At 32.8% G+C, this 144,179-nt stretch overlaps 7 protein-coding genes, 1 long non-coding RNA gene and 2 other non-coding genes across 13 annotated transcripts in view; 5 read left to right on the top strand and 5 right to left on the bottom strand.

Moving 5' to 3' along the window:
- Positions 1-1,691, top strand: part of LOC108450475 (uncharacterized) — a 3,317-nt gene extending 1,626 nt beyond the window's left edge. The window contains exons 3-5 of the mRNA XM_017748116.2: positions 246-364; positions 472-574; positions 696-1,691. Of these exons, the coding sequence (XP_017603605.1) occupies positions 246-364; positions 472-573 (221 nt within the window). The 3' untranslated portion in view covers position 574; positions 696-1,691. The remainder of the gene's footprint in view (positions 1-245; positions 365-471; positions 575-695) is intronic.
- A 6,153-nt stretch (positions 1,692-7,844) lies between these two features.
- On the top strand, positions 7,845-11,189 carry LOC108452129 (glucomannan 4-beta-mannosyltransferase 9-like). The gene is made up of 8 exons (XM_017749879.2): positions 7,845-8,240; positions 8,318-8,416; positions 8,489-8,741; positions 9,624-9,734; positions 9,904-10,040; positions 10,144-10,257; positions 10,344-10,738; positions 10,824-11,189. The coding sequence occupies exons 1-8, from the start codon at positions 7,965-7,967 to the stop codon at positions 10,984-10,986; spliced, it is 1,548 nt and encodes a 515-aa protein (XP_017605368.1). The 5' UTR covers positions 7,845-7,964; the 3' UTR covers positions 10,987-11,189.
- A 29,270-nt stretch (positions 11,190-40,459) lies between these two features.
- LOC108451342 (protein MAIN-LIKE 2-like) lies at positions 40,460-41,864 on the bottom strand. The gene is made up of 6 exons (XM_053027527.1): positions 41,831-41,864; positions 41,290-41,701; positions 40,996-41,166; positions 40,823-40,904; positions 40,655-40,733; positions 40,460-40,548 (listed from the first exon to the last, which is right to left on the bottom strand). Exons 1-6 carry the CDS (start codon positions 41,862-41,864, stop codon positions 40,460-40,462), a joined length of 867 nt encoding a protein of 288 aa, XP_052883487.1.
- A 14,510-nt stretch (positions 41,865-56,374) lies between these two features.
- Positions 56,375-59,719, top strand: LOC108453053 (rust resistance kinase Lr10-like). Its single transcript, XM_017750944.2, has 3 exons — positions 56,375-57,291; positions 58,076-58,102; positions 58,202-59,719. Exons 1-3 carry the CDS (start codon positions 56,577-56,579, stop codon positions 59,293-59,295), a joined length of 1,836 nt encoding a protein of 611 aa, XP_017606433.1. The 5' UTR covers positions 56,375-56,576; the 3' UTR covers positions 59,296-59,719.
- A 1,651-nt stretch (positions 59,720-61,370) lies between these two features.
- On the bottom strand, positions 61,371-63,248 carry LOC108451341 (rust resistance kinase Lr10-like). The gene is made up of 2 exons (XM_053028767.1): positions 62,627-63,248; positions 61,371-62,527 (listed from the first exon to the last, which is right to left on the bottom strand). The coding sequence occupies exons 1-2, from the start codon at positions 62,667-62,669 to the stop codon at positions 61,434-61,436; spliced, it is 1,137 nt and encodes a 378-aa protein (XP_052884727.1). The 5' UTR covers positions 62,670-63,248; the 3' UTR covers positions 61,371-61,433.
- A 1,040-nt stretch (positions 63,249-64,288) lies between these two features.
- On the bottom strand, positions 64,289-78,637 carry LOC108453052 (pullulanase 1, chloroplastic). 3 transcript variants are annotated; one of them, XM_017750943.2, is made up of 27 exons: positions 78,262-78,637; positions 77,683-77,818; positions 77,504-77,556; positions 77,199-77,307; positions 76,560-76,696; positions 76,245-76,444; positions 75,931-76,080; positions 75,353-75,413; positions 74,485-74,605; positions 73,782-73,872; positions 73,602-73,695; positions 73,348-73,443; positions 73,123-73,263; positions 72,866-72,916; positions 72,287-72,357; positions 71,326-71,418; positions 70,222-70,312; positions 69,648-69,719; positions 68,873-68,929; positions 68,177-68,245; positions 67,116-67,172; positions 66,936-67,010; positions 66,115-66,203; positions 65,884-65,961; positions 65,586-65,724; positions 64,817-64,926; positions 64,289-64,721 (listed from the first exon to the last, which is right to left on the bottom strand). In XM_017750943.2, the coding sequence occupies exons 1-27, from the start codon at positions 78,481-78,483 to the stop codon at positions 64,511-64,513; spliced, it is 2,874 nt and encodes a 957-aa protein (XP_017606432.1). In that variant the 5' UTR covers positions 78,484-78,637; the 3' UTR covers positions 64,289-64,510. The 3 variants fall into 3 exon arrangements, with proteins under 3 accessions (XP_017606432.1, XP_052884129.1, XP_052884128.1); XM_053028169.1 differs by lacking the exon at positions 64,289-64,721 and having other exon boundaries at positions 65,632-65,724; XM_053028168.1 differs by lacking the exons at positions 64,289-64,721; positions 64,817-64,926 and adding an exon at positions 65,253-65,422.
- Positions 78,638-88,097: 9,460 nt separating this feature from the next.
- Positions 88,098-89,080, top strand: LOC108452319 (uncharacterized). Of its 2 annotated transcripts, XM_017750094.2 has the most exons (3): positions 88,101-88,523; positions 88,648-88,687; positions 88,773-89,080. In XM_017750094.2, exons 1-3 carry the CDS (start codon positions 88,293-88,295, stop codon positions 88,835-88,837), a joined length of 336 nt encoding a protein of 111 aa, XP_017605583.1. In that variant the 5' UTR covers positions 88,101-88,292; the 3' UTR covers positions 88,838-89,080. The 2 variants fall into 2 exon arrangements, with proteins under 2 accessions (XP_052884745.1, XP_017605583.1); XM_053028785.1 differs by having other exon boundaries at positions 88,098-88,523; positions 88,600-89,080.
- Positions 89,081-98,858: 9,778 nt separating this feature from the next.
- On the bottom strand, positions 98,859-101,084 carry LOC128292669 (uncharacterized). The gene is made up of 2 exons (XR_008282624.1): positions 100,926-101,084; positions 98,859-99,067 (listed from the first exon to the last, which is right to left on the bottom strand). It is a non-coding gene; the product is annotated as an uncharacterized LOC128292669 (long non-coding RNA).
- A 1,032-nt stretch (positions 101,085-102,116) lies between these two features.
- On the top strand, positions 102,117-102,222 carry LOC128293594 (small nucleolar RNA R71). The gene has a single exon (XR_008283775.1). It is a non-coding gene; the product is annotated as a small nucleolar RNA R71 (small nucleolar RNA).
- Positions 102,223-136,369: 34,147 nt separating this feature from the next.
- On the bottom strand, positions 136,370-136,476 carry LOC128293612 (small nucleolar RNA R71). Its single transcript, XR_008283792.1, has one exon. It is a non-coding gene; the product is annotated as a small nucleolar RNA R71 (small nucleolar RNA).
- Positions 136,477-144,179: the final 7,703 nt, after the last annotated feature.

Below are 144,179 nucleotides of genomic sequence, written 5' to 3'. Positions count from 1 at the left end.
ATGTTGGAAGCCATCAATTACAGAAGATTCTGCTTGCCTCCTATAAGTTGTTGCCTGTTGGCTCATGTCAAACTTAGTCTGTCTATTCCTCTTTGTATAATGCTTTTCTGTTTACATGTAGTTCAAATACGCTTATGTTACTTGATGACCCTAGAATCGTTTGATCCAGTTAGAATTTCTTTTTCTTTTCTTTTGTCCCTTATGACTTCTTTTGCTCATCATCTTGAATGTGCTAATAATGGCAGATCTGCACAACCGGGATCAAGTTCTCCTGAAAAGTGTGCTGGTGATCAACTTAGAGGTTAAAGATAATCATGAGGAAGCAGCCATAGGAGCTCGTATTGCTTTAGATCTATGTGAACAGGTGCATGTCATGTCATGTAATGTTTTTGATATTCTGTTATGCTTGATATTTCATCAGTAGGCTGTTGCGTTTGATATATTTCTTTTTCCTATGATTTTCATGCTTAGATCGAAGCTGTTGAGTCATGGGAGGATTCGATTGATGATATTATGGTTTCTTTCGAGAATAAACACCGTAGGAAGCTGTTGTATAGTATCTCTTTCTACTAAGGTATCCCTTACAGTCAAATGATTAGTACCTAATTTCCTGACCGTGACACTTGCTAAGATTTTTTGTCATTAACCAGTTCCTCTTTTCCATCCTGCCATTCTATTTTGCTCTTTTCATGTAGGATTAGTTTCTGAGCATGATGGAATAAGACTACTTCCTTTTTAGATGAAACTACCGGGATTGTGATTCTGTTTTGATACCTTTTATTACATGGAGTTTTGCATGTAATAGTTGTGATTTTCTGGTGGCGTGAGGTATTAGGAGAGTCGGGGATCACAATTGATAAAGACAGGGCTATTTCCGTCGTCTATAGAGCATGACACTGACACTCTTCTAATCAAATGAGACCTCATCAAGTAGTCCACGGGGCTATTTTCATGGTCTAAAGAGCGTGATACTCTTGTAATCAAATGAGACATCATCAGCAAGCCCACTTCAAGCAAGCATGATGAACCATAATTACTTTGAATGTAACACCCCTCTCTGTGATTGGTATTTTATCATTTTGTTCAATATTTTTTTATAGTTATTGAGAGTCTTTTCTGTCTCGATGACAATCCGGTTTTTGGTCAGAATCTAGGATTGGCTCTATGCTTCTTGCTAAAGCTGATTTCCTTGCTAGAGTTCATATGGTTTGTGTAGGGATTGTTTGTGGAGTTGTTCTTGTGACCCCAAGTTTATGTAGGTTATGTATATGAGGACAAAATAGCAATGAAGAGGGAAAACCAAATCAAGCAATGGTAACCCTAAAAATAGTCTTGCATAATTAGAAATCCTAAACAGTCGCTTCCTATGTAACTTGGACTAGGTGTGAGGATTGGATAAGAGTATATATCTAACATGGGTATGATCAAACTTTTTAAAACTTATATACATGCACATTTGGAGAGTCGTGGCCTATACCCATGTTTGGATATTCATTGGACATGTATCTGACATGGTACTTTGAAAAGGAAATTAAGAGTCTGCACTATAGTCACAGTAAACATTACTTTTGCTTCGAGCTCCAATAGTGTGGTTTGCTTACAATCGACGTGCTTTTGGAAAAATGCATGTTATCTGTTATGTAGGAACTTGATAAGGAATAACCCTTCAATATATGAAGAACTTATAAAAATTTTATTTTTATGCATACCATGTATTAATATTCGATACTCATCTTAACATTGATGATAGCAGGTGAGCATTGTGGTCCAAAAAGTGCAAGCAAAGTATGTTGATGAAAAACTATGGTTATGCATTTTATTGTTTGATAAAAATAGTTCCAAAGTTTTAAGAGTTTTTTTCCCCTAAAAAAGTTAAAAAATCTGAAGTTTAGGGCTTTGCACTTAAAAGGTGACTATCAATGGGCTATAAAAAAAATTTAAGAATTGCATATAATTTTGGGTAAGATAAATAAGTAGACAGATTAAAAAAGAAGTAAACAAAATGTGATATAAATAATTAAGTGAATTGGTTGAATCTCTGAAATCGTTTAATTGAGCAATTTACTATTATTCTTAAATTGTCTAATAAAAAAAATGTATTGTTAGCAGATTAGAATAGCACTCGTTAAAATATTTTTAAATATTATGATTAATTACAATAAAATTTTGATATGGAATTCACAATTTATGTAAATTGTATTGACAACGGTGAAAATTGAATTATTAAATAAAAATCTATTTATATAATTACATAAAATAAAAATTATATTTTGATTAGTTAAACCTAATATTGAGATTTATAAATATAAACTGATTGATTCCGATTAGTATAAATTTTTATATTTTAAATTAATTTTAATAAATACTTGTATATATTAGTATAGAAGGAAGTGGAATGTTGAATGACACAACATTGTTGTAGATTAAATTTATTCATGAATCCATAAATTCATTTGATCTGACAAAATTAATTTATATTACATCAAAATTAAGTAAGGATGGCAATGAGACCATCTAGGGTGGTTTTTGCTTTTCCTGATCCCCACCTAATTTTTATGTCTCTACCCCAAACTCAATTTTGTTTAATACTTTTACCTTCACTTCACTCACCCCAAAATTATAAAATTATGAAATTATAATTAAAACCATAAAATAGTTATAAAATTAAAAACCTATATTACATGTCAATTTCTATTATTAAATTTTATATTTAGTCCATGTACTCTAATTTTGAAATTTTAATTTTGATGAAATGATAATCATTAAATTTGTTGAGCTAAATTTTGTTAATTTTAAAATTTTTATGACAAACATATTATTATATGTACGGTGCTATGTTACTTTCTATGCTCACATAACACTTATAGAAAAGTCATGCCACTTTAATTAATGAATTTGATAATATATATAAAAATTAATAAATTTAATGATTACTGTTTGTATTATTACTAAAAATAGTGGTGAAGCGAGGGGTTGGTAGGGCCCCAACCCCTAAAATGAATTTTTTCATTTAGACCCGTTTACAATTTATAAAATTTTAAATTAGTAAAAATAAAATTATACTTTGACCCTTAAAATGATAAAAATTATAAAGATATAAGCTAGAAAAATATTGAAATTGCATTTAAACTAAACTATTATATAAAAATCTTTTAAAGATAGTTTAAGTAATGGCATAATTGTAATTAAGAGAGGAGATTTTAATTAAATAATTAAAAAGGTGTGTTATGACCCAAACTGTTAAATAAAATGGATAATATTCTCAATTAATATTGAAAGGAAAAGGAATCATGTTGATGAGTAATAAAAAAACCATTAGGCTTTGGCAGACAAAGGCTTTCATTGTAATCTCAAAAACAAAGATTTCACTATTTGGATTTATTCTAATCTTATATTATTTTTAATTGTAGTTATAAATTCATTAAAATAAATAATCATTTTTAATAAAATATAATTATTTTGGAAAGAAACCAGGGGCTTGCATCATGTCAAGATTAAGACATCCTTTTTTTAAAACATCAACTCAACTGGATTACGTACGTTGCTTTGCTCATTACTTAAGGTCTTAAAATCAGCAGCCTTGTATCTTTCTTTAACAATGGTTTGCTGGTTTACATATTTTGTAGGAGTTTGTTTTGGTTGCCATGCTCTGCTTGTTTGGGTTTTAAATCAATATTAAATAATTTAAGTTTCGTAATTAGTGCATTTTAACCCTTTTTCATCAATATCAATATCAACTTTACTAATTAATATAAAATTTTGATATTTTAAATTAAATCTTAATTCTTTGATATTTAACATTTCCATTTTTCGTACATATTTAAAAATAAATATAATGGTTTATTAAATCTAATTAGTAATTTTATATTTTATATTTCTATCGCTGCCAGTACGGGTACCGTCCTTTTTCTGAAATTTTTGTTAAAACATTCATGTTTTAAAGCTTTAAAATATATAATTAAAATGATCATAAATTTAAGCACGATAACATGCTTTTACATAAATATTTCTTTTTTTAAAAAATAGTATAAAGGGTTGAGTTTAGAAAAAATAGATATTCGATGACATCAACGTTTGCTATACGGGCATCATTGTAATTCGATGATATACAAAGGTCAAATTCTAGTTTTGGTCCCTCAGTTATCTTCAAATTTAGAATTTCATTCTCATACTTTAATTTAGTATAATTCAATTTTTTATTTTTATAATGACATTAGTTTTTAAATAGCTAACACAATTAACTATTTCAATTAAAATACTAATATAGATTTTTCTGAAAAATATCCCTTAGAGAGAAAAACTACATTAATTTTTAAGCAAAATAGATATTAATGATGGTAACTATTTGACATAATTAATTAAATCATATATAAAAATTCAAGTGGAGGTACCAAAACCATAATTTAACCTTGGGTTTAACAGTTTAATTTGTGACTTAACAATAGATGTCAATAAAGGGCCCTAATTAATGATTCTTCAACTTTAAATTCATAGGAGTAGATGAACTTCCTCGATGCAATTAAGGTTTAAACTTCATTCATCATTCTCTTTTAACTTTTGGATTTTAATCCAAAAGTATGGTTTCTAATTATTCATTCATTTTTAAAAAAAAATAATTTTTTTCAATTTTATATTATACTCATACTTATACTTATTATTAAAATGAAGAAAGAATTGAAAGAGAAATATAGAAAGTTAAGTTGATTTTATTAATAAGTATGAGTATAATTTATATTATTTATAATGAAGCAGTTAAAATAATAATAAAATTAGATAAAAAATATTAACCTAATCAACATCATTCAAATTAAATATCTTATCTAGTTTAATGTTAAATAAGATATCTCATTCTTCACAATTCATTTGGTTGTTCCAATATTACATTATAATTTAGTGATGTTATATTCTAAAATAAAATTATAATGTTTGGATTCTCAACATTTCGGTCACCTCTGTAATTTTATTTTCTCAAATAATGTCAAAATACTATAATATAGAGTGTAATCTCATTACAGCTCATATTAAATTATGGGCATAATTTTAAATTTTAAATTTTAAATCAATATCTAATAATTATTATATTTATTCTAGTAATTTATTTATTAATATATTAATTATGGTTGGTGATACAATCATTTTTTTAAATGAATTATTATAACTATATTTTATAAATTTCTTTCAACATCGTATATTTACTTATCAACATATAAATTGTAATAAAAAAAGTAAAGATTATAGTAATATAATTTATCATAATTTTATGAAAATTATGAGTAAATAATATTAAAGAAATTAAATTTATTAAAAAAATTCTATAATAAGAACAATTTAATAAAATATAAATTACGTGAACCAAATATCTAAATCCTACTATGGAATCAGATAAACCAAATATCCGTAATATAAGATTCATAATCCTAATTTTACATTCCTTGAGCCGTTAGGAAGAAAGTGATAATGTATTATAACATAATAGTTGGTGATATTATTTCACAGACTGCAGGTATTGGTTGGGTTTGTTTCGACCATGTTGTTTGATCAGAAAAGTTTGTTGCCACCTCACTGGACTTTCTCTATTCTCTGCCGTAAAATAATGTTTCTTATGAATGAATATATCTTTTTCTTATCACAATGCCAATCCCTGAAGAGAACGAGAACATAAAGTTTATCGGTACATCTAATTTCCTGCCTGCTGGCCAAGTTATGATTCATCATCATCACCACTTCTTTTCCCCACATGGCTCCTTTAAAGTGCCATTCCCAAGCTATCTTTTCGTAAAATCAGCTTCTACTTTGTTTTGGTCTATTTTGATATCTGAATTTGATGATTTAATCAGTGTTATTGAAATAAGATTAAATCAAATAAATCGACAACTGATCGATATAATGCTTCGAACAAAGGGGTTGGACTGATTAACTTAAAAACTACTTGAAATTGATAAAAATAAAAAATAGGAACAAAAATCAATAATTGAATAGGCTGAACCAATTTGATATTTTTTTTAGATTTTTATGAATTTTTAATTATTTATTTAATTTTTTTGGTCCGATGGTTGAACCAATCTAATTAGTTGAATCGAAAATTAGTAGTCTAATCTATTCAATTACCAATTAAATTATTAAAATACTGAATGTGACACTTTAAGATTGTACTACATCATCACCTGAAAATTTATATAAAATTTTTAATTTCAAGTGATGATGTGGTAAAATCTCATAGTGTGACATTATAAAACTTTTTATATTTTTCAGGTTCAAAGACCAAAATGAACCTAATTGTCATTATCAAGTGCTAAAGTAGATAAAAAAAAATATAAGTGAACCAAAATAAATCTAGTTGGGAAGTTTAAGTAACAAAATTATATTATCTTATATATATATATATATAAGCACTGGCCTCAGCTTCTGCATTTTGATTTGGAGATGAAATTGCCCTATCATTAACTCAACTAAAACATTCTCCATGGCCCTATAATTTACTACCGCATTCGCACCATTCTTATCATAAAATAAAACACAACATAGGATACTTTACTTAAATAAATGAATATAAGTTATTATTATGATAAAATAATGCATAAATGATAATCTAGGCACAAATTTTGGTTGTAATAACAAGATCCCTCTTCTAATTTCATCATTAATATCACCAAATTTCGTTTTAATTATTTCTCACTGTACCATGTGCCTTGCAATTCAGATAATGCTGCTTTTAAATATTCCAGTTCAATAAGCAAATGGTTTTTCCAATTTCATTTTGGCTCTATTTGTTTTGATTTATGTTCAATGACTATCTATCTTAATAATATTATTTTCAAAATTTAAATCTATATTCTCTTTAAAAGTGAAATGTATCTTATTATCATTACATTAGACTCTTGGTATCAATTTCTAGCCACCATGGGAGCAAAAGATTCTCAATTTACCAAAATTCCAATGTTTACTGTATAATTTGCAAGTGATGATAGATTTAACAATTATTTAAGCTTAATTTAAACATGTCTGGAACAGTTAATTAGCACCCAGGATCTGAACTTCAAATCTTCTCTCCCTACTTAATTAACAATCTTTTTACTAATTATTTCCTAGTATGTTTTAGTTATGTTCTACGCAAACCACCTTTATTAATTTCAGTTTTTTCTTTATAAACCAAGCCACCTTTATTTAATATAACAAAAAAAAAGTAGATTAATTTTTTTATTGCCAACTAAGAACTTATTATTTAATAAACTAAATCAATATCAAATTTCCTAGCTGTTTCTTTCATCCTAAACACTTTTGGAAGTGAGATCAAATTTATATTTAAAAAATGAATTTATAAAGCAAAGGCTGCAGGAGTTGGACTACCTTTGCTGGTTTAAGATCCTCATTCTCTTCCCTTTTGACCAATTATGCTTTATAATATATTATCTCATATATCCATATATATATATACATGTACAGAGGCCTTGTTCTTCCAGCATCAAGCTCTTAATTAGTGAGGTCTCTCTTCTATAAGCAAGAGAATATAGTGCAGAGAGAGTCTTAAACTCTCTCTGATCAGTAAGCATTTTATGCCTTTTTGAATATATATAATATAGTTTTGCTTCTTCTTTTTTTATTGGTTTGTAAATTTTGTATAGGAAGATTGGAAAGTGGGTTCATACTTAGTGATAAATTTGGGAGTGGGTCTGCAACTGTAATGGAGTGCTTTTGATCTACTTACTGACCACACAAAGTCCAGCTTGCTGCCTCTACAACATTGCCTATTCGTAACTCACAAGCAAAAACCAAATAATCACTCACAGTCACACACCCCTCTTGCAAAAAACCAAACCAAACCAAACTAATTCAGATTCGTGTTCTTTTCGCAAACCCAACCTGTTTCTTTCTTTATAAAACCAAACCATATATAGTAACCCTAGTTTCTCAGACAGGCAAGCTCCTCATCTGTCTCTGATCGGTATTCCATTAGAGCTATCTAGATGGAGTTTACAGGCCAAATTGGGTTGATTTGGGAGCAAACCAAGGTGCCATTGGTGGTGCCAGTTTTGAAAGTTATGGTGATTTTGTGTTTGGCGATGTCCGCAATGCTTTTCATTGAAAGGGTTTATATGGGAATTGTGATAGTGTTTGTCAAGTTGTTTCGGAGAAAACCTGAGAAAATGTACAAATGGGAGCCAATGAAGGACGATGTTGAGCTTGGTAATTTGGGTTATCCCATGGTTTTAGTTCAAATCCCAATGTATAATGAAAAAGAGGTTCGTACACTTCCCTTGATTTATATATGTCTATATAGATAAATTTGCTTAGGTTTAGTGTTATGTTGGATATATAGGTATATCAGTTGTCAATTGGAGCTGCATGTGGACTTTCATGGCCAGCTGATCGGGTCATAATTCAAGTGCTTGATGATTCAACAGATCCTGCCATTAAGGTTCTCTCGTTAAACATTTTAATGGAGCTTTTACGTAGACTTTTAAATAACAATAGTAACATTGTGTTGTAGACACTGGTGCAAGTGGAATGTCAAAGATGGGCAAGCAAAGGCATTAATATAAAGTACGAGATAAGGGACAACAGGAATGGATACAAAGCAGGAGCTCTAAAAGAAGGGATGAAACATAGCTATGTTAAACAATGTGATTATGTGGCCATTTTCGATGCCGATTTCCAGCCTGAGCCACACTTCCTAACCCGCACCATCCCTTTTCTTGTCAACAATCCTCAACTTGGGCTTGTTCAAGCTCGTTGGAAATTTGGTAACCTTCATTAAATCCCCCCCCCCCCCTTCCTTTGCTAGACCTTCCTTAACATTCTTTTGCTTTAGTTTTTGCGTGAAACATATGTTTTTATATCGGTGGTCCTTCCGCTATTCTTTTGTTGTTTGCCCACGGATGCACGATCTTCATCAATTCTATGTAACGTATAGGGTTTCGCTAGAGTTGATTTTAAGATACTAGTAATCATTATTTATTTCACTCGTTAGATTGATGAAAGTAAACATGATCCATCGTGACATTTAATATCAAAACTGGTTACGAGGCTGAAAAAAAATTGATTATGAGGTACGTATTACTTTTCTGCTATTGAGAATATATAGTGGATTTTGATGGAGTGGGAAAGATGTCATGCTCGGACGAGCCATAAATCCTACATAGATTATGTATTAGAGTTAATCTAGAAAAATAAATACTTACAGTACCTTTTAACTTGCAAGACATTTTTTTTGAAAAAAAATGAATCCTAATAAATCAAAATGAACAATAATAATTTATAAGTTGTATGAATCGTAACACATAAATTACTTTTTTTAGTGATATCTTTGTGCACAACACGTTGCTAGGTTACACAGTTTGGTGGGGAAAACTATTGTCATTTAACCCAAAATTTTTTTAGAAAAGGTCATATATAATATATATAAATATATAGTCAAACATGGCAACTCCATGCATGATCAGCAGGACATTATATATATGTAAAAGCTTGACTATTTCTTATGGATTAAAGTTGTAGTTTAAGTAGCATAACTGACCATCCTTTTATACATGTCGATACATTAACCATGAATTTATTAGTGTGGTAGATACTGGACGTGTTACTCATTTAAAGATAATTGTGAGGTTTGGGGTAATGTGTTGCAGTGAACTCAGATGAATGCCTAATGACAAGGATGCAAGAGATGTCATTGGATTACCATTTCATAGTGGAGCAAGAAGTGGGGTCATCTACCCATGCTTTTTTTGGTTTCAATGGTAAATTTCACATGCATTCCCATCAAAGCATTTCTCCCTTTTTATCAAATATATATAGTAGACTATACCAATTGAATTAAGCTTTTAAGGCATCCATAAACACCTTTTAAGTCCTCTCATAAACAAAACTTTGTAAGTATAAATATATGAGACATATATATGATGGCAGGGACGGCTGGTGTGTGGAGAATTTCAGCAATCAATGAAGCTGGAGGATGGAAAGACAGAACAACAGTGGAAGACATGGATTTGGCTGTCCGAGCTAGTCTTAAAGGCTGGAAATTCGTTTATGTCGGTGACCTCAAGGTATAATTACTACTTTCGTTTAAAACTCATTTCGATTAACATAGGCAGTAGTTATATAATATCAAAATGATTTTTGACCATACAAATTATTGATTAATTTTAGGTGAAAAATGAACTGCCAAGTACTTTCAATGCCTACCGAAATCAACAACATAGATGGTCATGTGGCCCTGCAAACCTCTTTAAAAAAATGGCAATGGAGATCATAAGAAATAAGGTATATTCATATATAATCCCCAAAATAATTCATTTTCTTATATATATGTGTGTGTAAGCTACTGAATGGAGTGTTGATTATTGCAGAAAGTTTCACTGTGGAAGAAGTTTTATGTGATCTACAGCTTCTTCTTTGTCCGAAAGATAGTGGCACACATTGTCACATTTGTGTTCTACTGTGTTGTTTTGCCTGCAACTGTTCTTGTTCCTGAAGTTGAAGTTCCAAAGTGGGGTGCTGTCTATATTCCTTCCATTATCACTCTTCTCAATGCTGTTGGAACTCCAAGGTCATTGCATCTAGTCTTATTTTGGATTATTTTTGAGAATGTGATGTCATTACATCGGACAAAGGCGACATTTATTGGTCTGTTGGAGGCCGGAAGAGTGAATGAATGGGTTGTTACTGAGAAATTGGGAGATGGTCTCAAGACTAAATTGGGTGGAAAAACGCCCAGGAAACCTCGTTTTCGAATTGGAGATAGGTAATTACTCTTGAATACCGTATAACATGTTACAAGTTTAATTAACATTGAGTGACTAATTTGTGGTTGGATACTAAATAAACAGAGTCCATATACTAGAGCTTGGAGTTGGGGCATACCTTTTCTTTTGTGGATGCTATGATTTAGCCTTCGGGAAGAATCGCTATTTCATTTTCCTCTTCCTGCAATCCATAGCCTTCTTCATCGCGGGTGTCGGATATGTTGGAACCATGGTTTCAACTTCTTAGCTATTTTTTATCATCTCTCTCTCTATATTTCTCCACATATTAATCATACTTCAATCTCTTTGATTGTTTTTCATTTTTTAATTTAAATTATTACAGAAGGTGGTCAGTCTCTGAGCCAAGGATTTGAGTAATAAATTTGAATTGTATTATATTATATTTCTATCATCTGATGTTCAAGAAAAATGAAATAATTTACTCAAAAATATTGTGCAATATTCTCTTCTTCCATTTAATTTTACAACAAAAGTCAAATATTGCCGTATGTCAACTTTTTAAATAATTTTAATTTTACTGTAGAGTTTTAATTCTTATAAAATAATCACCCTATATATGCCTAGTTTAACATCTCTTCTATCATTTTTAGTATTTTTTCACAACAACAATTCTTGTTTAATATAGTTGTTGTTACGAATAATCGTTATTTAATAATACCTATGTTCAGAACAAAATTCTAGTCTAGAATAACCATCTTTTGAGAACAATTGTTGTTTGGAACTACTCTTATTAAGCAACTATGCTGAGAACAATTATTGTTCAGAATAGTCTTTACCAAGAACAACGCTGTTGAGAATAACTTATCTATTCGCAATAGGTCAGAACAATTATTGTTCAAGAACAACTCACGTTTCAATAGATGTTTCGTAGAAGATGTTTATTATTTCATCAAAGTCAAAGAAGTGGAAATAATATAAAAAAATATGATAATGATATAAAAAAATTAAAAATATATAAAAATGCTAAAAAAGTATATATAGAATGAACTTGGACAAATGGCTGTCCATATGTGGATAATGAACTTGGACAACCATTTGTACCGGTTCTTTCTCTATGTGTAAAAAAATTATAATTTTTTTTATAAATTGATTTTTGTCACATGCCAAAATGTGATATTGCCACGTATTACCATGCTATTGAATGCCACATCAATATGTTTTTATAGTGTTAGGGCCAGTTTGGCAATTCTTTTGAGAAGTGCTTTTGAAAAATTTAAGTGTTTGGTGTTACTGTCAAAAAGTGCTTTTGAGAAGTAAAATGTCATTTTAGACATGATATTATAAAGTAACAAATATGTATTTAAATAATATTTAAATTAGTTAATATTATGATATTTTAGCAAAAATATAAAAAATAATTTATTATAACTTATTGTTAATATTTTAATATATAATATTAATTTTAAATATTTCTAAGTAATTAATATTAATTATTTATTAAATTTAATTAGAATATGAGGGTGAAAAGGAAAGTTACAGGTGAAATTAAAGTTAATAGTATGTTAAAAGTGCATATTACTATAAATCCTTCCTTTGGGAAGAAAAAAAGCTTTATTCAAGATCAAAATCATGGGATTATGCAACCAATTTTCTGCTCCCTTAACAATGAAATAACTACCATACTTTTTATACTGATGCGAGTTGTTGTTGTGTATAGAACTGTGAAAAATATACAGGATCAAAAAGAGGCAAATGAAACCAGTTAAAAGTTCTGTCAAAGATGAAAAGGATGGAACCTTAGAAAATATCAGTGAACGTTAACAGCAGTTGCAGATAAAGAAGATGTCGAGAAGCTTGAACCGATCTGAAAAAAAAATGTGAAAATATTAAACTATATTTCATAATTATTTCATAAAATCAAAGAGAGAAGAATGGAAGCAAAAGATAAAACTTACTGGTAGTGAGAAGAGGAACAAAGAGCAAAAATAAAGTTCAAACAAAATAGAAGATAAAAGAGAAAAAGTGAAAAAAATATCTTGTAACGTGTAGAAATACTAAGGTTAAAAAGGTAAATTAATAGTTAAAAGTGCTTTTTGGTTGAGAAAAGCTAATTTTTCTTGCTTCTGGAACTGACCAAAAGCACTTAATTTAAGTCAAAAAAAGTTTGCCACTGTTAGTTGTTCTTTGCTGCTTTTGGAGAAAAAGTATTTAATTGTGTATAAGTCCATCTCAAATGGAATGAAGAACGGGCTCTTAGTCAAGTGCTTAAAAAAAAGTACCAAGTTGACTTATAGTTTTCAAATTTAGAGATCAATTAAGTTCAAATAAAAATTTAGATACCAAGTAGGTATAAACTACCAAATTCAGATACCTCCACATAACCTTAATGGAAAATCCATTTATAACAGCCTGTTTTTTGTGAAATCGGAACAGTAGTTTTAGGACCACAAATCTGATGTCTTAAAATTTATTTTAATATTATTTTGTGGTTATAAATGCCCAAATTTGCCCAGGCCCATAAAAAATAAACCAAAAATAATTAAATTAGTCCAAATATCAAGTCCATTTACAATCGTAATCAACCCAAATTACATTCAAGCCCAAATTTAACCCTAGCCCATAGCCCGAAATACTTAAAAAAAATTTCAAAAAAAAGGGGACCTAAACCTTAATGCGTCGCACCCCCTGCTGCCACCCACGTGCCTCCGTAGCACGCCCACCGCCCGAGGCCTGGCCGCTTTGCAACAAAATAGCCAAGCCTCCTGTCTCGTTGAATCCCTAGACCTACAAACAGAGCAAGAAAAGGAGCAGGACAGAGACGCAATGAACAATAGCAAAAATTCAAAAATATTGTATTTATTCGACTATAAAGCCCTCGCCATCACTAATGTATTTTTTTGGACAGAATGAAATACACAAAAAAAACACGAATATCAATCAAAAAACAGAATAGAAATTTAAAAGGTGATTTTTTTCCTTTTGTTTTATTTTCGAATAGATTTATTTTGTAAATAGAAAATAAAAAACAAAAAAAAGAAGAAAGGTTTGAAGAAAACAAACCTTCGAATCCCGTCATCGTGAATGGCCGAGGTAGCCACTTCCGATGAAAAGTGGCCAAAAATAGAAAGGTTTTTAACCTTTTGGGTACTTTTTTGTGGGGATTTCAGAAATTTTGGCCTCGAATCTATGTTTAAGGGGGTCAAAACGATAAAAAAATGACTTTTTTATTTTTTCGGCCACCGTGGACAGCGACGCCGTCGCTGATGACCTGCGGCCTCCACAGTGGTCTGGCACCAGAGCAATGGCCGGACTCGGAGGGGAGGGAGAGAGTGAGAGAGAGTTTTCTAAATTTTTTTTTAAAAAGAGGAGGAAATGATTTTTTTTTTGGATTTTTTAAAAGTACTTATATAGTGTATTAAAATGGTGTCGTTTTAGAGGGGTTCAAAAAGCCCCAAAACGACGTTGTTTTGGGGTTGAACTGAACCGACCCGACCCGCTCCAGGGGGATCAACGTGTTTTCAGTTTTTGGGCTATTTACGCCCTTGGTCCTTCTGCATTTTTGGGATGTTTTAATGTAGTCCTATTTCCTTTTGTAATTATTTTTTAAATTGTACCCTATAATTTTATTTTTAATTCATTTTAGTCTTCTAAGATGTGACATCGTTTTTGGGGACAAGGGATAATTTCCTAATTAGTCCCTTTATGTTTGCGCGCGTTCCATTTGGGTCCTTATTTAGGTTTTATTATTTATTTTAATAGGATTTATACCTTTAATTCCGTTTGAATTTCAATTCAGTCATTTAGTCAATTAATTTCATCCTTTTATATTTGTTTATTTATTATTTTTCAAAAAAGGAAATACCTAATTTAATATATCTATTTGCTTATTTGCTTATCATTTATATATATATATATATATATATATATATATTAAAAGAATTAGATTATTTATGTTTTTTACTATATATTGTTCTTATTATTATTACTATTATTGTCCATTGTTATCATTATTTATGTACTTTATTAAAAGTTGCACTTCTAATTTCATTTATATTCTAATTTGGTCCTTTAATTTTTAAATTTATTAACTATTTTTCTTAATATTTATTTATTTTATCTATTTATTTATTCCTTTATTTACACATTTTATTCTTCTTCTTCTTATTATTATTGTTATATTTTTATCTCGCTTTGCTATTTTATTATTTTTCACATTTAAATTTTTTTTACTTTATATTATGTATATCTATTTTACTTTCTTATTTATTTATTATTCTATACGCTTTATGTATACATATTAAAGTTTGTAAGGTTAATATTTTCTTTATAAATGTTTGTTGATTCGTGTATTTCCTTACTACTAATATTTACTTATTTATCCTTTTGTTTATCATTTGTTTCCTCATTTTATGTATATGGTTTCATTGTCCCATCCATTTTAAACATTTTATGTTATGTTTGTTTGTTTTATATCATGCATTTATGTTTTATTGCTTTTCTTATTTATCGAGACTTGTTTACTAATATTGTATTCATCTTTGTAATTATATCATTGTCATCATAATATTTTATCATATATTGTATATCATTTTAAATATTACATTAATTTTTACCTAAATTCATAAAAAAAGAAAATTTTCAAAAATTAGGCAATGTTCCATATTTGGAAGATTTGAGAAAATCGTACCTTAACTTACGGGGTTTCGATTTTCTCGTTGAACTCGAATAACCGAATATCCTTTCAAAAATTAAAACACATAAGATTTTAAATAAAAAATAAAGGTTGGTTTATTCTCAAAGAGGCAAGATGTCGTGTTCTAACTTACAGGATCTAACACTTTGTTATTTTGATACGAGAGGGTCTTTAACGTTTATTTCATTCAAGAAAATTTTAATTAAAATTTTAACATTAATAAAAAGAGGGATCTTATAGTAAAATTCCTTCAAGTTTTCAAATTTTTGACATTAAGACATTAATTAATCAATTAGGTACCAATTTTGGGCGTTATGTGTGTGCTAATCCTTCCTCGTATGTAACCGACTCCCGAACCCCTTTTTTCAAATTTCGTAGACCAAAATAGTTGTTTTAATGAATCAAAACATTTTATTAAAATGATCAAATTACGAGGTGATCCGATCACACCTCATACAAAAATGATTGGTGGCGACTCCCATTTTTTATTTTCGTTTTCAAAATAAAAAGTCAACCATTTCAAAAAATGGTTTTGATAGTGGTCTATAGCATGTTAGAATTATGGTATAAAAATTTCGTTAAGAAATTTTACCATTTGTATGCTTAATTTCTGAAAAAAGACTAAATCGCGTAAAGTACAAAAGTTGTGTTCTATTAGCTAAATGTTTTAAATAGCTATAGAACTTTAAAGTGGAGGTCCTTATGTGGTAATTAGACCACTAATTGAGTTAGTGGATGTGCATGGCTTGGTATTTGTGAAAATTTTAAATTTAGGTAAGGGTAAAATTGTTAAAAGGCAATTAATGATAAAAATAAAATAAAACAAAATAGTTATCATCTTCACACATGCATAAGCTGAAAATTACGGCAAAGAATTGCCATTTGAGAGCTTGAAATTTTGGCAAAAAAAATTCCTTGTTTGTTGATTTTTATGTTTACAGGATCGTTGTAGCTTAACCTAGCTATCTAGGGGACTAATTTGCAAAACTATTGAATAGTTTGAGTTTTTCCATTGATGAAAAAGTTAGGGTTTTTATGTTTAATGGAAGATGAACCTTGGTTGTTAAATAAACAACTTTTGTTAAGTGATTTTTAGTGAAATTGTTAATTGAGGGCTAAATTGAGAAATGTGAAATTTATGTGTTAAATGTGTGAATTTGTGAATTATATGAGCTACTATGAGCACCTATAAAGTTTGGCTAGGTTCGAGTGTAGAGAAATTTGCATAAATTTTATTTTTACGAGCCTAGGGACTAAATTGTAAAAAAATTAAAAGTTTAAGGGAAAAATAGTAATTTTTTCATAACATGAAATTGGATTGAATTGAATATAATAATTATTAAATTAGTTAAATTTGATTATATAGATCAAGAAAAGCCACGTTCGGAATTAGATCGATGGAAAGATAAGATAGTGGATTGATTGGTCGATTAGCTTCGTATAAATACAAGGTAAGTTCGTATGTTTAGTAAGTATTAAATTATTACATGTTTAAATGCTTTATAATTATATTTGAAATGATACGGCTCAACAAAAATACTCGACGAAGATTCGATGACATATGGTTTGGATCCCGGTTGAACCTCAGGAATAGATAGGATACAAATGACATGTCATTAGTGGTTACCGTGTTTTGGGTGCTAGTCTCGTACGTCTTACCGGTGGCTGAGTTTTTGGCATGTGTTGCGATTACTTTACAGCTTGAATGAGTAGCACCGTGTAGCTACGTTTTGACTGACAACTTGTGTGAGTAGACCCAGTGATGGCTCGAGAGTGAGCATTTATACGATATATGAGATAAAGGTGGTTTTGACCACGTATTGGCACTTAGTGTGCAAGATACCCAATATCTGATAGTATTGCAAATGGTTCAATGGGCACAGATAATGATACGAGGTTATACGAATTGATACGAATCCGTACAGGTATTCATGTAAAATACGAGAAGTAATTCATAGTTGATTTATTTATACATAGCTAACATAATTGTGATTATGTGTTAGGCTTTAGGCCAAATAGGAGATTTACTTATGTTTTAATTATGCTAATCTAAATTTTGGATGATTTGGTAATTTGTATTTATTAACTATACGAACTTACTAAGTTTAATTGCTTACTCAGTTTTAATTTCTGTGTTTATAGTGATTCGGAAGCTTGCTCGGTTCGGAAGTCGTCTGAAATTTGTGTTACACTATCAAACTATATTTTGGTACTTTGGACTTTACATTTTGGCTTAAATGGCATGTATATGTGTTTTGGCTAATGTAACCTATATGTTTTGTTGTGTTTTGGCCATTTGATTTGGCATGAGTATGGTTGGTGCTTGGTTATGTAAATGTGTATATATGACCTTATGGTATGTGTTGTATGGTTGCTATATGAATGCCTTGGTATGAGTTAGTATTGTGGGTACCAATTTAATGAAGTTGAAATGTGGTATGCATGTTGAATTTAGGCACAAGGTCTCATATGTGAGGTTGACCATTTAGGTCCATTTTGGATATATTTTTGGTATGTTTTAAAGTGAGCAATTGAATGTATATGTGGATATCATGTTGTATGTGGCTAGTGCATGATATAAACTTGATATTGGTTGGTTTTAAGTGCCTATTTATGCCATGGTTGTATGTGCATTGTTGAGCTTAGGTTGGCACTACTTTAGGTTACAAAAATGGCTTGAAAAATAGCCTATTTTTGTCCACACGGGTAGAGACACGGGCATGTGTCTCAGCCGTGTGTCCCCTGATACTTCTTTAGAAACTAAGTCAGTACCTTCACATGGCCTAGTACACGGGTGTGTGGCACAAGTTAGTATACCCTCTAGTTTTCACACGGCCTGGCACATGGGCGTGTGGTCTGGCCGTGTGACCCAAGTCAGTGAGTTACACAGGGTTGGACATGGGTCGGGACACTGCCATGTGATCCCATTTTGAATGCCTACATGGCCTGAGACACAGGCGTGTCCCTTGGTCGTGTAAGACACATGGCCTGGCCACACGGTCGTGTGTCCCCTACACTTTAAAAATTTTCCATGTTTTCCTAAAAATTTCTTAAGTACTCGGTTTAGTCCCAAACCACTTTTAATGTCTATTTTGGGTCTCGAGGGCTTGTATTAGGGACTTTATGAATGATTATGAATGGTTTTTGTTCTGAATGATAATTGTTTATGAAATGCTTGATTTTTTAAGTTATAAGTCTAGTAATGCTCCGTAACCCTGTTCAGGTGTTGGATACGGGTTAGGGGTGTTACACTATCTCTTTACTCTTATTAAATGCTTATCTTTGTAATTCCTATTATTATTATTTTGATACAAGAATAAATTAGAACATGTCTAATTGAATGAGCTTAACAGCTTCAACTCTCATCCATGCTCAAATTGTAGATATCCTTCTCCAACGGATTCTGCACAAAGAGGGATGGATCTTCAAGCGTGACCAAGTAATTAATTCTATCTTCGTCCTTCTTAGATAGCTAATCTGCAACTTTATTATTATCCCGCGAAATGTGACAAAATTTAATTTGCCAATCCTTGGAGCACCATTCATGTATCAACCTAATTTCGGCAATACTACTTATTGCTGTAAGTCAATTTCGCAAAACATCAACTAATAACACATTATCACATTCCAATTCAGCCTATCCAAAACCTCTATTCCAAGTTAGTTTCAATCCTTTTAACATAGCCTTAGCTTTAATAAAAAAGATATCAAACATACCTGTTCTCATTCTAAACCCAACAAGCCACCCACCGCTTGGTCCTCTCAACACCCTACCTATTCTCGCCCTTGAACTGCTCCTTGAAATCGAGCCATCAACATTTATCTTAACCTAACTAGTGGCTGGAGAGTGCCAAATTTTCCTTAAAATTGACGTGCATGCCATCCGATTAATTTTTTTATTCATTCTCAATGACTTTGTCCAAGCCATTGCCGAATTGATAAGCTTATTACTATTAGGATTGGAGTTATTAAAAATAAAATCATTCCTACTTTTCCAAATGAACCAACAGATTATCGAGAAGATAGTAGCGCATTCACTGTCATGTATCTAAAGATCACCTTCATTCTTGATATTCTACAACATCCAGGTTTCTAAAGTAACACTAAAGAAATCCTCCCAACAACGTCTAGGAATAATAATTTTCCAAACTGCTTTCGTAAACCCGCAATTTCATAGTACATGGATTGCAATTTCCATCACACAACCACGATATCACAACAAGGAATCTGAGTCATACTACGTCGCACTCTCTCCTAATTGGTTAAGAGTCTACCTTTGTTCAATAACCATAAAAAAAATACGGACTCTTTGCGGTGCAACCACTTTCTATAATAATCTATGACACTCATTTTGATTCGAACTATTAACTTCAAAGAGATGTTTATAGGACTCTGAAAAGGAGAACATTGCTGTAGACATCTATTGCTATGTAAGCTAATCAGACCTCATCCTTTCGAACGGCACATTACAAGCCAAAATGCGATCAACAACTTCTTACGGAAGAATAGATGACAACTATTGTGAGTTCCAACCACCTTCTGGTAAGACAACATCATAGACCTTGATCATTTCGTCTATCTACATTTGACCAATATATTTTCGCTTCAATGGTCCTACATCCCTCACCAGACATCATTCCAAAAATTAACCAATCTCCCATCGCGAATAGACCATATGAGACCATTTTTAACCTAATTTCAAATCCTTGTTAATCCTTGCCATAGTTGTGAGCAATTAATACAACGGATTTCCCTCGAAATCGACCCATGAATTTTATATTTGTTCCTCAATAACTGGACCCATAAAGTTTCGGGTTAACAATTAGATTATACCCAATCTTCAAAAGAAAAATTTTATTTTAATCTTGAATTTTTTGGATTTCAAGACTGCTATTTACAATAGGCTTGCAACAGTCATTCCATTTAACAAGAGCTAGTTTCGTCCTTGCACTAGAATCCTCCTATAAAAAACCTCGAGCCATTTTTTCAATTTCTTTGCAGATCGAAATAGGAATACTTATCGTAGCCATAAAGTAGTTAGGAATTGCCATCAAGACAAACTTTACTAGTGTAAGTTTCCATGCCAAGGATAATTTTCTGACATCCCATCTATTGAGTCGAATCCTCACTTTATCTAAAACAAATTGAAAAATGTTGACCCTAACTCTATTATGAAACAAATGAACACTAAGGTATTTCCCCAAGTTAGTTACCCTATTAAAACAGAGTTTATCACTCAGATATGTAGCTTCCTCCTCTCTCACATTTCTTGAAAAAAAAATTCGTGTCTTTTGTTGACTAACTCGATGACCGAAAAAATAATAGAAAATATCTAGGACATGTTTAATACTATTCGTAGCTTCCTCATCAGCTCTGCAGAAGAGGAGTAAGTCATCTACGAAAATAAATATGATAATCCCAGCCTTCTTAAAGATAACATTAATGGTTATCAGATCTTCTATTCGATGGTAACTTCAATCAGATGACCAAGATGTTCAATTCCAAGAACGAACAAGTACGGAGACAAGGGATCTCCTTATCGTACACCTCTGGACGAAAAAAAAATTCAGATGTGGTTCCATTCCACAGAAGCTGCAAAGATACCAATGAAACACAACCCATAATTAAACTAACAAGCGAATTTGGCAATCCATCATCAGAAAGAGTTTCTAAAAGGAAGTCCCATCTAACTCGATCGTAGGCTTTCTCTAAATCGACCTTGATTGCCATCCAACCATTTTTACTCTTTGTAGTCTTCATTGTATGAATCTCCTCTTGAGCAATTATGATGTCCGAAATGTTCTATGAAACTATAAAACTAAACTGATTTGGTTTAACCAGAATATGCATTAACCTCCGAAGGCGAATCACTACTGTTTTAGTAATGATCTTGTATAGTCCTGTACACAAACTAATAGGTCGAAACTGAGTTATTGTATCTGCCCCAATGCCTTTAGAAATTAGAACCAATAGCGTTCTATTAATGTCAAGATCTAAGCTTCCCCTCATGGACACCTTATAGACCATATTGAAATCACTTCTCCCACAACATCCCGGTTTGCTTAATGGAATTTAGCATGAAGCACATCAATTTCTAGTGCTTTAAAAGGTGCCATACTAAATAAGGCATGGCAAACCTTTCCATACTATCCTAATTGGTTAAGAGTCTACCTTTGTTCAATAACCATAAAAAATACGGACTCTTTGCGGTGCAACCACTTTCTATAATAATCTATGACACTCATTTTGATTCGAACTATTAACTTCAAAGAGATGTTTATAGGACTCTGAAAAGGAGAACATTGCTGTAGACATCTATTGCTATGTAAGCTAATCAGACCTCATCCTTTCGAACGGCACATTACAAGCCAAAATGCGATCAACAACTTCTTACGGAAGAATAGATGACAACTATTGTGAGTTCCAACCACCTTCTGGTAAGACAACATCATAGACCTTGATCATTTCGTCTATCTACATTTGACCAATATATTTTCGCTTCAATGGTCCTACATCCCTCACCAGACATCATTCCAAAAATTAACCAATCTCCCATCGCGAATAGACCATATGAGACCATTTTAACCTAATTTCAAATCCTTGTTAATCCTTGCCATAGTTGTGAGCAATTAATACAACGGATTTCCTCAAATCGACCCATGAATTTTATATTTGTTCCTCAATAATCTGGACCCATAAAGTTTGGTTAACAATTAGATTATACCCAATCTTCAAAAGAAAAATTTTATTTTAATCTTGAATTTTTGGATTTCAAGACTCTATTTACAATAGGCTTGCAAAGTCATTCCATTTAACAAGAGCTAGTTTCGTCCTTGCACTAGAATCCTCCTATAAAAACCTCGAGCCATTTTTTCAATTTCTTTGCGATCGAAATAGGAATACTTATCGTAGCCATAAAGTAGTTAGGAATTGCCATCAAGACAAACTTTACTAGTGTAAGTTTCCATGCCAAGGATAATTTTCGACATCCCATCTATTGAGTCGAATCCTCACTTTATCTAAAACAAATTGAAAAATGTTGACCCTAACTCTATTATGAAACAAATGAACACTAAGGTATTTCCCAAGTTAGTTACCCTATTAAAACGAGTTTATCACTCGATATGTAGCTTCCTCCTCTCTCACATTTCTTGAAAAAAAATTCGTGTCTTTTGTTGACTAACTCGATGACCGAAAAAATAATAGAAAATATCTAGGACATGTTTAATACTATTCGTAGCTTCCTCATCACTCTGCGAAGAGGAGTAAGTCATCTAAAATAAATATGATAATCCCACCTTCTTAAAGATAACATTAATGGTTATCGATCTTCTATTCGATGGTAACTTCAATCGATGACCAAGATGTTCAATTCCAAGAACGAACAAGTACGGAGACAAGGGATCTCCTTATCGTACACCTCGGACGAAAAAAAAATTCAGATGTGGTTCCATTCCACAGAAGCTGCAAAGATACCAATGAAACACAACCCATAATTAAACTAACAAGCGAATTTGGCAATCCATCATCAGAAAGAGTTTCTAAAAGGAAGTCCCATCTAACTCGATCGTAGGCTTTCTCTAAATCGACCTTGATTGCCATCCAACCATTTTTACTCTTTGTAGTCTTCATTGTATGAATCTCCTCTTGAGCAATTATGATGTCCGAAATGTTCTATGAAACTATAAAACTAAACTGATTTGGTTTAACCAGAATATGCATTAACCTCCGAAGGCGAATCACTACTGTTTTAGTAATGATCTTGTATAGTACTGTACACAAACTAATAGGTCGAAACTGAGTTATTGTATCTGCCCCAATGCCTTTAGAAATTAGAACCAATAGCGTTCTATTAATGTCAAGATCTAAGCTTCCCCTCATGGACACCTTATAGACCATATTGAAATCACTTCTCCCCACAACATCCCAGTTTGCTTAATGGAATTTAGCATGAAGCCTGTCAATTTCTAGTGCTTTAAAAGGTGCCATACTAAATAAGGCATGGCAAACCTTTCCATACTAATCTTAGCATTAAGAAAGTCTATAAGTTCAACCTTTAACTTCAGAAAACGTCCATTGATAAGAAAGACCTTAGGAAAGTATGCATCCACGGTATATAGTTTGGAAAAATAATCTATAGAATGACATTTAAGGGTCTCATCATCATAACACCAATCAGATCCCTCAATTTTAAGAGCTCCAATCATATTCTATTTCCTCCTCATTAGTCCCTACTGTGAAAAAATTTCGTATTCCTGTCACCATTTGCAAGCCATTCATACCGTGATTTTTGGAACCACAATAACTCCTCTTGGTTTAGAATATTTTCAATTTTCATCCTGATATCAATTTCCCTCAGTCTAAGACACTTAGAACCATATCGCTCTAGAGCATGTTGATGATTGCGCTTCTTTTCTGATAAAAAATATTTCCAAACACAACTTTATTCCAATCCTGAACCATATTCATAAAATTTCCCAAATTTTCAACAATATTATCATCATCTTTCTAGGACTTTGCAACGACATCGCGAAACTCCGGATGAGATAACCAACTGGCTAAGAACCGAAAAGGTCTTTCCCTACTTCCTTTTTTTGTTTAATTCACGGACACCAGAAGTGGTCGATGATCATATTTAAGTTTATGTAAGTGAAGGATTGAGGTGTTAGATGCAAAATTTTGCAAATGGTCATTACAGAAATCTCGATCAAGCCTTTGAGAGAGATTCCTCATATTCTAAGTGTACATAGAATCCTGAAACCCCAAATCAGTTAAATCATTCTAAAAAATAGAGGTTTTAAAACTTCTACAACCTACATTGCAATTTTCATCCCTACCTCTCATTTCTTCACAACTTAATATGACGCTAAAATCACTAGCCATGATCCAGGGTCCCTCAACATCAACTGTGATCGCCTCCAATTTATCCCATAAAACCTCTCTCAAATCCCATTGAGGACTGGCATAAACAGTAGTGCATAAGAAGGATGAATGATTTTGTCTAATTTGAATCCTCATATGAACAAATTGTGAATTAAATTTAAGAATTTCCCTACCTAAGTTATCATTCCAAAACAACCAAATCCCACCAGAAAACCCTGTGGCCTCAACTTTAAAAGAATTATCAAACCTCATTGTAGCAACAATTGAGTCCGCTTTACTCCCACTAATTCTAGTTTCAAAGAGTGCTAACAAATCAGGCTCAAATTCACGTTTATATTCCTTAATGAAATTACAAAAACGTGGGTGCCCACACTCTTGACAATTCCAGAAGAAAGCCTTAAACCCTGTGATAATGATAACACAAAGGATAGAAATACATACCAGCATCTTCATGCATCCTCTAATGTTTCACTGACGTATCTATTCACCTCCATTGCTCCCTCTAAGTCAGTCGAATCTTCTTGGATTTCCTGGCTTAATCTATGAATAATTCCATCTATTGCCAACTTAATAGGGAGAGAAGAAAAATCCCCTTTCGAAATGGCATCACATTCTTGACCAATTTGTTTCCCTAAATTACTTGGCCCAGCAGATGGTCGTTGCCCAAAATTTTCACCCATCAACCTTTTCAATTTGATACTAGTCACATTTTCCAAGTTCCCTTCTCTAGCAGAAATCCCTTTGGAAGGTGTTAACTTCACTGTTATATTTTTTCCCCTTATTTAATCCTTTCCTGACCATTGAAAAACTATTGGATCTAATCCTTTATCCAATGTTTTCAAACCCATTAATGACCCATCACTAAATAGGTTTTTAGACAAGTTAGTAAAAGCAGATTGATGGTTGTTAGATTTAAGGACATTTGACCCAACCCGTAGCCCATTTGAGATAGTTACACATTTTTTTTACCCTTAATACCTCATTTCTTAAAACCCCTAGATTTGATGAGAGGAACGGTCTTCTCCTTCACCAGTAAATTTTGATCCGTAATTAATGTTTCAAAATCTCTATTCCCCTCATTATTCGTAATAGCATTCAATCCACCATCTTTCATCCCCTTGTGATTTCTGCTAAAGGCTACAAACCTGAACTCTTCGTCCTTCTAGTCACCGGAAGCATCCTTCGTTTTAACCCCCGATCGTGAGTTCCTACATTGTTTGCATTCCACCACTATCCACGGCCCAAATTATTCTTCATCCACTCTTACTTGCGTCGAAGCGTCTTTACCATGATTCTCATCTGATGTTTTTTTAGAGACATCTTCTGGTTGAATAACATGCAGACATTAATCTTGAGTATGCCCAAACCTCCCGCACTCAAAATAAACAAACGACATTGATTCATACTTGACACGTTGTATATTCCCATCAATATTAACCTTTGAAACAAGCGGTTTACCCAAATCGATGTAGACCGCGAGTCTTGAAAACTGCCTCTTTGTACAATTATTTGTGTTCCGATCTATTTTTGCAATAGGCCCAATTGTGCTTCCGATGAATTTGAGTAGACTCTTAGTGTACAAACTTTCTAGAAGACCAAGAAATCTGATCCAAACCATCAGATTGTTTGGATGATCTTGGTCTATGGTTAATGCCGGTGTCCACGGACGAACAATTAGATAGTGACCAAAGATTGTCCACGGCCCCCTGGCAATGCTTCTAGGTAATCCTCATCATTCTGGAACTTTACTGAGAAGTAGTCGTTATCCAAATTAATGACTTGTAAAGCCTACTTAGTCCCCCAAATTGCCTGTAACTTATTCGTCATGGTGAAATAAGAGATCCGTCTACCCAGTAGTTTCACAATCACCATTCTAGCCATTCGCTTTGTGATAAATTGATGAACCCATTCTAAGAATGTAATAGCGGGGATACCATCAACAATCTCCTCTCTGGCATCATCCTCAAGCAATTCAAAATCATCTTCTTTCTAAGTATTCGCCTTCTAGAAGTCAGAACCCATCAACAATTTATCTTTCCATGACAGTGCTGGATTAGTACTCGAGTCCACTTTCAGTCCCATATCATTCACCACGGAATCATCGGAATCCGATGGATCATCCGACCTACGCCTTACTTCTTCACAAACCTTCCCATGTTATCGCCCACAGAACCGCCCATCTTTCAAAAATATAACTTAAACATTTAAATATTCTGTAATTCCTATTATTGAAATATAAAAATAAGAGCCCATCACAACTTATGGGGATGTTTTGGACATTTTAACATCATGATTCCCAAAACTCTTATTAAAGCTCTCTAAATATATTCTTTTACTAAACATTATTCTAACTATGCTTAGCCTATTCCACCATTTCTCCACCTTAATAACCGTTGTTTATCGTTGTGTTCAATGTTACAAAGTCCACTCCAATGTTTTTCTTTAACTTCTAATAAAATTTCATCGTATGTTTACAACACTCCCTCTCTATCAAAGAAAAACATTTTACCATATATATTATCTTGTACCCAATTATTTTTCCTTCAACAAATACGAATATCACTTTTATTTTCCATCCCAAAGCGAATAATTGGTGTAGTAACTTAATCTTGTCAAAGTCGTTCATGATTTTAGATCGTTGGGTTTGAATTTTGTAAATTCGATCTTTAGATCGTTTGAATCTTGTCATATGATTTAACATTTAAAACATGTTACAAGTTCTTATACTTTTCAAAAATTAAGAATTTAGTCTTTATACTTTTATTTCATAAAATTTAGTTTATTTTTCAGATTTAAAATTTTAGGTCTAATTGTTAACATTGTTAACTTTTTTATTAAATTTAAGTTAATTACAAAATTAAATTTTAATTATATAGCTACCAAGTGAGTTTTTTAATTTAAAAATATCACAACAACAAATTTAATAAAAAAATTTAACAGCATTCACAATTGAATCTAAATTTTAAAAATAAAAAATAAAATAAAAATTAAATTCCTATTTTTTAAAAGAATAGAGCCTTTTTGGCAGATATTAACTTTTGCTATATCCCCGAGCAACAATCCAACATTACTCGAAAGGAACGGAATAACAGGGCAATGGAGACTGGGCTACACCATTTTCATTCCTTATTTAATTTGTTGATGCTGTCACGGATTTAGATTTGCGCAACCTATGATATTAGTATAAATTAAAATACAATTTTTATCATGGGCAAAAATATCATTAGTAAAAATTCAAAAAGTAAATTTAGCCTTTATAAAAAAATGTACCCAACTAATTTGTCAATGATAAAAAAATTTAATTTTTATCATTCTATTAACTAAAAACTATCCATTATTAGTTTGATCATTAATTTAGTTAATGAAAGCCTCTAAAATAGCCATGTGACAATATGTTGATGCGGCATATCACATTAATAAAAAAATTAATAATTAAAATGTGCTTATAGAATGAATCTAAACAATTATTTTTTAAATTCATTTTAGATGAGTACAAAATAATAATAAAAACTTCAAAATTTTATAAATAATTATTAAACATTCTAATATATATATATATATATATATATTTCAAATGTGTAAAAACTCTAAATTTTTAAAGTTTTTTTATAAATTTTAAAACTCCAAAAAAAAGTTTTTTTAAAATAATTTTAGAGTTTTTTTTTTAGTTTTGTACTTATTTAAAATAAATCTAGACAATTGGTTGTCCAGATTCAGCTTTTATACACATTTTGATTAATTTTTTAAAAAAAAGACTTTTATTAGTCACAAGGTGGTTTTTGTTAGTCACGTTAGCGAGGTTAATAGTCAAACTAATCAACTAACAGTTCCATTAATGAAAGAGATTAATTGATTACCATCAACAATCTCCTCTCGGCATCATCCTCAAGCAATTCAAAATCATCTTCTTTCTAAGTATTAGCCTTCTAGAAGTCGAACCCATCAACAATTTATCTTTCCATGACAAAGTTTGGATTAGTACTCGAGTCCACTTTCAGTCCCATATCATTCACCACGGAATCATCGAATCCGATGGATCATCCGACCCTCGCCTTACTTCTTCACAAACCTTCCCATGTTATCGCCACGAACCGCCCATCTTTCAAAAATATAACTTAAACATTTAAATATTCTGTAATTCCTATTATTGAAATATAAAAATAAGAGCCCATCACAACTTATGGGGATGTTTTGGACATTTTAACATCATGATTCCCAAAACTCTTATTAAAGCTCTCTAAATATATTCTTTTACTAAACATTATTCTAACTATGCTTAGCCTATTCCACCATTTCTCCACCTTAATAACCGTTGTTTATCGTTGTGTTCAATGTTACAAAGTCCACTCCAATGTTTTTCTTTAACTTCTAATAAAATTTCATCGTATGTTTACAACACTCCCTCTCTCTATCAAAGAAAAACATTTTACCATATATATTATCTTGTACCCAATTATTTTTCCTTCAACAAATACGAATATCACTTTTATTTTCCATCCCAAAGCGAATAATTGGTGTAGTAACTTAATCTTGTCAAAGTCGTTCATGATTTTAGATCGTTGGGTTTGAATTTTGTAAATTCGATCTTTAGATCGTTTGAATCTTGTCATATGATTTAACATTTAAAACATGTTACAAGTTCTTATACTTTTCAAAAATTAAGAATTTAGTCTTTATACTTTTATTTCATAAAATTTAGTTTATTTTTCAGATTTAAAATTTTAGGTCTAATTGTTAACATTGTTAACTTTTTATTAAATTTAAGTTAATTACAAAATTAAATTTTTAATTATATAGCTACCAAGTGAGTTTTTTAATTTAAAAATATCACAACAACAAATTTAATAAAAAATTTAACAGCATTCACAATTGAATCTAAATTTTAAAAATAAAAAATAAAATAAAAATTAAATTCCTATTTTTAAAAGAATAGAGCCTTTTGGCAGATATTAACTTTTGCTATATCCCCGAGCAACAATCCAACATTACTCGAAAGGAACGGAATAACAGGGCAATGGAGACTGGGCTACACCATTTTCATTCCTTATTTAATTTGTTGATGCTGTCACGGATTTAGATTTGCGCAACCTATGATATTAGTATAAATTAAAATACAATTTTATCATGGGCAAAAATATCATTAGTAAAAATTCAAAAAGTAAATTTAGCCTTTATAAAAAAATGTACCCAACTAATTTGTCAATGATAAAAAAATTTAATTTTTATCATTCTATTAACTAAAAACTATCCATTATTAGTTTGATCATTAATTTAGTTAATGAAAGCCTCTAAAATAGCCATGTGACAATATGTTGATGCGGCATATCACATTAATAAAAAAATTAATAATTAAAATGTGCTTATAGAATGAATCTAAACAATTATTTTTTAAATTCATTTTAGATGAGTACAAAATAATAATAAAAACTTCAAAATTTTATAAATAATTATTAAACATTCTAATATATATATATATATATATATATTTCAAATGTGTAAAAACTCTAAATTTTTAAAGTTTTTTATAAATTTTAAAACTCCAAAAAAAGTTTTTTTAAAATAATTTTAGAGTTTTTTTTTTAGTTTTGTACTTATTTAAAATAAATCTAGACAATTGGTTGTCCAGATTCAGCTTTTATACACATTTTGATTAATTTTTAAAAAAAAGACTTTTATTAGTCACAAGGTGGTTTTTGTTAGTCACGTTAGCGAGGTTAATAGTCAAACTAATCAACTAACAGTTTCCATTAATGAAAGAGATTAATTGATTTTTTTAGTCAGACTTAATTGAGTACATTATATTTCATAATGGCTCAATTTTTAAAAATTTGACCATTTAATGAATTTTTTTACATAATTTATATTTTCATGAATTGATGAATAAATTTAGTAATGTAGTTATAGCTGTTGTTTATTTAAAATTTGGAATCAATTTGATATTATTATATCACTTAAAATTATTAAAACTTATATATATGTATTTAATTATTAAATTTTTTTATAATGAGTAAATAATTAAATATTTTTAGATTACTCAAAATTGAATGTGCATAATTTTATTTTAGAAAATCGCATGATATTTAATTGAAGCATTTTTATCCTTTGGCTATTTTAATTATAAAAAGTCGTAATTGGTATCGGAAAAGCAATTATAAAAATGGAATCTCTCGCTATCTAATAAAACTAAAGTGAATGAATAAATGCAATTAAACCTTTTAGAGATTGTTTAGGTAAAAGTTAAAAACATTTTAAATGATAAAATAAGGGTTTATTTTTTTTATAATAGTGTTTAAATAAGAATTTTTCACGTACTTCAGTTCAATTTATAAAAATTAAGTAAATGTCAACGTGTTTGAAGTAAAACACTTAACACTTATAAAATATTGCTTAAAAAAAAAAAACAATCAGAACATAATTTGAAACTTGACATACGTTTTTATTTAAGTACTTTTGAAAAATTTTGACCTTTATTTGAATACTTTCAAAAGTGTTAAACTCTTATTTAACTATTTTAAAAGGTATGACGTTGATTTAAACACTTTTATAAAGTTTAATTCTTTATTAATTCTTATTTAATTAATTCTTAAAAGAAAAATAGACCCAATTTAAGCATTTAGAAAGACTTATATTTGATTCCACGTAGTTTAATATATATTTAATGATGTTCATTCATCATCTAAATTAGGGTCAGCACAAGTAGAACTTTTAAAATGGAAAAGTTATTATGTAAATTTCTTAAAAATGATAAAGTTATGGATTCATAATTTTAAAACAATTTTTAATTTTATCATTTTACTATTTATTACTCTATTAATCTATTAATAGATTGTTGATGTGACACATTAACCTATTAAATTTAGACACGTAACACCTTTTAACACCATTTTATCTTTTGACTAAAATTACTAAAACACTTTTTCTCTTCTCCATATTCTGTACCTAAAAATGGAGAAACAAAAAACCACTCCTGTTAAGAAAAAAAAAATGTTATTGAATTGAAATATATATATATATAAACTTCTCGATGATTAACATGGAAGTTGAATGCTTGCACTTAAAGTTTAGGAGTGAGCATTCGATTGAATGGAGTAAAAAAGTTCGAGTTAATTAAATTGACGAGTCTTATTTTATTATTCTAATTTAATTTAAAAATTTTTCAAATTAAGTCAAATGAAATGACATTCGAATTGAGTGAAATTGTTCGAGTTAAATTAAAAATTAACCATGTTAAATTAAAATTTTGTTACAGATATAACTAATTTCATGTTAGAGTATATAAATTTGAAACCATATATATTTGAAAAAAATTTAAAGCAAAATAATAATAATAAATATTTTAGTATGATAAACTTGAATCATTAATTAACTTATTTAGATCCCAAAATTATTATTCTAAAATTTTTTAATTTTTAACTTTCTTTATATTATTTTATAATTTTTTAAAATTTATAATTAAAAATTATTTTTTGTAATTTTTGTTGAGAAAGACCGATTTGTTCATTTTCAAACTTGACAGGGATTAAAAAGGTAGTTATACCGATTTTTTATTTGAATTATAAAATTAAACTCGATTCAAACTCTAAACTTGAATTACTTATTCGAGTTGACTCGAATAATTCGATTCAATTAACTCAAAATTCGAATTCTTTTTAATTTTTTCGAATCGAATCAAATTTTACTTATTCGGAGGGTTTGAAAATTATTCCAAAACATGAATTTGATCCCTACATAACATTGCATAAAAAGAAAAAGATTTAATATACGAAAATGCAAATGTATGTATGGATGAACGTTACTCTTTTAGAATCGGCTGAGCTTCTTCTTTCTCGTTTCTCTGTCTTTCTTCCATCTGTCTTTTCATTTCTTCCTCGTGCCTCACTAGACTCTCCAATTGGAACGGTTCTGGTTTAGTACATTGTTTCGGTTCGGGTTCTGAAGGTATCTACATAAGAAAACATCCATTAAACTAGCATTAACTAAAATTCATGCACACAAAAGTTAACATACCACAAGATAGTCAGTGTGGGTTAGCCTTGGGAACCCAGGCTCTTTCCTCTTCAAACTGCTTCTCTATAATTTCCATCACAAAATTCTTTTCTTTTCAGCACCTCTTTCCTGACAGTCAAAACATTTGGAACTTAATAAAATACTGAACTCTATGCATCTTTTTTGGTCCTATATTCATGAACAACATAGATAAATCAAATATACCTCTGTTTGGAGATGGAATGAATTGAGAAAAGTGTTTCTTGGAATTGGATCATGGCTAGATTTTGATTTTAGAGAAAACTGTAAAAGGAACAAACTTGTAACAGGGAATGGCCTGAACAGGGAGTGGAGGTTCTAGTTTCTCCATTTCTGAGGTACAGAGAGAAAAAAGTGTTTTGGATCAATAAAAGAGAAGTCCCTAAGCTCAAGTAAAAAGTCAAAAAGTGTCAGGTATGATCATTCATTTAGCTATAGTTTGCAATTTTTTAAGCCTTCACCCTGGTGCACTGATGTACATTGCGTGATATGTAAAACCTATCAATAATTCATGTTATTTCATATTATATGTCATGTATATTCATGTTATATTTGTATTACTTGTTAATCTTGTATAATTAGTATATTTTAAATTATTTTCTCATTTCATCTTTTTATCATCTAGATCTTTTCCGTGGAAATTCCTAAGCTATTACCTTTAGTCAATAAGATATGCTTTTTAATTAGGCCATGGGATAGTAATTTGTTGGCCCTGGCATAGAAATTTCCCCCACTACTGAATTTTCCAACTTTACCAAATTTTTGGAGTCTTCTTTTTATCTTATTCATTTCCATTCATGGATACTGAAGGAAACTGTAATGTATAAATCTCAGGTATTTACATATGTAAGAAAGCATGTAATTCACTCATTCCCCCCATTGTTAAGCAAAAGATTTCCTATAATGGCTAACTCTTTTCCCACTCCAGAAGCACTTCTCCACTGGCTCAAGCCTCGTCTTCCATCCGACACTGTCACTTTTTGGGGAACCAAACCAGCCAGCAAAAACGTTCATAACCTCTGGCTCTAACTCACCCTTGGTGAGTCAACCCTCTTCAACACAACCCCACCCCTTTACCTTGTTGAAATCATTTGCGTCACAATCATCAACAACAAGAGGAAACTCCATAGATCATGCCAACTGCTCTCCGATGGGACCATGCAGCCGTGTGGGGCGCCGTTATCTAAAAGAATGAGAGCAGGCGAGTCGCTAGAGGTCACTGCTCACCGCACCATCCAAGAAGAACTCGCCTCAGTCCTAAAGGTGGATGATGTGAAGGAAAAGGTCCAGATCGTGGAGGGCACGTGCAAGAGAAAAGTGTATGAGATGCAGTCTCGGGCATACCCTGGGCTGCGGTCAAGGTGCGTGATGCACACCGTGGATGCATACGTGGAAGGGTTGTCGGAGAGGAATTTCAGCACGGAGACAGAGGAGTTCGGGGATTGCAACGATGAGTTAAAAGCGGCTGCGGAGAAAGCCTTGCGTGTTAAAAGAACCTTTTGGGTTTGGAGATGGGGTGAACAGGGTTCATCAGCAGCTTTTTCAGGTTTGATTCTGAGAACACCTAATGTTGATCCATATTTGTATTCAGGACAATACGAGGACCTTAACGCCTTGCTTTAGTACTTAAAAAAATAAGTATTTGTTTATTTAAATATGTACCGACTGAATGAAAATAAAAGTTTGTTATGTATATAAGATTGGGTGTTAAACTGCATTGTATTAGTTTCGACAGTGAAATATGAGACTCTACCTTAAACGACATATATACCCACAACTGTGAGTAAGGACGAAGGAAATATCACTTATATGGTGCTTTGGTTCTTACTGCCACTTTCATAGGTGCTGCAGCAATAAAGGAAATGAGGTTATACTTTTATAAATAAGCATTTTGATAGTACCCTGCTAGATAATTGGGGGGAACTCCAGACTTATGATTTGTTCTTATCAGATAAGTTACAAAATGCTCACTAAATTATTTTAAAGTATTCATTTAAGTCACCAAACTATTCGAAACTTCTTATTTAAGTCATTAGGTTATTACGATTTTTTTTAAAATGTTTGGCTAGCGAGCTCTAAACAACGATTCAGCGATTGGTATGGTAGAGCAATACTTATCAATGAGTAGAACATACTTTAGATTCAAGTCAACCTAAAGATTAGTGTTGAAGATTGGATAAGAAAGTTGTTTGGATTTTGGTTCGTAGATTCATAAAGTTTAAAGTTATTTCATGAAACAAAACTAAATTGTAAAAAAGAAGGGGAATGAAAGCTTTCAATTAGTGCAAGTTATGTGAGCAAAGAACGTCATACAATAACAATTTTAATAGTCCAATGACTTAAATGAAAACTTTTAAATAATTCAATGATCATTTTGTAACTTTTTGAAGTTTAGTGATCACAACATAAACTTAATAATAGTTTAACGACCTTAAGTGTAGCAATGATTCGATGAAGAATGAGAAAAGAATGAGATTTTTTTGAGAAAGGGGAAATTCAAAATGCTTAGGGATGAATCATATACAATTTGAAGGATTTTGTGGGTTCATGATTAGGGCTTAACAGAAGAACTTTATAAGTTTCCAAAAATTAAAGATACAAAGCAAGAAATTGAATTTCAATTATTTGTGAAAACATATTAGTTAGTGGAACTCTTGATAAAAGAAAGGGTATTATATATGAATCATGCACATATTCTTCTCAATTATATGTATCTATAAGATTAATTTGGAAAACCAATAAAGATGTATAATAACAAACAATATTTATTGAAAAACATTCCATTAATAAACTCCCTCAAAACTTTATGGAATACACAGAATCAAATATTGTAAAGATAAGAGAATTGAATATCTTATTGCTTTTCCACAAAATATCAAAATTTTAATTACCCCAAAGAGAAAGCTATGGGCAGAAAAGTCAAAAGATTTTTAAGATGTAAAATATTCTTTTACCGTCCTTATTCTTTTTAAGGGTTTTTTTTACAAAAATAGGATAAAAAAGATTAAATAATACTTAAATAATACATCCTAAAAATTATGTACCAAAATGGTACATCCCAGGGTGGTGCCGCCTATAGTAGTGGTGTGACCACCCTGGCCTACCACTTTTCTGCCACTTTTTCTTACTTTTCTACTAAAAAAAGTAAAAAAAAAAAAAACAAAAATTTGAAAAAAAAAATGGGGTGGAGGGGGTGCCAGAGGCGGCACCAGTTGTGCCTCTGGCATAGGCGGCACCTAAGCAGTATAAATATGAACCAGCAACTCTGGAAACAAGAAGCAGCAGCAAGGAGAAGATTGAAAAAGAAAGAAAAAGGAATAGAGAAGAGGAAGAAAGAGAAGGAAAAAAAATAGAAAAGAGAAGGTATTATTATTTTTAAATAATGGAATTTTATATTGTTATTGTGTTTTCGTTGTTATTATTATTGTTGATTATTATTGTTTGTTGTTGTTAGTAATTATTATTATTAGAAAAAAATATTATTATTATTGTTAGTAAAAACTCTTATTATTATTGTTAGTTATTGTTGTTGTTAGTAAAAATTATTATTAGGATTGTTGGTTATTATTGTTAGTAAAAACCTTAATTATTGTTAGTTATAAAAAACCTATTTATGTTATGTAAAGAATGTTTTATTCTTTTATGTAATTTATTTGTAATATATGTTTTAGGTTGATTAGATAATACTTATGAAATTTATTTGGCATGTTATAGATATTATTAGAAATGACAACATATTTAGTATTGCCTGATGAGATAATAACTTCAGCACAAAGGGAGAAAGTTGATAAGATGATGAGAGAAGTGCAAGATTACAGAATGAAACCAGAAGAAGACATTGTTCAACACGTTATCACAGTAAATAAAAAGATGCAAGAAGTGTTGTGGAAGGGTCATGAAATTATTAGAAAGAATAAAGTGCAATATTTAACCCTTAGAGGGACATTAATAGAACGGGACCATCAAATAATTTTAGACCAACTTTGAAAGATATTGGTACCACGAACCTATTGGAATCTAGCTATATGCTTCGTAAAGTTTATAATCTCTTATAGAGCAAGGAAAATAGCGAGACAAAGTATAGGTTCACGAAAGTAGTCTGAGAAGAAAAATGTGATTGACATACCATGGATGGATAAATTAGATGTTAGGAAATTACCAAGAGAATTTCTAATTTCAATACTCGTTATAAAGATTGAAGAGGAAGAAGATCCCGAGGAATTACCAAATTGGATTGTAGAAGATGAATATGAAGAGAATCAAGAATATCTAAATTGGATTGTACAATATTTCCCAGAGGAAGATACAGGGTCGGAGATGGAAGAAAACGTAGAACTGAATTCAAATGGTTAAATGTAAAGATAAATGTTGTTCATGTACAAAATGAGAACTGAAAAAGTATGAGCTTATGAATGAAAAAAATTGCATATTGATTAATTAAATTTTTTATTTAAGTAATTTATTTGCTGTTCGAAATTATTTTGAGAAATTTTGTTTATTTTTTAACAGATTGAGCATTGAAGATGGATAATCAGTTTTTCGCATGCGTTTATTTCTATAGAATCATTTTGACAACAACCGTTGGATGCATATTTGAATGTCGGTAACAAATAGCAATGAGATTTAATAGAAATTTCTCGTTGGATGATATGAAGGGAAGGATTAACGTAAAAATTGTTAGACATTGTGGAAGAAGGATCTCAAAACTTTTCTACAAGTTTCCAATTTCGACAGGTCCCATCAAATTCACCGAAATGGAACTTGTAGATGACGAAGACGTGGAGACAATGATTCTTCTTTACTGTGGGAATGAAAGTGACAAAAATGCACCGATTCACTTATTTGCTGAGTTAGCCAGTATGGAACAAAATGAAGATATGGTGAAGAACATAGAGCTCAAGAACCATGCTCGGTGGCTTCAATATCGTACGTTGATAGTGAATCGACTATATGTGGAATCGATATCGATCTTAATGTTACACCCGATATTGATGTGGTGGGCGATGATGGTTACGATAGTAATGATCTTTGTGATCAAGAGCTCGATGGTGATAGCGATCTCGATGTGGACGATGTCCCTAATGATATTGATGATGAAAACGTGAATGACAATGAAAACATTAATGCGTCTTCGGTCGGGAACCAGATAGGACGTATTGTAATACAAAATAATCTTGGGCCACACATGTCGCTCATAGACCCCGATACAGCGTATGTAGCTGAGTTCCCAGAGTACCCTGAAATACTTCCTGCTCACTGATTGGCCGTAAATTTCGATCCTGAGGAGTTGTTCGTCGGCCAGAGATTCGAAAGTGAAGAAGGATGCATATTTTCTATTAAGCGATATAGCATGAATATATCAGTGGATTACAAAGTTGCAATGTCTAAACCGACATTATATATTGGGGAGTGTTAGAAGTTGGCGGAAGGCTGCAATTGGCGGGTACAAGCTGCATTTATTCAAAATTCTCAGATGTGGGAGATACGTAAATTTGTTGGGTCTCACACATGCACATCAACACGTATGAAAGAAGATCATTGAAAACTTCATTCTAAAACTATCTGTACGTTTATCATGCCAATGGTGAAGGACATGTCGACCATTAAAGTTTCAGTACTGATTACCAAAATGCAGGCACAATTTCAGTATCGAGTATCATATCGAAAGGCATAGATAGCTAAACAGATGGCAATGGAGCAATTGTATGGGGATTTCGATGCGTCGTATAACGAGCTACAGCGATGGATAGTCGCTATAAGAGAGTACGTACCGGGGACTGTCGTTGAGTTATAGATACGACCTTATTACGGCCCGAATGACCAACTACAGATGGGGAAAGAATTTTTCATCGGATGTTCTGGACGTTTGATCCATGTGTGCGCACATTTGCCCACTGCAAGCCATTTGTGCAAGTGGATGAGACCTGGTTATATGGAAAACATACACAGATCTTACTTCTTGCAGTTGCTCAAGACGGCAACAGGAACGTACTCCCGATAGCATTTGCCATCGCAGATAAGGAGAACATAGAATCATGAGAATTCTTTCTTACCAACCCGTGGAGGTATGTTATTAGCAACGATAATATTTACATTATCTCTAATAAAGGGAAATGATTAATTGTCGCTATTAGGCGTTTCGGTGTATCATGAAGATCCGTTTACTGCATCCAACACATCGTGACTAACTTCCATCGAGATTGTAAGAATACAGACTGGAAGAGGCAAGTTGTGAAAATAGGTAAATGATTACCTTATCATTTCAATATAAGTTTTAATGTTTTAGGGCAATACTATAACTTATCTTTTCTTAATACATATACAGTGTACGAGCTAGAGCTACACATTTTTCGCTAAATAATACTTGACTTGAGAGTGACATGGAGGGTCAAACGAACACATCTTTCTAACAGTGGTTAGGTACTATAGAGCTGTGGCAATGGGCTCAAAATTTTGACGAGAACTTTCGTTCTTGTCAAATGACCACATACTTAGTGGAGGGGATCAACACTGTGTTGTTAAAAACACGACATCTTTCGATTTCATCTGTCTTCTCGACTACATTCTACAGGTTGGCTACCTTGATGCCAAGAATGGGTTAGCAACAAGTCAATAGATGGAGACGGGACACGTCTTTGTGGAAGATGTCAGGGATGCAATGGTTGCAAACTGTCGGATGGCGAGGTCAATGAATGTAGAAATATATTCACAACGCCTTGAAATGTTTCAAGTTATGGAGACCATTGGTTGTCGACCGGTATACCACCTAGGTCCTATGGAGTTGATCTCCGAAATAGATGGTGCGATTGTAGCAAATTCCAAACACTTCATTATTCGTGTGCGCATGTCATGGCAGCATGTGCTAAAGTGAACCTTAATGTTGAAAAATTTATCGATGATGTGTACACACTCGAGCGCACGTTACGTGTCTGGGAAAATGAGTTCCTCGTCTTGCCTGACCTGTCTACGTGGGAGGTGCCTCCGACGACTTTCGAGCTTGGCCCAGACAGAGGGCTACCCAGGAATCCGAGAAGTCGTCCACAATCAACTAGAATCCGTAATGAAATGGACGTTAGGGAGAAATCCGATGGTACGCGTTGTGGATTATGCAGGTTAGCTGGTCATAATCGGAATAAATGCCCGCAGCGAAACTATCATGTTAGACAATCGTCAAGATCAGGTAGGAATTGAGCTTATGCTTTGTAATGTATTTAATTTATATAAAAAATTATATTGCAAAGTTTGTTCCAATTAGATTAATGTTGTAATGTATTTAATTAATGTTCTAATTAGATTAATGTATTTAATTAGATTAATGTTGTAATGTATTTAAAGTTTGTTCCAATTTATATTACAAGACTAAGTTTATTACAAGTTTTAGTGTTTTAATGTTCAAAATGTCCAAATTAATCTAATTTATGTTATGGTCAAATTTTTATTCAACTTTTCAAAGTTTCAATTAATCTAATTGAAGATATACAAAAAAAAGGAACCTTTTTAATATCAAAACCCAAGAAACCTCTAAAATTTATGGTTCAAGGGTGTGGTCCTAGGGGTATATTTCTACGGAGGTCGACGTTCACGTTGTGGGTGATTACAACGATCAACATCCCCTTCAGTCGTAGGTGAGGGTGTCTGATACATGGAAGAAAAATCATATGACTCGAATAGTATCAATGAACTTGAGCCGGGAGGAGTGCCATGCTGCGGTGGATACAACCCAAGAGGAGTGGAGTATTGCGGTGGATACGGGCTGAGGGTAGTGCTATATTGAGGTGGATACGGGCCGGGAGAAGTGTTATGCTGTGGTGGATATAACCCAAAGATATCAAATCCGTAATGGTATTCGTCCCCTAATGAACCCGAGAAATAGTCATTGCCTGGCAAATCTGGATGATTTATGTGAATGTGATCACTTAGACTCGGCCTCCCACTGTGGCTCAGGCTCCAGCTCTGGCTCGGGCTTGAGATCTGGTTGTGGATCGGGCTCTATATCGACCACTGGCTCTTATGCCCCAGGTCGCTGTACATGCGGAGGACTACAGTCGACTACCTACCAAGTCAATATGGCTTTCCCATACTAGAGCACCATTGTATGTACTCTAACGATGGTTGCAAATCGGAAGACATGTCCATCTGAGGTCTTCGACCCATCCGATTATCCTACAACACAACAAATTTCCAGTGCACAACCCCCCAATGCATTCCATGTTTCCTTCTCTTGTTGATGCCGTGAACCTTCCCCACCTGCATTGGCGGATCCAAGATATACTGGATGCAACCAAACTGTCGTAGTACTCAATCCTCGTGGTACTATTCGACTACATTGAAACTGATAATTGTGCGTTAGTACACCACAATTGAGAATGAACGTAGCCAGACGAGGGTATAATAGCTGCAATTTCTGGTCTACGATATGACATCCATATAAACTGCACGATTAATATCATGGTTAAAATTTAACACGGTTCGCATAAGATATACAAAGTAATTACATGTCATGAATATTTGAATAGCTTGCCCTTTTCCCGGCATATTGTTCAATCATCAAACGATATATCGGGACAGTGTACGACCTCCCGATACCCAGATAAATACTCCATCTACGAAAATAATTTTCAAGTAAATATAGTATCGTTAGAATAGTATTATTATAAAGAAATTGTCAATTAATAACAAGTTAAATTTTATTACCTGTTAACTAGTGGAAATACGTATAGTTGGTGACTAACTGATGCCAAGAATGGCATCCGATAAAGAGCCCATGACTGCAACAATAAAAGGCATCCGCCTATGTCTAAGGCATCAGGCTTTGTCGTCCGACAAAGCTCACGATACAATATAGCCAGAATTGCGAAACCCCAACTATACGAGCAAACATTACGCAAATCAGCTAATAGAGGTAAATACTAGAGATGAACCTTGTTGTTTGTTCGCATTGAGCATCAGTACACCCCCTATAATATGCATAATGTACGCTCGAGCTACTCTTCTTCAGTGGCATTAACTGATAAATGCTCAAAATTAGCTTTTAGCCATGTAAATTTCAACTCCGAAAAATTGGACTCATCATCGCCAGGCGAGGCTCCTAGTAGGCTATAACAAAGTGCAGCCGACTCAGCTATCGCACTTACGCCCGTTATGACATTCCCATCGATTGGGAGCCCAAAGTGCAATGCAACATCCTCCAGAGTGACAGTGCACTCCCCACACAGCAAATGAAAAGTGTGGGTATCCGGGCGCCAACGCTCGACCAATGCGGATATTAAATTGTACTGCAAATCGAGCGTCCGGGTCAATGCTGCTGACCCGAATCCAACTAGCTCCAAGTAGGGCTTCAGTCGTGCATCCGGAAAATATCCTAAACCATTCACCCAGCCCCTTAATTCGCGGTACGAGTCTTGACATTGTTAAATTACAGAAAATAGTTATAATAACATAATTTATTTCCTTAATTTACATAGATCTTTTTTAATGGAACCCGTGATTAACAAATAACAACATATTATCATATTATTAAGCGTGTCACATATGTGAGGATCTTTCTTAATTAATGAAGCCATTGCGATGCTTGCAATTTCAAAATAAATTTTGGTTATTAATTTTAATGTTTGATAGATTTTAAATATTTATCGAATAACAAAATTTTATATATTTCTTCTAATTACAAAAAAATACCAAAGCAGTTTTTTTGACAACATATTTTTGCTATACTACATTAAAAAATAAATATATTCAACTTAAATAAAAATATTTTTTATTATTTTAAAATGATGATAACTAAAATATTTTGGTTTAAAATATAATATATTATATATACCCAAAGATGTAGTTTAATATATTTTAAATTAATTTTATTTAATCATACTAATGTGAGTGATGCAATAATAATTAAATAACATGATAAGTTGTTCAATATTATTTTAAAATATATTATAATATGTAATTAAATTCTTTGGGAAATAAAAAGATGGGAAAATAAGGAGGGTTATGTTGCAATATTCTTTTTTTTGTTCGGTGATTTTGGCCATTTGTTGGTAAATTTTATTTTCTTATTTTATTTTTAATATATATTATTTTCAGTATTTTATTTTTTATATTATTTTAGTACATAATATTTCAAATGTATTATTTAAGTGTTTTTATATTAATTTAATAAATAACCTCGATTTTGACACTTTATTGGTAGTTTTATTTTCGGATTTTATTTTTTATATTATTTTAGTACATAATGTTTCAAATGTATTATTTTAGTGTTTTATAGTAATTTAGTAAATAACTCGATTTTGGCCCTTTGTTTGTATTTTTAAATTTTCAGATTTTATTTTTAAAATATATTATTTTCATATATTATTTTTATATTATTTTAGTAAAAAATTGCCAGCACCACTTTCCTCAAAAAGTCTTTTTCATCTTTTATTTCTTTTCATATTTTATTTTTCATTAAGATATTTTTAGTATTTTATTTTTTATACTATTTTTATAAAAGGTTTAAAACCCCATCACATAAAAAATAAAAAAATTAAAATAATCGAATATAACATGCCAAATAAATTTTATAAAAATATATCTAATCAACCTAAAACACACTTAACAAATAAATTACATAAAATAATAATAATAAAACATTCTTTGCACATAACATACATACGTCTTTTTACTTCAATAAAATTGAACATTAATTAGGAATGAATGAAAATATAAAACAAATACAAACATACCTTAATATTTTTTTTAACCAAATAACACCTTTCAAAAAATAAATTTAAAAATTAAATATGAATTAAATTAAAATCAACCAACAATAATAATAATAACACCTAAAATAAATAAATTATTTACTTAAATTAACATTAATTACTCAAATTTATAAAAAAAAAAATTACCTTTTTTTTTTCCTTCTTTTTCCTTCCCTCTTCTTCTCCTTCTCTTTCTCTTTTTCTTTTTTCTTCCCTCACTGATGCCGCCTCCTTCCTCTCCTTCTTCTTCTTTTCTTCTTTTCTTCTTCTCCTTCTTTTCTTCTTTCTTCTCTTCTTCTCCTTCTTTCTTCTTCCCGAAATGGACTTTGGGGACCATATATTATGGTCCCCCAAAGGAAAAATACAAAACCCCTGCATGAGGGGTCTAATCGGCGGTGGCGCCTCTACCAGAGGTACAATCGATGCCTCCTATGGTGCCTCCTCCACCCTTTTTTTTTTCAGATTTTTGTTTTTTTTCATTTTTTACTCTCTTTCTTTAACAGAAAAGTCAGAAAAAATGGCAGAAATGTGGCAGGCCAGGGTGGTCACGCCACTGCCATAGGCGGCACCACCCTGAGATGTACCATTTTGATATATAATTTTTAGGTTGTATTATTTAAGTATTATTTAATTTTTTTATCCTATTTTCATAAAAAAAAACCCTTCTTTTTACATAATTATATTACAAATAATGTTATGATTGTAATAAATCATTATATTTAATTATTTCCTTTTTTTCTACAATTTAACTAAACAAAAATGGTTAAGTTTACTTTTCTTTCTCTTATTAATTTTAACAATTTAAAAATGTAATCATTTACTTTCCATTTTTTGAATTTCAAATTATTCAAATTTCTAATCAATACGAATAAGTAATTTGATTTTTAAGCTTGAGTCGAGTTAAATTTTACAACTTGAATAATTTGAATAATAAACCGATGTAAATATTTCTTAGGTCCCCGACAGTTTCAAAAATGTGCAAATTGGCCACTCTAAAAAATTACAAAAATTCAAAATATTATTCAAAATTAAAATATTTATAATTTTGTTCCAAAATTTTATAATATATATAAATTCAAAAATTAAAATTATTAAGAAATCTTAAAATGTATGTTTAAAAGAAGTTAAATTATAATTTTGAAAAAAAAGATACATTTGAGGTGTTAAACAAGTAAATTATCAAGTTTATCATATATTAATTATCTTGTTTTTTTCTCTTATTTTATTTTAAAAGAGTTTTCAAATATATATATAGTATTTGTATTCCTTCACTTGGAATTAAATGGTATTGTTAACAAGATTTCAATGTGACTAGTTTTTTTTTTTAATTTAACTCAAACATATTTATTCGATTTAACTTGAATTTCATTTCACTAGATTAAGGTCGAAAAAATTCAAATAAATATAGGATGATAAAATAAGACTCGTTAATAACTCAAAACATATTTATTCGATTTAACTTGAATTTCATTTCACTAGATTAAGGTCGAAAAAATTCAAATAAATATAGGATGATAAAATAAGACTCGTCAATAACTCAAAACATTTTTACTCGATTTAATTAAATACTTATACTATTAGTATTTTGGTGTGTTAAGCTTTTGCTCTATCTTATTTTGACATAACCAAAAAAAAAGCTGCAAATATTTTAAGAACAAGAAAACTAGACCTCGTTAGAGTCCTTAGTAAGAGTCATTATTGGGAATATTCACTTTCTTTATATGAGATAACTAATCAAAATCTTCTATTTACAGTTCATTTGATTAAATCACCATTTAAATAATAATATCACAGTGATAAAATAAAAGGCTTTAAAGGAAAAAAAAAAGCCCATAAAATATGGGCTCTTTCTAATTTATGGACCTAATAATTTAGCCATTGCAACCCATAGACAATTTTACGAAAAAATTATATAATAATTTATTTCGCCTTCAAACCATAAAAAATCATTTTAAATTTAATTGATTGGTTTTAATTAGTTTATTGTTCAGTTGAATAAATTATTAAAAAATTTAAAATTTTAAAAATATATATTAAAAATAGAGAAAATTTGTTCAATAACTTATTCAACTTGGTTAAAAGACTTAACTCTTTATTTCAAACTAGTACTTCAATTAGCTCTCAATCCAATTGACCGATCTAATTTTAAAAATTATGCTATTTATTGAGATTTTGTAATCGAATGTAAAAATCTTACTTATTTAATACTTGTCTTTTTATCAATGTTAATAAAATTGGGTTGATAGTCAAATCAATCAAACTATTAATTTACAAGTTAACCGATTGAACCTTATAAAATAAAAAGCTTTTAAAAAAATAACCCTTAAAATATAGATTCTTTCTAATTTATGAACATAATATTTTAGCTATTGCAGCTTGTAGTAGGGGTGAGCATTTGATCAAATCGAGTGAAAATTTTTTTAGTTAAGCAAGTTTAGAGTCTTATTTTATCATTTTAACCCAATTTGAATTTTTTTTTCAAATCGATTCGAGTGAAATGAAATTGAGTAAAGTCGAATTGAGTGAAATTATTCGAGTTAAATTTAAAAATTAAATATGTCAAATAAAAATATTGTTATACTATAACTAATTCCATGTTAGGGTACATAAATTTGAACTATATATATTTGAAAAAAATTCAAAGCAAAATAATAAAATAAAATAAAATATTTGAGTATGATACATTTAAATCATCAATTAGGTTCAAAATTATTATTTTAGAAAATTTTTAAATTTTTATTTATTTTAGAATTTTTTAAAATTTTATAAATATTTTGAATATTTGAAAATTATTTTAAATTTTTTTTGTAATTTTTGCTGTGAGAGAGACGAACTTGCTTATTTTCAAAGTTGACAGGGATCAAAAGGGTATCAACACCAATCTATTATTTGAATTATTTGAGTTATTCAAATTGTAAAATTCAACTCGACTCAAACTCGAAACTCAAATAACTTGATTCGGTTAACTCAAAATTCATTTTTTTAAAAAATTTTTCGAATCCAATCGAGTTTTAGATTTTTTAAAAAAATTTATAAATTTTTTGAATTTTTTAAAATTATTTTTTTTGTAATTTTTGTTGTGAGAGAGACGAATTTATTTATTTTCAAAGTTGATAGGAATTAAAAGGGTATTTACACCAATCTGTTATTTGAACTATTCGAGTTATTTGAATTGTGAAATTCAACTCTACTCAGACTCAAAACTCGAATAACTTGATTCGGTTAACTCAAAATTGAATTTCTTTTTTATTTTTTCGAATCGAATCGAGTTTTGCTCAACTCTAACTTATAGACACTTTTAAAAAATAAGCAAAAGAATTTACCCATTTCCTTTTCTCTTTTTTTTCTTTTAATTTTTAAATTTTTTTATCTAAATAAGATGAAAATAAATTAAAAAATGGGATAGGTTGTAAATTATTTATGAAAATGATATTTTTTTTATAATGAAATTGGGTGTGGTTATTGAGTTAAGCAGCATCACTCTCAAAACCACCCCATCATTTGATAATCATTTCAAATGGAAAACCAATTTTTTAAGTGATGTCACCACTTTATCAAGCAACACAAAAAAATATATAAATATTTTCTTTAAATACAAAACAAATATTGTACGAGTAAAAAATACTACTTTTTTAAAAATTATTTTTTTAAAGTGGTGCTAGTAATTAAAATTTTGGGCGTGTCCATGATATTCAGACCAAAACGTTTGAGTGGGCAAGGGTTTTATTCTGGGTTTATTTATGCTTCCAGTTCCTCTACTTTCTTAATTTTTAAAATTTATTGGTAAAATTAAAATTTATTTCTGTTGTTCCCCAAAATGGTCAAGCAGGCCAATGATGTCCCGAACAAGGTGCATAAAGTGTAGGAGGTTGGGCTAAAGTGGGGAGCCGGAGCCTCCATAGCTTCTCAAATCAGGAGCAAGTACATGATAGCCATGGTTAGCCAAGAAAGTAATCTGGTGGCATCATGAATACCCTATTTCAGGGAAGCCTTGAAGCAATAGAACAAGTGGTCGTGTCCCTTGCTCTGCTCTATGCAGCCATATACCATTTGTTTTGATCCTTTGGTAACTCACCTCATTCATGGTCCCTCGCGTTTCTTTCACTCCTCAAGGGATAAGATAGAGCAGCTTGGTGTTCAGCAGAAACCAATCCAATTGATTTGCTCCTATGAATATAATAGATGAGAGAGAAAGTTGGGAGAGTTTGAAGTTTGAATTGAGAAAAAAAATAAATTTTAAAAATTAAGAAAGTAAAGGGATTGAAAGCAGAAAGAAACCCAAATAAAAACCCTTTCCCCACTCAAACGTTTTGGTCTGAACATTCATTGATAAGCCCAAAATTTTAATTACACTCACTCCGGCATTACTTTAATTTTTTCTACTTCCTATATTTTTTAAATTCACTTGGAATGATTGTCATATGATAACAGTGGTAGAGAAACCCAATTTTACTTTAAAATAAATAATTTATATTTATCTCACTTTTGTACTTAATTTTTAATTATTTAAATAAAAATCCTTTATTTTTGTTTGGGAAGGAGGTTAAAAATAATAACTTTTGGCGACTAAGAGTTGCCTCTAAAAATATTTTTGGGACAAAAAATATTTTTGAGATAAAATATTGTTAAATAAAATATTTTAAGCCTTTCAAAAGTGATTTTGAGACAAAAAAATTAACTAAAATTAGAAGCAAAATTTTAATTTCTATACAAAAATATTATTTTACGAAAAAAATATTTTAGAAAAATAATACTAAATTAAGATATAGTAAAATCTAGCAGGAAAGTTATAATGTGATGGTGAAATACGAAGAATCACATCGAAATATATACACCAAAATCATCATTCCTATGTCATGTTGCAATATTCCATGAGTACTTGATTTATTTTTCCATCCTTTGAAAGAGTAAGGAAAATACTTAAAACGTAAATTATAATTGGAACATAAAATGTATTTCTATGAATAAATATAAAAATATATTTTAAGATAAATTATTGTATACTTTGGGCATTTTACAAGGAAAATCTCTTTTTTTTTCTAAAATTACGGAAATAGGCCGACTTTTTAATTATTTACCGGATTAGGCTGTTTTCTTCTAAATCGCATCCACGTCAGCGCGACTTAATTGTCCACGTCAGCAGAAATCGTGTCCTTGAGGGCGCGCTTTGCTGACATGGACAAAACGCTTCCCCGGGGGAGCGTTTTTGCCCCTTTTTTCAATTAGTTATTTTAGGGTTTATAGTTAGTGGTTTAGGGTTTATGGTTAGTGGTTTATGATTTTAGGGTTAATTCATAAAATTAACTATTAATTTAAATACTAAATGTTAAATTAGATTTTAGGGTTTATGGTTAGTTAATTAAATTAGGGTTATTCGATTAAATGAGCGTTAATTGATTAATTTAGGGTTAATTGATACATAATGGTTTACATATACTATTTTAATATTAGAAAAATAATTCGATTACTTCAGCGTTTCGATTAGTCATTTGATTAAATGAACGTTAATTGATTAATTTAGGGTTAATTTAGGTTAATTGAGTAGACGTTTCTGAACAAATAGTGTCAAAAACGCTTCAAGTAAGATGCACTGTCAGCAAAATTTTAGAAAAAAGCTCCCACGTGGACGCCCTTTTGCTACAATAGTTCGTAGAAAAATAATCTTGAGTAGACGTTTCTGAACAAATAGTGTCAAAAACGCTTCAAGCAGTATGCACTGTCAGTAAAATTTAGGAAAAAAGCTCCCACGTGGACGCGCTTTTGCTACAGTAGTTAGTAGAAAAATAATTCTGAGTAGACGTTTCTGAACAAATAGTGTCAAAAACACATCAAGCAGGATGCACTGCCAGCAAAATTTCAGAAAAAAGCTACCATGTAGACGCACTTTTGCTACAGTAGTTCATAGAAAAATAATTCTGAGTAGACGTTTCTGAACAAATAGTGTCAAAAACGCTTCAAGCAGGATGCACTGTCAGCAAAATTTCGGAAAAAGATCCCACGTGGACGCGCTTTTGCTACAGTAGTTAGTAGAAAAATAATTTTGAGTAGACGTTTTTGAACAAATAGTGTTAAAAACACTTCAAGCAGGATGCACCGTCAGCAAAATTTTAGAAAAAAGCTCCTACATGGACGCACTTTTGCTACAGTAGTTCGTAGAAAAATAATTCTGAGTAGACGTTTCTGAACAAATAGTGTCAAAACGCTTCAAGGGATGCACCGTCGAGAAAATTTCGAAAAAAGCTCCCACGTGGGCGCGCTTTTGCTATGATGTTCAGAGAAAAATAATTACGAGTAGACGTTTCGAACAAATAGTGTCAAAACGCTTCAAGCGGGATGCAATCACGAGAAAATTTCGAAAAAATCTCCCACATGGACGCTTTTGCTACATGAGTTCGTGAAAAATAATTACGAGTAGACGTTTCGAACAAATAGTGTCAAAAACACTTCAAAATTTGGATGCACTTGTCAAAAAAATTTCGAAAAAAGCTCCCACGTGGACGCTTTTTACTCTGAGGTTTGTAGAAAAACTGAGGCTATAAATGAGCCAAATTTTATTCTCAGGTTGTATAACTTACAGCAAAAAAAATTGAGAGACAAAGAAGAATAGAAATCTAAGATGAGTGAACGTATTAGTGCTGTTATTTACTATGATGGTAAGGTCTGTAACACCAAGAACGGTGTTGTTTTTTTATCGGAGAACATAGCGAGACTGGTTTTTAACCAGAACATAGATTTGACAGAACTTCGTAAAAGAATTAGGCGCAAAATCTTTGGAACGACGCCAATGAAAGTTTTGTGTATTAAGTATCAATTTTGTGCTTCTGTTGATCCGGTGACATACGACTCATTCGACATCAAAGGTGCTCGGAGCTTGGAGGCAATAGTGTAGACTCATCTTGATATTGGATCACCCTATCTTGAGTTATATGTACAATTTTCATCGCCAAATGATGCATTTAAAACTTCAACATTTACTACTGGTGAAGAGGAATACATGACCCCTGCTTGGCACTCCGTTAGTGGGTGGCAAAAGACGGAAGCGCCCGTATTTGGTAGCAGTATGGAACACCTGACCCCCGCACGACACTCCGTTAGTGGATGGGACATGCACCTCAGTGGGTTGATGTTTGATGCTGGAAATACGTATTGGGGAATGACATCAACTTCAAGTGGTTGGCAATCCACATTTGATTGGAGACGTTATGAAACGTCCACAAAGAGGGATGATGTACTCCCCACAACGTCTACCGGTGAGGGGACCTAGTACGTTGCACATAATGATCGGTCAGATGATGAGTTCGATACGAATCCACCTCGAGAGGCTGGCTCCGATGGTGCAAAAATTACATTATTTTCTGAACCAGAGACTGTTCCAACCATACATGAAGATGTCGAAGGGGGTTCAGATGATGAAGAAGAAGATGCGCGATTCAAGGCGTACTCGCCTCCAGCCCACATGCATAATGTCGATTTATCTCAAGATGATGCGTTGGAGTTTCCAGATCTACCACATAAAAGGCGTGATCGTACAAGTTCCTCATTGGATTCGGGTGAATTGGAAGCTGGTAAAGAGTTTCCAAATAAAGATAGTTTTATTGGTATATTAAAACAACATAGCATCACGAACGGGGTTAACTACAATGTGATCAAGTCTAAACCCGATAAGTTTGAGGCCAAGTGTGCAGTGAAAGATGGTACATGTTCATGGAAAATCATGGCTTCATGGAGGAAAAGGACAGAATTGTGGGAGATAAAAAAGTACAAAGGTCCACATACATGTGCTGCCGGTATAATACCACTAACTGTTTAGGGTTTTTTAATAGTACTATTATTGTGTACTGTTGATATTTTTAACCTACTTCGTTGACAGGTGTTTCTGGAGATCATCCCAAGATGAATTCAGAAATGATAGCTACCTTAATACTACCGACAGTGAAGGCGGATCCTAGAACTACAGTGCCTGTCATAATTGCCAATATTCGTAGTTAGTTGAGGTACACACCCTCTTACCGCAAGGCTTGGGTAGCTAAGCAGAAGGCATTAGAAAAGCTATATGGTGGGTGGGACGCTTCATATAACGAACTCAAACAGTGGTGTCAGGTGCTGGAGAGATATGTCTCAGGTTGGATAACAGACCTTCAAACCAAACCTGCGTATTACAACAACCGATTGCTCCGTGGATGCCAAGTATTTAAGCGTCTATTTTGGAGCTTTAAGCAATGCCGAGATGCATTTCCATATTGTAAGCCGTTGGTACAAATTGACGGTACCTTTATGTACGGTAGATATACCCATCGGCTATTGCTAGCTGTGGCACACGATGACAGTGGGAGAATCCTTCCAATTGCATTTGCAATAACACTAGGGGAGTCAGCTGATGACTGGGATTTCTTTCTTTCTAGGCTAAGGAGGCATGTTTGCCCCTAACTTAATATCTGTGTCATATCAGATCGGGGCACAGGAATACTAGCCGCAATTGCGCGATAGGGAAGCATGTGGTATCACACACCATCGGTATTGCCTAAGGTACGTTACGTCCAACTACCACGGGCAATTTCATTCTACAACTGAAAAACGACAAGTAACCAACATGGGTATGTAATATCTATTAATATAATTTCGTTTGTAATACTGAATTTATTTTAACTGGAAATGTGGTATGTAATTTTCGCTATCAACTTATATTGGTAGGGTCTGAGATAAGTAAGGATCATTTCCATGAAATGTTGGCGATTCTGCATTCGGATAACGAAGAAGGAGCAAACTACCTGTGTAATATACCTTTCGAACAGTAGAGACAAGCATACGACGGCGACCTACGATATGGTCATATGACCTCAAACCTGGTTGAATGTATAAATTCTGTTCTGAAAGGAACACGCTATTTACCAATAACATCAGTTGTTCGAGAGATATATTTTCGTTTAGCGGCACTATTCCCGAAACAGCAAGTTATGCAGGCCAAATCCAAGGAGGACATGTATGGTGCGCAAAGGTATTGCAAGAAATTAACAAGGCGAAGGCGCGGGCGAACACCATGCACACAGTGTGTCACGATCGAGACAATCTATGGTTTTGTATGACAGAGTTTCACAGACCGCAGGAAGGTATTATTGGCGGGCAATATCGTGTACACTTGAGAAATAGAACTTGCGACTGTGGGAGGTTTGACGCACTTCGTTATCCATGCAGTCATGTAATTGCAGCTTGTCAAAATTTGCGTATAGATCCTATGAGATACGTCGACAAAATGTACAGAATACAAACCATGTACAACGTGTGGAGACATGTATTCCCACCTGTCCCAGATGAACGTAAGTGGCCGCCTGTATTGCTTGCTCCGTTGAAGCTGTTACCGAATAGAGAATTGCGTCGCAAACCAAAGGGTCAACCTTGCTCGACTAGAATACGTACCGATATGGATATCCAAGAAACAGCCAATCAACAGAAATTATGCGGATACTGTAGGAACCCAGGACATACAAGTAGATCATGTCCTAATCGAAATAGTTAATAGTTGTCATAAAAAATTATGTTTTATTATTTATATTTTATTAAATGAAATGTATCAAACTTTTACTTTTATTTTACAAGGTTGCCCCTAAAGTTTTACTTTTATTCAATTTAGTTTTTATTGGAATATATCAAACTTTTATTCTATCAAACGAAACAATACCTTCTATTTTAATAAAAATATAGTAATTTATTTTATTTTACGTAATAACTATGTCGATCAAATACAAGTAAGACATCGAGACATGACCGAGACGTAATTAATTAGCTCAAAGATTACCCTTAATTTTTGTTGGAATACATGTATTGATGGATTATAGTTATTAGTTATATATTTAGAATTTTTATGAATATTTTATAATATTTATGATTTTTTAAAATTTTGAAAAAATTATTTTATTAATTTTATTAATTTTGTATAATTATATATATATTTTAATTATCTATAAAATGACGAATTCATCAAATTGATAAATATGTAAACCTTCAAGGTTAGCATTTATGAATGATAAAAAATTTATCATCCTCCTTTTCTTCACAAATATGATGTTTATCATTCAATCGAGTATTTTTGTTTGATTTTATTGAGATAAAAAATAGGGTTAATGTAGGGTTGGTGAGAGAGGTCAAATGAGGTAAATATAGAAACAGTTTTTTAAGACATATATAATCAAATAAAGAAAATATAAATAAAAATAAAAATTAAACAATATAAAAAGTTTGTACAATTGGGTTTTTAAGACATATAATTTACAATTGCCTTATTCAAAAGAAATTTTATTTTATTCAAATTAAACAATATAAAAAGTTTGTACACATATATTAAAAAAATTCAATGTCCGTGGCGGTCAGAATCAGTGCCACACAGGGGTCGTCGACGGGTCCGTGTTGGATTCCTCCTTGGTTCGGCTTCTGGCGGCGGTTGTGGTTCATCCGGCAGGGGATCTGGTTGTGAGTGTTGAGAGCTTGACCCACCTTGATAGAATAATGACTGCGGTGGTGTTTGCATCACCCATGGAGGAGGTGTTTGAACCCCGTAAGGTGATGGGGATTGGTAGAAAGAAGAGCCCCCCGATGGCGTCTCCTGCGATCTCTCATGCGACGACGACCTATAGATTGGCGGTTGACCCGATGTAATCGGGAACGGAGATGAACCGAGCCATGGATTCCAACCTGCCATAGGACTAGGAAAAGGAAACATAAAAGGGTTAGGATACATATAAGGGATAGGATACGTACCTGACATAGGACTAGGAAAAGGCTATGATGTGGGTGTCGTCTGTTGAACTGTTGGGCTTGGTGATTGTGGCGGCGCTGTTGATGGGCTTGCTGATTGTATGGGTGCTGTTGATGGGCCAGCTGATTGTGTGGGCGCTGTTGATGGGCCTGCATCGTCGTCCCCTTTTTCTTGGATTTGAAGGGCCCCGTCGTTCCCTTTGAACACGAATTTGTCGTCGCCTCTCCTTTTCCGACAATAAATATGGCTTGCCATGGATCCTAAACCATGGCATGTATTCTGGTACGCGTGTTAACTCTAGAACGATAATCGGTTCCCGAGTAGGTATATAATCATACCGATTTTCCCACATTTCGATATAGCCTGACCAGTATCTTGGCCAATCCATATTCAATAGCCGTAAGTCGACTTTATGCTCTTCACCAAACACTTCGGGTGCCACGGGAATCGGTTGTCGAAATCTAAATTGTCGCAATACTCTGTCTGATTGGTGCATCTCGACCGTAGTATAGTTCACCAATGGGACTTTCACATGCCAAGTGTTCGGATTTTGAACGTATTCATCTGGAATTACTGCTCGAATTGCTGGATCGTCGTATGGTGTCCATTCAAACTATATGAACATGATAAAAATATTACTTATATACATAATACTAAATACTAAATACTAAATATGAAACGACTATTTTATTAATTATATATAATTTATTTAATACTTACTTGTGTATCCAATGGTTGGTCTAATAGAAACCGTATATCTTCGAGAGAGTTGTGTATTCCGACATAACTCGCCGAACGGTTCCACCTAATTAAATAATTTTTTAGCATACAATAATTATATACTAAATCTACGTAATAATGGTAAAATATAATATAAAATTTACCTCGTTATTAGTGGAAATGTATATGAATGGTCAACTCGATGACGTAAAAATGGAAAGTGAAACCGTGCCCATGATTGCAGTAGTGATAGACAACCTCCTATTTTGACTTTGTTCGGTAGCATCGCACCGCACATTTCCTTGTACAACTTTGCCAACACGGCAGACCCCCAACTCAATTCGCTGGCTGCTCTAAAATCTACGAGTTTCAACAACCTTCTCAGATGTACAAGGTTTCGTGACAAGTCCGGCATCAGATAACCTCCAATAATCTCGAGAATGTATGCTCGAGCATATCGAATTCTTTTGAGTTCTGTTGAATCATTATCCAGCTCCGGGAATGTGTCTCGTAACCAGCCCATCTGGATCCGACCTCCGTTAATATAATCCGGTTAGCACCCAAAAGCTCGTAGCATACGACACTCCAATCACTAGATATGCGGATCCGGTGACTGCGTACCCATCCACCGGCAATCCCAATTGCAAATGTACGTCTTGCAGAGTGATAGTACATTCTCCGCATGGAAGATGAAAAGTATGCGTCTCGAGTCTCCACCTCTCTATCAACGCACTGATTAGTTTCGGGTCCAAGTTGCACCCTCGGCCTATCGTGGCCACGTGCCAGAATCCCGCTTCCCGCAAGTAATTCTCGATCAAGGGCAATGGAGGATTAGGCATATTACAAATGTAACATTCTAACACCTGATCTACAGACTATTATAAAAAATTATAAAACAAAAATTAATTAAAATTGCATAAATTAATTAATGCAAACATCATAATTGAAAATTAAATTAAAAAAATTAAATTTGCATAAATGAAAATTAAATTTGCATAAATAAATTAAAGTATCACTTACCATTTTCATTTGCTCAACGGAGATGTGCTTATTATCAAGACGGATTAGTTTTCTGGCCATTGCTAGCACGATGGTATTTTTTTAATTTAAAAAAATTAAATTCAAAAAAATTTTAAACAGAGAAATTTGGTAAAATTTTGATGGAATTGTAAGAAAGTTGCACTAAAAATTGATAGATTTTTTAAGGGAATATTGAAAGAAAATCGAGATTAAACAAAGAATTGTGTGAAAAATAAAGGAGGGGATTGAAATTTTGAGAGAATTAGAGAATTTGAGAGTGATTTGTGTGAAAAAATGAATTAGGGGGGCCATTTTATAGTTTTTTTTTTTCTGACTGTTGGAAGCCAATTGTCAAATTTTTGACCGTTGAACGGGCAAAAACGCTCCCGAGAAGCGTTTTGTCCACGTCGACAAAGCGCGCCCTCAAGGACGCGATTGCCGACGTGGACAAAACGCTTCCCTAGGAGAGCGTTTTGCTGATGTGAACAATTAAGTCGCGCTGACGTGGATGCGATTTCAGGAAAAACGGTCTAATCCGGTAAATAATTAAAAAGGCGGCCTATTTCTGTAATTTTAGAAAAAAAAGGGATTTTCCTTGTAAAATGCCCGTATACTTTGGAAATTTACATATTTAAATTTGATATTTCAAATTAAAGAAATCAGGTTAGATAAGTAATCATTTTTAAAATTAAATCTACATTTTCATATTCATTTTAAGAGTATTTATTATTTATTACTTATATTTTGATTAGTTTTAAATGAATTTAGCTTTGAATAAAAAAATTGTTTTAAATTTAAATTGAAACTAAAAACCCAAGCACTTAAACTTTGTTGTATTTACCACCGCGAAGACGACTTTTTTTTTTTTTTTCTAAAATGAAAAAGCAGCTTAAATAAATAAAATAACAAAAAAAAAAAAAGAAGTTGACTTGGAAACTTCATCAGTCGTCGTCTGCCGGCTGGCTCGGTCCAAACATAAAATCAGAAGACGACTTGTTCAGCCTCCGAACATACCATCCATTCCTCAGATTACCCAAAGAAAAGAAATGGTGATTATTCTCTTCCACTTCTTCTTGCTATACACTGCTGCAGCAGTTGGTCTTTCTCCGCCCCCAACATATCCAAATGGTTGCCAGCCGACGAGGTGCAAACGCGGCGCCCCCTCCGTGCGGTTCCCCTTCCAATTGAAAGGCCGGCAACATGAAAACTGTGGCTCACCAGGGTTTAACCTGTCCTGCAACAACAAGAACCAGACGGTGCTGGAGCTGCCCAAATCGGTGAAGTTGTTGGTGAAGCGTATAGATTATGTAAAGCAAATGATTCAAGTGTATGCTGAAGATGGTTGCGTCCAAAATCAGCTCCCAAATCTCACAATGTCTTTGTCTCCTTTCAATCTCTTATCGGACAGTTATTATTACAGCGAACTGGGAAACTTTACTTTGTTCGAATGTTCCGATGAGGACCAATCCGACTACAGTAATTATAACAGCATCAGTTGCTTAAGTAGTAAGCCTGGGTTTTACGTTAAATACACGGATTCTGATTATGCAAGCACCGATCTGTTACATTGCCGGAAGACTATAGATCTCAAAGAAGTTCCCTACGCGCTGTTATCATCAGGTTGGACTGGGAGCAACAATTTTTACTTTAATTGGAGCAGACCGTCGTGCGGTTACTGCGAAGCACGCCACCAAGGATGTCGACGCAATGATACCAATCCCTCCGGCTTCGAATGCTTTGTCATCCCTATCAAACATATGGGTATGTTTCTTCTGATTTTCTATGCTATTAATCTTAACGGTAGAAGTAAATTCGGTAGAGGTCTGTATTAAAAATAAGTAATTACGTAAAAATAAATATAAAAAAATGCTAAATTTAAATTTATTTATTTCATTTACTATTCAATAGTTGATATGTTAAAAATGAATTAAAATAGATGGTTTAACACAATAAATTAATAAAAATAAGGTTACTAAATTCTTAATTATTAAAACAAAAAGACTAGTTCCTTAATTTACCTATTTTAAAATAAGTTTTATTTTTGAAAAGAAAGTTTCAATAATATCCACTTATATTCTGGAAGAGACGAATACCTGCTTTTGTTGACTTTTGACTTAGGCTGAGACTGTGATATTGTTAAGTTGTTGTGGGCCGGATCAAATATTTTATTATTAAAATAATATAATATTTTCTATTTTTAAAAATAATAGTTAATATTTATCAATTTAATTAAATAATAACGTTATGTTAATTAAATTTTTTTTAAAAAATTCAACTGTACAAATGAATGTTTGATAAATTCAAATATAACGAGTAAAGTAAGATAATGAAAATTATTTGATACCATTTTGGCTATTTTCAATAAATAAAAAAGTAAAATACTCATAAATTTTCAAAAGAAAATAATATAATTAATTATTTAGTGAAAAAAGATATTTAGCCTTAAATCCAACTTCTAAGTTTACTCATGAGCTGCCTTTTACATTAATCTTAATCAGAAGCAAAGCATGGTGCTGATAAAGTTTAAAAATGGTGATGTGTGCAGGTACAAGAACGAAGCTGATGATTTCAGGTACATTTGTGTAATCTAATGAGAAAATTAATGGAAAGTAATGATGATGAAACATATATCTGACAAGGATGGATCCCTGTGGGTGTTATTTGGATGCAGGTATAAGCATCGGTTCCTTTTTTCTTGCACTCGGCCTTTCTGTTGTTCTATATGTGCACCATTTGCATAAAAAAGAGAAGGACGCTCAGCGCAAAATCGAACAGTTTTTGGAAGATTACAAAGCTCTCAAGCCCTCTCGATATTCCTATGCTGATATCAAGAGGATCACCTTTGATTTCAAGGAAAAGCTGGGACAAGGTGGCTATGGAACTGTTTTCAAAGGTACACTTTCCAACGATGTTTCCGTTGCCGTCAAGCTTCTTAACAATTTCAAAGGAAATGGGGAAGAGTTCATCAACGAAGTCAGCTCCATGGGTCGAATCCACCATGTCAATGTCACTCGTCTCGTCGGCTTTTGCGCCGACGGGTATAATCGAGCCTTGGTTTACGAGTACCTACCCAATGAGTCATTAGAGAAGTTCATATTCGGAGACAAAGGTGAGAATCATTTCCTGGGCTGGGAAAAGCTTCACGAAATTGCTCTAGGCATTGCCAAAGGCATTGAGTACTTGCACCAAGGTTGTGAGCAAAGAATCCTCCATTTCGACATCAAACCTCACAATATCTTGTTGGACCAGCACTTCAATCCGAAAATCTCCGATTTCGGGTTAGCCAAGCTCTGTTCTAAAGAGCAGAGTGCGGTATCAATGACAGCAGCAAGGGGAACCATGGGCTACATTGCACCTGAAGTGCTGTCTAGGAACTTTGGGAACGTATCCTACAAATCAGATGTTTATAGTTTTGGAATGATGCTGCTGGAAATGGTGGGAGGACGCAGAAATATCGATGTCAAAGTGGAACATATGAGCCAAGTCTACTTCCCAGAATGGGTTTACAATCGTTTGGACAAAGGTGAAGCGTTGGGAATGAGCATTGAGAATGAAGAACATGATAAGATAGCAAAGAAGCTTACAATTGTTGGACTTTGGTGCATCCAATGGTATCCGGTGGATCGTCCATCGATGAAATCGGTGGTTCAAATGTTGGAAGGAGAGGTTGAGCATCTCACGGTACCGCCAAATCCTTTTGCCTCTAAAGATGAAATGAGGGCTAAACTGCCCATTAACAGAGAGCTTCCCACTATTTCTGAATAATTAAGAGTATATATCTAAGCAATATCCGATCTGCAACGATTGGTATACATCTCATATTAGATTTGCTCCATCCCTGAGCTGAATGCATTAATATATAACAAACTAATCTTTAACGTGGGTATAGTAAATGGTTCCATAATAATCGTAAAAGGGATGGATATAATAATTTTATTCACCACTACAAGTGGAAGATTGAAGATATTATGAGATGGATAATATGATTGATACTGAAATTTAAATAAATAGTTTCATCTTATGTTCCAACTTTCAATTATTGTGTATTTATGGTATGCTTGTATGATTTGCTTAATTTTACACATATATCTATACAAATGAAATATTTGTTTGTACATATTTTGTAAATTGATAAATTTTATTTGCAACAAATGAATATATATTCGATTTTGATTTTATTGTGTTGAAACTAGTGTTAAATTATTCTTTTCTATATTATTAAATGAATTTTCTAGTGAAATTATTTATATTAGTATGATTGATTTACATGTATAGTAGACCAGAAGTTTACCAGTCTAGATATATTAATTAATTAGCATGATTGGTTAGACCATCCTGATTAATAATGATGCGACAAAATAAGAAATTATATGGACATCCATTAAAGAATTTAAAGATTCTTCATTTTCAAGCGTTGCTTGTTCTCAAAGAAGATGATTTATTAACAACCTCATTAACAAAAGTTAAGATTGAATCTCTTACATTTTTGAAAGAAATACGGGTCCATTTTTCCAACAAGTGGATATCTTTATATAATTTTGGTAAATGCATCGACAAGTTAATTACATGTGAGTTATCAACTCACAACTTGTAGTTTGTGAGATTACTTGTTTGTTTGAGAACAAAACTTTTAGATTATGTAATTGAGACGATTCTTACTAATACTGGTGAGTTTGTTTCTTAAACTTTTAATGATTATTGAACTGGTGTTTATACTTATAAAATGGTTTAGCAGAATCTATGAAGTAAAATGTAACATCCCCAAAACCTATTGGTTGAAAATAATAAGAGATATATTCTTAGCAAATAAGATATAAAGAAAGTAAATGATAAAGGATGTTAGAGAAAATGAAATAAGAAATATGTGTGAAATATTAATTTGAGCTAGGGGCTAAATCATAAAAATATGAAAAGTTATGTGGTCTAAGTGTAAATATTTAACATGTGATGGATTAAAGTATAAATATGAAAAAATTGAAGGATCAATAATGCAAATATCTTAAGGGTGGAAGAGTCTAGAAAATAAGGAAAATGGATGAATAAGGACTAAATTAAATACATGGAGAAATTTGATAGACTAAATCACCATTTTACCAAATTAAGTGAGGATGAGAATGGAATTTTTTTAAGGATTATTAAGGACAGAATGGTCAATTAAAATGAGAAAATTCTAGATTGTAATGATGAAATGGGAGATATTTTAATGATATTTTAAATTAATAATTAGATAAATACTATAATATTAATATTTTGTTATGAAAATGTTAGTATAAAAAAGAGAGGAAAGATGAAGAGAAATCATCATCCTTCCATGTTCCAACGTGAGTGAGAGAGGTAGAGAAGAAAATTTTGTTTTTATTACAATTTGGTCTTTCATCATAAAATCCCACTTTTTCTCCCAAATTTCCTGAAAATTTTTATAGTCACCCAAAGGGAGAAGTGAAGTAGAGACATTAGAGAGTAAGAATATCACCTTGGAAGAAAGAAATTGGAAGTGGAACTGGAGAAAGTTGTGGAAAAAGTGAGGAGATTAAAGAGACAATATAAGTACTTGATAATTTTAATTTATTTAATTTAGATCAAGAATAGAGTATGCTAAATTGGTTTAATTAATTGTGGATGTTCAAATATTATATATGAAATTAAATTAGTACAATGAAGTAGTAGAAAAGGACTAAATTGTAAATTAACATAAATAGGTTATGTGAATTTGAATGTTGAAAAGAGAATATAAATAACGTGTGATGAAATAGTGATGATATAAAAAGTGAATGAGTGGGAAAATTTTAAGTTACATTGAATTTTTTATAATAAGGACTAAATTCTAAAGTGTACCAAAGTTTATGTACTCTTAATTTTTTATAATATAAGAGATCGGATATTGGTTTGATATATACTCTTAATTATTCAGAAATATTTTGAAGCTCTCTGTTTATGGGCAGTTTAGCCCTCATTTCATCTTTAGAGGCAAAAGGATTTGGCGGTACTGTGAGATGCTCAACCTCTCCTTCCAACATTTGAACCACCGATTTCATTGATGGACGATCCACCGGATACCATTGGATGCTCCAAAGTCCAACAATTGTAAGCTTCTTTGCTATCTTATCATGCTCTTCGTTCTCAATGCTCATTCCCAACGCTTCACCTTTGTCCAAACGATTATAAACCCATTCTGGGAAGTAGACTTGGCTCATATGTTCCACTTTGACATCGATATTTTTGCGTCCTCCCACCATTTCCAGCAGCATCATTCCAAAACTATAAACATCTGATTTGTAGGATACGTTCCCAAAGTTCCTAGACAGCACTTCAGGTGCAATGTAGCCCATGGTTCCCCTTGCTGCTGTCATTGATACCGCACTCTGCTCTTTAGAACATAGCTTGGCTAACCCGAAATCGGAGATTTTCGGATTGAAGTGCTGGTCCAACAAGATATTGTGAGGTTTGATGTCGAAATGGAGGATTCTTTGCTCACAGCCTTGGTGCAAGTACTCAATGCCTTTGGCAATGCCTAGAGCAATTTCGTGAAGCTTTTCCCAGCCCAGGAAATGATTCTCACCTTTGTCTCCGAATATGAACTTCTCTAATGACTCATTGGGTAAGTTCTCGTAAACCAAGGCTCGATTATACCCGTCGGCGCAAAAGCCGACGAGACGAGTGACATTGACATGGTGGATTCGACCCATGGAGCTGACTTCGTTGATGAACTCTTCCCCATTTCCTTTGAAATTGTTAAGAAGCTTAACGGCAACGGAAACATCGTTGGAAAGTGTACCTTTGAAAACAGTTCCATAGCCACCTTGTCCCAGCTTTTCCTTGAAATCAAAGGTGATCCTCTTGATATCAGCATAGGAATATCGAGAGGGCTTGAGAGCTTTGTAATCTTCCAAAAACTGTTCGATTTTGCGCTGAGCGTCTTTCTCTTTTTTATGCAAATGGTGCATATATAGAACAACAGAAAGGCTGAGTGCAAGAAAAAAGGAACCGATACTTATACCTGCATTCAAATAACACCCACAGGGATCCATCCTTGTCAGATATATGTTTCATCATCATTACTTTCCATTAATTTTCCCATTAGATTACCCAAATGTACCTGAAATCATCAGCTTCGTTCTTGCACCTGCACACATCACCATTTTTAAACTTTATCAGCAGCATGCTTTGCTTCTGATTAAAACAACACTTCCTAGGAAAGCTTTAATTTGGTTAAACAAGCTTTTAATTTGGTTGAACAAGCTGTTATCATTACTGTAGTCGGATTGGTCCTCATCGGAACATTCGAACAAAGTAAAGTTTCCCAGTTCGCTGTAATAATAACTGTCCGATAAGAGATTGAAAGGAGACAAAGACATTGTGAGATTTGGGAGCTGATTTTGGACGCAACCATCTTCAGCATACACTTGAATCATTTGCTTTACATAATCTATACGCTTCACCAACAACTTCACCGATTAGGGCAGCTCCAGCACCGTCTGGTTCTTGTTGTTGCAGGACAGGTTAAACCCTGGTGAGCCACAGCTTTCATGTTGCCGGCCTTTTAATTGGAAGGGGAACCGCACGGAGGGGGCGCCGCGTTTGCAGCTCATCGGCTGGCAACCATCTAGATAAGTTGAGGGTGGAGCAAGACCAACTGCTGCAGCACTGTATATCAAGAAGAAGTGAAAGATAATAATCACCATTTTAATACTTCTTTTTTGTGTGTAAACTGAGCAATTTTGGAGATTGAACAATTAGTGGCCTTTTATTTTAATGTCAATCCATCACGGTGGGGACTGGGGAGACGACCGAAGTTTCCAAGTCAACTTTTGTTCCTATTTATTTTATTTTTAAATAATATTTTTAAGATAATATTCTCATCTCAAATGCTCAAATTAGTGAAAGCAATCTAAGATTAAGTATATAAAGTAAGAACATGTGCCATTTTCTCTTTGGTATCTTTTGTTCTATATTTTATTATATATTTTTTTCTCAAGGAAAAAAAATAATATAATTAAGAAATAGAACAATTTCTCATAAAAATACTATCAGACTTATAATATCGAAAACGATATTTTACAATACATAATTATCATGAATAAGTTTAATTTAATTTTTTTACAACACGTTTAGATAATACATAATTACCAGCCGTTTAAGTTTAGTTTAATCTTTTTCATAAAATTAATTAGGTTATTCTTTATTACCAATAAAAGGAAGTCCAAGAAAGTGAGTCATTTTTCTCCATGGATAAACTTCTTGTTTACTACAAAGTTCATTGAAGGTTCCTTTTTCCTTTTCAGTCGACTATACCTCACAAGTGTTTTACGTGTAATTTTGACTTTGAACTTTTGATCCATTTAAAGAGAAAAAAATAACACGCTTTTCTTTTTATACCAACTATACTCTAATGTAATAAATCAATGTTTTGATTTTTTACTTTAAAATTTTATTAAATATATACAGAATAATTTAAAGTTTTTATTTAAGTTATTGAATTGTTAAAATTTAAAATTTATGTCATCAATCAAAGACTCTTTTATCATTTTTCTTTTTAATAAATCTTTAACATTGACTGTCTGATCTTTAACATTATCCCTTTTCATAATAATCTATATAATTTTTATTGCATTGTGTCATTTTATGTATGAAATTTTTTGTTGATGTCATATTTTTGTCTCATGTTCTTGTAGTTATGTTTTAGTTACTTTCCTGTCTCATGTTCATGTGATGCAATTGTATCATGTCCAAAATTACCAAGTTGACTTAAACCCCAAAGTTTGAAATAGAAAGATTTTACCATTCATATGTACTCATTAGTATCTACATTAAACACCAAAATCTTTACCAATCCTTATGCTATTTGCTTCGTTACCCTCACAGTACAGTAAGCAACCCAGTATTACCCATATAATATGGTATAGTTTCTGCATAAGGGAGAACCCTATGACTAGGCACCAAATTTTACAAAACAGATGACAATTTCAGCACCACAAACTTCTCATACCTTTCTAGGCTCAACAAATACAGATGTTGTCCTTGCAGGCACAGTGAAACACCCCGTGGATGCTTCATAGGATGACTTTTTGACTGTTTCATCAGTTGACGATACTTGAATGGGATGCAGTTGAAGAGTTCTTCCTCGCAGTGTAGGGCTACTGAATGATTCCTCAGTTGGACATGCATTGAAGACAACCACAATGTATGAAAAGCTGCAAATAACAAAGAATTACAAAACTACGATACACAATATCATCAATATTACAATATATGATTATATATTTTTATAAACATCATCAATACCCACACGGGATCTAACTGAGATAGCCCTGGGATGCCTTCATTACCATCTTCGATACTCATCACAATGAAGCCAGGGACACTTGATGGACCGGTGTTGTGGAACCGTACTCGTTCCTGGGAACATAAGCCTTGCCATTTCAATAGAGAGCAGAAAACGATATGTTTCTTTTGTGTAACTTTCACCTAATGTTACCTTTCAATAGATCCATTCTTAAAAAGACTTAAGCTAACAGGGGGAAGAAGGCGTTGGTCTTCAGCTTCAGAATGATGGGTTCGCAAGGTAACAAAGGGAAGCTGAATATTAAGCAGAAATGGGAAACCAATATCTAACAATACAAGGTATACAAAACAGAAATCTAGATATAATGCATTTAAAACCATTGATGCAGCATCAAGTCCAAATGACCAAGTTGCATTTCTGGAAACGTCAGCTGGAATAGTTTAGTTTGATCTACAATAGTGTAGGAAAAATGCATTTATCTGGGTTCTACTTTCACAATGACATAGGAAGAAATTGATTGAACTTTCGGAAAATTTAGTACCCCGGCATGCATTCCTTTATCAACGCCACAAAAAGGTGAAAATGGCAAGGATCTCACATGAGTTCAGTCTGGTTATCAACAAAGATGTAGTTAACCTTGGTTTGACCTAAAACCGTTAACTTTTTTGTGCAGTTAACAAATAAAACTGTATCCTTGATTCAATTCCACAACAATGTCATAGAATCTCAAACTAAACCTTGTAAAGGCAAAGTCATAAATGGCTTTCCTCACCTGGATAGCATTTGCTGTCCTTAAACGGAAAAGAGGTGAAGAATACCGTATGCGTAAGACATCCGTAAAGTTCTCTACAGCTGCAAGAATGTGACTCCTTTGAGGCTTGAAGGAGGGATCTGCTAGTCTTGGCTGTATCCTGCAACAACAAAACCCAAGATCATTAGGGATATCATACAACAAAATTCAGAAGTAGAATACCTGTGCACTAACTAGCCAAAAAGATATTTTAGCATCAAAAAGTGACCCCTGTTAACCAAAAAAAAAAAAAAAAAACAGAAAAAAAGATGATGCTTACAATGGCCAGCTGTTTTCATTTTTCTGTTTTGGAGGAAGCCCAACGCCCCAGTTGTTAGAATTGTACGTGAAGTCTAGTCTGGAAATTATGGCAAGCAAAAAATGAGGTTGAGGGGGCAACAACTTTTTGAGAATATCATCATTGATATAATTGTCTATCATTTTTTTCAGAAAGAGAGTCAAATTTTGAAATAACAAGTAGAAAGAAAACTTGTAAAATGGAAAATCAGACCTATTGAACCAATCACCAGAGTTGTATGAATCACGATCAAGTGATTTTGAGCGAAGCATTTCATCCCCAGCATGAAAAAATGGTATTCCCTACAATTGTACAAAACAAAATAAAACAAAAAGCAACAGTACAACATCAAATCGTCAGCAAATGGAGCAGTGATCATCGTAGATTATACTAAACTGTTTGCTTGATCCTTAAAAGTTACAGACTTCATTGCTACAAAATGAACCAAACTCATCTAAAACAGTAGAGAATGAAGACCAAAGGCTTTAAAACAACTAAGGTTCACAGAGAGAGAGAGTAAACATATGTACTTCAGTTTTGTATCATCTATTTTTATATAATTTTAGGAGCTTATTTTATTTATTTATTTATTGTGCAAAACGAGATAAACCAGACATTTATTTAAATACTGGTATCTTGACCTGATTGTGTTTTAGACTATGGGATCAAAACTAGATTTGTATCTGATAAATATAAACGCAATCATGTGTAGGGAATCAATAGCTTCACTTCACCAGATTGGAACATAAGTTTTCAAAAGCCTACAAAAAGCAAAATGGGTTAAGATTGCACCAGTTTAATATTCAACCTAGTTCTGGATAAGTTATTCAAAGGCTAGGCAATTTTGCGCCCAATGCAAATTCTAGTCTTGTGTCAGTATCAGGCCATCTGGGACAAAGATATTAAATCATTTTGAACATAGCTTCTTGTTGGAGGGTACATTTCCTGTTACCATTTATCTTAAGTTCCTATTATATATTATGACCATAGGTCAATGCAGATATGTAAATATTGAGTACTAGCGAGGGGAAAACCTGTGTCAGTGCAATTATACTTGTTGCAAAATGATTCATCCTGCACCTATCTTCCACCGATATTCCCACTGGAGTCTGCAAGGGGCAAAGTTAATAGTCATAGTTGAGTAAAATTGGACATTATTCCCTTTTTCAGATAAGTACAATAGAACATTATACACAGTATGATCATGAGCATACCTTCAAACTGATAATGTCGAAGAGGGTTTCATTGTCATGAGCAGAAACATAATTGACCTGGGAAATTATTACAGTTATAAATACTTTATGGTTTGAGAAAACTTTATACTCTTATGTAAAAACGTTTACTTTTTTTTATACATTATTAGAAAATGCACATAATTGATATTTAAAATTTGAAACAGTGATTCCTTCTAAGCAAAATCATTTAAATTTTGAATGACAGAGAAAAGACAAGCAGCAAGGCAATATCCAAATAATAAATCCCAGTTTTACTGAAGAAACCATCTCTAAGTTGACCATTACATGAATCTGGTCAACAGAAAACTTTTGATCTCTATCCAGGTCCAAAGTCTCCATTACTCGATCAGAGTATCCCCACTCCTTAACCATAGAAATCTTGTAATAGTTATAGTCACACTGTAGGAAATTTCAACTAGCAAATTTAAGATCTCCTTTAATGTATAATCCAATTGATGGTCCTTACATATTTTCTTTCTGCAGTCAACTATCCTACCAATGGATCTAAGGCATCTATATATTATCCCTAGAACAGAATACGACAGTTAAAATTTGTCTGAATTGGATCTCTAGAAGAGAAACCAAACATATACAAGCTGAGAAGAATCTACCAACCCACTGCAAGACCAAAAACAATTGATAATAACAAGGTATAGCAGTTCCGTCAATATCTTGCAGCATCTATTCTGATGACCAAGGTCTAAATCATACTGCCTAATGTCTGATCTCTAAAAACTTCACAGCATGTTCCTGAAAAACAAAGCATTCAGAGAACCTTCATCCAAAACCCCTTTGGATTTCCATTTCATAGGATCACGTTGCAAGTTGGGATGTGCTAACCACTGTAGTTTCCCTTCTCTGTCCCTTAGGGACATTACTTTATGTCAGAGAGAATAAAGGCAAGGTAGGCTTTAAGTTACGAATGACTGACAGCACATAGCTCATGAAAATTTAACTCCAGAAAGTAATGTGCACACTTTCAAAACAAAACCAGGTACATTGAATCTGAGCAAGGTGTTTTCAGAAAGTAAGATAAGTACCGTTTCTGTGGGGCATAAAGCATAACCGACAGGTGTCCCACCATAACAGAGAACTTCCGATCCTTTCCTCTAAGAAAACATCAAGTTACGAATCAGAAGGAGAATAGCATCCCATAAATTTAACATTAAAAGATAAGTGGTAAAAAAGATAGAGATTTTTGAAAATTACAATAGATAGAATTGAATTAAATGATAAAACATACAAAAAATCTGACTTGTATCTATGGCACACTTGTGAAGGTAGATTGAATAGAAGTTTATGCTTATACAATACTTAGACTCATTTGTGAATGTCATATATGGCTATGTTTCTACCATGAATATACTCAGTTTTTTCAAAAAATTTCAATGTATTTGGAGGGTTATTTTCGAACATGGGTACTTCAAGAAAAACAGAGTCAAAATAACATAGCTTATACATGGCCATAGATATAAATATCATGCATTTAATGCCTGTAATCTGAAAAGATATATTAACAAGTTTCTACTTTATGCATCACTTAAGCTGACTCTCAACAAATGCGGGGAGAACATTTCACATAATGACAGATTAGTTGGAAAAAGCATAGCAAAATAAATCCTGCCATAAGTGAAAGAAAACAAAACATGAGCCATATTCTTTATATGAGGAATTATATGGGAGCATCACCAAAATAAAATTTCTCAATGCAACATTCCAACAAGATTAACCTATACCTCTTTTCCTTCAAAATCAGTAAGCACAAAATCCCTCAAATTTGCAGCCAGACCAACCTAATCACATTAAACTAATTTAATTAGTTGTAAGGCAAGCATAATCCAGTTTGTCACATCTGGATCTTAAAGCAAGGGGATTATAAATTGTAGCATGATTAAAAAATAATAATAATGCAACACCTCTATAACTGCATTATACACAAACACGCGAGTGAATGTTAAAAATGTCAATTCCCCAAGCTACACACAAGAATAGGCTGCAAAATGATTAAAAACAATTATGCAACCATGTTAATTCAATTCTAAGGGAATCTACCAACCTTATTTACAGATGGAATCAACTCAACCTATGCTACTCGGACAAGGGTGGGCTTGTGACATGGGTATATTCAATAATAGTTTTTCCAAGTATATGTAGTTCTTTTGCACAGTCATATCCTCATATCCACGTCCGGAGATGCATCGGACGCAAGTGTTGGACATGATACTTCAAGAAAAATAAGTGTTGGACATAGGTCCTTAGCTATAAAAGTTAATTAAAGAGTAGTAATAAAAAATACTTCAAAATGCACTAAAAATCCGCACCCATTCTGCTTACCAGTTGAATCTTCATAAAGAGTCCAGAAATTTATAAACGATTGGTTTTGTTTACCACAAAATTTAAGACTCCAAAATAACATCGCCACAGCAATTTATAAAGAGTATGCAGTAAATAACCTATCTGATTTAAACCACAGATTAAACACTATCAAATGTGCTGAACAAGACAATTAACCTGGATGTGGTCCTTTGCTGAAGCAAGCATTGCTTTTTCAACATCCTTTGTACCATGATCATGACCATTAGGCTGCATAAGAAGAATAAAAACAAGGTACTGTATAATTTTCCAAACACACACACACACACGCGCGCACATATGAAGAAACAGTTTTTCCAACTAGAGTATAGCAAAGCCTAATTAACTGAAGCAAAACCTAATTCTTCTAAATTCACTTCCCATACAAAGAAAAATGCAAGTGAGAAGCTGACAATTACAGTTTCCATCAATATGAATTGTTGCAGAATATGTAAGTACAAATAACTTCTTTTAGATGCATATCATGGAAGAATCCAGGAATGCAACTGCTGCACCTTTTTCCATCTCACATCAGTTATTTTGGATTTATAGAGGCCTTTTATTAAGATTTGTGCTTAATGGTTTTGGGACCTGATGTCTTAATTTTGTAGTGCAACTGGCTACAAAATAAATTATCAATTTAGTTAATTTTCTAATAAGAAGGTGGTCCAATAAGATAACATGAAAATAAAGAAATCTAAGTCCTTTTTACAGGTTTTAAGTTTTTCATTACCTCCAACAACAGGCCTGTTACAAATCCCTGCTGGAGTGGAGGACCAAATGGAGACCCACCAAGCATTGCATCCCGAATTCGATCATTAAAACTGAATAAAGTCAACAATGCATAAAACCACAAAACAAACCTAAATAAAACAAATTCAGGTCCATATAGAAAAGAAGATTATATTTCTAGATTTGAGAGAAATGACAGAAAAACTTAAGTTATGAGCATTTGTGGCAAAATGGCAGCAAAAGAACACAACGGAACTTCAGGATGAAGAATAAAGGACCTAAATTTTGTCTAAATTTGCACTTAGCACTCGTTCCAAAATCATAGTACATCATAGAACTGCTATTTACATGAAATAACATAAATGTATTACAGACATTCCATATGTTATAGCGGACTCTGATTTTTTTTTCTATTGCAAGCGTCAGCTATGTAGGTAACAGATGTGACAACAATAACACATATTTGCACCAAATTAGAAGTTCAATGGTTTGGTATAACAAGACATAAAGGCTTCATTTAAGAACTAAAGAAAGTTCAATGGTATGTCATACTTTATTCATTGCTTCTTTTAACTCGTGCTAGCATGATAATTACAAAGCCAATTAAAAGCCCGGGATTCTGCTGTATTACCAAATATATCTCTTATTGCTTAAGAGTATCTACTGAAAGCAATTCAAACTACAATAGATGTGGTTTACAACAATTGGATATGCAATCGAGTTAACCATGACTTGAAACCTTTACATACTAAATATTTAGTTAGAAAATACTACATTTATTTCAGTATGGATATTCACCTTGCAAATTTGGACAATCACAAACTATATCTTCTTTCTGAACATCTAAAATTTGCTTAATTTACCATATTCAAAATTAATTTTTCATTACCAAATTGAATGTCAATATTATTACAAAAACATATCTAAATTTTAATAATAAATTCCTCAAAGACAAATTTGCTTTAAAACTCTGTGCTGAGTCAAAGAAGTTGTTTTAGTTTAATCAGAAATAAGTACATGGTTAAAAAAAGAGAAATAGAGAACAGTAAGAGATTTGTATTATAGCGTATAGAATATATTGATCCCTTAAGAGAATTCGAAGTACCTTCCTATTCCAGTCCCACAAATATTAAATTGTGATGCATTTATCCCACGCCCATTTTTTGCAACTTCGCCAAAGTCCCATCCTTCACCGTATCTGTAAATAAGAAGATTTCCAACTAAAATACCCCAAGCATAGCTGCTGTGAAAAAAACTCAAAATCTTTGGAACTCCAAGATACATAGAGAAACTACATAGAAAACCCTTAAGATTTTGAGTACAAAACACTTTATTTATGTATGTGAAGAAAGAAAACACAATTTCTAGATGTTGCAAGTCAAACCTTTAATCTTTAAAATTGATTCAGTTGGCTCTTTTACCCATCTTTTCACAGGGGTGGTAAGAGAACTACTGAGAATTCCTTAAGCCAACATCATATTCATTTCATAACAATGCATTTTTTATCTTTCATTTTGCTCTTTCTTTCTTCCATGGTTCTTTTACTTTTCTCCTTGCAAAACACCTCCATCCACCCTTTCTCTCCCAAGAAAGTAATCTATCTTTTATTCTTCCAGTACTTGTGCATGCCCTGACCCCTATACTGTTTTGATAGTACGATCCCGGATTAACATTTTCCTAACCTCGTTCACTTCCCTAATGTCTCTTTCTAGAATATTTCTTCACCCCTCAAAAGGTGGCAGCAAGTGCGAGATCAAGGAGTGCAGGGGAAGATTATAGAAAGAAATAAAACGGATGTTACAGAAGGAGAAAAGAATAAGCAATAATGAAGGGAAAACAAGATAAAAATCAGAAGAAAAGAGAAGAGAAGCAACTCAAAAAGATGTGCTGTGAGTTCACCATTAAAGCTGGGTGGAAAGTTTGAACCGTGCCAATCCCTTTAAAAGAAATGATCTTATTGCAACATTTTAAGTATCTAGTTAAAACTTAAAATGCCTTTCCTATAAAGTAACACAAGAAACCAAGAAAGGAGTCAGTGAGGAAGAAAATCATTTCATGAAACTTACATATAAATTCTTGAACCATCAACCCCATCCCTTTCCTTAGTTAGGCTACAAAGTGCATCTTTTGCTTTCACCTATGCATAGGTCATATGAGTCTTGCTGAGTTGCATATCGGAATATAGACCAAATAAAGTGATATAAAGAAACCAAAACCGCAAGAAATTATAAGAAATGACCATATAAATTGATTGTCAGTTCAAAAGATCCCAATAACAAGAAATCTCAGCCCAACCATTATTGCTCACTCGTAGAGTTATCCACACATCAATGATCATTGTTTGGAACCAGTCTATGTTGACAAAAAGAAACTGATAGACTACAAATCAGAAGTTACATCATTAACTAACTTGGAAAGCCTCATCAATAATTTTTAATATACTAAACGCATTCACTTCAACAGCTAACTGAGCTATATATACAACTCAGCTCCATCAATAGGCCATTTATGTATTAAAATTATATGATGCTCATCACTTTCATGATCATAACCGATATGCAATTAAAATTTTAATGGAAAGCCTTTTTTATTTCTTCAATTTTTTAATAGGAAATCCAAAAATAGAATCAAAGTAAGCTACATACCATCGTGCGTTTCATGATGTGACCCATGAGATCAAAACGAAACCCATCAACCTGACAGGTCCATCAACAGAAAAAGATCAATTATATATGAATTCGAAAATAATTCATATAAATAAAATTGAAGTCTAATTTAACCTTAAAAACATTTTATAAGGCATTAGTAAAACTATAGAAAAGTATGGCAGAAAGTTTCATAAATATAGGAGAACTAAAGTAATCTGATTACCCAAGAAAGGTAAGAAATAAAATATAATAACCTTATAATTTATTGCCCAGCTCAAAAGATCATCAACAATAAGGCGCTCGACCATATAATGCTCACTAGCAGTATTGTTAACACATGTACTGTTCTCAATAAAACCATCAGTGTTTCTTCTCAGATAGTAACCTGGAACAATCTATAAGAAACTTTCTGTCACAACAAAAGGGTAATAAATATTACTACCCAATGAGTATAAGCATCTTTGACATCAGAAAAGGACCTTATCAAGGACAGAATCCTTATCAAAAGGGCCATTTGCATGCAAGTGATTATAGACGACATCCAACACAACACGAAGGCCAATATGGGTGAGTGCCTGCAGCCAGAAAGTGAAATCATTTGAGTGACTAAAGATGAATTTCTTTAGAATCTTATATAGATCAATAAAGTAAAAACATTGATGGCTCCATTGTAGCTACTTTACGCACTCAATGGCCAAAATATGGCAAAAGGAGGAAAAGAAAACATCTGGACCTGAATCATCTTTCTAAATTCAACTATACGGCAGGGACCATTTGGATCACTTGAATAGCTTCCCTTAGGGACACCCCAGAGAACAGGATTGTACCTGCATAAGGCAATAAAGGAAGCATTAGTGCATACAAAAGGCAATAAATAAGACAATTCTTATCCAAATTTTATTCACATGCTCACCCCCAGTTATACGCATCATCATCCTGGATGGCAGTGATTTTCTCTTGCTGCTCAGCTGAATCTGGGGGTAGCTTCTCCAGAATCTTAGAATCTGCAATAGAGTTGGTGTTGAACAAATTAGCTGCCAACACAACCTAGGAAAGCCAAAACCAAGCACATATACAAATAAATAAATAAATATGTACGTCCAACTTTCAAACAAAAAGATTAGCAACCAACTTTACAAAAGGAATCTTTAGAAAAGTAATGTTGCATTACTTTTTTTTTTTTTTTTTTTTGGTCAAAGCATTACTTTGGACATGGATAGATGCTAAGGAAATATATCTGTATGTCCAAAATATCATAATGTTAAACCCTTATATTTTTGTTTACTTTTCTAAAGACACAATTAAGCAAGTTAATATCAAAAAGGGGAAAGGCTGAATCAACAAAGATGGACGGAGAACCGACCAGAGTTCTTTTTCCTTTTTAAAGAAAAAAAGGATGCTCAATGAGTTCAAGTGTTAAAATCTAACCATTAAACTTAACTAGATCAAGCTCACAAGGAACTTGATTAATTGTTGATACACAAAAGCCTCCTTTTCGTCACACAGGGGAATGCTTTTGTCTCCTTTCAAATAGAACAAGGGGGTAAAGGGAAAGGAATGGCAATTGTTGCTTAAGATACAACATCCCAAGACATTAACCTAGGATACTCTCTTACCCACATACTTCCAATTCTCCTTCTCATCATCAACAGCAGCAAATTGGAAGGTTGGCAGCAAATGAACATGAGTAATACCAGCTTTCGATAATTTTTTCAGATGGAGCACGCCTGCTGAGTCCTTCAAATTGGATGAACTAAATGTTAAGTAACAAATAATCATGCATAAATATCTTAAACCCAAAGAAAAACAAAATGTAGTACGTAATCATAGCAATTTCCTTTCTTTATACATGAACTTCTATGCACAGCAGTCCTTACAACTTGCATTGCTTTTATCTATCTTAGGCTCCGATCAGTAAATATGCAAGTGGATCACACAAATGCATTGTGGAATTTTAACCAAAACTTAGAAAATATCATCTTGTGTAACAAAGCAGTAGTTTGCATATAAATCATGAAATTTTATGAATGCTATTCCTTGTACAAATATTATTGTCTGTAACCCTTAGCCTTAAACTTTATTAAAATTTACATTTCCTTTCTATTTTTCAACATTAAAAATTAAAAATTAAAAGAAGAAATTAAAAGTAAAGATGGTTTTGATATTTCAATAAATAAAAAAGCATTAAAAAATAATTCTGAACGAGGTGCAGAAGTCACACAAGAATCGATATCGGGGGAGGGAGTAGAATGGTAGTACTTCTAATTCCGTATGGTACAGATATATATATGTATGAGAATTTGTGTTCTATTTGCTCTGCTTTTTCAAAACAGTCAATGATGCAACTAAAGAAAACTACACCAATTCCGGACTCTAGCAATTTTGTGCTGTAGCAGTAACTATAAACATTTTAGATTTCTAGAATACGCTAGCATATGAGACTTGTGATTCTTCAGAAAACAAGGTTCACAGGAACACAACTACCTTCAAGGTGAAAGCCATATAACCACCACGAAAGTCAGCATTGACAGTATCATCATTGGCACTGCAATAGCAACAACAAAGATTCTCATTATGAACACAACTTGGTGAACTTTGTATAAAGGCCAAAAAGAAGACAAAACCTAATTTAGCACATAAGCTAAATTTAAAACTTTTGAGCATTTTAGGCAATACAAACCTTTTGCCTTACTACAATGGCCCTTAAAAGAGAGTAGGGATGAGCAGACTAGGGTTCAAATTCTCCCTCCCTCTTCCACCCCAATTCAAGTTCCCAGTCAAATCCTTTTAAATTGAACAAAAAAAATTATAGTAAAAGGATAACATGAGCCAAAGCTCCAACGGAGCCGTAGACAGGGCAGGCTTCACATTTTAAGTTCAGGGGCCAGTGTTTGAAGAGACTCTCCCTCATTGAATAACTCTACAAACTATTTGAACACCACCCAAGAAAGGAACTTATGAATACTACATACTAGCCAATCAAAACTATAATTATGTTAAAGAAACAAGGCAAATGCAAGCCAGATTAAGTTGTACAAACAGTAAAGTAATTCCATACCTACCTGAAATCCCGTATGTGTAATTCATATATGCTTATGTCAGAGAAAGAAAGTATATCCGACTTCATGTCTGCCAATTCATTCCATCCTTCAGGTTTTAAATCATCAGCATGAAGATTAACAAATAAAGTTCGCTTTCCATCTGCTGAAAGCCTGCTTCAACAACAAGACAGCATAAGCATCACACAAAATGAATGCAATGTTTGTTTTGATCTCACAATATAACCATGACCAGCTAGGAGTACCATATAACTTTAAAGATGAATCACCAAAACTGTTCCAGAAAAATTGTTGGCTAATTGAAAGAACCAGCATACCCTCTTGCATATGGATCATTTGCATAACATTTTTCAATATGCAACGTGCTTGGATGGTAGACAGATATTTCATACATGTAGTAACAGCCTTCCCAACTTTTTGGTCCTTTAGTACTCCAAACACCATTAGTTTCCTCCAGCGGGATAATTTCCAGGGGACTCCCACCCACTGGATCCTTATAGATGTGAGCATAAACTGCCTAATTAATTCAAAATAAGCAAAAATAACAATTGCATGTCATTAGTTGTGTGAATAAAAAATAATTATAATGATCATAAACAAGATTTTTTTCAATTTTTTTCATGGTACGGTACTTGGGCAGTGGGAGCCCAGAGGCATAGAGACACTGCTTCTGCAGAATAAAAAGCACCAAGAGGACCATCATATGAGAACAATTCATCCAGAACACCAGGTAACTGCAAACCGGTAGCATTTCTGCATTTTCCTTGTGCTGTAAAAAAGGAGAAAAGAGATATAAATTATAGGCACCAAATTACAAACACTAACTGGCCAAAAGTTATTAGAAGCGCTATTTTCTTTCAGAAAGACAACCTGATGAGAACTGTGACCAGACAATAGGTAAAGATACTTAATAAAAAAATTAACACTCATGCAACAATAGAATTCAGCAATACCTTGTTCTGACACGTCACAAGGCCAATAGGAACTTAAAAGAAGACTGACATTAGAAGGTTGAGCAGATCAGTCAATGCACCAAAAAGCATACAAAATTACAATTACATACATGAATAAACAAATTCAAAACTGAACTAGCATGAATACATTGTTAGCAATGGGAGTTGTTTCATTAGAAAACGGAAAAGACAAAACCGAGGATGCTTCAAAACATATTATCCTAATATAAGATCATTTATTTCATTATCAGTGGCAAAATAGTTTGCACATAAATAGAAGAGAAAATAGAAGAAACAAGCCACAGCCAAAAGGCTTACAGTTGAATTCAGCAACAGCTAATTGGCATTTGACGAGATTTTTGGCATCCAGCACAGGAGGCAACTTAAAAGCTCTATAATCTCGAATATGAGGAAACTTCTCAATTACCTAACAAGATCAAGGATGATATTTTTTTTCAAAATTACTTACAAACTTAAGAAATATGCACTAGTAATGCTACATTATGGTGAATAAGAAAGAACAATTTGGAGGTGAACCACACAAGCCGACCATCAACAACTAGCAATAGCAGTGATAGAACTTGATGTCTTTAATATTACAGAAACTGAAAAGAAATGCGTACATTTGGATGTAGCCCACTCCGGTCTTCCTCAAGCTTAATTTCCAAATCATGGCCTATAATGACAAAGATAATATTAAAAGATAGAAATAGGGGTCTTTGATTTACATCAAAGACATGAGATGCTAATCAGAAAACCTAGATCATCATAAATGAAAGGTAACTGTTAGCACAATCCAGACCTTGAATTCCATTATCTGTAACAGACAAAGCAGCAACTTTACTTGCATACAAGTAGCAAGAACCTTCTACAACATCCACATTCCACGCGATTATAGTTTTTGTAACCCAATAGGCCCTCGAGTACAACAAACTGTCCTGCAATTGATCACCATTTCACGCAAATAATTACGTCAATAAATAGCATGCATTCATTTTAATCAAGATGCTAAATGAATACATATATCAAATTCCATTATAGAAGTCTCAAGTTTTCTTGCAATCACATATGTATTCATAATGCTTTTTGAAACATTCATTATTAACAAATCCAATCCTTATTTTCATCATCTCCGAATTAAAAAGAACCAAGTATTTTTTTTTTTGGTTGAATTTAATCCTTGAAGAAACGAGAGAACCAAAAGAAACCCATTTCTTAAAATGTAATAAAAATACCTAAACTACCATCAGAAACTGTATATAACATCTGCCAAAGGAAAAGAGTATCCAAAGAACAGAAATTCGAACTTAAAAATGAAAATGCCAGTCGAAAAAACGTAGAAAACCCAAAGACGGAAAAAAAGAAGAAGGTGAAGAAGAACCTGAGACAAAGAGGAGAGTTGAAGGGGCATGGGAGATGAAGAGCAACGGGGGGGTAGTTTGAAAAAGGAAGGGGAAGAAGAGAATAAAGGAAAGAGAAGAGGATTTGACTTGAGATGGAGACGACGTCGTAAAGGAGGAATTAGAGGACAAAGACGAGGCTTGAAGGATAGTGATGGCGATGATTGGAGAACTGGAAATGGAACACAAAGTACATCAACCATTTGGGTTTTTCTTATTAGGCTAATAGTGTCTGTTGAATGATGAATGATGAATGATCAATGCTCAGAGAAATGAGAGTGGGAGCTGATCTTTTTTAACAGTTAGAAGCAATGTCTAAGATCAAATCTGCATATTATGAATTTCCAACAACTAAATTTGGATAAATATCTGGATATTGAATTATAAGGTAAAAGTAAAATAAAACCCCTGTATTATAACTCAGATTTCATTACAATCCCTCAATTTTTAAAAATAGCAAACTAATCCCTCTACATTTTTATAATCTATTAAATTTGTATTGTTAAATGCTTACATCAAATTTGTATTGAAGAACCCCATACTCAGCTCTAGTATTGTCGCATGAAAATCTGAATGCATTGTCCCTTACTGCCATTTAAAAATTTCACTTATTTTATTGATTTTTAATCGTCATTAGTTAGCTGTCCTTTGTATTGTTTTGAGTTGAACTTAAAAGTAATATTAACATATTTTATGTTTATACAAATTTAGTTCAACTTAAAATATCAACTTAAAATTTTGCTCATGGCTAATCTAAGCCTATTTTAAGCTCACTCATGTTTTTTTTTTACTGAAACCAAGCTCACCCATATTATTGTTTTAGTGTTTTTTAAATATTATATTATTTTAATTTAATATTTAACAATTTTATAATTTATCATTTATTTAAATTTTATATATAAATAACTTAATATTTTTAATGTTTATATTGTAGTATTATATATTAGTATAGATTTATTTGTTTTTATTATAAAGTAAATAACATATGAAAATAATATAATATAAGGATAAATCTCAAAACTTCCTATAATCTTCAATCTAATATGCAATTTGATATATGAACTTTGATTTGACACAATTATACACATTAAACCTTGATTTTCATTCAAATATATACATGAAACTTTAACTATGATTCAACTATATACATTTAAAGAAATAAATACATCACTTTATTTTTATATTAGATAGATATAATTATTTGTATATACAATTTGTCAATATAAAATAAAGTTATATCAATAGTTGTGCTTTTAATTTATGAAAATTGAATCAAATCAATATTTTATGTATAAAATTACAAAAGTAATAGTTCATGTCTAACATTATTTATTAGACCAAAGTTTATATATAATATTTAAATTTATCCTTATAATATATTACAAACTTAGAAAATGGTTGAGACGGATCGAGATTGAGTTTAGAATATTTGAACCCAAACCCCATCTATATTTTAAATAGATTTGTTCGAAACATATTTTCGAACTTAAATTTTTACTTAAATAATTGGCGAGCCTTTTCGGGGTACAAGCTAATGGCGAAGACACCAAGCAAGCTCTTTTCTTTTTTATAACATAAAGTGATTGTTAAACAGGTCAAAGATTCAATCTTTAGTCTTGTTGATGACAACCATCAATCTTGCCAAATATTAGCTCCAATATTTTCTCAATTATAGATACCGACAAGGCGATGGTATCAAAGATGACTTAGAATACAGAGTATAAAAGAAAAATGTAAAGGTTAAACAAGACTTCTCCAACAAAGCAAAGTTTAACAGAGAAAGTAAACTGAAACTGTCATAATTACCCAACAATACAGGAATTTGTTGATAACTTATTTAAGCATAATAGATCATACATTTTAGAGTGTCATTAGGAAAGGAAAACGGAAAAAGACTTAATTGAATGAATCAATTAAGTTTTAAGGGTCTAAAGTGCAATTAAAAAAATTTAGTAACACTTAAACGCAGCTATATAAACTTCACCTTGCCAACACACCAATGTGAAGCCTTGGAGCTTCAGTTTTTTCTTTTTGTGGAATAAAGCGCTTTCATTCATAAATTATAGAAGTCTAAACATAGGATAACTTGGTTTATCAGCAAGAACAAAGGAAGCCTTACAGACTGGGATGTCATAGTACACAATGAAGTCATTTAAACTATTCCTAGTACTGAAATTGAAAAGAAAAGCTGGGTCACTTCCTTTCTTTGTTAGTGCATCGGCACAATGATTTCCTTGGCAATAGAGATAGAGAAGTCTAGTATTCCGAAACGACTTCAGTAAATCATGCAATCATTGATCAAAGGTTCTGCAATCATTGTTGTAGCATCTACTTCCACAACTAAGTTTGCTGCGAGTATCATGCAAAGCCCATAGTTCAGCCACTGAGTTCGTTGTGTAGCCTATAAAATGGTGGCAACCCACGATCCTTTATAATCTCGAAAAACAATAGCACCCACACCTACAAAGCCCGGATTATGGATATAAGATCCATATGTGTTTTATTTGAACCATTCAACATCCGGTTGTTTCAAGTAACAATGACCTATGTTTGGATCGAATAAAAACAAGGAAAAGAAAAGGAAACTAATGGAAAATAATAATCTTTCCCATATTTAGATATATTTTTTATTTAAGGGAAAGTAAAGGGAGTTGAATATCTTTTAGTAAAGGGAGTTGAATATCTTTTAATTTCCCTTAGAGTTACTCCATTTTTAATTACCCCAATTTGGGGAAAAAAGAAAATGATATTGCCTTTTAATATGTAAAATGTCTTTTTTATCCCATTAACCTTTTACGTAAGTTATCATTTCTTAAACTTTTCACTTCACTTTCCTTTCCTTTATTAATTTTAACTATCCAAACGAAAAAAAAAAAAACATATATCATTTCCTTTCCTTAATCTTCTCTTCTTTTCCTTTTCTTTCCTTTACACTATTTATCCAAAGATAGTGTGAAGGCCTAGGGATGAAGGCCTAACTTTTTTAATAAATAAGAGAAAGCTTTGTATTGCCTTAGATCAATTTATTCTTAAATAAAGAATACCAAATTTATATTCTAAAAGTAATTTCCTAATATGGAATGTAGGAGCATCAATAATATGTAGATTAACTTCAATAGATCGACATGTTTTGGTTAGCCAATCAGCAACCATGTTTCATTCCCTGTTCATAAACTGGAATTTGACATACTCAAATTGGTGAGATACTTCTTTTATTTTCCTAAAAAGTACTTCCCAAGCAATCCTTAATCTTTCCACTGCTCACATACATTCAGTTTCAATAACCACCTTGTTGTGTTATCTAATATGGGTTATTTCTAGGCCATGTAGAATCGTCCACAACTCTGAATTCACGGCCAAGCCCCTGCCAACAAACCTACGAAACCCTTCAATCCAATTTCCAAAAAAATCACATAATACACCATTAGTCGTCGACCAGTCTCCATTCTTATTGGCTACTCCATTCGAATTAACTTTGATCCAACTTGAAACAACAAAAAACTATTGTGCCTTATACTATGTTTGGATTGGGTTAAGGAGAGGGAAAGGGCTTGAAATTTTTATTTTTTAAATTTAAACAAGGGAAAGTAAGGGAAATTGAGTATCTCTTACTTTCTTTTAAAATACTTAATTTTCATTTATCTCAATTTGGAATAACGCTATGTTTGGATTAAAAGTAATAAATGAAAAGAAAAGAAAGTAAAAGAGTGGAAAGCTAAAGAACGTTGTCAAAGGATACATAGTTTTGGGATCAGCTTCGATATCTAAACCCATGCCCATTCTTGTTTTGGCTATGAAGTCTCATCCTTGATTTCCAGGGAAAGAAGTGTTGGAACATATTCAAATATTTATAGTATTCCGATAATTATAAACGAATGGGTGTAATTAATCAAAAGAAAAATCTTTTAGCCATTGGTCAAAAGTTATATCATTTGATTTTTGAAAAAGTTGTAAAAATTAAATGAATAATTATTTTTTTATTCATAAAGACACCTATTGAAATATGTCTCTATGAAAAGAAATGAAAATTCCTATAAATAGGAATGAGATTTCATTTGGAAACCATACCAACAAGTTCTAAAAGTTTTTTTCTATCATTTCTCATTTTCTAATATTATTAGATTGTTCTATAAAGAGTTACTACAGAAATTCTTTGTAGAAATTGAGTTTCTTGTTATACATGACTTAGTGCTTAGTGGACTATTCTAGTTAGTGTAAAACGTAAATAGTCATTGGCTTCATTGTATCCTCGAGGTTAATTTGCTTAGAACTCATTTGCACACTGAAGATAGGTGAGGCGAATATAACCTTAAAGATAGTGACTTGATACTTGCCTTGGAGCCTTGTCCTATTTCTTCTTTTTTTGTTCGAGTTCTGTTCGTATGTTTGAGATTTTCCTCACTGGAAATTTGTACTAATAAGAAGATATATTGATTCTAGGGAGAAAAGGTCATTTTCAATTAACCCCCCAATTGACAGTGTCATGACACATTGTGAAGGTGGATGAGCATGTTGCTAGCACTCTAGTGGCAATAGAACCAGGAAGTTCCACTGAGAGAGAGGAATATCTAAAGCATTTTAAAGAGAACCATTTCTTTGTTGAATAATCTTCCAAAACATCATATTTAAGTACTCCATACAAAGTTATGATAGTGGACATTACTTGTGGCACTGTATGAGCCATTGGTTATATAATTGCCTCAACGATCTTTCCCTTTAGTAATTTTTTAAACAAAACTAAATAATATGAAAACAATAACATCAATGTAGCAAAATCTCCTCCTTAATACATTTCCTTTAAACAAACAAACTTAACTCATAAAATATCCAAGCAATTCAACCATTGATGCATTTTAAACTTGAGCATCGGTAATAATAATTAGAATCATATTAAGTTAAGCAAAAAGTTAAGAGAGTTTGTACAAAGAAAGTAATCCCACACGAACATTTCAATCATAAGTTTCAGTTAAAAAAAAAAGCTTTTGCCAAAATATCTAAGGATTTATCAAAGAAAGTAAATCCTTAGATATTTTGGTAAAAGCTTTTGCTAAGCTTTTTTTAGTGGAGTTTACCCTAGAATTACCCCACAATATTGTAACAATTCAAAAAGTTATTAAAAAAAGTCTAATACTGAAATAAAATTGAAATAAGAAAACCCTCTCATCAGTAGGAGTAATAGCAGCAACAAGTTTCGTCATTAACGCTTTATATATACAAAATAAAGTTTCTCCAAACTCACGCATTTATATTTACTAATTTCTAATGATACTTGCATTTGATTTTAAGCGTTTAATTTTTATTAATTTTAAATAAAATATTTTTAATTATTGTAATTAATTTTTATTCATTATTTGAATTTTTAAATATAATTAAAATATAATAGAAAAACATTTTCAAATACCATATTAAAATATTGATAATTTGTAAATTAATAATTTTTAATAATATTAAAAAATTAAATCAAAATTAAAACATTTGTACTATTTTCAACATACAATATAAATTTACTTCATGGAATTATTATTTAAATTAATAACTAATCAAAATACTAATTATTTTAATAATTCAAATATAATACTAATAAAAATTCCTATTATCAAAACATTTGTACAACCAATAAAATATATATGGGGTAAAATATACTCTTTATTATTCAATTTTATTTTTATTTTTTAATAGGTAATAAATTGACTATAATAATTTGTAAATAATATATATAGGAAGGATCCACTTATACCAGTGTACACATTTCCATATATTTTTATACGATTAATATTTTAATGATCCAACAATTGAATTTATCCATATAATAGTACGTGTTATGCATGTAAAATTTCAAACCGATTCAATATCTCTATCATATCAATCTAAAAAGTGTTTATATTAATATATTGAATGATTCAAATTTTTTATTTAAAATAAATAGTTAAAAATTTAATTCACGCCAAATTTGACATGCATGATCTATATAAATGAAATATAAAATATAAAGGTTGAATCGCTAAAATATTAATTGTACAAAATATGCGAAAGGGTACAAAGCTATTTTAGTTTCATACCAATGTAAATGGATCCCTCCCAATATGTAATTAATAAGTAGCAAAAGATAATATATGTAAAAAAATATTTATAGTTTTTTTTGGTGAATTACAAGAGGAGGGCAAAAGCCCTAACAACAAAGCAACTAATGTAACAACCGGTTTTTAGTGAAATTGAAACAGTGGTTGCGGGACCACAAATCTGAGTCCGTAAGAAAAATTACCGTATGATAGGAATATCGTATAAAAAAATTGTAAAGAAAATCTTACTGATTTCATATTTAAGTAGATGGAAAGGACCAAATTGCATAAAATACAAAAGTTGAATTCTAGTAGTTCTAGGTATCAAATAGCTATGGAATTCAAAATTTGAGGTCCTTATATGGAAAATAGACCATTAAGAGGAGTTAGTAGATAAGTATGATGATTCATCCATGGAAAATTAATTAAAAATGACTAAATTGGAAAGTAAAAATAATAAAAGATGATAAGTAATTAAATAATGAAAAATCATCCTTTTCATCAGCTTTCCCAAATTTTGTTACATGGAAACCCTAGCTAAGAGAAAAGAACTCAAGCAAACTTACTTGGCTTAATTGGGTAAGTAATCTTGTCCCCTTTTTAGTAATTTTTATATTTCCTATATCATAATAGCTTAATCTAGCTATATTGGGGATTAATTTGTAAAGTTATCAAAGTACTAGGGTTTTTCCATGGATGAGTATGTATGAATTACGAAGTTTTGTGGTAGAAAATGAAAAGTTATTAATAGATAAATAACTTTTGTAAAGGGAATTTTGATGAAATTGTGATTTAGGGATTAAATTGAAAAGTTGTAAAATTTATGGAAAAATTATGAATTTTATGAAATGCATGGGTTGTTAATGTTACATGTAAAAATCGGTTAGGCTTGGAATAAAGATTAAATTGCATGAATTTTATTTTCCGAGCCTAGGGTTGAAATTGTCATTAATTAAAAGTATAGGGGAAAATGGTAATTTTTCCTAGGATGTGATTGAATTGAATTGATTACGAATTGTATTAAATTGAGTTAAATTTACTCATATAGATCTAGATAGACCAAATACGGAGTTAGAAAGTGGAAAAAAGTATCGGATTAGTAGAATTTGCATACACGAACACTTGTCGAGGTAAGTTCGTGTAACTAAATTGTTAATATTTATATGTTTGAATTGGATGTTGTATATATGAATTATATAAATGCCATATGTATGAAGTTGATAACATATCCAATAATTCCCGATAAATAATAAGTCACATTTAGATAAATGAGATTCGATGGATACAGGGTTCCCGAATTGGTTGTGATCCTGCATATGTTGCGGACACACCATAACTAGAAAAAACATCCCGTTAATAGCCCTCTCGAGCTTCCCGTTAATAGCTCTTCGGAGCATCCCGATCAGTTGTGATATTGCATATGTTGTGGCCACACTGCAGCTCTTATGAACATCCCGTTATATGACTATTCATGAGCTTCCTGATTAAAGGATCTTTGTGAGCTTCTTGTTAATGGCTCTCCGGAGCTACCTGATATGGCTCGCTTGAACTTCCCAATATATGGCTATCCGGAGATTCCCGTTAATGGCTCTTCAGAGCTACCCGTTATTGGCTCGCATGAACTTCCTGATTATGGCTCTTATGAGCTTCCTGTTATACAGCCTAGATAAGCTTCCCGTTACATGGCTCACATGAGCTTCCCGTTATATGGTTCGAGAGAGGGATTCCCGATTATGTGCTATAAGGAGCACTCTCGAATATGAATTGACGGATTACAGTTTGTACACTTCAAGTGTACTACCCTTGTATCTATCGATATTTTATATGATTCAATGGGTAAAGTTTCGACATGAGATGGTATGAATCCGAGATGAATTACTATGAGAAATACTTTAAATATAAAGATATGATATGTATATGTTCATGGATTGAAATGATAAATACATGTATGTAGAAATTGATATTGATAAGCTCATACATGTTTCTTGATATTGATGTGAATTACATGACTAACATACTTAATAAGGATATGTGTTTAGGCAAGTAGCCAATTTTCTTTGGATGTATTTTGTATGCTTACCTTAAATGTAAATGAATGTTAAGTTAAATTCCTGTTATACGAACTTACTAAGCTTTAAAGCTTATTTTGTTTATTTTCCCTGTTTTATAGTATTCGAAAGCTCGTAAAGGTTGGAAGCTGGTCGGAGCTATATCATACTATCCTTCAACTCGTTTCGGTATAAATAGCAAAATTTCTTTTAGGTATAATGGCATGTATAGGCTAAGTTTGGCCAAATGATGGCATATATGTGTTGGTTGTGATTTGCTATTGGTATAGTTTATGTGAACATATTTTGAAGTAAATAAATATGTATGTGGTTTTATCATGTTTGATATGTGTTTGGTGTAAGTAAGCAAATATGAGTTTTGATCATCATGGTAAATGTGAATGCTAAGATATATGTTATAAAATGACTTGGTTTGGTTTGATTTGAGTGATTGGTATTGCCTTGTAAATGTATTTATGTGTTGATGCAGGTGTGAGACAAGTTGGGTGAGAAATAAGGCTTAAAAATGGCCTTATTTTGTCCAAACGAGCAAAGACAAGGGCGTGTATCTCAGCCGTGTGTGACACACGGCCTAGCACATGGGCGTGTGTTTTGGCCGTGTGTCCCTTGCTTCTTAAAAATTCAAAACAGAATGCTCAGGATTTTTCACATGGCCTGGCACACGGGTGTGTGGCTTGGCCATGTGACCCCTACACCTGCACACGACCTAGCACATGGGCGTGTGAATTGGCCATGTGACCCAAGTCAGAAAGTTACATAAGTACAGACACGGGTTAGATCATGGCCGTGTGCCCCATTTCGAATGCTCACATGGTCTGAGACATGGGCGTGTCTATTGGTCGTGTGAGCCACACGGCCTGACCACATGGACGTGTATACCCTGCATGTAAGAGAAATTTCAAAATTTCGTGAAAAATTCTCTAAGTTCCCGATTTAGTCCCGATTTATTTCTAATATATGTGTTAGGCCTCGAGGGTCCATATAAGGGACTTTATGATTGATATCTGACATGAATGTTAATTAATATGAAATGTCTATATTTAATTTGTTTATTTCGGTAATGCTCCATGACCTTCTTCTGGCGACAGATACAGGTTAAGGGTGTTACAACTAATGCGACTTGAACTCAGGCTACACCTGGGACGGTGAACACCCTAACTATCAAGCCAACACACAAGGTTCAGAATTTTTTTTTAAAATGATTGTAATTGTATACTTCTACTTCAATTATAATTATTTTAACTAAACTTTTTAAATAATAAATGTAAATGGAAATTATAATTATTTTTAAATGTATAATTATCACAAATTTTATTTTATGTCAACTTTTTAATTAACAATTATAAATTAAATATTATAATTATTTTTAAATATCAATTTAGTAATATGATAGAAAATAAAAGAAATTCACGTCGTTATATATTATTCATTATATAGACTTTTATTGTTTAAATCACAATTATATATATTTATAATATAAATTACACAATAAATATTATATATTTTAAAATAAGTTGGACTCAAATCTTAAATATTGAAATTAAAATCGGTTAAAATATACTTCAAGTCTCTATATTTGGGATTTAGTATTTTTATTTTTATTTTTGAAAATATTCGTATTGGTTTTATTAATGGGCTAATGGCCAAATACAAACACAAACACCAACAGAACATTGTAAAGACACGCGGCAACAAAATTCCTAAGGCTATTAAAGTACAGCTAAAAGTTGAAGAGACAACATAAACAATTTAGAAAGTACCCAAAATCAAAACAAAGCAACACATTTTGAAACCCTAAAATGAATAGCAAACAATTAACCATCATCCTCCAATCCAATGAAAACAATGAACCCCCTACATAACTTACTGAAATTGTTATGAATCATGAAATACCTCAATCCCAGAACCAAGCAGAGCATTCAACCTCATAGTGGGTCTAGCCAGCATCGATCCTCTACAAAAGCTTCTTGGGCTTCTAGAGGAACATCCTCCACCCAGAACCAGTCAGTCGACTCTTTCCGACCCAAAGCTGCTATTGAATGCGCAGTAGTATTACATCCTCGAGACGGGAAGCGACAGAGCTCAAAAATTTTCGATAGAGCTTTCACATCTCAGGTATAGGTCGAAGAGCTGAGTAATCCTTATTAGTTGATTGTAATTTCCTTATTACTGTCCTTGAATCACTTTCCAGGATGATTCACTGAAAACCCATTTCTTGGGCAATCTGTAATCCATGCAGGACCGCCATCACTTCAGCCATACACACCGTACAAGCCTATGTATGGATACGATACCTTGAACCTAATATTTGCCCCATGTCATCCTGAACAATAAACCCTGAACTAGCTTGATTTCTTGGTCCAGATTACCTCGTATCCATATTAAACTTAACCCACCAGTGGAGGGGACCAATGGGCTACCACAACTAGAAGAGGGTGTCTCAAAATAGAACTCAGACCCTGGTATTCTCTTTCATATTCTTTTTGTTTTTATTCTTAAGAATTTAGTTTATTTACATTTCTAAGTTTCAAAATAAAGGTTCAGCTCTTGACATTGTTAAGATTTTATGTTCAATTCTTCGATGTGACATTTTTGATAAAAAAAATTTACTTGATAGTCATGTAATAAAAAATGATGTTGTAACAGTTAAATTTTTAGTAGTACGGAAACAATGGTTTCAGAATCTCATTTCCAATGTCTAAGTCTGTAAATATTAATATTTAATATTGACGAGATTAATATTAAAGTTTATTAAAGTTTAGTCCCTTAATTTTTTAAATTGATAGTTAATTAATGTATAAGGACTAAATTGTAAAAATTTATCACTATAGAATTTTAATTAATCAAAGGACCAAATGAGAAATTAGACCAACTTATATGGCCAAACGGTGGTGGATGACAATTAAAGTCCACCAAGGTTAGCTTAATTAAATTTAAATAAATTAATGTTGATTTAGTTAAGTTAATTATAAGTATAAAAGTCAAAATCATTAATTAAAATGGTCATCTTCTATCTTTCTTTTTTTTTCTTTAATCAAGGTTTTGTTCTACTGAGTTTTTTTGGTAAGATTTTTAATGAGGCAATATGTTATGCGTATTATGATAAGTGTACTTTTTTTTTCCTTCACTAAGATTTTCGTCCCACAAAATTTTTATCTTAGTAAAGTTGTAACGAGGCATATTATCTACCAATGGATATCTAAGGGGAAATGTTATAAATATTTTATTATTAAGTGGATGTCAATCAAGATCAAGATAACTTTGATGTACTTTAGGATTTTAGTATTCATTAGAAGTAGAGTTTTATTTCATTTATCCTTTTTATGTCTATAAATATAGACTTTAGAGAAGCATTGTAAACATCTCTATTGATCAATAAAACATAATAGTTTTTTTGCTCTCCCAATTTCTTTGTTCTTTACTCTCTTTTATCTTTATTTCATAACAAAACCTTACCCTTTTTTTTGGACCTTTTTAGTTTTAGTTCTTTTCTAGGTAAACAACATAAATGGTCACCCAATTATGCCCACGTTTTTGTTTTAATCACTCAACTTTAAAAATGTTTAATTTAGACACTAATGTTTGAACTCATTCCTATTTTGGTCACTCATCATTAAATTGATAAAGAAAAGTCTTTTTCTAATTAGTATAATAACACATTTAGTTCTCAATACTTATATATTCTATCAATTTGATCCTAATTCTAAATAATTCAATAAATCTAACCCTTCACATTTACAAATTCTATCAATTTGATCATCTAACTTAACCAAAGCTTTCAACTTTTAAAACAGAGGATCCCACATCTATTAATTATTGTATTTATGGTTGAAATTATCTAATTTGGTACATAACTCTTTTATTTATTTTTTAAGAAACTAGTGTTAGAAATTAACTAAACACCATTAAAAATAATAGAAAATACAAATTTTAAAAATATAATATATAATAAAAATATTTAAATATTTGTAAAAATAAATTTTTCACTCGACTAGCATAATTTTTAGTTTTAATTAATTTGGTAGATGATTTGTCATTAAATCAGATTATTAGTACTAAAAATAATTAAAATAAATAGAACACATAATAATCCTTAATTATTTTATAAAATTAAAAAATAATTATCCAAAAAGAAATTCAATTAATTCTTTCACATTTTTTCTTATGAAAAATTAATGTTCATAACAATTGGATTTTTCAAAGACATATATTTTAACTTTGGATTTAATGTTCAATTTTAATGACCAACTTCGAGGACTATTTCTATGAACCTTGAAGTAAATATCATATTGTTAACAACAAGAGTAAATTTAAAGTTTTTTTTTTAAAGGTATTTCTATAACGATTCTACAGTCAGAGGTGTCGGAAAGTGTATTTCCAGGACTATGTTCCTATAAATCGGACTTGTAAATATTTTTAATAAGTATTTACAAAGTTAGTTGTGCGGTTAATTAGATTTTGTTTAAGTGAATATGCATGAATTAAGAATTATTGTAGTATAAGAACTAAATCACATATAGAGTAAAAGTTGAATTATAGATTAAAAATTAATTAAAGGGACTAAAGAAACAATTATACCTTTATTTCTTTAAGTGGACGGCATTAATGATGATTTTTTTATATTCTATATAGGTTTACTTATTATATATTATATGTTATATTACATAATAAGAAATGTATATACATGTATATATGTTATAATATTAATAAAATAAAGTATAATAAAACAAAAGATTTAAAAATAAAGTGGATGCATGCAAAAACTGATCAAAGAAAAGAGAGAAAAAAAGAAAAGAAGAAGGGTTAACGCACGGCTATAGGGAACTTAAGGTTTAAACTTCAATCGGTCAATTAATTTAGTCCTTTTTCTTATAATTTTTATATTTTTGGAATCTCAATGTTAAGTACTACCTGACTCATGTTAAAATTTTAGTATTGATTAAGATTTTAAATGTTGTTAATGTTGAATAGTTTTAGTATTAGGGATTAAATTGACAGATTTTTAAGCTAGAAATGGAAAATGATTAAATTGTAGAATAAATTGTAAATTTTGGGTAATAGAGACTAAATTGTGAAAAATTTGAAATTTAGGGATTTAATTAAAAATAGGGAGCTAAATTTAGCTTAAAGTGAAAATTAGTATAAAAATATAGGATTAAATGAGAAGAATAAAATTAGTCTCGGTTTACGGACTAAATTAAAATTTAAGCAAATATTGAGTAAAAATTGAAATATTCAATGTGAAATTAAATTGTGTTGTATTGATGTATTTTAATTGTTTTAATTCCGTAGCTAACATCGTCCTAGCACTCCATGTAGTCTGACAATCTCAGAAACATATAATTCAGCCAAGCTATCCAGGGAGAAATTCATACGTACCGGAATAAAATGTGCAGACTTCGTTAAACAGTAAACTATTACCCAAATGACATTTTTTTTTCGGGGATAAGGGTAATCTTGATACAAAATCCATAGTAACTCTTTCCCATTTCCATTCCGGTATCGTTACTGGTTGTAGTAATCCTGAAGACACCTGATGTTCAACTTTTACTTACTGACATATCAAACATTTATGCAAATTCAGGAATATCTCGTTTCATTCTCGGCCACCAATACATCTTTTTCAAATCATTATACATCTTATTACTTCCCGATGAACAGACAGAGTACCATTATAAGCTTCGTGCAAATTCTTTTGTATTAACTCTAAATTCTTCAGTACACATATTCAGTCTCTGAATAACAGACAATTATCAAAATCAATCTAAAATTTAGAATTGGAAGTTGACTTCATTGTACCCGTTTAGGTTGTAATTCATCATCATTCTTCTAAGCTTCACAAATCTGTTGTAGGATTATTGGTCTAGCTTTTAACCCAGCTACAATTGAACCATCATTAGACAAAGATAATCGAGTATTCATTGCTTGCAAAGCAAACAAAGATTTTCTGCTTAGAGCATCAGCAACCACATTGACTTTTCCCGAATGGTATTCATTAACCAAATCATAATCTTTTAACAATTCAAGTCATCTTCGCTGTCTCATATTCAAATCTTTTTGCGACATCAAATACTTCAAACTTTTAGAATATGTGACACTTTTCACCAAACTAGTAATGTCGCCAAATTTTCAATGCAAACACAATAGTTGCTAACTCCAAATAATGTATCAGGTAATTTTTTTCATGTCGTTTTAGCTGTCTAGAAGTATAAGCTATTATTTTGCCTTATTGCATCAAAACACAGCCTAAACCATTCATTGATGCATCACTGTAAATTACAAATTCTTTACCTGATTCAGGTTGAACTAGTACGGGTGCTTCATTCAACAAAGCTTTCAATCTGACAAAACTCTGCTGACATTTATTAGACCACTCAAATTTCACATCTTCCTACAATAAACGAGTCATTAGAGAAGCTATCATTGAAAACCCTTGAACAAACTTCCGATAATATCCTACTAGTCCCAGAAATCTTCTGAATTGAGACACATTTTTTGGTAGTTTCCAATTAACAATTGCTAAAATTTTAGTCAGAGCCACCCTGATACCTTCAGAAAATACTATATGTCCAAGGAAACCAACTTCTCGAAGCCAAAATTCACATTTACTAAATTTGGCATACAATTGTTTCTCCCACAAAGTTTGCAGTACAATTCTCAAATGATTAGCATGATTGCAGTGATTCGTAACAAGTAATAAATATTTATAATGAAGATCAAACCTAGACTAACTATTATCACGACGAAAAGGCAAGCGCACCTATCGAACAACAGTATAGTAATGGCAAGATCGGGATATCGTACCCAAAGAAACCAAAAATACTAGTAATAACTATCTTTTTATTATCTAGCCTAGGAATAAAAGGGTTTGTTTTAATTAACTAATTATTTAAACTAAGAACACACAGAGAAAAGAATTGGGGAATTGCTTTTGGGAAAATCGATTGACTTGAGACAATACCTAAGGAAAAATCCAACTAGACTGTACTTGTTATTCTGGCTCTAAATCGAACGATTTATTCATTCAACTTATTCTGTAGAGATCCCTAAGTTATGTTATTATCTCTATTCAAGACTAATAACATCTAATCCCTAGATTGAATAACTGAGACTTTTCTCTAATTAACGCTCTAGGGTTGCATTAACTCGATCTATAGATCTCCTTATTAGGTTTCACCCTAATCCGGCAAAATCTTGTCACCCTATTTCTAGGCGCGCAATCAACTCCGCTTAATTATGGCAAATGTACTCTTAGACAGGGTCTATTCCTCCTCTGAATAAGAGCGTGTCTTGAATCAATATCCTGGGATATCAAAACAAGAATTAAGGACACATAATTAAGAACAAGTTAAATATTTATCATACGATTCAGAAAATAACAACAAGATTCATCTTAGGTTTCATTCCCCTTAGGTATTTAGGAGATTTAGTTCATGACTAAATAAGAAAACATCTCAGAAGAATAAAAAATACAAAACATAAAGAAAACCCAAAACTCCTGAAAGGAAATTGAGGAGAGATCTTCAGTCTTGATGATAAATTCGACTTCTGAGATGGATCAATCGGCTTCCTTGGGGTAATTCCTTACCCCTCTTCTCCGTCTCCTTTTCTCCTCCTCTAGTGCGTATTTATAGGCTTTGGAATGCCTCGAAACCCTCTAAAGTGGCCTTTTCCAAATTGAACTTAACTTGGGCTCAGCAGGGACATGCCCGTGCGACACGGCCATGTGACGTGATTGCCAGGCCGTGTTCGATCCATTAAATTGTACACGGCCGTGTAGGTCAATGGCCAAGCCGTGTGGATCGTGAAAGCCTTGGTCGACACCCTCGAAAGACACGGGCATGTGAGCTGCCCGTGTGGTAAGGCTTAAGCCGTGTCATCTTCTCGATTTGGTCCGTTTTGTCCTTTTTTGGCTCGTTTTTGGTTCCTTTTGACTCTTGATGCTCTCCTGAGTACACAACATGGAATTAAAGCATTAGGAGCATCGAATTCACCAATTCTAATGAGAAATCATCTATAAAATACATTAAACATAGGGTAAAAATATGTATAATTTACGGTTTATCAAATGCCCCCACACTTAAGCATTTGCTTGTCCTCAAGCAAAATTCTCAACTCATAATCAGAATGAATCCTTCTCAACTTATAATTTCTATCAATAATATCTTAAATTAATCCATAGGTAATCATACATTGAGAATTTAACTAAAAGAACATAAAAGTTTCAATCATTCTAAGTTGAGCATGTTATCCCGAAAATATAAATGTCCTCCCTCATCTAAGTAATTACCTTTAATTCAGAATATCACAGAGTTTTACATCCTCACTAAAGATTCACTCAAATCGCTCGAGGTGTTTTAAGGACAATAAAGGAATCACTTAATAGTCAATAATGGAAAGTCATTACCATAGGCTTGCATGAAAATCAAATCTCCACCACTTAATTTTAAGATGATACATCAATCAAAAGGTCTTTATAGGGGTGTAATGAGGCTTGGTTAGGGGGTGTGGTCACAAGCTGAAAGAAAGGGTTAGAATCGAGATTGAATTGAAAAGTTGCCTAACTAAAAAAAGAGTTAATCTTCACTTGTGTACAATAGAGCTTCTCTCAGAATATGAAATTATAGATATGCATACATAGTTGTGTGTTCTTTTTTAAGAACAAGTTAAATAATGTAGGCTAAATATCAAGAACAAAACATAGCTAGGCAATCTGTTCAACTCAAATCTCAACAAAAATAGGGATTAATTTAGAGGATTTCAACAAAAATGGGTTAAAGGTTAATATTAAGGGTAATACAAGAATTGGTTTGTTGGGCTCAAGGGGGTTTACTAGGGGTTAATCATGGAGGTAGGCTTTTCATGGCATGAGTGGGTTAATCCTAAGTGCCTTAATCATTTTGATATATCAAATCAATGGTGTGGTCTCGACATGCATAATCAAGCAAGTTCTAGAATAACAATTCAATACTGACGCACTCAAAGCAATAATAAAAGTGAGCATGAAAGGATGAATAGATGCTCAAAAGGCTAAAAAATTTCACAAAAAATTATGGCTTTTTGATGTTTAGACTCGTGAATTCTAATTCAAAGTAATACCTCGACTTAGAGAAACAACTTATAATTTAATTTCTTAAAAATCAACTTATCATACTTGATTCTCTAATGTCTTAAAGTTTAAAAAATCAATGCATAAATCCCTATGTTTTAATTCAAAATATATCAATCAAAATCATAAATCAATTAAAATTTATCCTAAATATGATATGAGAGTTTTTCATGAGAATAAGGTGATTATTCAGGGATTTTTCTGATAGTGAAATAAATACCCCCCACACTTAAGATGTACATTGCCCTCAATGTATAAAGATAGATGTTAGAGAAAAAATAAGATAGGGAGAGAAGTGAAACTTCCTGGATGAGGAATTCCTCGAACTAGAGTTTTGGAGAGTGATTGGTTTGAGAGTGGATAAGGATACTCCGGCGGTCGTAGAGGTTCATTAGGCCATAAGTCCTGCGCCAAAAGAATATTATACCTAGTGGTAGCTATGGTCGTGGTCGAGCAGGACATGGAAGTCGTGGAGAACCTTTCCCGGTGGAGCTTTAGTTCCTATGTGATGATGAGCTCAAGAGCTCTATATAATTTGGATAAAATCAGGAACTTTTTAGGGGATATTAGGAAGGATAAATACTCAAAAAGAAATAGCCAAAATTAATAAGGAAAAATAAAATATCTAAAGTCTAATAAAAATAATAGAAATGGTTTCAATAATTAGTAAAAACATAAAATAATAAATCAATATTTCTAGATATCTTCATTGCTGGATGGTTCGCGAGGTGGGACTGGCGATGAGATAGGAAGGTGCTGACAAATCTGCTGTAGAGTAGCATCAATGTTGTCAAATCGTTGAAAACACTAAAGCTTGAATCGGGTGAGGTGCTCAGAGATGCCAACATATAAAGCTGCCACATGAACTGGACGAGAGGATAGTGGTGGCTGAGAATAGGGATCAGGGAGTGGAGAAGGAGAGATTTTGGCTAGGCTTTTTTTTTTTAAAGGAAGAAAAAATGAACAGTGATTTGCTTATAAAGGGGAGGGCCACACAGCCTAGGCCACGCCCGTGTACGTATGAGGGTGAGCCCGTGTGTTTCGAATCTTGCAATTTTAGGTCATGATTGGCTATTCTCCCATGCCCGTGTTTTGGGCGTGTATGGTACACGGCCATATCGCAAGGCTGTACCTAGCTTTGTTCGCTTTTCCCCCGCCCATGTTAAGGTACCACGCCCGTGTATTGTTGTCCATGGCTTAGCGGCACGGGCGTGTCTCATGCCCGTGTCGAAGAAACAGAATCGAGCCTTATCCCTAGCACACTCCTGGGTTTTCATTCCCACGCCCGTGTTCCTTTATCAAGTTCACCCACGGCCATGTCGCACAGCCGTGGGGATTTATCGCATCCCGTGTTTTAGAGAAATCATTTATTCTGTTTTCACACGGCCGTATCGCACGAACGTGTTTCCCTCCATGTTGGGCACATGGCCTTAAGCACAACTGTGTTACTGGCCGTGTGGTGCTGGGAACCTGTGCTTCAAATACTCTGTTAGTGACCTAAATGTTTAAAACTTGAATTTAAAATAATTTAAAATGGTTAGTACTCGGTTTGCCTCTCGAGAAGCGCTTGTTTATAGTCTAAGCTCGACTTACCTCTCTGTTGAATGATCATGGTGGTTTGAGGAGTTCATACTTTTCATTCCTGTTGTCAGTTTTAAAATAAGGTTTTAAACGGGTGTTGTTTACCTTAAAAGTGCTGAACTTGGGATGACTCACCTCCACTGTACCGAATGGAAAAATACTGAGTACCGTAAGAGGGATTTCCTTATTTGGTGTGGTAGTGACAATGTGAGGATCAACGACATCTAGTAAGACTGTATCGCCGACCTGAAGTTGATTAGGAGAGGTATCGGGCTTGTTTTTGCGTAGTTTTGGTTTATTATGTATTCTCGGTTTGTGTTCTCACCATTCGTCTAGCTCCTCTATCCGTAGTCTTTGTTCTTCATGGACGTCTTTGTTCTCTTCATGATAGTAGTGCACTGTCTCTGTTGTCTTTGTTCGAGGAGGTTCCTGCAAGGACGATTGAATATTAGTTTTATCATTGACAGTTTTTGTAGCATGATCCTGAGCCTTAGGGGTTTTGACTGAGTCGCGTGCTTAGAGTGTTACTGCGTCATCACCTGCACGAAGTGTTAGCTCTCCTGTGCCTACATTAATAATGGTTCTGGCAGTTGCTAAAAAAGGTCGTCCTAAAATTAAAGGTACCTCGTTATCCTCATCCATATCTAAGACAACAAAGTCTACTGGGTAAATAAATTTATCAATTTTAACGAGAACATATTCAATAATACCCTTAGGAAATCTAACTATTTTGTCAGCCAATTGTATGCTCATCCTAGTCTGTTTGGGTTTACCGAGACTTAGTCGTTTAAACATTTTATAGGGCATAACATTTATACTTGCCCCTAGATCAGCTAAAGCATTATTCACAGATAAACTACCAATTAAGTAAGGAATTGTAAAACTCCCTGGTTCTTGCAATTTGTTAGGTAGCTTGTTCTTTAGAATAGCTGAGTAGACTGCATTGAGTTCCATATGCGATATAGTGTCTAATTTCATTTTATTGCTCAGAAGTTCCTTTAAGAATTTTGCTGAATTCTGCGAAAGAACTTTAATAAAGGGTAAGTTAATATGTAATTTCTTTAAGAGTTTGACAAACTTACCGAATTGTTCTTCTGTTCTATCTTTCGTCATCGCTTTAGGATATGGCACACGAGGTTCATGATTCGTACTTACCTGTTTGGGATCATTATCGTTTACCTCTTCTCGTCTTTTGTTCATCGCGTTGTTTTGCTGTATTTCTGGCTCGGGTATAATGAGTCCGTCCTTATTTTGAGTGCTAATTGCATTAACGTGTTCCCTCAGATTAGGTTCAGTATTACTTGGTAGGCTACCTTGTAGTCTTTCAGAGGTTAGTTTGGACAACTGGTGTAGCACCCCAAACCCGACCCAGAAGTTATGGCCGGATCCGGCATGCCACATCAAAAACGTAAAAAAAAAATTTTCATTCTAAGTCTAGAAAATCGTAGTTGATGTTCAAAAGATTAATTCATTAAGGGTTAAAGTGAATAGAAGCTGTGCACCAGGTAGGAAACCGGAAAAGAGGTGGTGAGTCCATCGGACTGCTTAAGTACCAACCTCCCTTCGGATCCAATCCTAGACATGCATACCGCCATTGCCACACCTTAACGTCATGGATATTTCTAGGAAACCGATTCGATTAAGTCATTTTTAGGAAAAGTGATTAATTTTGGAAAATACTTTCATTGCGGAAGCTTTGCTTGTTGTCGTGTTATTTTGAAATCAACTGTTGTTTTTGAAAACGCCCTAAAGCTATCTAATTTCAACAGTTAAAATAAGTATTACCTATCTTAGTAATACATATTAAAAACCATCAAAAATAAATAAGCGGCCTTATTACATTTAAAAGCCCAAAACCTCAAACGTAATTAAAAGGATGTCCAGTTCACCAGAAGAAAATCAAATTTTCAGAACGGGTGGCCACTCCGAATTCCCTCATAGCTCCAAGCCCACTATGGTTGGGGATTTCCTGCGTGGATGAAAATAAAAGGGATGAGTTTGGGGAAACTCAGTGTGTAAAATAACCCAACCATAGCCTATATCAGCTCAAACCACAGAAATAGAATAAGTTGGCCTTAGCCTGAATGCAATTGAATAAAGCCCATAGGCCCATAGCGTAGCGTAATGATATTACATGTTTATGCGTAAACCCAACCATATCCAACCGTATACACCCCCATACCAACCTTACACCGTGTGGGAGACAACTCGACCCACCCAACTGCTACACACCACGTAATTTGCAGCATGGTGCGCAGAATGAATAATGTGACAGAGTCACCAGATCTGAATAATCGTGGTAGAGCCACCGAGCAGATATATGTGGCGAGCCACCAGATCGAATATTTGTGGCGAGCCACCAGATCGATATTTGTGGCATAGCCACCAGAACACTTCCTCCATAATATAACCCATGTCCCCATGCAACAGATATATAATCATGGCATACATTATACAGAATCAGATCGTCATGCTTTTCAGTCAAAATTAACCCTACGTGTATAACGGTAATTTTGCACCTAGGGGTATAACAATAATTTTCCATACATAGGGGTATTATAGTAATTTAGCTACTTTCAGGGTTTTCATGCATATCCTAACTATTTACGTACTATCAGAACACTTACCACGCATACTTACCGAATTGGGCCCGTTGGCCTATGAACCCGATTTTTGGCCCATTAAGCCCAAATTATCAAAATGTACGAAATCGCGTCATCGCAGTTTATTACTTTAGATTACCAAATATACAAACCCAACTATCTTACGAGCATTCAGACACTTTCATAAATTCCCAAAATACCGACTTTTCGACATTTCGCTTTTCGCTTTTGCCAATCTAGTCTATGAGAGGGTGTCGCATTACTGCTTTGTTTGCGATATATCTTGACGAGATCCACACACGAACCGCCTACAATTGGATTACTAACACGTTAATCTAACTATTCAAATACAAACTACGATTAACCCCTTACAATATTCGCCAACCACACCTACGATCATAGTAAGCTTATAAGAAATCAATAAGCAACTCATTAACAAATTTTTGTCAATGTTTACTACATAATCATAATTGCACTGCAAGCTGTCTTCCTGAGCAACAATCACTAAATTATTTATAACTGGAGCTACGAAACTCCAAATCAAGTGCCGTTAATTTTCCTTGAAAATAGACTCATATATCTTCTATCCATAAAATTTTCAGAATTTTTGGTTTAGCCAATCAATACCAGATTTTTCTCAAAGTTTCCCATGTTTCACTGTTTGACTAATCTGACCACTCTTCATTACGAATCAAATTTCTCATTGTACAGAATTCAAAATATGTTCTTGTTTATTTCATTAGAAACTAGACTCAATAAGCTTTAATTACATAATTTATTCAGCTTCTAATTCATCTCCCACAATTTATGGTGATTTTCCAAAGTCACGTTACTGCTGCTGTCCCAAGCAGATTTATTACCAAATCACTCTTTCATACACCTATCTTGCATGCATGTTATTTAAACATGTATATCACCAATCAATCATCACATATCTATGATTTTTACTTAAGCATAATTTCCATTTGATCATTTTAAAGCACAACATGTTAGCCGATTTTTCCCTTTAGCATCTAAGGCACATGCATGCTCATTTGTTTGGCTCAACTTCACATATCTTCCATTTTTCATCAAAAGAACATGAAACAACAACCATTTCCTTCATTTTAATTCATGACCAAATGCTCACAACACAACCCAAAATCAAAATATACTTCAAGAGTTAAGATAGAATCAAGAAGAACTCATGAACCTCAAAATAGAAGCAAGGTACCAAGAACTTACCTTCAATTTTCCTCCTCCTAATGACCGAATACTCAAGAGCTTTCTCCTCTCCTTTCTCTTCTCTAACTTTCAGCTATGATGAACAAAGATGGACAAAACTTTGTTCTTTTCACCCCTTTTTCTTTTAATAAAACTTCATATTTCATCCATTTAATTCTTTAATACAAAAGACATGAAATTCTTATCATGAAACATTTACCTAACGCATTATCATGAAACATTTACCTAACCCATTATCATGGAACATTTACCTAACCTATTATCAATTTGTATCAATTTGTACCATAAATTATGGATATCAAGTGCACATTTTGTCTACAATAACATGATGGCTGGCCACTTCATGTAAAATGGGAGGTTTGTCATGCAAATCCTCCTATTTTGCACTCCTATTTATTTGGCCACTTCAATTTAGCCTATAGCATTTTCAAACATTTTCACATAGGTCCTATTTTATAATTTCACTCACAAATGACAAAATTAAAGCATGAAATTTTGCCAACATTCACAGAATTCCCGAAAATTGGGGCGTTACAGCTGGCCTATCTGAGTTTCGAGTCCTTGGATCGATGCTTGTTGATTCTTAAGTGCAGTCTCGGTATTTTGAAAATGAGTTTCTGACACCGAGATGAATTTAGAGAGCATCTCTTCAAGGTTTGGCTTCTTCTCTTGGTGATAAGGTGGCTGTTGAAAACCTTGAGGATTTTGTAGCTTTTAATTCCCTTGACCTCCCCAGGAAAAATTTGGGTGGTTTCTCCAACCTGCATTATAGGTATTACTATATGGATTATTTTGAGATCTAAAGTTATTATTACCCATATAGTTGACTTATTCTTCTTCAGTTGTAGGATTGAAGGATTTGTATTCTGTATACACACCTCCTCTGCTTGAGCCACACCTCATTATTGGATGTACCTGCGTAGAACCAAGAAAACTATTAATCAGTTTATTGAGAAGTTCTACCTGATTAGAGAGCATGGTGACTGAATCGATGTTACAAACGCCGGCTGTTTTTGTTGGCTTAGTCTTCATGACTTGCCATTGATAGTTGTTCAGTAACATCTCCTCTATGAATTCGTAGGTATCTTCCAGTATTTTATTGTTGATAGTTCCGCCAGCAGCAGTGTCAATCATTTGTCTTGTCAAGGGATTCACACCATTGTAGAACGTTTGAACTTGCAACATAGAGGTAACCCATGGTGAGGCACCTTCTCAATAAATCCTTATATCTCTCCCATGCATCATAAAGTGTTTCTAAGTTCATCTACACAAAAGAAGAAATATCATTGCGTAATTTAGCCATTTTAGCCGGCGAAAAATATTTTAGTAAAAATTTCTCGGTCATTTGCTCCCAAGTAGTGATAGACCCTCGTGGTAATGAGTTTAGCCACTGTTTAGCTTTGTTTCTCAGTGAGAAGGGAAATAACCGAAGATGGATGGCATCATCAGAAACGCCATTGATTTTGAATGTATCGCAAAATTTTAGAAAATTTGCTAAGTGAGTGTTGGGATCTTCATCCTGCAAGCCATCAAACTGAACAAACTGCTGTATCATCTGAATAGTGTTAGGTTTTAATTTAAAATTATTCGCAGCAATAGCAGGTCTAACTATACTTGATTCAGTTCCTGTTAAAGAGGGTTTAACATAGTCATACATAGTACGTGGAGTAGGATTTTGATTAGCTGCAATTACAAGAGGCAGCTAATTGTCTTGGTTTTTAGCCATCTCGTTGGTTGGAGGTTGAGTATTGTCTTCTTGTTCGTTTTCTGTGTATCGTAAACTACGCCTTATTTCTTTTTGATTTCTACGAACTGTTCGATCGATTTCTTCGTCAAAAAGTAAGGGTCCTGACAGGTTTCTTCTAGTCATAAACTATAAAAACCTGCCAAGAGAAAGAAAAAGTAAATTAATAAATAAGAAAAGAAAATAAAATTGCAAGAAAAATAAATGACTAAAGTAATAAAAATTTAGTGTTCCTAATATTTTAGTTCCCCGGCAACGACGCCAAAAACTTGATCGTAGTGATTCGTAACAAGTAATAAATATTTATAAAGAAGATCAAACCTAGATTAACTATTATCACGATGAAAAGGCAAGCGCACCTATCGAACAATAGTATAGTAATGGCAAGATCAGGATATCGTACCTAAGGGAACCAAAAATACTAGTAATAACTATCTTTTTATTATCAAGCTTAGGAATAAAAAGGTTTGTTTTAATTAACTAATTATTTAAACTAAGAACGCATAGAGAAAAGAATAGTGGAATTACTTTTGGAAAAATCGATTGACTTGAGACAATACCTAAGGAAAAATCCATCTAGACTTTACTTGTTATTCTGGCTTTGAATCAGACGATTTATTCATTCAACTTGTTCCGTAGAGATCCCTAAGTTATGTTATTATCCCTATTCAAGACTAATAACGTCTAATCCCTAAATTGAATAACCGAGACTTTTCTCTAATTAATGCTCTAGGGTTGCATTAACTCGATCTATGGATCCTCTTATTAGGTTTCACCCTAATCTGGCAAAATCTTGTCACCCTATTTCTAGGCGCGCAATCAACTCCACTTAATTATGGCAAATGTACTCTTAGACAGGGTCTATTCCTCCTCTGAATAAGAGCGCGTCTTGAATCAATATCCTGGGATATCAAAACAAGAATTAAGAACACATAATTAAGAACAAGTTAAATATTTATCATACGATTAAGAAAATAATAACAAGATTTGTCTTAGGTTTCATTCCCCTTAGGTATTTAGGAGATTTAGTTCATAACCAAATAAGAAAACATCTCAGAAGAATAAAGAATACAAAACATAAAGAAAACCCAAAACTCCTGAAGGGAAATTGAGGAGAGATCTCCAGTCTTGATGATGAATCCGACTTTTGAGATAGATCAATCGGCTTTCTTGGGGTAATTCCTTACCCCTCTTCTCCGTCTCCTTTTCTCCTCCTCTAGTGCGTATTTATAGGCTTTGGAATGCTTTGAAACCCTTTCAAAGTGGCCTTTTCCGAATTGGATTTAACTTGGGCTCAGTAGGGACACGCCCGTGTGATGTGATTGCCAGGCCGTGTTCGATCCGTTAAATTGCACACGGCCGTGTGGGTCAATGGCCAGGCCGTGTGAATTGTGAAAGTCTTGGTCGACACCCTCGAAAGACACGGGCGTGTGAACTACCCGTGTGGCAAGGCTTAAGCCGTGTCATCTTCTCAATTTGGTCCGTTTTGTCCCTTTTTGGCTCGTTTTTGGTTCCTTTTGACTCTTGGTGCTCTCCTGAGTACACAACATGAAATTAAAGCATTAGGAGCATCGAATTCACCAATTCTAATGAGAAATCATCTATAAAATACATTAAATATTGGGTAAAAATATGTATAATTTACGGCTTATCACAGCATGTTCATTTTCATCTCGAGAATATACTAGAAAATCATTGATAAATACCGCCACAAACCTATCTAGATACGGTCTAAAAATTCTGTTCATCAGATCCATAAATACTGCAGATGAATTCATCAATCCGAACGGCATCAGAAGGAATTCATAGTGTCCATACCTGGTCTTGAAAGCTGTCTTCGGTACATCTGAGTCTTTCACTCGCAACTGATAGTATCTAGAACAGAGATCTATTTTAGAGAACACATGACACCTTTCAGTTGATCAAACATGTCATCAGTTTGAGGCAATGGATACTTGTTCTTGATTGTAACCTTGTTGAGCTGTCTATAATCAATGCACAGCCTCAACAATCCATCTTTCTTCTTTACAAATAGAACCGGTGCACCCCAATGTGAAAAACTGGGTCCAGCAAATCCTCTGTCAGTAAGTTATTGCAACTGTGCTTTCAACTCTTTTAATTCTAGTGGGGCCATTCTATAAGGTGCTATTGATATTGGAGTTGTTCCAAGAATAAGATCTATAGAAAATTCAACCTCTCTGACTGGCGGTAACCTAGGTAATTCTTCTGGAAATACATCTGGAAATTCACAAACAATCAATACTGATTTAATCTTTGATTCTGATACTTTAGTATCCAACACATATGTAAGATAAGCATCATACCCTTTTTTGACATATTTCTATGCTGATATAGCTGAAATTACATTAGACAATCCATTCAGTTTATTAGATTCAACCCACAGCAATTTACCATTCTGACATTTTAACACAATGTATTTCTATTTACAATTTACAACTGCATCATGTTGGGTTAACAAATCTATTCCCAAAATTACATCAAATTCATCAAAGGATAGTAACATCAGATCAACCAAGAAATATTAACCATTTACCATCAACAGACAGTTTTTACAAACTTTATCCACCATAGCATGCTAGCTCAGGGGGGTTTAAAACTTTAACCATAAATTTAGTGAACTTAACAGGTAAATTTTAACAAACACTAAATTCGTGCATATGTATGAATATGTTGAACCAGGATCAATCAAAATAGTAATATCAGTATCAAGAAGAGAAAATGTACCATTAATGATGTCTGGTGCAGAGGTATCTTCTCTTGCACGAATAGCATATGTCCTTGTGGGTGCTCGTGCTTCAGACTTAACTGTTGAATCTTTTGTAGCATTTCGGCTACCACTAACATTACCATGGTGTAGAGGTGGTCTACCTCTCAAGACGGGGTTACTTGGCTTCGAAGTCTGATCAGTATCTCTTTCAATCCTTTCTGGAACATCTTTAAGATAGTGGTCAAGAGAATCACATTTATAGCAGGCTCCACTTCTCATACGACACTCCCAAAATAAAATTTATTGTAGTGTTTGCATCTAGGTTTAGGGTTACCAACACTTCCAACACTCATTACAGATGGAAATGAAGATCTCGGGTTAGAGTGTTGAGAGCCTCATATTTTTCCAGAATACCCCGTAAATGTGGTAGAACGATCATGGTATTTTTTTATTTCTTTGAAATAGATGATTGTGACTTGCACATAAATCTTTTACCAGAAATCTAGGCTTTTCTCTCTGCTTGTTTCTTTTCTTTACTTAATTTCTAGGCTTTGTGTGCTCGATCGACCAGTACCATAAATTCCCTTAATTCAAGAATTCCTATCAATAGTTAATGTCTTCATTTAATCATTTTTCAAAACGTTTACACATATCAACCTCAGTCGGAACCCATTCTCTGGCATACTTGCTTAACCGAATGAATTCCAGCTCATATTCAGATAATGTCATATTTTATTGTTTAAGCTCTAGAAATTCTTTCTTTTTTCTAATCCAGAAATCTTTGGCTAATATACTTCTTTTTGAATTATGTTTGGAAAAACTCCCATATAACATTTTCACTTGGCACAACAGAAATCAAAGTATTCCATCATTGATAATATGTGTCTTTCAATAATGATACAACACATTTTAGGCACTCAGCTCGTGTACATGATAATTAATCTAAAACCCTTATAGTATTTTCCAACCAAAATTTAGCCCTTTCCAGATCATCTTCGGTAGTAGTTCTAAATTATTCTATCCCATATTTACAAATTTTATTCACCGGAGGCTTACCAGTTCTAAATAATTCAATACCTTATGACATATCAGGAATCGGTTGAGGAGCAGGAGGGGAGGTTTTTGTACAGCAGGATTTGTTCTCAAATATTCAGTGAACCACTTGTTCATCATTTGAAAGATGGCTTCTTTTGCCTCATTACCTCGGCCTTCAGATACGGGCCTTCTACTACTACTAGATGCAGCTCTTTGAACTGAAGCTTGAGCAGTGCTCTCAGCTTCCTCGGATTGAGCTCTTACTTGGTTGGATGATATTACTATATGAAAAATATGTTTAAAATAGTCAGAAGATATCACACTATCACAATTTATATAATGGCATGTATAGCTAAACTCATACTTGCTACGTTAGTCCAAGAATTGGCTAAACCTGACTCTGATACCAATAAATGTAATATCCTTAACCCGTATCCGTCGTCGAAATAGGGTTATTGAGCATTACCGGAGTTTACAGTTCAATTACAATTAATTTATGTCATTTACTATTCGTTTATGAAAATCAATCACAATCAATCATAATGTCCCTCGTATGGGTCCTCGTGGCCCAAAATATATATTAGAATCGTGTCGGGACTAAACTGGGATTACATTAATTTTTTTGCGAAATCTCAAAATTTTTCTTAGGTGTAGAGGACACACGACCGTGTGGCTAGGCCGTGTAGCTCACACGGCCAATGACACGCCCATGTCTCAGGCCGTGTGGGCATTAGATATGAAGCACACGACCGTGTTCCAGCCTGTGTCCTTACCCGTGTAACTCTCTAACTTGGGTCACACGGTCATCCACACACTTGTGTGTTAGGCCGTGTGGATAATTTAATTTTTGAAAATTAGGTGCAGTATTCACACAGCTATGTCACTCGCCCATGTCTCTACCCGTATGACCAATTCTGAGCATTCTGTTTCTAAATTTTAAGGATGCAAGAGACACACGGCCAAACCACACGCCTGTGCGTATGGCCGTGTGTCACACGGTTGAGACACACGCTCGTGTGTTTACCGGTGTGGACAAAATAAGGTCATTTCCTAACCTTATTTCTCACCTAAATTTCCATCAACCTACAACAACATTTGAATATATTTACCAACCAATCTAAGACATATAATTCAAACTAATATTCAAGTTTTATACATGACATGTTTGCTCACACTTTCAAGTATTCATCTTACCCCTTTTTCATATACTTACCCAAGTGTGATTATATCTAAGTTACTAATCCAAGCATACTCACATACCAAACATGATATAATTTCATGCATAAATATATTAAATATGTTATCACTAGTGTAACACCCTTAACCCGTATCCGCTGCCAAAACAGGGTTTCGGAGCATTACTACCATATGCAGATCACTTAAAAAAATTTTAAATACTTACCGATTCAATGCATCATATAAATAAATATATTACCATTCAATCAACAGTTTTGGCACTTGTATAAGCATCAAACAGCAATATTGTTAGTATACTTGCACATATCTTATATAAATTCAACACTGATATATCTATTTTCTCAACATATCGCACTTGAGTTTAATAATAGTCTCATCTTACATAATTTCCTTGTATCAAGATATCAAAGATAATCATATATGTACATGTCATGAAACATATCATGCTCTTACCTTTTCTTCATAAGCATATATCATTCATTTCATTATATCAATATTTCATGCTCCATCATTTCCATATATTTTATGTATATTTATTTCGTAATAGCTTATATCTTAACATAAATTATATTCCATGTACTTATACTTATTTCGTTTATCTATCTTCATAATTATTTCATACAACTATTTTGTACATATATTTCCATATGACCAGTTCTTGTAAACATTTCACACAATCATTTCATATAATCATTCGTCATCTGATACATATTACCTGAATATCAATTGTTCAACAGATGTCATAGCGTCTCCCATCCACGGTCTTATTTATCTTTGACATGATGCCATAGTGTCTTTCAACTATGGTCTTACTCAATTTCTGTCATGTTGCCATGGTATCTTTCAACCATGGTCTTACACATTTCATATCAGGTTGCTGTGGTATCTTTCAACCATGGTCTTACACATTTCATATCATGTTGCTATGGTATCTTTCAACCATGGTCTTATTCTTTCATGTCACGTTACTATGGTATCTTTCAACCATGGTCTTACACATTTCATATAAGGTTGCCATGGTATCTTTCAACCATGGTCTTATTCTTTCATGTCACGTTGCCATGGTATCTTTCAACCATGGTCTTACACATTTCATATCATGTTGCCATGGTATCTTTCAATCATGGTCTTACACATTTCTAATCATGTTGCCATGGTATCTTTCAACCATGGTCTTGCACATTTCATATCATGTTGCCATGGTATCTTTCAACCATGGTCTTACACATTTCATATCATGTTGCCATGGTATCTTTTCTTTTCCACGATCAAGTCTCATATTTGAGTCGTTCGGATCTTTATAAATAAATTTGATCATCATTTTCATTCATTTCATATTCTAATACATTTAATTAATGCTCTAGGTAAAATTACCATTTTGCCCTTAAACTTTAAATTAATGACGATTTCATCCTTAGGATCAGGAAAATAAAATTCTTGCAATTTAATCCTTATTTCCAGCTATTATTCTCATATGTATTGATAACAGTCCATGAATTCTATAAAATATCAGAATTTTCCATAATTTTAACACTTTTCAATTTAATCCCTAAAGCATGTTTTCCCCCGATCTTGAACTAAATTAATAATTTCATTCAATTTTGTAATTTAAATAATAAAATAATCCATTTCATGCAATTTGGTCATTTCTTACATTTTTACAAAATTGCCCATAAAGTTTTACTTTTATTCAATTTAGTCCCTGAGCCTAAAATATACAAATTAGCCATGCTAGATGAATATTCATACATATTTTTCCTCCTCCTCCTCTCCATTCCACATCCTTAATGTAGATAACACACTTGTAAGTAACATTATCCATAATTTTTATTATTTACTTTTATGAATATTCAATCTGTCTATCTGCGTCATAGTCACTAAATTATTTATATCTGGAGCTATAGAACTCCAAATTAAGATCTGATAATTTTTCCTGAAACTAGACTCATATATATTCTTACCATAAAATGTTAAGAATTTTTGGTTTAGCCAATAAGTACAGTTTATTCTTTAAATTTGCCCCTATTCTGCTGTCTGACAGTTCTGGCCCTTCTTCACTAAAAATTAATTATCTCCTCGTACAGAATTTGAATGATGTTCTAGTTTGTTTATATTGAAAATAGACTCATTAAGTATTATAAAAATATAAATTTAAGCCCCTAATTATTTGTATCCAATTTTTTATGATTTTACAAAGTAAGAACAGGGGAACCAGAAATCATTCTGACCCTATCTCACAAAATTCATCATATCTCATGATTTACAATTCCATTGCTTACATCATTTCTTCTATAAGAAACTAGACTTAATATGCTTTAATTTCATATTTTATTCATCCTATAATTAGATTTATAAATTTTTTTTATGATTTTTCAAAGTTAGACTACTGCTGTTGTCCAAAACTATTTTAGTGCAATATATTAATTACCATGTTATAACACCCTTATTTTCTTTTTCTACACCATTTCTCATCACTTTCTCTTATTTTCTCTTCACTAACATATCAAGAACATAGGACCTTATATAAGAAAACTCTACTATAACATTATTTCCATGCTTTGTCAATAATAACAAACTTAAAAACATATTGAAATCTTGATATACTTACCTTGTTCTATTGATACTAATCTTTAACTTGATTTTCTCTCTCCTCCAGCTTCTATTTCTTGAATCCAACTTGATATTATAACTCCCCATAGTCTCCTTAACATTTTTCTCTCTTAGTAGCTATAGAAATTCTTTTGATTTCTAGGTGAAAATGGTGAATTTTTGGTGGAAGGACCAAATTGTAAAGAAAAGAAAATTTCTTTCTTTTCCTTCTCTTCTAACGTTGGTTGCATGCATGGAAAGATGATGAAAATTCATCTTTCCTTCCTTTTATACTAAATAATTAATAATAAAATAATAATGAAATAATAATAAAATAATAAAATATATCATTAAAATAATTATATCTAATTAAATAATCATAAAATATCATCAACATCATCATTACTTTCTAGATTTCTCTCTCTTCCAATTGACCATTTTGCCCTTTATTATCTTTTAAAATTCCATCCTTGAGTCATCATTTAATTTGGTAAAATTACAATTTAGTCCCTCATATTTCTTCACCTATTCAATTTGGTCCTAATTCATCCATTTTCCTTAGTTTCTAGATCATTCCACTCTTAAAATATTTACACTATTGGTCCTTCAAATTTTTTATATTTACACTTTAACCCCTCAAATTTTGAGTATTTACTCTTGTGCAACAAAACTTTTCTCACTTTTACAATTTAGTCCTTTCTTGAATTAATATATCATAATATACTTCTCAATATTGACATAACTCAAAATTTCCCTTTTTTTCACTTTATTTCCTTATTTTACTATATCAAAGATAATATCTTACTGTAAAAATTTTCAGGGTATTACAACTAGCCATTCCAATGGCTAATTACAACCAAAACATTTACATACTCTTACTTGTCACCATTAGACTATACATGCCATTATCCCAAAGTAAGTTTCTTATTTATACCAAAACAAGCTGGAGGATAATGTGATGATGCTCCGACCACTCTCCAACCTTTACGAGCTTCCGAGTACTACAAAACAGAGAAAAGAAAACCTAGTAAGCATTTAATGCTTAGTAAGTTCGTATAACAGGAATTTCACTTACAAATAATGTTCATATTAAATATTAAATAAGTATATCAAAAACATGGATCCCATCAATTTGGCCAATTGCCTAACCATATATCACTCAATCAGGCAAGTTAGTCATAAATTTTCTAAATGCTTTTCAAACAATAATGATGATGAGCTCATCAGGTAATAACTTTCATATACATAATTCTTTCATATCGTATTTTCACATAATTCATACATTTCCTTAACAAGTCATCTCAAGTTCAGTTTAGTCATGTTATAACTTTACCCGTTGAATTTATTTGAAATATCGATGGATACATCAGTAGTACACTCAAAGTGTACAAAACAGTAAACCTGTCAATTGGTATTCAGGGGTGCCCAATTAGGGCACATAATCAGGAAGCACTCTCTCGAGCCATGTAACAGAATGCTCATGTAAGCCATGTATCAGGAAGCTTATTCGAGCTAAACATGAAACTCATAAGAGTTTTAATCAGGAAGCTCATTAAGTTTAACAGGTAAATCCAAAGAGTTATTAACAGGGAGCTCCAAATAGCATAACAGGGAGTTCAAGCGAGCCATGTCAGGAAGCTCATAATAGCCTATATCAGAACGCTCACAAAGAGTTGCATTTTTGTCCGCAATAAATGCTAGATCACAATTGATCTAATCATGTAACAGTACGCTCACAAAGAGCTGCGGTAGTGCGTAACACATGCAAGATCACTACCGATCAGGATGCTTGCAGGAACTATATAACAGGACGCTCAAGAGGACTTTTAACAGGATGCTCGTCTGAGCTATAATGTCCGCAACACATGGAGGACTATAATCAATACGGGAAAATACTGTATCTATCGCATTTCATTATTCAAACGAGACTTATCATTATCAAGCAATAACAAGCATAAGGTTAATTTCATACATTAAAAATTTATGCAATTCACACAAATACAACATTCAATTTAAACATATTAATATACATAATTAAGTTACACGAACTTACCTCAACACTTGTTCGTGTATGATAATCTACTAATCTGTCACCTTTTCTTTTCGTCGATTGAACTCTTTATTTGGTCTTTCTAGATCTAAATAAATGAATTTAACATCAATTTAATCCATTTCATACTCATTTTAATTCAATTCATTTCCTAGAAAAAATTACCATTTTGCCCCTAAACTTTTAGTTAATTCTAATTTTGTCAATAGGCTCAGAAATTGAAATTCATACAATTTAATCATTATTTCAAGCCTAATCAAATTGTACATATAACATTTGCAGCCCATGTGTTTCACAAAAATTAGAATTTTTCCATGGGTTTTACCATTTTTCAATTTAGTCCGTAAATCATAATTTCATGAAAATTCTCTTTGTAAAAGTTGTTTATCTATCAACAACCTTTTATTTTCTACCATAAATTTTAAAATCTCAGCATATTCATCCATGGAAAAATTTTCATACTTTGATATCTTTACAAATTAATCCCCAAAATAGATAGATTAAGCTATTACGAACTCGGAAATGTAAAAATTACTAAAAATGAGACAATAATGCTTACCCAATTAAGCCAAGAAAGCTTACTTGAATGTTTTTCTCTTTCCTAGAGTTTCCATGTATTTTAATTTGGGGATGAAGATGAAATAAAATGATATTAAACTATTATCATCTTTATTTATTCTAAATTCTAATTTAGTCCTTTTCTTTTTCTAATTTTCCATGGATGAATCAAAAAAAATATCTACTAACTTTTCTTAATGGTCTAATTTTCATATAAGGACCTCAAGTTTTGAATTCCATAGCCATTTGATACTTATAGCTACTAGAACTCAACTTTTGCATTTTGCAATTTGGTCATTTCCACAATTAAACATGTAATCGATAAAATTTTCTTAATGAAATTTTCATACGTCATTTCTATCATAATGCAATTCATGCAATAATATTAAATAAATTTTCTTTCTAACTTGGATTTGTGGTCCCGAAACCACTATTTCGACTTCACTGAAAACAGGCTGTTACAGAGCAAATCATGAAATAATGTGGTATTATGCATGTTTAATGATGGGTTATGTTATGATTATTGAAATGTTTTGAAATGAATGATTTAGGTTACATTTACTCGATAATACTTTGAAACCCTATTTCGGCGATGGATACGGGTTAGGGGTGTTACATTTTCCATTTTCTTTACCCAAAATTTTATCAATCAAATGGTTATAAAATATTATATTTAGAAGAAAACTAATGAAAAAAAATAAAAGGAAATAAAGTTTTAAGATAAACTCATTGGTATCAGTAATTGGCTCGGAAAATGACTTGTTAATTGAGAGAAGTTTTTTTTTTCTTTTTTGGGTTTTATAAATTTATAGATGTGGAATGCATTTGTTTTTAAAACTGAAAGCTTCGTTTAGGAAGTTTGAGAATCAAGTTAATAGAATTTGTAAATGTGAATGGTTAAATTTATTGAATTATTTAGAATTATGATCAAATTGATATGTAAGTACTGAGGACTAAATATGTTATTATATTAGTTAGAAAAATGCTTTTCATTATCAATTTAACGGTGAATGACCAAAAAAAGAAAAAATTCAAACGTTAGTACCTAAATTGAAAATTTTTAAATTTGGGTGATTAAAATAGGAACGCGAGTATAGTTGGATGACCATTTGTTTAATTCACCCTTCTTTTTTTACTCTTTTACTTTCACGTAAAAGTAGCTAGTTCGCTCCCTAATAAATCTTGAAAAGGGTTAATTACTAAGTTAGTCCTTCATTGGCTATTGAACATTCAATTTAACCTTTATAACTAAATCAAAGTTCAATCTATTCTCAAGATTATACCCATATTTAATAAAAAGATTAAATTATTTACTTTGATTTAAATAAACTTTTATTAATATAAATTTATTAAAGAATATAATTTGTAAATCAAATACAAAGATTTTCTTATTCAATCATACTTCCATAATATATTTTAATTTCTTTAGACATACAAGATACATTCCTATCTTTTGAATATCTATTTAAACATTAACATTATAAATGTTTCGTCTTTTAATATATTGCAGTCAATGACAAAATATATAAAAATTACTATTAATTCTTATACTTTGTAAAATTTATGGATTTAGTCCTTGCGCTATAATTTGATTAATTTTGGTTCTTATATTTTTCAAATGGCTCAATTTTAGTCCCTTTACTTTTTGAATTTGTCAATTTTAGTCTTGACTCAAAAAATAACAGTTAAATTCCTTGGGTTAAATTCAATTAATATTCTTGTACTATGGGTGCAATTGTAGATTGAGCCTATATTCTCAAATTGGATCATTTTAAGTCCCTATACTTTTGAAAATTTGAAATTTTAGTCTTGACGCAAATGACCGTCATTAATCTATTAATTGGATTTTTAGCGAGCAATATGTCGAAATAACAAGTTGACATGGCATTACACACATGATAATATATTTGTACATTAGATTTTGGAAATAGCAAAACTTAATGAATTTAACAGTTGTTGTTTGACAAGGACTAAAATTTTAAACTTTGAAAAGTACAGAGACTAAAAATGACCAAATAAAAGTATAGGGACTAAATCCACAAACTTTGTAAAGTACAATGACTAATACCAAAATTTAACAAAAAATTAATGTTAAAAATTTGAAGGAGTTTTTTGAATATTTTATTACTATAAATATAATCACAATTAATTTAAAATATACCAATTGATAGAAATTATTTAATTTCATTCACATGTTTATTAATTTTTATTGTATTTATACATTTTAATTTATACAGAATTTAAAATTTAAATAAATTTCTTTATTTATACGTAAAATTAATCCGTGCATCATATAAATAAAAGAAACTAATATTTTTAATCAAACCAACCCAAATTCTTTTTTATTAAAGAGAAGGATAGACGATGTCGAAAGATCCAAATAGACTGTCCATAGGTCGGGCCACCCGGAAGCCTACCTGAAAAGTAGGAGAGTTTGGGTAAAAATATAGGCCCGAAAAATGGGCTTTGGCAAAAAAAAAATAAAACCTATTTAGAAAACGGGTCAGACCTCAGATAACGGTTTTTTGGCCCAAGCCCGGCCTGGCCCAGCCCGAATATGCAATTTTTTTTCACTGTTTTACTGTTTTTTACTATTTTGTTGCTATTTTCTTGTTGTTTTTCATTATTTTACTACTATTTCACTATTATGTTGCTATTGTTTTGTTGCTATTGTTTGGGTATTGTATAACTCTTGCTTTATTATTTATTTTGTTACTATTTTAAAGGCACTTGCTTATTAAGTCGCACCTATCTTAATGTTATTTAAGTATACATATTAATTTTTAATTTATTTTCAATTTATTGGGAAACATTTATTTTAATATTTTTAGTATTTTTGACGTATTATTTTTTAAAAAAAAAGTATATAAAAATTAATACAAGTAGGTCAGATCCCAGTTTTAACATTTTTATCTGGACTGGACTTGGACAAAAATTTAAGCCTATTTTTTGGGCTGGGCTAGGCCCAAGGCCTAACAATCGTGCTTAAAATTTTGATTGAACTCGGCCCAATCCATGAATACCTCTAAATTCAACCATCAAAATATTTTACCGAGTTGGGTTGATAAATTAGATAATATAAAAAAATACTTCCAACAAATAATATACTCTTTATCTATATAGCTATAGCCATCAAATTTTAATTATCAAAGTCAATGGTAAATTTAATGAACACACATAAAGTATAGGCTAAAATGGCAATAGAAAATGTTGCTCAACTTGAATAATATTTAAATCATAATTAACTTCTTTATGGGATAAAATTGCCAACTTTATTTCCTGTACAATCTTAGTTAAATCTGTTATAAGCCCCAGTTTATATCTTAAATATTCTCTATATGACAATGAGGCCAATTAGTTTAGAAATTACAAATTCTGACTCAACCTTAGTTGAATAGGAAATTTGCTTTTTGTGTATTTATAATTTTTTATATGATATTAAAAGTAGGGATGGGTAAAAATAACATATAATTCGAATCAATACCAAATGGACAAAAATTTTAACTATCATTTTATATCTAATTTAATTTATTTATACCCAAAATATACCTAATAATATAAGAAAAAGTAAAAAGAAAAAGTATCTTCATTTTAAAAGAAAAAAATCAAATGAATATAATTTTTATTAATAATGGTACTATATTTTAATAATTCAAATTTTGTTTTGAATAGTCAGAAAGGAAAATGTAGAATTCAATCAAGAAGGAAACCCCAACTACTCTCACCACTTAAATTTAACGAGTAACCACATTATATCCCAAAATGACCAATTGATATACATGTAGAATCATCCAACCATTTATCACGTACAGTATAAAGATTTTCTATGTATATGATAGACCTTGAAGAATAAGAAAATAAAGCTACCATCATTGAGGTCCTTGCCTGCAGAAAAACAGTAAAAGAGCAGCCATGGGATTAATATTGCTTCTAGTGAAGATCATTGTGGCAGTGGTGTTGGTCGGAGTTACTGGGATGTTCCTTCGCCTGTTGGATGCTCTTGTTTTGACGCCCAAAAGGATTCGTTCCCAGCTCCAAATTCAAGCCACCAGCCAAAGTATTCCGCCCTCAAACAACACCAAATTCAAAGGGAAACAGGTGTGGTTAAGTCACCATCTTTATTCCCATATTTCGGGTTTAGTCTACGTCTGTAATCACAATAAACACCAAATATTATTATTTATTAATCTGATATCTGGTTCTGTTTTTGGGGTTAGGTTCAACGCATATGTTTTCACCGAGGGGAATACGGATTTTGCAGAGGAAGCATACGGATATGGCCGAAAATGGGTACGTCAGAGAGGCTACGAGGATGAATAATGTGGTTTTTCCAGGGAGGTATGTCTGCCAACGTGAATATTGGTTTCCCAAGTTGGTCAATTTCAAGAAAGACGACGACGATGGTCTCGTTCGTGCAAGTCTCTTCATCAGGTGGCTCACCTGTCTCTTTCTACCGGTTCCTGTTTAAAACCAAATAGGGAAAATGGCTCGGTCTAACTCAATTTCGAATTTTAGTTTTATTAATAATATATATTTTAAAAAATTAGCTGTGTAATATTTTTTATCGATTTTTATATTATATAATTTATATCACATGAAAATTAAATATATAATTATTTAAATAAATATTAAAATATAAGTTAATTTATTTTATTATTTTATATAATTAAAGTATAAAAACATATTATTTAATATGTTAAAGTTACTTGTGTTTGAATATCTGATAAAAAAACAAAACTACCAAATATTAAATAAAAACAACACATTTAATTAAAAAATAATAATAGGAGGCGCCTAAACAAATTTTAATTATTCCTTTATAAATATATAGAAGTTGGACCAAAACTTTTTATGCTTCCAATAAGGTTGAAGCCTAATACATCTTACATCTAAACTCATGCCAATAAGTGAATGAGTCGGGGCAAGCCCGCTCAAAAGTGAGATGATTTGGATAAAAATATAGGTCTAAAAAATAGATTTGAGTAAAAAATAAGGTCCACTTAAAAAATGGGATGGGTCTCGGGCAAGGCCTTTTTAGCCTGAGCCTGACCTGAATATGCAAAAAAAAAACTACTATTTTTTCTTGCCCTTTCTTTTTTTTTTTTTCTATTTTCTTGTTATTTTTTCACTATTTTGTTACTATTCATTATTATGTTACTGTTTTTTGTTGTTATTATTTAGATATTGTATAATTCTTGTTTTACTTGTTAATTTTATTACTATTTTAGAGATAATTGTTTGTTAAATTGCACTTATCTTAGTGTTATTTAAGTATACATATATTTTTAAAATTTGTTTTCAATTTGTTGGGAAGCATTTATTTTAATTTTTTAGTATTTTGATATATTATATTTTAAAAAAATTATATAATAAATAATATAAAATTAATACGGGTGGGTCGAGCCGGGCTTGTGCTTAGCAAACGGGCCTGAAATTTTGATTGGGCCTAACCTGACCCATGGACACCTCTAATACTTACCTTAAACATTGATTATAATTTATAAAATTAATAAATGTTGTACAAAAACAAAATTAAATCTTTTTAAAATTAAATTTAAAATTAATAATAAATTTAAATATAATATTTTTTATTAGAAAAAGGATATCTTCATTAACATATTATTCTCTTAAATCTTATTTAGTTTATCTTGAATTATATTGTAACACCCTAGACCCGGCCTAGGAGTTTCGGTTAAGTCGAAGGCGTTACATTCAACCACCGAAGTGATCTTATAAAGTCATTCTTTTTGAAGCGTTTGATTTGTACGGAAAACGCTCTTTTATTTTTAAGATAAACATTCATTAATTTAAATCAGCTTTACTTAATAAATCGATTACAACATTATTAAAGTGAAATTTTAGGAAAACAGTTTTTAGAAATTTAAGAAAATACCTTATAAAGAATTCTAAGTATTTTACAAAGCAGTGGAAAACATTTAAAGTAAGGATTTTTTTACACTGAAAAGCATGCAAATATCATAAGAATAACTAAGTGTCATTCTTTAAAATAAATAAACTAATCAATCCCAAAATATAAAAGCAAGAAATTAATAATTACAATCCCAAAAAGAAAATTATAAATGGAAAATTTTTAAATATGTAGAAAAAAAGCTGCTAATCCGAAAGTCCTCTGATGTCATACCGAGTCTGTAACAACCCGTTTTCAGTGAAATCAGAATAGTGGTTTAAGAACCACAAGTCCAAGCCTGGAAGAAAAATTATTTTAATATTATTTTATGATCTCCATTATAATTGAAATATCGTATGAAAATTCGTAAAGAAATTTTACCGATTACATGTTTAATTGGTAAAAAGGACTAAATTGCATGAAATGCAAAAGTTGAGTTCTAGTGGCTATAAGTATCAAATAGCTATGGAATTCAAAAATTGAGGTCCTTATATGACAAATAGAACATTAAGAGGAGTTAGCAGATAAGTATGATGATTCATCGATGGAAAATTAAATAAAGAAAATGACTAAATTGGAAAGATGAAATAATAAAAGATGATATTTTAATTAAATAAGAAATATTATCATTTTATATCATCTTTCCCAAATTAAAGACATGGAAACCCTAGTTTGAAGCTTAAAGATAGACAAGCTTACTTTGGCTCAATTAGGTGAGTATTCAAGTCTCGTTTTTAGTAATTTTTATGTTTCCAAGATCGAAATAGCTTAATTTAACTATCTTGGGGATTAATTTGCAAATTTATCAAAGTATTAGGGTTTTTCCATGGATGAATATAGTTGAATTATGAAGTTTTATAGTACAAAATGAAAGGTTGTTGATAGATAAACAACTTTTGTAAAGGAAATTTTGATAAAATTATGATTTAATGACTAAATTGAAAAGTTGTAAAATTCATGGAAAAATTCTAAATTTTATGAAATATATGGGGTTACTATTATGACATGTAAAAATTGGCTAGGCTTGGAACAATGATTAAATTGCATAAATTTTATTTTCCGAGCCTAGGGACAAAATGTAATTAAATAAAAATATAGGAGCAAAATGATAATTTTGCCTAAGATGTGAATTGCATTGAATTGAATTAAATATGAATTGTATTAAATTGAGTTAAACTTACTCGTATAGATCCTAAAAGACAAAATACAAAATTAGATCAAGGAAAAAGAAGTGTCGGATTAGTAGACAACAAGTCAACGAACACTTGTCAAGGTAAGTTCGTGTAACTAAATTCTATATTTACATGTTTGAATTGAATGTTGTGTATGTGAATTGTGTAATTTCCATGTATGAAATTAATTACATATCCGATGATGATCAGCAAGTATTAAGTTCCGTTTGAATAAATGAAATTCGATGGATACTACGTTCCCGTATTTGTTGTGATCCTGCATATGTTGCGGACACACCATAGCTCGAAGGAGTGTCCCGTTATTAGCTCTCATGAGCATCCTGATATTTGGCCCTCTCGAGCTTCTCGTTATATGGTTCTTACGAGCTTCCCGTTAATAGCTCTTCGGAGCATCCCGATTGGTTGTGATTCTGTATGTGTTGTAGACACGCCACAGTTCTTATGAGTGTCCCGATATATGGCTCTTCGTGAGCTTCCCAATTAAAGGCTCTTTGTGAACTTCCTGATTAATGGCTTTCCGGAGCTTCCCGATATATAGCTATCCGGAGTTTCCTAATTAATGGCTCTTCAGAGCTACCTGTTATTGGCTCGTATGAGCTTCCAGTTATATAGCCTGGATAAGCTTCTCATTACATGACTCACATGAGCTTCCCATTATATGACTCGAGAGAGAGTTTCTCTTTTATGTGCTTACATGAGCATTCTCGAATATGAATTGACAAATTACAGATTTGTACACTTCGAGTGTACTACCTGGAAATCTATCGATATTTTAAATGATTCAACAGAAAAAACCCTGATATGAGAAAATAAATAAATTCAAAGTGAATCATTACCCGTATATACATGAAGTATATGGAATTGATATGTGAATACAAGAAGTGGAAAGTTATGAACATGGAAACTCAATATTGTTGAGCTTATACATGCTCCTTGACATTTATATGAAAACAGTGTCTAACATGGTTGATGAGGATATGTGCAAGGGCTTTTGGCCATCTTGCTTGAGTATGTTTTATATGCTTACCTTAATTTTGAGTAAATGGTAAGTTAAATTTCATGTTATACGAACTTACTAAGCATTATATGCTTACTTTGTTTTATTTTCCTTATTTTATATTACTCGGAAGCTCTTAAAGGTTGGAGGTTGGTCGAAGCATCATCACACTATCCCTTGGCTCATTTTGGTTATAATGGCATGTATAAGTTAATTAGCCAAAATGTTGGCATGTAAATGTTTGATTGATAATAGCTATTTGAATGGCTTATGTTTGATATGTTTTGATGTATATATAAGTGGATTTATCGTATTAAAGTATTGAGCTTGATTATGCATATATGCATTTGGTTATTTAGGTAAATATGAACACTAAGTAGAAATGTTAATAAATTGTCAATTGAGGTGCCTAAGAGCACACTGGTTGAGTGTAGTAATATATTATGTTTAAGGCATGATTTTGGCTTGATTTGAATGTCTTGAATTGGTTGGTGAATGTGTTTAAGTGTTTATATAGGTGGAAGGCAAAATTGGGTGAGAAATGTGGCCTTGGAAATGGCCTATTTTTGTCCACACGGGTAGAGACACGGGCGTATGTCTCAGCTGTGTGTCACATGGGCGTGTGGCTTGGTCGTGTGTTCCTTACATCTTTAAGATTTTAAAACAGAATGCTCAGAATTTATCACATGGCCTGGCACACGGGCATGTAGCTTGGCCGTGTGACCCCTGCACCTATTTACTGCAAATTGTCATGTTCACACGGGTGTGTGACTTGGCCGTGTGACCCAAGTCAGAGAGTTACATGGGTACAAACACAGGCTGGACACAGCCATGTGCCCTATTTCAAATGCCCACATGGCCCGAGACATAGGCGTGTCTCTCGGTCGTGTGAGCCACACAGCCTGACCACACGAGCATGTGCCTCCTGTATCTTGAAAAAAATTTAAGATTTTGCTTAAAAAAATTTAAGATTTTGCAAAAAAAAAAATTCTCTGAGTACCCGGTTTAGTCTTGACTTGTTTCTAATATGCATTATAGGCCTCGAGGGCTCATATAAGGGACAATATGATTGAATATGATCGATTTATTGTGTGAATGCTAAGTGACATGAAATATCTGTATTTGCTCTGTAAATCCCAATAATGCTTCGTAACCCTATTTTGACGATGGATATGGGTTAGGGGTGTTACATTTATTGGTATCAGAGCTATAGTTTAGCCGATTCTCGGACTAACGTAGCATGTACGAGTCTAGCTATACATGCTATTATATAACCTGTGATAGTGTGATATCTCTTGACCATTTTAAACATGTTTTTTCATATAGTAATGTCATCCAACAGAGCTGAATCTGAAAAAGTTGAGAGTAATGCTTAAGCTTTAGTACAAAGAGTAGCTTCGAGTAGTAGAAGTCCCGAATCTGAGGGCCGGGGAGGAGAGGCTAAAGAAGTCTTCTTTTAAATGATGAATGAGTAGTTTATAGAATATGTAAGAACAGATCCGGCTATACAACAACCTCCCCCTCCTGTTTCTCAACCGGTTCCCAAAATGCCTCAAGGTACAAAACTTGTTAGAACTAGTAAGCCTCCTGTAGATAAAATCCGTAAATATGGGGCAGAAAAATTCAAAGCAACAGCTGAAGATGATCCTAAAAGGGCTGAATTCTGGCTTGAAAACACTATCAGTGTTTTGGATGAATTGTCTTGTTCACTGGATGAATGTCTGAAATGTGCTGTATCTCTACTAAAAGACTCAACTTATCAATAGTGGAATACATTGATATTTATTGTACCGAAAGAAAGTGTCACTTGGGAATTTTTCCAAACTGAATTCAAAAATAAGTATATCAGTTAGAGATTTCTTAATCAGAAAAGAAAAGAATTTATGGAGTTTAAACAGGGGCATAGAACAGTATCTGAATATGAAAGGAAATTTGTTCGACTGAGTAAATATGCCAGAGAATGTACCCCGACTGAAATTGCCATGTGTAAATGGTTTGAAGAAAGTTTAAACAAAGACATAAAGTAATTGGTTGGGATTTTTGAGCTGAAAGAATTTGTTGTACTAGTTGATCGAGCTCATAAACCTAAAGAGTTGAGTAAGAAAAATAGACAAGCTGAGATTGAAGCCCTAACTTTAATTAAAAGATTTACAGGAAAGTTATATCAGTCAGGCTTCAAATAAATCAAAGAAAAATTTTGATTATTTTACCACTTCTGCGGTGTACTCTAGGAGAGATAGAAGTATTCCACGTTCTAGTTCAAGATCTCAGGCTACATCTATAGCAAGTGCAGGTAGTGTTAGAAATACCAAACCTAAATGTAAGAATTGTAATAAAATGCATTTTGGTGAGTGTAGAATGAAGAGTGGAGCATGTTTCAAATGTGGTTCCTTTGACCATTATCTAAGAGATTGTCTGGAGAAAGTTGAAAGAGATATTATTCAAACGTCAAAGCCAAGCAATACAACTACCAGAGGTAGACCACCTTGTAACCCTGGTAATGTCAGTGGTAGTCGTGGTACGACAAAAGATTCAACTATCAAATCTGAAGTACGAGCACCAGCAAGGACATATGCTATTCGTGCACGTGAGGATGCCTCTGCACCCGACGTTATTATTGGTATTTTTTCTCTTCTTGATATTGATATAATTGCTTCAATTGATCTCGGTTCAACTTATTCATATATCTGTACAAATTTAGTGTCTAGTAAGAATTTACCTGTTGAGTCTACTGAATTTGTTGTTAAAGTATCGAACTCCTTGGGCCAGTATGTGATGGTGGATAAAATTTGCAAGAATTATTGTTTTCTTGCTGATTTGATGTTATTACCGTCTGATGAATTTGATGTAATTTTGGGTATGGACTGGTTAACTCAGCATGATGCTGTGGTAAATTGTAAGCAGAAGCATATTGTATTAAAATGTCAGAACAATGAATTACTCTGTATTGAATCTGATAAATTGGACGGATTGTCTAATGTGATATCAGCCATGTCAGTACAAAAATATGTCAGAAAAGGGTATGATGCTTATCTTGCTTATATGTTGGACACTAAAGTATCTGAATCTAATTAAATCAGTGCCAGTGGTATGTAAATCTCCTAATGTGATTCCAGAAGATTTACCCGGATTACCGCCGGTCAGAGAAGCTGAATTTTCTATAGATCTTGTTCTGGGAACAACACCGACATCTATAGCACCTTACAGAATAACTCCACAGAATTAAAGGAGTTAAAAGTATAGTTGCAGGAACTGATTAACAGAGGTTTTGCTCGACCTAGTTTTTCACCTTGAGGTGTGCCAGTTCTATTTGTTAAGAAGAATGATGGATCCTTAAGGTTATGTATTGATTGCCGCAGCTTAATAAAGTCACAATTAAGAATAGGTATCTACTGCCTCGTATTGATGACTTGTTTGATCAGTTGAAGGGTGCTACAGTATTCTCGAAAATAGATCTTCGTTCTGGTTACTATCAGTTACGAGTGAAAGACTCGGATGTGCCAAAAATAGCCTTCAGAACCAAGTACGAACATTATGAATTTCTTATGATGCCGTTTGGCCTGACAAATGCACCTGCAGTGTTCATGGATTTGATGAATAGAATTTTCATACCGTATCTGGATAGATTTGTTGTTGTATTTGTACAAACCCGTTTGACCCAAACCCAAGCCCACTAAATACCCACTACACCCAAAACAAATAACCTACCCAAATCACCCCAAAGACCCAAACCCAACAGAAGCCCACTAAAGATCCAAACCCAAAAGAAAAACTAAAACCCTAGCCCAAGCCCAAACCTACCCATGCCCACACACACAACAAAAGAAAAAAGCTAAGGAAACCCTAGCCGTTCAGCACCTGCTCCCCATCTCATCCACCACCGACATCTGCAAGCTAGTCACATCCACCGCCCCAAGTTGCACCCCTGCGAGCATTAAACAAAAAATAGACAGATATTAAAAGAAAAAGAGATGTAATGGCTATAAAAGAAGCCAAGCAAAACCTTTGTGGGATTCGGCACAAAAGAGAAATAAAAAAGGAAGCATTTTGATTTTAAAACACAAATCAGTAAGTCAAAAGCACAAAGCAGCCAATCAAAGAGAAAAAACACTAAATTGGAAAACAAATACCAAGAATCAGATACCTAAAGAACTAAAGTGATTATATCCCGTACGTTTTTTTATTCATTTCTTTTTCTTTTCCATTTTTCGAATTTTCTATTTGCATATATATATATATATATATATATATACATATACCTATATTATAAACACTTAAAATATCAAAAAATAAAAAAAGAGGAGATTTTTACCTCCGATCGCCGTGCACGGCGGTCGCTGGCGGCAGAGATGCAGCGGAGGACGGTGGCAGCTCGCCGAATTGCTAATCGAGCCTGAACCTGCAGAGAAAACAAAAAAGAGGCTTATTTTTTTAGAAGCAAGCAGCAAAAATGACTTAAAAGGCTGAATTTTAACTTATATAGATGTTATGAAACGACGCCATTTTGGTCGGCACCCATAAGCCCCAAAACGGCGTCGTTTAGACAATGACCCGATGACCCGACCCGCCTATGCCCAGGATCGGCGTGTTTTTGGACTGAGGGGTTATTTGCGCCCTTAGTCCCTCCGCTTTTGAGGCTTAGTTCAATGGGGTCTCGTTCTATTTCTTTTTCCTTTAATTTTATCCCTATGATTTTACTTCTATTTCATTTTAGCCCCGGTTAAAATGTTGCGTTTTGGAGGGGAGGATAATTTCCCCCTTGGTCCCTCCTGGTTGCTCGCGCGCTCAGTTTAACCCCTTTCTCCTTCATTTATTTTAAATTCGCCACAAAATTTCATTTTTAATTCGACTCCGTCCCTTTTTTTTTACTTTTCCTTATTATTCTAATTTAATTGTAGTATATTATTGTTGTATTTTTATTAACAGCTCATTATTATCATTTTATTTAATACTTGTATATATATATGTTATAAAGTATTATTAATAGTTTTAATATTATCATTCTTATTAATGCATATGTATGTTAAAATTATATGATGTCTATATTTTATACATATATATATATTATGTATATTTCTCCTTTTAATACTATATATATATTCTTTTTATACATTACGTATATATGTTTTAATATCTAAATACATATTATGTATATACATATTAACATTATACCTTGTATATTTTTATAAATATTATATATATATATATACATTTTAATATATTATATATTGTGTACATACTTTTAATATTATCATGTATTCATTTTAATATATATGTATATATCTAGGTAATATTTATTTATTTGTTTTTTAAAAACATTATTATTATTTTAGCATGTATATACTATGTGAATATTTTAAATATTGCATTTTATTATGTATACATATACGGATACATTTTATATATTACGTGTATATATATTTTAATATTGTATTTTTATTGTTATACATATACCTTAATACTATATCATTTATATATTTTATTTCTCATATTATCTTATGTTTATGTTTTTTTAAACTATATCATGTATATTAATATTATATCATACACATCATTTTTTTATTATGTTTTTATGTATATATATTGTAAATATCATATTATTCATATATTCTATTATATATATTTTATAACTATTATGTGCTTATTTCACATAATTATCCTGTACAAATATTTTTAATATTATATATACTTTTATTTCCATTATCACGTATATATTTTAATACCATATATATTATTATCGTTTTATGCTATCATTATTTATATTATTATTTTTGTTATCGTTTTCGTCATCATTGTCATTTTATTTTGCCATGCTTTATTTATTTTTATTCAATCATTTCATTTGCCTTATGCTTGTGTTTTATATTTTTATATTGCTAGCCTTGCTTTCATCCTTTTATAATCACTTATATTGATACTGTCGCACTTATTATTGTGTATTAGCACCACGATTTGGTTTTATGTTTTACAATAAATCACATTATATTTTTCACTCGATACCTTAAAATAATTCTTTCATAAAAGTGATATTCCGTATTTGGTAATTCGAGACAATCGTGCCCTAACTTACTGGGTTTCGATTTTTCTCATTTAACCTAAAAAAGGAATACTCTTTTAAATCGCTATACGAGTTTTAAAAAATGCTTATTCTCGAAGATGCGAAGTGTTGTGCCCTAACTTATCGGGTATGACATTTTGTCATCTCGAAATAAGAATTTGTTTTGAAATAAAGGCAATATTCGGTGTTCGAGAATTCGAGAAAATGTGCCCTAACTTACTGGGTTTCGATTTCTCTCGTTTACTTTAAATAATCGAATACCCTTTTAATAAAATACACAGATTTTATAAAAGGCAAGCTCGCTCTGGAAAATTTAAGATATCATATCCTAACTTACTGGATGTGACATTTCATATTTTGAGACGAGAAGGTCTTTAACACTTGAGCTTTTTATAAAGAAGGATCGTATTTCAAAAGTCTTCAAAGTTTTCAATCTTCGATCTTAAGACATTAATTAATCTACTAGGTACCAATTTTGGGCGTATCGAGGGTGTTAATCCTTCCTCGTGCGTAACCGACTCCTGAACTCATTTTCTGATTTTCGTAGACCCAAAATTATCATTTTAGTAAATCTTAACTTTTATTAAAATGTTTAATTTAAAGGTGACCCGATCACACCTCATCAAAAAGGATTGGTGGCGACTCCCATTTTTCATTTTGGTTTTCAAATCCAAGTCGATCCCCGTTTTTCAAAAAATGGTTACGACAGTATTCATTGATGATATTTTGGTATATTCTCGAGATGAAACCGAGCATGCTAATCATTTGAGAATTGTTTTGCAAACCCTGCATGAAAAACAATTGTATGCTAAATTTAGCAAATATGAATTTTGGCTTCGGGAAGTTGGTTTTCTTGGACATATAGTGTCTGCTAAAGGCATTAGAGTGGATCCGAATAAAATTTCAGCTATTGTTAATTGGAAACCACCGAGAAATGTATCTGAAGTTAAAAGTTTTCCGGAATTAGCTAGTTACTATCGGAGGTTTGTGAAAGAATTCTCAATGATAGCTTTGTTGATGACATGACTATTGCAGAAATATGTGAAATTTGAATGGACCGATAAATGTCAGCAGAGTTTTGACAGATTGAAAACCTTGTTGACTGATGCACCATTCTAGTTCAACTTGAATCGAGTAAGGAATTTGTAATTTATAGTAACGTTTATGCTTTTAGACAGCTTAAGCCACGTGAAAAAAATTACCTGATACATGATCTTGAATTAGCAGCTATTGTATTTGCTTTGAAAATTTGACGACACTACTTGTTTGGTGAAAAATGTCACATATTCACATATCATTAAAGTTTAAAGTACTTGATGTCGCAAAAAGATTTGAATCTAAGGTAACGGATGGCTTGAATTGTTAAAAGGTTATGATTTGGTAATTGATTATCATCCGAGAAAAACAAATGTAGTTGCAGATGCTCTGAGTAGAAAGTCTTTGTTTGCTTTACGAGCAATGAATACCTGATTGTCATTGCCTATGATGGTTCAACCTTGGCTAAGCTAAAAGCTAAACCGATGTTTCTGCAACAGACCTGTGAAGCTCAGAAAAGTGATAGTGAGTTGTAAGTTAAACGGTACAGTGTGAATCAACTTTTGATTCAGAATTTCAGACTGGACCAGATGATTGTCTGTTATTTTAGGGCAGAGTCTATGTACCAAAGGATTCGAAGCTTGTACAAAATATTTTGTACGAAGCTAAAAATGGTACTATGTTTGTTCATCCGAGGAGTAATAAAATGTACAATGACTTGAAAAATATGTACTAGTAGCTGATAATGAAAAGTGATATTTCAGAATTCCTATCTAAATGTTTGATATGTCAACAAGTTAAAGCTGAACATCAGGTACCGTCAGGATTATTACAGCCAGTAACAATACCTGAATGGAAATAGGAAAAAGTTACCATGGACTTTGTGTCAGATTTACCCCTATCTCCGAAAAAGAAATATGTCATTTGGGTAATTGTTGACCGTTTGACGAAATCTGCACACTTTATTTCGGTACCTATGGATTTCTCACTTGACAGATTGGTTAAATTATATGTTTCTGAGATTGCCAAGCTACATGGAGTGCCAATTTCCATTATTTCAAACAGAGATCCACGGTTTACATCTCGATTCTAGGAAAAGTTACAAGAAGCTCTAGGTACTTAATTACATTTTAGTACTACATTCCATCCTCAGACTGTTGGCTAGTTCAAGCGTATGATACAGATTTTAGAAGATATGCTTCAGTGTTGTGTTTTAGAATTCGAAGGTAATTGGGAAAAGTATTTGCCACTAGTCGAATTCATATATAATAACAGTTATCAGTCAAACATTAGGATGACACCGTACGAAGCATTGTATGGTCATAAATGTAACTTTGTTGTATTGGACTTAGCTCAGTGAGAAAAAGATCCACGGAGTTGATTTAATTCGCAAAATCGAAGAAAAAGTGAAAGTGATCAGAGATAGTTTGAAAGCAGCTTCTGATCGTCAAAAATCCTATGCGGATCTTAAACGAAAAGAAATGGGATTCCAAATTGGTGACAAGGTATTCTTAAAAGTTTCACTGTAGAAGAAAGTTCTTTGGTTTGGCCTTAAATGAAAACTGAGTCCACGATTTATCGGGCTATATGAGATCACTGAAAGAATATGACTTGTTGCGTACTGATTGGCATTACCGCCAGAGCTTGATAGAATTCATAATGTTTTTCATGTGTCTATGTTACAACAGTATCTATCAGATTCTTCACATGTTATGTCTCCAACGGAGGTTGAGATTTAGCCTAATATGACTTACAGTGAAGAACCGATGAAAATTCTGACACGTGAGACAAAAGAATTGAGAAATAAAAAGGTAGCTTTAGTAATAGTCCTCTGGAAAAGACACGGTATAGAAGAGGCTACCTGAGAACCTGAGGAAACAATGAGAAAGTAATATTCAAACCTCTTTACTGGTAAGATTTTCGAGGACGAAAATTCTTTAAGAGGGAGAGTTGTAATAGCCCGTTTTCAGTTAAATCGGAACAGTAATTTTGAGACCACAAATCTGAGTCCATAAGAAAATTATTTTAATATTATTTTATGATCTGCATTATAATTGAAATGCTGTAAGAAAAATTCATAAAAAAATTTACCGACTAAATGTTTAATTGGTAAAAAAGGACTAAATTGCATGAAATGCAAAAGTTGAGTTCTAGTAGCTATAAGTATCAAATAGCTATAGAATTCAAAATTTGATGTCCTTATATGACAAATAGACCATTAAGAGGAGTTAGTAGATAAGTATGATAATTCATCCATGGAAAATTAAATAAAGAAAATGACTAAATTGGAAAGATAAAATAATAAAAGATGATATTTTAATTAAATAAGAAATATCATCATTTTATATCATCTTTCCCAAATTAAAGACATGGGAACCCTAGTTTGAATCTTGAAGATAGACAAGCTTACTTTGGCTCAATTAGGTGAGTATTCAAGTCCCGTTTTTATGTTTCTGATATCGTAATAGCTTAATTTAACTATCTCAGGGATTAATTTGCAAAGTTATCAAAGTACTAGGGCTTTCCATGGATGAATATAGTTAAATTATGAAGTTTTATGGTAGAAAGTGAAAGGTCGTTGGTAGATAAACAACTTTTGTAAAGAGAATTTTGATGAAATTATGATTTAGGGACTAAATTGAAAAGTTGTAAAATTCATGGAAAAATTCTCATTTTTATGAAATTTATGGGTTGCTATTGTGACATGTGAAAATTGACTAGGCTTGGAATAAGGACTAAATTGCATGAATTTAATTTTTCGAGCCTAGGGATGAAATCATAATTAAATAACAGTATAGGGGCAAAATGGTAAATTTTCCTAAGATGTGAATTGAATATGAATTGTATTAAATTGAGTTAAATTTACTCATATAGATCTTGAAAGATAAAATACGAAATTAGATCGAGGAAAAGAGAAAATGTCGAATTAGTAGACAACAAGTCAACGAACATTTGTCAAGGTTAGTTGGTGTAACTAAATTGTATATTTATATGCTTGAATTAATGTTGTGTATGTGATCTGCTATTCTGATAAACTGATTTAAGTTTAGGAAAATTGATATGTATGTTTGACTATTTTGTATAAACATGTATGATATCTGTATACGAGCATGCGGGTCATGTTAAATCTGTTATATCTGTATATCTGTATTTTGTATCTGTATATGGTGTGGGATTTGTATATTTGGAGGAAATGTTTTGTGAGGCGACATTTTGCTGATATACGGACATTTTGGCTGCAAACTACTCTACAAGGTGTTGTAAAGACACTATGTGGTGTGTAGGGATGAGTGAGTGTTTTATACCCCACATTGTGTGTTCGGATGGTCGAAGATGGTGTGTAGAGGATGGGGGTAGGACTTTGCATATTTGTATGTTTTTGATAATCATATTCTGATATAACCTGGTTCTGTTAAGGACTTATGTCCACTTCTGTTTTGATATATAGAGAAATCTTAGTTTATGTGTATATATGACTCCGCTTAGTTACACACTGAGTTTATGAACACTCACATTTGTTTGTCTGTTCTATTAAGGTAATTCTCAGACATAGACGGGTCGGTGTGACGAAGTCTCAATGGGGTCCACTAGTTCGCGAACTGGTTTAATGAACGATTTTATTTAAATTTTGGATTATTTTTAGAGTTTTGTAATTTATGGATTCTCTGGACTATTGGTTTTAATTTCAGGATTTTGATATGGTCTAGATTATTATTTTGCGTCTTTTAACAAAACGATTTACGAGAATAAAGGTTTTTATGCAAACAAATATTTTACTGAAAACACAAGCTCAAATTTCAAATATAACAATTTTTAACTTCCGCTACCAGATAAGTTTTATTGTATGAGTAGACTATCAATGTTTTCCTTAATGAATATAGAATTAATGTGTTTTATAGAAGGTGGACTCTCTTTTAGTAACAAATTATTCGAGAAATTTCAAAATGGTAAAATTGGTTACAAAACCCTTCTTCGTAACATTCCCAAATTCAGACATAACGTCTAGGCCGGGTTTGGGGTGTTACATTTAGTGGTGTCAAAGTTAGGTTGCAAAACTCGAGCTGTGAATTTTGGGTTCAAAATTATAATTGTAAAAGAAATGGTTTTTAAACAAAATTTATTTCTTTTTGAGTTAAGTATGTGGTTCACTGAGTCTCCGGTGCTGATCATATAAGTACTTCTGAACCTAGAAATACTGTAGTTAGAACTGTTTGAAACTATGCTGAGCTAGTTAGAGACTAAAACTTTTGAAAGATTTCTAAAACTTTCGATAAATTTCTAAAGCATAAAACATTTGCTAATAAAAACTAAAACTGATGCATAGAATTTCGTAATGTAGATGAAATTTTAAAACAATCAGAGCCCTTGTAATGAGTGGTCATGGTACTCGTGGGCGCGGTGGGCGCCGTAGGGGGACTCGATCTGAGTTTTAAGAATAGGGATCGTGGGAGAGGCTAGAATAAGAGGGATTTAGAGCCCTTTAATTCTATTCAGAGTTCTAAAAAACAGACCAGACCTGATGGGTCTTCTAGAATGGAAGTTCCAGTTACTCTTATTGGGGCTCAGCCATGCAATGACTATGGTAGGAGCCATCCGGGCGAGTGTTGGAGGAGATTATGGGCATGTCTGTGTTATGGACTGATGGATCATCAGATTAGAGATTGCCCACAACATTTTAATCAGATGCATGGTTCGGGTCTGGGTTTTGTTTAGCCTCAGAGGGTAGTACAGTAGCTACCTAGGGGCTGTGGTCCGGCTAGGGGTGGGAATGGTTTAGGTAGAAGACAGAGAGCACTGGGCAGACGTGCTAATCAGACTGAGGCGAGGTAGCCTGCACTGGTTTATACTACTCGACGCTAAAAAGATAGAGATGCCCTTGATGTGATTACAGGTACGTTCTTTATTTTTGATGTCTCTTATACTACTTTGAAAAATATAGGGTCAACACACTCCTATATATCTAGTTCTGTCTCTGGAAATTTAGGGATTCCTGTTGAGAGTACTTCGGGTGAGATTTATGTATTGAGTCCGCTGGGTTAGTCAGTAACAGACTGTATAGGAATGTTTCGCTGGAAGTGTAAGAGGTTGTGTTTTTGACAAATCTGATAGAGATACCATTTGGGGAATTTGATTTTATTCTGGGAATGGACTGGCTGGTAGAGCTCTGAGTTTGTTTAGATTGAATAATTAAAAGGGTAGTTCTGAGAACCGAGGATGATGTAGAAGTTGTTGTGATCACCGCGTGTCGGGATTACTTGTATAACGTAATCTCCGCTATAGTGGCTGAAAAAATGGTTTGGAAAGGGTGTGAAGCATATCTAGCCTTCGTAAGTGTTTTAATTTTTGAGGACTCTTCTATCACGAACATTAGAACAATGAGGGAATTTTTAGATGTATTTCCTGATGAGTTATCGAGTTTACCTCCAAATTGGAAAGTTAAGTTTGGCATTGAGCTTCTACTAGGTACAGCTCCAGTGTCCATGGTTCCATATCAGATAGCACCGAAAGAGTTTACGGAGTTAAATGCTCAATTTCAAAGCTTCTTTATAGTAAGTTCATCCACCTTAGTATGTCTCCATGGGGGGCACTGGTTTTTTCATAAGGAAAAATGATGCTACCATGAGGATATACATTGATTACTGATAGTTGAATAAGTTAACTGTGAAGAATAAGTACCCACTTCCGAGAATCAATGATCTGTTTGATCAGTTTCATGGGGCTTCAGTATACTCGAAGATAGATCTCCGTTCTGGGTATCATCAGCTTAGGGTTAAGGAAGATGATATCTTTAAGACAGTTTTAGGACTCATTATGGACATTACTAGTTCCTAGTAATACCCTTTGTTTTGAAAAATGCTTCAGCTGCATTCATGGATATGATGAACCAGTTTTCTAGCCATATTTAGATCAGTTTATCGTAGTCTTTATCGACGATATTCTGGTGTGCTCTAAGACTGAAGATGAGCATGATGAGCATCTTAGGGTAGTGCTTCAGATACTGCATGAGCAACAGCTCTACGCTAAGTTGAGCTAGTATGGGTTTTGGTTGTGAAAAGTAACATTTCTGGGGCACGTGGTTTCTGTTGAGGGAATCCAAGTTGATCCTAGAAATATTGTGGTTGTACTTGATTGGAAACAACCTAAGAATGATTCTAAGATTCACAGATTTCTAGGTCTTGCGAGTTATTATAGGAGGTTTGTTAAGGGGTTTTCGTTGATTGCAGCTCCTTTGACTAAGCTTCTACGCAAGAATACTCATTTTGTTTAGATTGATGCGTAACAACCGAACTTTGAGAAGATGATAAACCGTAATTTATACATATTTTTACCCCATGCTTAATGCATTTTATGGATGATTTTCCATTAGAACTGGTGAATTCAATGCTCCTAATGCTTTAATTTCATGTTTTATACTTAGGAGAGCATAGAAGAGCAAAAGGAACGAGAAATGGGCAAAAAACGGAAAAAATGGGCCAAAGTACAAAATCAACACAGCCTAGACCTCCTCACACAGGCAGACCACACTAGTGTCAATTTAGCGAGCTCAAGCACTACTGAAGTCGCGCACAGGCGTGTCACAGTGCGTGTCCTGCCGAGCCTAAGTTGAGTCCAATTCGGAAAAGGCTAATTTTGAGGGCTCTTAGGCATTCCAAAGCCTATAAATACACCTTAGAGGAGGAAAGTAAGAGACACAGAGAATAATGAGTAAGGAATTACTCCAAGGAAGCCGATTGATTCATCTCAGAAGCTGGATTCATCATCGAGACTGAAGATTTCTCCTCAATTCCCCTTCAGGAGTTTTGGGTTTTCTTTATGTTTTGTATTCTTTATTATTCTGAGATGTTTTCTTATTTAGCTATGAACTAAATTCCCTAAATACCTAAGGGGAATGAAACCTAAGATGAATCTTGTTATTATTTTCTGAATTGTATGATAAATATTTAACTTGTTCTTAATTATGTGTTCTTAATTCTTGTTTTGATATCCTAGGATATTGATTCAAGATAAGCCCTTTTTTCAGAGAAGGAATAGACCCTGTCTAAGAGTACATTTTTCATAATTAAGTAGATTTGATTGCGCGCCTAGACATAAGGTGATAAGATTTTGCCGCATTAGGGTGAAACCTAATAAGGGGATCAATAGATCGAGTTAATGCAACCCTAGGGTGTTAATTAGAGAAAGGTTTCAATTATTCAATCTAGGGATTAGACGTTATTAGTCTTGAATAGGGATAATAACATAACTTAGGGATCTCTACGGAACAAGTTAAATGAATAAACCATCCGATTCGTAGCGAGAATAACAAGTACAGTCTAGGTGGATTTTTCTTTAGGTATTGTCTTAATTCAATCGATTTTCCCAAAAGCAATTCCCCAATTCTATTCTCTATGAGTTCTTAGTTTAGATAATTAGTTAGTTAAAACAAAACCCCCATTATTCTTAGGCTAGATAATAAAAAGACAGTTATTACTAGTACTTTTAGTTCTTTTGGGTTCGACACAATCCGATCTTGCTAAAACTATACTACTGTTCGATAAGTACACTTGCCTACATCGCGATAATAGTTAGTTTCAAGAACGATTAATTATAAATATTTAAAACCTATCACGAAATCACGCGATCAAGTTTTTGATGTCGTTTCCAGGGAATTAAAATATTAGGAACACTCAATTTTTATTACTTTAGCCATTTATTTTTCTTGCAATCTAATTTTATTTTTGATTTTATTCTAATTTACTAATTTTCTTTTTCTTTCTTCTGGTAGGTTTTTATAGTTTATGACTAGAATAAACCCGTCAGGGCCACTACTTTTTTACGAAGAAATCGATCGCACAGTTCGCAGAAACCAAAGAGAAATAAGGCGAAGCTTAAGATACACAGAGAATGAGCAAGAGGACGATACTCAACCCCCAATCGAAGAGATGGCTAAAAACCAAGGCAATCAGCTACCTCCTGCAATTGCGGCTAATCAAAATCCTGCTCCCACGCACTATGTATGATTATGCTAAACCTTCTTTAACAGGAACTGAATCGAGCATAGTTAGACCTGCTGTAGCTGCAAATTCTTTTGAACTGAAACCTAACACAATTCAAATGATACAACAGTTTGTTCAGTTTGATGGTTTGCAGGATAAAGATCCCAACGCTCAATTAGCAAACTTTTTGGAACTATGCGATACATTTAAAATCAATGGCGTTTCTGATGATGCCATACGTCTTCGGTTGTTTCCCTTTTCATTAAGGAATAAGGCTAAATAGTGGTTGAACTTGTTACCACAAGCGTCAATTACTACCTGGGAACAAATGACCGAAAAATTTTTACTAAAATATTTTTCGCCGGCTAAAACAGCTAAATTACGTAACAATATCTCTTTTTTTGTGCAGATGGATTTAGAAACACTCTACAATACATGAGAGAGATACAAGGACCTTTTGAGAAGGTGCCCTCACCATGGGTTACCGCTTTAACATCAGGTTCAAACATTCCATAATGGCCTGAATCCTTCGACTCTGCAAATGGTTGACGCAGCTGCTGGCGAAACCATAAATAATAAAACACCTGAATATGCTTATGAGTTCATAGAGGAGATGTCACAGAATAACTATCAGTGGCAAGTCATGAGGACTAAGCCAACTAAAAGAGCAGGCGTTTATAACGTCGATTTGATTACTATGCTGTCAAACCATGTAGAACTTCTAAATAAAAAGATTGATGGTTTACTTGGTTCTACTCAGGTATATCCAGTGATGAGGTGCGAGACGAATGGAGGAGGAGCATGCACAGAGTATCAACCCTTTAACCTTAGCATCAAGGAGGAATAAGTCCAATATATGGGTAACAATAACTCTCGATCCCAAAATAACCCATATAGTAACACTTATAATGCAGGTTGGAGGAACCACCTCAATTTCTCATGGAGAGCCCAAGGAAATCAGCAACCACCTTCGGGCTACCAACAGCCACTCTATAAACAGGAAAAGAAGTCGAACCTTGAAGAGATGTTCACAAAGTTTATCTCGGTGTCAGAAACCCGCTTTCAGAACACCAAAACAACACTTAAAAATCAACAAGCGTCAATCCAAGGGTTCGAAACTCAGATAAGCCAGCTTTCTAAACTAATCTCCGAATGACCACAAGGTAGCTTGCCAAGTAATACTGAACCTAACCCAAGGAAACAGCTCAATGCGATTAATGTTCAAAATGAAGAAGGATTTGTTAAGCCCGAGCCAGAACCGAGGCAAGAACCGATGGTAAGTAAAGGTAAAGGTGAGGTAGATTATAATAAAAATAAACTAGTGACTGTCGAATATAAACCTTGTGTGCCATACCCCAACTCGTCAAGGAAAGACCGTTCAGATGAACAATTTGGTAAATTTCTTAAACTCTTAAAAAAATTACATATTAACTTACCGTTTATTGAAGCTATATCACAGATGGCAAAAGCAATGAAATTTTTAAAAGAGCTTTTAGCAAATAAGCGAAAGTTGAACGAGGCATCGCATGTGGAGCTAAACGCAGTTTGCTCAGCTATTCTCCAGAATAAATTACCCAACAAACTTAAAGATCTAAGGAGTTTTACGATTCCTTACTTAATTGGTAGTTTAGATGTTAATAATGCATTAGCTGATTTAGGGGCTAGTATTAACGTCATGCCCTACAAAATGTTTAAACAATTAGGTCTTGGGAAACTCAAACAGACTAGGATAAGTATTCAATTAGCAGATAAAACTATAAGATTCCCTAGGGGTATTATTGAAGATGTGCTAGTTAAAATCCATAAATTTATATTTCCCATTGACTTCATTGTTCTAGACATAGAGGAGGATAGCAACACTCTTTTAATTTTAGGAATGCCCTTTTTAGTAACTGCTAAAACGATTATTGATGTTGGCATAGGTGAACTCACACTCCATGTGGGAGACGACACAATCACTCTTCAAGCTCGCAATTCTAGCAACACATCAAAAATTGAAGGTGATCATCTAAATCATTCTACTAAAACTGACAATAAGGTACAACCTACTTTGTAGAAAATGAGTCTGAAGGAAGCACATGAGTCATTCTCAAGCAATAGTAGAGGACCTACTCATGAAGAACGAAGGCTGAAAATAGAGGAGCTAGATGAATGGTGAACACATAAACCGAGAACACACGATAAACCAAAACTACGCCAGAACGAGCTCGATACCTCTCCAAATCAACTTAAGGTTGGAGATAAAGTCTTATTAGATGCCGCAGATCCCCACATTGTCACTACCACACCGAATGAAGAAATCCCTTTTACGGTACTCAGCATTTTCCCATTCGGTATAGTCGAGGTGAGTCATTCCAAGTTCTACACTTTTAAGGTAAACAACACCCGTTTAAAACCTTATTTTGATGAGATTCATAGCAGGAATGAGGAGTATAAACTCCTCAAACCACCATGATCATTCAACGGAGAGGTAAGTCGAGCTTAAACTATAAATAAGCGCTTCTCTGGAGGCAACCCGAGCACTAACTATATTAACTTCTTTAAAATTTAGTCTTCAACACTTAACTTACTAACGGAGCTCTTGAATACAGGTTTTCCACAGAGACACGACCAAGAGCACGGGCGTTCTTAGGGCTGTGTAAAAATAGGGCAAAGATTTCCCAAAACACGGGTTACGATAAAACGCCACAGCCGTACGACATGGCTGTGGTCGAACCTGCTAAAACAACATGGGCCTGCGATACGCCCGTGTGGAAGAACTGTAGGTGAACCTGTTAAAACAGCACGGGTGCGCGACACGCCCGTGTCTAGCACCCATGGACAACACTGTCAAAACAACACGGGCGTGCGCAGAACTACACGACCTTGAGAGAAGCGAACCACATCACACACGGTTGTGTAACATGATCATGTAGCCACACGGCCTATACACACAGGCGTGCCCTAAGGCCGTATGATGATATCTCACTTCACAACAAACACGGACAAGACACGATCCACATGGGCATGTAAACCGACCATGCCACTTGAAAAATTGCATTATCTATTTTATTTTATTTTATTAATTTTTGAAGATTCTTTTGTTTTTAAACATGGCTTATCTTTATGATTACTATCAAATTATTCCCCCAATTCTCCTTTTGTGTTTCAGAATCATGTTTGTCTTCCAGCTTTATTTCCAACAACTCGCTCTTGCTAATCCAAGAATTTCATCCATTCTTAACTCAAGAAGTTTCACTTTTCTCCCTATCTTATGAACTTACACTTAAATTTGTTAAAATATCTATCTTTGTACATTGAGGACAATGTACATCTTAAGTGTGGGGGGTATTTATTTCATTATCAGAAAAATCCCTGAATGACTGACTTGTTCTCTTGAAAAGTTCTCATATCATATTTAGGATAAATTTTGATTGATTTATGATTTTGATTTATATATCTTGAATTAAAACATAGGCATCTATGCATTGATTGGTTAAACTTAAAGACGTTAGAGAATCAAGCATAATAAGTTGATTTTTAGGAATTTAAAATTTTAGGTTGTTTTCCTCAAAGTTTAGGTATTACTTTGAGTTGGAATTCACAAGTTTTAAACATAAAAAATCCATAATTTTTGTGAAATTCTGAGCCTTTTGAGCATCTCTTAATTCTTTCATGCTCACTTTTATTATTGCTTTGAGTGTGTCAGTATTGAACTTTTATTTTAGAACTTGCTTGTTTATACATGTCGAGACCACATCATTTGATTTGATATGTCAAAATGATTAAGGCACTTACGATTAACCCACTCTTGCCATGAAAAGCCTACCTCCACGATTAACCCTTAGTGAACCCCATTGAGCTAACAAGTCATTTCTTGTATTACCGTTAATATTAACCATTAACCCATTATTGTTGAAATCCCCTAAATTAAATTTGATCCCTATTTTTTATTGAGATTTGAATTGAAGTAGTTGCTTAGCTATGTGATGTTCTTAATAGTTAGTCTATGTTATTTAACTTGTTCTTAAAAAAAAAAGAAGCATGTATACCTATTAGTAGTTGTGATGTTTTGAGCTAAAGAAGTTAAATTCCATATTCTGAGAAGAAGCTCTGTTATACGCAATGAATGACTAGTAATTTTTTTAGTTAGGCAATTTTTCCATTCGATCTCGATTCTAACATTTTCTTTCAGCTTATGACCACACCCCCTAACCAAGCCTCGTTATAACCCTCTAAAGACCTTTTGATTGATGTATCATCTTAAATTATAGTGGTAGAGATTTTATTTTCATGCAAGCCTATGGTAATGACTTTTCATTATTGACTATTGAGTGTTTCATTTATTATCCTTAAACACCTCGTGTGATTTGATTGAATCTTTAGTGAGGATGTAAAACTCTGTAATATTTTGAATATAAGGTAATTACTTAGACGAAGGGAGACACCTATGTTTTCAGAATAAAATGCTCAACTTGGAATGTTTGAATGATTACCTATGGATTATTTTAAGATATTATCAATAGAAATTATAAGTTGAGAAGAATTTATTTTGATTATGAGTTGAGAATTTTGCTTGAGGACAAGCAAATGCTTAAGTGTGGGGGTATTTGATAAACCGTAATTTATACATATTTTTATCCCATGCTTAACGTATTTTATGGATGATTTTCCATTAGAATTGGTGAATTTGATGCTCCTAATGCTTTAATTTCATGTTTTATACTTAGGAGAGCATAGGAGAGCAAAAGGAACGAGAAACGGGCCAAAAACGAAGAAAATGGGCTAAAGTATGAAATCAACACGGCCTGGACCTCCTCACACGGGCAGACCACACGGCCGTGTCAATTTGGCAGGCTCGAGCACGGTCTGAAGTAATCGCATACGGGCGTGTCACACGGGCGTGTCCCTGCCGAGCCCAAGTTGAGTCCAATTCTGAAAAGGCTAATTTTGAGGGCTCTTAGGAATTCCAAAGCCTGTAAATACACCCTAGAGGAGGAAAGTAAGGGACACAGAGAATAAGGAGTAAGGAATTACTCCAAGGAAGCCGATTGATTCATCTCAGAAGCCGGATTCATCATCAAGACTGAAGATCTCTCCTCAATTCCCCTTCAGGAGTTTTAGGTTTTCTTTATGTTTTGTATTCTTTATTATTCTGAGATGTTTTCTTATTTAACTATGAACTAAATTCCCTAAATACCTAAGGGGAATGAAACCTAAGATGAATCTTGTTATTATTTTATGAATTGTATGATAAATATTTAACTTGTTTTTAATTATGTGTTCTTAGTTCTTGTTGTAATATCCAGGATACTAATTCAAGATAAGCTCTTATTCAGAGAAGGAATAGACCCTGTCTAAGAGTACATTTGTCATAATTAAGTGGAGTTGATTGCGCGCCTAGACATAGGGTGATAAGATTTTGCTGCATTAGGGTGAAACCTAATAAGGGGATCTATAGATCGAGTTAATGCAACCCTAGGGTGTTAATTAGAGAAAGGTCTCAATTATTCAATCTAGGGATTATATGTTATTAGTCTTGAATAGGGATAATAACATAACTTAGGGATCTCTACGGAACAAGTTAAATGAATAAATCGTCCGATTCGGAGCCAAAATAACAAGTACAGTCTAGATGGATTTTTCCTTAGGTATTGTCTTAATTCAATCGATTTTCCCAAAAGTAATTCCCCAATTCTATTCTTTGTGAGTTCTTAGTTTAGATAATTAGTTAGTTAACACAAAAACCCTATTATTCTTAGGCTAGATAATAAAAAGACAGTCATTACTAGTACTTTTGGTTCCTTTGGGTTCGACAATTTGGTCTTGCTAAAACTATACTATTGTTCGATAGGTACACTTGCCTACATCGCGATAATAGTTAGTTTCAAAAACGATTAATTATAAATATTTAAAACCTATCACGAAATCACGCAATCAGAAGCTCAAGTATGTTTTGACTCAGGCTCCTGTTATGATTCAGCTTGAATCCAGTAAAGAGTTTGTAGTTTATAATGATGCGTCGCATATCGATTTTGGATGTGTACTGATGCAAGATGGTAAGGTTGTGGCTTATGCATCCCGACAACTTAATTCGCATGAGGGAAATTATCTGACGTGCAATCTCAAATTAGCTGCTGTGGTTTTTGCATTAAAAATTTTGAGACATTATCTGTATAGTGAAAGGTGTATCATATACACCGATCACAAGAGTCTTAAGTACCTCTTTACTCAAAAGAAGTTGAAACTTAGGCAGCGTAGATGGATTAAACTGCTCAAGAATTACGACTGCACGATAGAGTATCAACTTGGTAAGGCCAATGTGGTGGCCGATGCTCTTAGTCGTAGAGCAATTTCTGATTTGAGGGCGATGTTTGCTCGCCTAAGTATGTTCGAGGATTGGAGTCTGTTAGCAGAGTTGCAAGTTAAGCAGACTTGGATTGGTTAGATTCGAGAAAATAGTTGGGGGATGGCTCTCTGGTTTTGCGTTTTTGTCAGGTTGAATGTGACAGTAAGTCTGATTTTGGGTTGAGTAATGATAGGGTTCTATGTTTCCAATGACGAGTTTGTATATTGAACGATTCCGATCTTAGACAGTCGATTCTGAGGGAAGGGCATGGTAGCCCATATGCTATACATCCCGGTGGAAATAAGATGTATTAAGATCTCTGTAAACTGTTGGTGGCTGGGTTTGAAATGAGAGGTAACAGATTTTGTTGCTCATTATCTTACGTGCTAGCAAGTTAAGGCTGAGCACGAGTTGCCTTCGGGTTTGCTCCAACCCTTTAAGATTCCCTTATGGAAATGGGAACATATGACTATGTACTTCGTTAGTGGGTTACCTTTAACATCTACTAAGAAGGATTCTGTTTGGATTATCGTGGACCGATTGACCATGTCCACCTATTTCATTCCGGTTCAGATAGATTACTCACTGCAAAAGTTGGTCAAACTCTACATTTTTGAGATTGTAAAACTTCACGAGGTTTTGATTTTGATAATATCTAATAGAGATCCTCACTTCACTTCTCGACTTTGGAAGAAACTTCATGAAGCTCTGGGTTTGAGATTGGACTTCAATACTACGTTCCATCCTCAGACCGATAGTTAGTCTGAAAGGGTGATTCACATATTGGATGATATGATTCAGAGTTGTGTGATAGATTTCCAAGAGAGCTGGAAGGATTTTCTGCCTTTAGCTGAGGTCGCCTACAACAATAGTTTTTAGTCTAGCATACAGATGCACCTTATGAGGCTCTGTATGGTCGTAAGTGTCGTACTCCCCTATGTTGGACTGAGTTGGGTGAATGATGTGTTTTGGGTCTTGAGTTGATTTTCGAGACTGAGGACAAAGTTAGGTTAATTCAGGATCATTTAAGACAGCTTCTGATAGACATAAGTCTTATTCAGATCTAAAAAGAAGGGATATCGAGTACTCTGTGGGTGACTTTATCTTTTTTAAGGTATCACTGTGGAAGAAAGTTCTACGATTCAGACGTAAGGGAAAGTTAAGCCTTAGGTTCATTGGGCCATATCGAATTCTGAAGCGTGTGAGACCAATCGCTTATCAATTAGAGTTACCTCAGAAGTTAGACCGTATTCATGACATATTCCACGTCTCTATGTTGAGGCGGTATCAGTCTGATCCATCTCTCGTTGTTTTTGTTGAGGAGATCAAGGTTAGATCAGATTTAACATTTGAGGAGGAGTCGGTTTAGATTTTGGGTCAAGATCTAAAAGTTTTGAGGAGGAAGTCTATTTTGTTAGATAAGGTTCTGTGGCAGAATCATGGCACTGAGGAAGCCACGTGGGAACCTGAGGACTCGATACGTCAGCAGTATCCTCATTTGTTTGGATCAGGTAAATTTTGAGGCTAAAATTTCTTTTAGAAGGTAGAGTTGTAATGCCCTTGTTAATTTAACTTTGTTTCTGTGAAATCTGTCATAATTGAATGTTTGCTTCAGTGATTAAGTGCTTTGGGTGTGTGTTTAGACCTTAGGTCCAAATTCTATTATTGGAAATTTTTGCTAATTTTGATCCTAACCTATTCATTGGCGGTTCGTCTTAGCCTGCTAGTTCAAGTGGTAAGGTGTTAGCTTACCCAATGTCTCGTGTTCAAATCCCCGTGAGGGCGTGGATGATAATTTCTGAGTCGGTTGCCTAGTAAAGGTTCTGATGTTGTTGGATGAGAATCTAATGTCAGTTTT

This window comes from Gossypium arboreum, chromosome 5, assembly GCF_025698485.1.
Source record: "Gossypium arboreum isolate Shixiya-1 chromosome 5, ASM2569848v2, whole genome shotgun sequence".
Lineage (NCBI taxonomy): Eukaryota > Viridiplantae > Streptophyta > Magnoliopsida > Malvales > Malvaceae > Gossypium > Gossypium arboreum.
The sequence above is the reverse complement of the archived record's forward strand: the minus strand, read 5'-3'. Positions and strand labels throughout refer to the sequence as shown.

What these genes read in the sequence shown, in the direction of transcription:
- LOC108453052 (XM_017750943.2), bottom strand. Translation starts at nt 78,483, where the DNA reads ATGGTTGATGTACTTTGTGTTCCATTTCCAGTTCTCCAATCATCGCCA. An exon ending in AATTTAGAAAGATGATTCAG is followed by an intron (nt 73,444 to 73,601) that starts GTCCAGATGTTT and finishes TTCTGGCTGCAG; the next exon opens with GCACTCACCCATATTGGCCT. An exon ending in TCGACATTATCAGTTTGAAG is followed by an intron (nt 67,011 to 67,115) that starts GTATGCTCATGA and finishes TGCCCCTTGCAG; the next exon opens with ACTCCAGTGGGAATATCGGT.
- LOC108452319 (XM_017750094.2), top strand. Translation starts at nt 88,293, where the DNA reads ATGAAATACCTCAATCCCAGAACCAAGCAGAGCATTCAACCTCATAGT. An exon ending in ATAGAGCTTTCACATCTCAG is followed by an intron (nt 88,524 to 88,647) that starts GTATAGGTCGAA and finishes TAATCCATGCAG; the next exon opens with GACCGCCATCACTTCAGCCA. An exon ending in TACACACCGTACAAGCCTAT is followed by an intron (nt 88,688 to 88,772) that starts GTATGGATACGA and finishes TTCTTGGTCCAG; the next exon opens with ATTACCTCGTATCCATATTA.
- LOC108451341 (XM_053028767.1), bottom strand. Translation starts at nt 62,669, where the DNA reads ATGGTGATGTGTGCAGGTGCAAGAACGAAGCTGATGATTTCAG. An exon ending in AACGAAGCTGATGATTTCAG is followed by an intron (nt 62,528 to 62,626) that starts GTACATTTGGGT and finishes ATTTGAATGCAG; the next exon opens with GTATAAGTATCGGTTCCTTT.
- LOC108453053 (XM_017750944.2), top strand. Translation starts at nt 56,577, where the DNA reads ATGGTGATTATTCTCTTCCACTTCTTCTTGCTATACACTGCTGCAGCA. An exon ending in CATCCCTATCAAACATATGG is followed by an intron (nt 57,292 to 58,075) that starts GTATGTTTCTTC and finishes TGATGTGTGCAG; the next exon opens with GTACAAGAACGAAGCTGATG. An exon ending in AACGAAGCTGATGATTTCAG is followed by an intron (nt 58,103 to 58,201) that starts GTACATTTGTGT and finishes ATTTGGATGCAG; the next exon opens with GTATAAGCATCGGTTCCTTT.
- LOC108451342 (XM_053027527.1), bottom strand. Translation starts at nt 41,864, where the DNA reads ATGGCTTCATTAATTAAGAAAGATCCTCACATAT. An exon ending in TAAGAAAGATCCTCACATAT is followed by an intron (nt 41,702 to 41,830) that starts GTGACACGCTTA and finishes AACAATGTCAAG; the next exon opens with ACTCGTACCGCGAATTAAGG. An exon ending in CGTTCATTCTCAATTGTGGT is followed by an intron (nt 40,549 to 40,654) that starts GTACTAACGCAC and finishes CCGCCAATGCAG; the next exon opens with GTGGGGAAGGTTCACGGCAT.
- LOC108452129 (XM_017749879.2), top strand. Translation starts at nt 7,965, where the DNA reads ATGGAGTTTACAGGCCAAATTGGGTTGATTTGGGAGCAAACCAAGGTG. An exon ending in CAACAGATCCTGCCATTAAG is followed by an intron (nt 8,417 to 8,488) that starts GTTCTCTCGTTA and finishes ATTGTGTTGTAG; the next exon opens with ACACTGGTGCAAGTGGAATG. An exon ending in CGTTTTCGAATTGGAGATAG is followed by an intron (nt 10,739 to 10,823) that starts GTAATTACTCTT and finishes CTAAATAAACAG; the next exon opens with AGTCCATATACTAGAGCTTG.